Here is a 144179-nt window from a genome sequence, read left to right on the forward strand (position 1 = left end):
AAGAGAGCACAGTCAACATACGTGTTAATCGGATTCAAATATTCAAATGTGTTGGCCTTTGGTTTGCATTCATCTTGTCCACGTGAGATCAAGTGAGATCATATTGATCTCTGCTTCACTTTCTTTGTTTTACCCATAAAATTCTTGTTTGGGTTTCTACCAAAAAGACATTTTTTTATCTCCAAATTATTTCAGTCACATTCTCAGTAAACCAGAAGGCCTAGTCATTGTGTTCTTCTTACACACGGAGGACAGTTGTGTTGCCTGTGCCTCTTTTAATACTGTCTCTTGATAAATACAAAAGACTGTCATTTATCTAATATGTAGAAAGCTTTTGTTATATTATATCAAAGCACATAAATCCAATTACAGGACACATTGGAAGCAAAGCCAACCTTCCTCCCCAGTCTTCTCTGTCGAAAAGAACAGGAAACTACATATGTGCAAAATCCTTAAAAGGTGCCATTCCTATGGCAAAGTCAAGGCAGCCTTGAACCATGAAATGGGAACAACACAGATGGGACCTCTTCAAGGCTGGGAAAGTTTGGGGGAATAATATAATAGGAGCAGCACAGTGCCTTGCATGCTGTTGACACCCAACAAATCCTGAATGATTATGTAGGTTAAATGTTTCAGTGTCTCTACTATCATTTTCTAGTGAATAACCCACAGTATTTTTCTAAAGTTTCTGGCTTTGGGAGTTTGCTGAGGACTTGAACATGAATCACTGAGAAATAAAGCACATTGGAAGGAGTGTGTAGAACTTTGGTTCACATGTGGGCGGCAGGTAGTCTTCTAAGGCCAGCAGATGGATGGTGAGATGTTGATGAGTTGTGATAGGGTCTAAATTCTCTAAAGAGAGCATGTTTATGGACACCACATCCCCTTTATTACCTAGTCCTTGTGATTTTTCTCTTCCAAATCAGACATCTTTGGAACATACAAAATACCCGAGATTTCAATTATTTTTGTCTCTTAGCCCCTAGTTATTTTTGGATAAGGATCATTATTGAGCAGTATTAAGCAGATTTTGCTTTTAAAGAATGGCATTCGTCTTCATTTTCATTAGGTGGACAGTGAGCAGGGTGGCCCAGGATGTGCTGAAATGCAGCTGTGGGAAATGTATCCCTTGCAGCAGACACTGTGCGTCAGGGGGACAGTTCCCGGGTGCAGCTGTGAAACTGTTAAGGCTTGTCTATAAGTGGGACTTATGGTGAGGAGAAGGATATGGGCAAGGCACCTAGGAGCTTGCGGTTTTGCTATTTAAGGCCAGCTTAGCACACATGTACAGGCTGACATGTTTCTTGATAGAGCAGTCTCAGGATTATCTTCCCAAGACGCTGCCTAGATGTCGTCTCTGTTTGCTTTGTCTTCAGAGTTTTCCTCGTTACCAGTGAGATCATAAATGTATAAGTGCACAGTTTAACAAAGCAGGTATTTCTGGTTTGAGATTCTATGCAATAGAATAGTTCCATGAAAATACACGTAGGATCATATTTATCTAGATTCAACAAATTATATTAAAAATTAATACTTTTTCAAATTCAAGACAAGCCTGAAAATTCAGGATGTAGATAGAGCTGACATATGACTGTGTCCTTTGATTTTTTTAGGCCTCATTCATTCTTCTCATGCTGTGCCCATTGGGGTTTTCCTTGCCCAGTATATGTGCCATAAACAGAACAAATAGATTCAGAGTATACCTCTAACAACCTTTTCTAAATAGGATATGTATGATCTGCCAGTGATATACATAGATTTATAGTAATAGCTCCAACACAGATATAAATGCTTATCACCCACTAATATTTGATGATGCATAAATTTTATATTTATATGATAGGCCAGATGCATACACCACATCCTATAAGGTCTGTTTTGTATTTTGTTGTTGTTGTTGTTTTTGTTACAGACTCATTCACTCTTTTTAGGAATCAGAATTGTTTCAGGAGAAAACCAACTGAGCAGACTTTAATCCTTCCCTGTCTCATTTTTGCCCATTGGCAGACCCAAGGGGAATCATCATTAGATCAACTACTTACAATTCTGTGAATCCAATCCAATCCAGTCAGTGAGAAAAATGGCTTATCTCTCAAGGTGAGGCTTTATCTGAGGTCTTTGAGGCTGTTCGTCCCATGCAAAGGGCATCAGACAATCAGGGCAATCACCTCGGTCACACAGGTCCTCAATACAGGACTTCAGGGAGGATATCTGAACCAGGTAGCTATCAGATTCAATTCCTTACTTGCTATTGGGTGTGGGAACATAGCCTATAGTCTCGTTTCCTGTGGAAGTCACCATGTCTCCTAAAAGACAGATATTTACTTCTGTTCTCCAACTACTCGTTAGCCTGGTTGTTCATGAAAACCTAAAGCAAGGATGCCAAGATGCCCAGCTCCTGGGTTTAGGCTGGAAGCTGAGAAAGGCTTAGGGGAAATTCAGTTCTCGGGGAGATATAGTCCTGGTAGATAATGCCAGGAACCCCACCACTGAGTGATTAGGGGGTGTCAGGTCCTTTGCACTTGTGCATGGAGAAGTATGTCATTTTCATGTGTGTTGAAAGTCAAGAAGCCCTTCCGGAGTTGGGTAACTCATCTACTGGGTCCCCAAAAAGGAAACCCAACCCTGCCATGCTTTTGCAAATACCACACTTCCTTACGTTCTCAAAAGCGAAGGTTATGGTACGATATTTCACTTTTGTCAGAGTCAACGCTTCTGTGTGCACTTTCTTTTCCCATGAATGCAGCAGTCAACCCAAATAGGAACGCACACGCTCAGAGAGACTTCCCTGTAGTTCAGACTCTTGCTGGACAAGTCTCGGCAGCTCTTGCCTGGTTCCATGGCTAAACGTGCTCAGCAGTTACACCCAGTGGAGGCAGTAGCTCTTCCCACTTCACTGCTCTCAAACTCTTGGGGCCATACACTTGTCTGGGTTGCTGGTTTTGTTTTGCTTATTCTCCAACTGAACTCATTCCAAGCCAATAAAAAGGGCCAAATGGGAATTTTCAGTTATTGCAATAACTTGTTCCTTGAATAAGAAGAGTAAGACCTAGGAAGATTAAGTTTAAGCTAAGAGCCTGAAGTAATTCTGAAGTGAGAGTTTTGCAATTCTAGTTGTCAGAGGAGATTAGTGGTCTCTGTATCTGTGGTAACTTCTGGCTAAAACCTAGAAGAAAGGCTACTGAGTGCCAAGCCAGGCAGGTGACATTATCGGCAGGTTGTTCTTGAATGGAGTGAATTCAAAGCTGCCTATGATTTTCCCAAAAGAAAAGCCCAATTCCTTACTCTTTCTCCTCCTTTCTTCTTATTCCACTTATCATTGTTGCTGTGGTAAGGGACAATTGTAAACAACCAATGGTTGGTTTTAGAATAAGATGACGTAATCTTAATTGAATAGTATCTGATTGTACAGCATAACACAGCTAATTCAGGTAATAACAGAGATGGTGAGAAGTAACACAGTTGGGTAGAGGAAACATGTGACTTACACTGCCAGTTGTCAGCTGTATAATTTATGCAAGTCACTTTATGCCCAAGCCTCATTCCTTCCCATATGTAAAGAAAAGGGGTTGGATTAAATGATTAAAACCCCCTCCCAGCCCTAAGAATCCATGATATTATGATCTCTGCTCTAATGTTTCTTTCCTAAGAGGTTTCCTACTATAAAATATGACTTTAGTAATTATTGTGGGTCCCTTTGACTTAAAGTATAATCAATTTGCATTTTTCCCGTCCCCTTTGCGGGAAGCCTCTCTCTTTATTTGGTGGATTACAAGCTTGGAAGATGGTCATGTTAATCGACCATGTGGTGTTTTGAGACACAGACACACTTCTGTAAAACTGCTCTTTGCTTACACTCACTGTCCCAGTCGAAGTAGCGATTCAGCTCAGGGAAAATGCCGCCAGAGTCACCATGAGGGGACCGGACGTGTCTACAGCCTCACTCAAGCTCTTGCATCATTCCTGCTGTAGCAACAGGGCCCACTCCTAACACCCAAAACACAGTTCTCTCCAGACAGTCCTAGTCGCATGCAGGAGCCTTTGGCAAATCAACCTGAACAGTCTTATGAAATTCGGTGCAAGACTTGCACACTAACAGCCTCTGTCTGTAAACACCTCCTCTCTCCTCCTGTAGGCGGACACGCACACCCACGCACAGGTGAGCCCGGGCAAGGCCTTTCTCTGCAGAGAGACACAGGGCAATTTGAGGGAGTTCATTTTCCATTTCTCCTCTTGGTCTGCATCACATCGCAGGTAGAGAAGCTCTGTCCGACAAGGATGGAGCTGTGCTGGCTATCACTCCTCTTCAGTTTCTGGGATTGATAGACAACGTGGTCTGTCTGCAAGGCGCATGCCGACATGGCCTTTGAACAACCTTGTTGCACTTTTTGCTTCTGCTGCATTGGGCTACTGCTTGCATCCTTGCTCTTTGTCCAAACTTTAGCTAACTGTGGAATGGGTTTAGTATTTATTGTGTTGTGAGCACCTTTACCACCAGAGAAGACTTCTGCTCTTTAGATTTGGGGGAAACCAGATGTAAAACCAGGACTAAAAGGATTGAGTTTGCTTTTTAACTCTTAGTGCAGAAGGCCTGATGCAAGAGCAGCAAGAAAGACTGTTTCTTAATTGACCCAAATATGCATCTATGGAAAAGTAAGAGAAGCCCCACGTTCTTATCTCAGTCATTCTAAGTAATATTCTCAATAATGACCTATCATTTTTTTACTATGTCCAACCTTGCTCCACCTTCCTACCTCCAGACCAAGTATCCATTTAGATATTTTAAAAAGTCCTTCTGATTGTTATATGGGGCCCTTCTGTGCTGAAATAAAACCTGCCGCTGGATCAGACTCCACTGCTTGGCAGAGTCGGCACTGGACCCAGAGCTTGGGTAGCAACAAGTCCCCACCGCCTCTGGAGACACCCCAGTTCCTGGGTGAGTGTTGGAACGTAACAGCTCACTGCTGCCCTTGTCATCATCCCCCGTGGAGACGGGGATGTGCATTCAGAGCCTCGCTCCTTCTGGGGCTCCATTTCTTCTCATGGCAACCACTTAGCCTGCCTCAAACAGCCTGTTGCCTTTGGTAGGAGAGAAATGCGCACACTAGCCAAGGAAGTCGGTCTAGCGAGTCTCAGGTTTCTCCCTGGGGAGGGAGTTCCCTGAGATGTGTGATCAGAAAGCTGGCCCTCTGGTTGCTTGGTGCTCCTGGAGCGTTCTATCCCTTGCCAGGAGCTCACCCTTCAGCATCCAGATCCTTCCACACACCCTTCCTCCTTCCCCTGGTGAACCTCAGCATTGTATCTCCATGTTGCACAGCACAGACCAGATGATCTGGTCACTATAGAGATTTGTATATATTAAAAAAAAAACTACTTTTGTGAGGATTTTTGTATATTGTTTTTCTATTTGTTTTCTACAGCTTGAGGAGAGAGCTGGCAAACTGTGAATCTCATTTGACCTTGCTGCCAGCAGATATATTTTGGCTTCCTGATAAGAATCTATGTTCCCAGGGCCAACATATTGCCCTCTGATCAGTATTGCATCCCAAACTCTCAGATTCCTCCAGCCCAACCTTACATTCTTTTTTTAAACAAATCCCCGGGCTTCTTTGCTATTATTTATAAAGAGCAGGAGAACATGTATTTATAGTGCTGAATACTATATGTTTAATATTGATTTAGCCTTTAATAATGTTCTAGGTTTGTATCTATTCTTCATACATCATACAGAACTCAGTGCGGACTGAATTCCTCTATTTAGTATCTGTAATTTTGCAGATAGATATTTTCTTAAGGTATTTTCTATATAACCACATATGTAGAATTATAACCAATTATAACCAATTGCACAAGAAGTTTCTACAGCAATTTAGAGCTATCAGTTGTTTCCTGAGCATACAGCCACATTTTAAAAATATAAGGACCCAGTCCTTTGTGATGCAATGAACAAAAGAACCATAAAGAACAAGCGATCCCTTACATCCTAACTTAACTGGTTAAGCTCTGCATCTTAATAATTAGTCTTTTTAACTCAAAGGATGGTGCTGGTTTCTTATTTTTGACACCAGGCCTTGTTTTGCCAGCTAAGCATTCTAATTGTACTTTTCTCCAAGAAGATGAAAAATAAGGTGATAATAGCGGGATCATGTCTATATCAGAATCTCCCATGCCTTTCTACTAATTTGTGTAAAAACTGGCTTGGGAAAATTTGCATAGCAGAGATTGAGGGTTAGTGCGAGGAAGCAAATCAGGACAGATTTGTCGCAGTTCATTCTTGCCAAGCAAATTGGTAATAAGTGTCAAAGTGTTATGTCAATTGAGCACATCGTTTTAGAAAACAATGAAGCAATATTGGGGTTGTAAGTGGGAGCTTAAAGTTATGCTGAAATTCTTTAGAAACAGCCCAGGTAGATTCTGTCCTCAGGTGACTAACAATCTATGGAATTTCCCCCAAAGGCAAACCAATAGCAACTTCAAAGGCAAGGAGGGTCTTCCTTCTGTCAAACACACTTTCTGATATGGTTGTAGGGCTAGTATTTTTGCCACATTTTCAGACATAGTCAGTTACATAGAAAGTGTACTGGGATATATTTGAACTTGATCTTCATTAAGCAAACAGATTAGAAGTTCCCCTCAACTGGCAATGATTGTACCTGTGATTTTCAAGTACAGATAGCTGTCAAAGCATGAAGTTCTTGTGTGTACACAGCAACACTTGGTTCACGCATGAAGAACAGTGCCTATGCACTTGTGTAGCTATAATGTAGGTGTCTATATGTAATTACAGTGAGATGGTGCGTAGATGTTAACTTAATTTAAATGTTAATTTTGGCTGTTCAACTAAATGTAGTAGACTTGTTGATTGGTGTTTTGAAAACCCTTCTTTTCCTTCTTAGATACCTAGTGGTGAATGATTTCTCCTTTTCCTTAATGTGATTTGGGGGTGTATATCCGTGAAGAACTTACCTATGAATCCTTTGTACCGATGATTGTTGGAAAGTTTGTGTGCATCCAGCATCTTTGTCGATATGCAATTCAGAGCAAGGGAGGGTTAGATGTGGGCCATGATTCTTAGTGAAAGTTCATCTGCCATCTGTCTGATGCATGGCGAAAGCAACTGTAGAACTTCTGATTGTCTACGCTTAGCTAGGTTTACAATGAGGACATGGATCTGCAGCCCTCCTCTGCTTGGTGGGTTGGGCTCAGAGAGACAAGTGAGTCTGCTTCTGTGCATGTTAGCATCATGTCCTTATGTAAAGGCCTGCCTCTCTGATTGCCACATGCTGATCATGATGCTCATGACTTCAAGGCTCTGAAGAGCCTTGTCTCCCTTGGTGTCTTGAGTCAGGACATAGGAAAGATATTTACTGACCCACTGCCATGCAAGCCAAACCCCACAGAAGCACAGTCCTGGCGGTAAACATCTGTAGAAAGACCGCTAGAAGCACAGGGGTGGTCAGTGTACAGCTTTGGGGTTGCAGAAAGGCAACGGATAAAGCACAGATCCCGCATATGTGAAGGGAGTATGAACTCTACCTATAGGCTCTGTGTGCATGTTTTGAGTGATTGAAGATGAGATGAACTAATGCAATGATACACTTGCTGCCTAAAACACGCATTCTGTGTAATTACCACTCCATGTAATGCCGTGGGGGTCTCTAGTTCCTGTGAGCTCTTTCTCCTCTGCGAGTTCAGAGAAGAATGGCCACGTGCAGTTAGGAACACTGAGTGCTCCCCTCTTTCCACAAGAGGAGTGAAGCCTAAGAGATCCCCTGAGGGCACAGAACACATTAATTTTCAGTGGAGTGAAAGGTCTGTATAGGGTAGACAGCCATATTTTCCCTTGGAAATGTGGCTTCTACAACTCCTGTCCAATTCAAGGTAGAAACCGTATTGAAAGAAAGCTAGCCTTTGGGCAGGATTCTCTCTGAAGATTCTTGTGTGTCCAGAATGAAAGATAAGAGTAATTGTTTCCCTCACATTCATAATCCCCATTATTAGTCTAAAGTCGTGTAGCATAGAGCATCTATAGCACATAGTGTTTAAAGACTAATGAATGAAAAAAGGTAAAAACTTCAACTAATTTTTTGGGTTGTTTCTTATCTATGGTACTAGGAGATGCCTTGTGGCAAAGCACATTTTGGGTAGTTGAGGTCTTTTGTTTTCACCTTTAGTTTTCTAACAATGTGAACTGATTACTGTAACATTTCATGTGTAAAATAACTGGATATTCTTTATATACTGGAAATAATCTGTGAATCCAAGATTTCACTAAGTGTTTTAACTTTTGTGTATATATCTCTCATCAATAAATGTGGATTTCAATTTCCCTTGGCTGTTGTCTTGCCTTCAATTCACATATTAAACTACTGTTGGTTTCCTAGTAAGGGCCTCTGGTGTTCCTTTTGGAGAAATTTTAGGATTGAAAACTGCAGTGTCCAAATGAATATTTCCTAGGAAGCCTAGATATAGACTGAAGTCACATGATCTAAAATTAGGGAGTTGGACAAATATGGTATACTAGAGGCCCAGTGCACAAAATTTGTGCAGGGAGGGGGGTGTCCCTCAGCCCAGCCTGCAGCCTCTTCAATCTGGGACCCCTCAAGGGATGTCCGACTACCAGGATCGGGACTAAACGGGCAGTTGGACATCCCTCTCACAATCCAGGACTGCTGGCCCCAACTGCTAGCCTGCCTGCCTTCCTGATTGCCCCTAACTGCTTCTGCCTGCCAGCTTGATCACCCCCTAACCATTCCCCTGCCAGCCCGATTGCCCCCAACTGCCCTCCCCTGCAGGCCCTAACTGCCCTCTCCTGCCAGCCTGGTTGCCCCTAACTGCCCTCCCCTGCCGACCTGGTCCCCCCCAACTGCCCTCCCCTGCAGGCCTGGTCCCCCCCAACTGCCCTCCCCTGTAGGCCTGGTCACCCCTAACTGCCCTCCCCTGCTGACCATCTTGTGGCAGCCATCATGTGTCCACATGAGGGCAGCCATCTTTGACCACATGGGGGCAGCCATGTTGTGTGTTGGAGTGACAGTCAATTTGCATATTACTCTTTTATTAGATAGGATAATCAAAATGATCCCTGTGGATCAGCCAGTATGGGTTGATCCTCAAATTTCAGCAACTTAAACAACTAGTCAGGCCACATAGGTCATTTTTAAATATTATTTTATCATCTCCTACATACAACAGGATATATGTAAACATATATATCTAAGTTATAATACCAGATGCAAGAATGAGAGCATCACCAATAGTTTCCCTTGACCTTTCTCGCCTCCTTTATCCTATTCATCTGCTTTACTCCCCAGGGGAAAGTGCCACTAGGAGTTTTGTGTTTATCATTCCCCTCCTTTAAAAAAAAAAAGTTTTAACTCACACGTTCGCACGCCTAAACAAGCTTTGCTCATTTTTGAACTTTATAAAAAGAGTATCATGCTGCATGGAGTCTTTTTGAACATGTCTCTTTTCTATTTAACATGTGTCTCTCATGTGGCTCAGCTTTTCCTTAAAAAGATACGGGAATTAACTATGCCCCCTCACTGATGCTGTGGCTCAGCTTTGCTTAAAAAGACCTGGGGATTAAATATGGCCCCTCACCGCCTGGGTGGGAGGAGGAATGAACTGAACTTAAAAAACGACCAGGAAGTAAATAATTATTTCTCTCAATTCATCATGTTGTTACAAGTGGCGGTGATTGATTCGTTTCTCACTGCTGTATAATATAGTGTGTAAATACACCACACTTTGGTTAGTCATTTTCCTGCCAAAGGACATTTGCCTCATTTCCAGTTATTTTTCTATGTCAAACAGTGCTGCTCTGAACATTCTCGTGTCTGTCTCCTGGGTATATAACCTAGGGACATTTTGGCACATGTGCTGTTAGATACAATTTTTTTTTTTAATTGTGTGTGTGCACACACGTGTGACTGGAAAGTTCCTATTCACATCTTCCCCCTGTTTGTCCATGGCTCCTCAGTGGGCCCATGTGGGGACCACTGTTGAACCCCTGTTAATCCATTCGCTGTTTAAAATGAGTCTGTCTCTTTAATAGCAATGCTGAGGCAGGCAAAACCCGAGCCTTTTTAGGAAGGAAATTTAAGTCTAAAGCAGAAGCCTTCTCTCCTCAGGCTCTTGGGGTAAGGCCTTTGCGCACAGCGTGATGGCAGCCAGGGGGCCCAGTGAGTCTTGAATCTCTCTGAACAGCAGTGTGCTGGGCCTGGCCTGCTCCACCTGACTGCAGCAGGCTCTTTGCTAGGAGGTGAACAGTTGTTTGACAGGAAAAGTTACAGGAAGTACAAATCCCTCCACCTGCGCCAAGAACCTCTTGCAGGCCCTTCAGCTGCAGCCCCTTGCTCCACAACGGAGGATTGGAGAGCTATAAAGAGCAGTGTCTCTGAAAAGCTGTGTGGCTCCCACTAAGACATCGAACCTCTTGGGCATCCCTCATTTCAGGCAGTGACGTAAACAGGAAGCCAGGATTCTGTACGTCAAAGAACTACAGGTGGGAGAAGGTTCCGGTACCCAGTCAGTGCTCTCCCCACTGTCGCCTCTCAGCCCAGACAGGAAGGCTGGGGTAGAGATGCCCACAGCACCTCTGACGTGAGCCCTGCAAGAATTGAAGACTGCGGAGTCCCTGGCAAAAACGCAAGTTTTTGGCATAATTATTTACTTCCTGGTAGTTTTTTAAAGTTCAGTTCATTCCTCCTCCCACCGAGGCAGTGAGGGGCCATATTTAATCCCCAGGTCTTTTTAAGCAAAGCTGAGCCACAGCATCAGTGAGGGGGCATATTTAATTCCCTTATCTTTTTTAAGAAAAGCTGAGCCACAGAGTCAGGCTTTAAATTCAGGAGTGTTGGTTGGGTCCACACTGCTTGTCCAAAAAGAGTATAAATGGAATGAAGCCGTCCAATGTAAAGACTGTTCCTACACTCAAACGTTGAAAAGCAATGACTTTGAACTCTCACGAATTCCATAAAGCAGACAAATACGTTATTGTGTTCCACCCTCTCTCTTTACTGGGTCGGAATGAATTCGTAAAACCGAAGATCTATTTTTGTCCATGATTCGGGGTAACCAGAGTTTAGCCTTCCAAATGTTGTCTGGAAAAACCTAGTGTCCGCCAACAAAGGGGAAAGGCAAATATAGAACTGCAGGCAGGGGTGGTACGCTCCTTTTGTTGCATGAGCTGGCCCTCCTGGAATTCTCCAACGGCTTCTGTCACCTCTCAGATGTTTTCCAGGCCTGGATAACTGACTGCTCCCAGAGGGAGGGGCCGTGGAATTTCCAAATTGCCTTCATCTGAGTGAAAAGTTCAGCTGGGACTCCGTCTCCCTTCTCTAGTTGCTTACGCTCCTCTCGGTGGAGAGGAGAGAGGTCATTCTAGACTCTAAGTCCAGAAGGGACCTCATAGGGTAAATATGAGAAATGTAGCCATGCCTTTTTGCAGCTGGAGGAAATTGATACCCTAATTTAAAATGAATTAGAGGTAACACGGTGGCAAACCAAGATTGAATACTGGTTCTGTCCCTTTCCTAGCAATGGGCCATTGGATTGTGTATTTAGCCTCACTTTCCTCTTCTGTGGAATGGGGCTAGTCATGCCTGTGATACAGCGGCTTTGATGAGAGAACATACATAAGGTAATTTGCATAGTACTTGGCATATAGTAAGGGTTCAGTCAATATGAACTGTCATCATCCTAATCAGTATTATCATAGCACTAGAGGCCCAGTGCATGCAAATCGTCCACGGTGGGGTCCCTAGGCCTGGCCAGTGATCAGAGACTATCGGGGACATCTCGCCCAGTCCCGATCAGGGCCAGGCCGGCCAGGGCCTGCTAGCCGGGGCCTGCTGGTTTCGGGGAGAGAATGCGGGAGGGACTGCGGGAGGCTTGCTGGCCAGGGGGAGGAACCAGGAGAGGTTGGCTGGCCATGGGAGGTTGGCTGTGGGAGCGTACTGACCACCAGGGGGCAGCTCCTGTCTTGAGCATCTGCACCCTGGTGGTCAGTGCATATCATAGCAACTGGTCGACCAGTCGTTCTGGTCGTTCAGTTGAAACAGTTGCTTAGGCTTTTATATATATAGATTATTAATCACAACTTCTTAGTGACTCAGCTGGAAGAAGCCTTGCTTCCTCTTTCCCCATTTGGCCTCTTTTCCAACCATATCACATGAACACAAGCATGTAACCCAGAGCTCAGGTGGCCTTCCCCCCAAATCTGAGCTTTCTTGATAGACTCTTCTGACCCAGCAGGGATAATGCTGCCTTTACTCCTAGAGAGGCTCCCTACATGGAGAGCCTGTACTAGCCGATGCTCCAGGTGCCCCCCTACACTTTTGTCTGTTACTTGCCAGGGCTCTGATTCTTGGCAGTGAGGGAAGACACCAGGTTTCTTCAGGGAAAGGAAACGAATCTCAGCCTGGCCAAAGTGGGCTCCCACAGGGCTGGAAGCCTGGGCTGGCTCTTCCAGTGAGAAACAGAACATCCAGAAGTGAAGCAATTCTTTTCTTTACTGGAGAAGTCCCCCGGGGAGTCCCCCGCTCACAGCCATTGCATGCACTAGGAGAGGCGAATGTCATGAGAAAGGCTATTTCTGTGGAATGTGCTCAACCCAGCAGGACTCTCCAGAACTCCCTTGGCTGGATCTATTCCCAGCACCACCCCCTTCCCATCGTCCCTGTCTCCTCTGCCCTGGCGTCTTTCACAAATGACATTCACTTTCTCCCTCAACAGTTTTAAGAACTGAATTTGGAAGGCACTTTTTGGAATTTTGGGGGGAGCTCGTCCATTGCTCTCCTCTCAAAGTGGTGTCCCCTCGGGAATGACCACAAACCTAGGAGCCTGCTATTTATGATTAAGAGTAGCTATTGCCTTAGGTAGGATCCCTAGAAGCAGCACCTGACACAGGATTCAAGCTCACATGACTTTTCTTGAAGGAGTTCTTTTCAGGAAACCCTATAAGGGCATGAGGGAAGCAGGAGAGGGAAGGGAAAGAGCTGAGCAAGAAGATAATCTCAGGGCAAGTCTACCTTTAAGGTGTCTGCACGTGAGGAAAGGAGACTTGTCTTTGAGCACCTGTATAAGTCAGGTGTGAGATGTGGGCTACTTATGGGAGGGAGGGGGGTATGACTTCAAGGGTAAGGCAGGTGCCTGCTGCAGAGAGCCATTCTCTAAGAAGGAAGGAAGTTAGGAGTTTTTAGTTGTCAATGGATCAGTTAGGGCAGGGATGGGGAACATTTGTTCTGCCAAGGGCTGTTTGGCATGTATAACATCATTCACAGGCCATACAAAATTACCAACTTAAAAATTAGCCTGTTAGCCCTAGCTGTTTAGAGTGTCAGTCTGCAGGCTGAAGGGTCTCAGATTTGATTCTGGTCAAGGACATATACCTCAGTTGCAGGCTCAATCCCTGGCCCCAGTTGGGAAGTGTGCAAAAGACAACTAGTTGATGTGTTGATGTGTTTCTCTCTCTGTCTCTCCTTCTCTCTTCCATTCTCTCTAAAAAAAAAATCAATGAAAAAAAATATCCTCAGGGGAGGATTAACAACAACAAAAATAAAATGGTAACAAGAATAAAATTTTGCCCTAACTGGTTTGGCTCAGTGGATAGAGCATCGTCCTGCAGACTGAAAGGTCCCAGGTTCGATTCCAGTTAAGGGCATGTACCTTGGTTGTGGGCACATCCCCAGTAGGAGGTGTGCAGGAGGCAGCTGATCGATGTTTCTCTCTCATTGATGTTTCTAACTCTCTATCCTCTCCCTTCCTCTCTGTAAAAAAAATCAATAAAATATATATTTTTAAAAAGAATAAAATTTTTAAAAATTGGCCTGTTACATTTGGTCAAACATTTAATTAACTCACCCCTAATGCCTTGGCAGGGCCAGACCTAATGATTTTGCGGTCCTTATCTGGCCCGAGGGCCACACGTTGCCCACCCCTGAGTAGGCGATGGGTGCACCAACCTGAGAAAGGGGATCTGGAAAGAATACCAAACAGCATTTAGTAAAACTTTCATCCCACACATGCCTACCATGGGCGGATTCTTGCAAACATCATTAGGCCATTGAGTTCTCACAGCATTTCTGTGATTTAGGTGATTTCAACCTCCCTATTTTACAGATAATGAAATTGAGGATCAGAAACATACATACACATTTAAGGAGAAGCTGGCCCGTAGCTCTTTCTAGCAATAAACCTTTGTTATAAGGGCCACAGAGAATTTGCAGTTGTTGGTGCTGCAAACAACCTCCTAATATATTAGGCAAATTTATCTTCTGCACTGGGATTTCAGCTTGGATGTTTCCTCTCTGTTGTAGCCTCATTTGGAAACAAAATGAAATACTTCTTAAGAGCCAGTAACTCTACGATGACACTTATGGAAATGATATATGTTCACCTGTCCTGAAGAAAGGGGAACTCAATCTCCAAAGACTTCCCAAGGCAGGGCGGAGGAAAAGGCAGCATAGATAAAGGTAGTGGCAGCTGCCCTAGCCAGTTTGGCTCAGTGGATAGAGCATCTGCCTGCAGACCGAAGGGTTCCGGGTTTGGTTCTGGGTTCAATTCCGGTCAAGGGCACGTACCTTGGTTGCAGTCTCCCCGCAGCTGGTCCAGGCCCTGGTTGGGGCAAGTGCAGGAGGCAACCAATTGATGTGTTTCTCACACATTGATAGTTCTCTCTGTCTTTCCCTCTCTCTTCCACTCTCTCTAAAAGCCAATGGAAAAATATCCTCCAGTGAGGCTTGAAAGAAAGAAAGAAAGAAAGAAAGAAAGAAAGAAAGAAAGAAAGAAAGGCAGTGCCAGCTGATAGAAGGTAGGAGTTTGTTTCTTTAAAATTAAGGCCAGAGAGTTATAGAATCAATCTCTCTCTCTCTCTCTCTCTCTCTCTCTCTCTCTCTCTCTTTCTCTCTCTCTCTCTCTTTCTCTCTCTCATTTTTTTCTGCACCATTTTCAAATTAGAAGTGAAATTAAAAAAAAATAGCTGTGTTGTTGGAAGCTAAATTGATATTTTAGTTGATAAAAAGGATTAAAAAAAACTAATGCTCACCTTTATTTTTGCCCCCACGGAATGGGTCTCTAGCTAGCCTCTGAAGAGATGGAAGTCAGGAAGATGGACTTGCCTCTTTCTCCAGCTGGGTTCCTGCTGTGGGAAAATGCTCATGCTGTCCGGTGGGCACATAGAGAATGCTATTGTTCAACATTTATTGATCATTTATTCCGTGGCAGGCACTGGTCTCTGTATAACTTTGGCAGAATCCCTAGAAGCAGCTCCTAGGGAGACCAGTTGTTCACTCTGTGGCGTTAGGTACCTTTATTAACCCCATTTCACAGGTGAAAAAACTGAGGTCTGAATATGCTCAGTAAGATGCCCTAATGCAGTGGTCAGCAAACCACGGCTTGCGAGCCACATGCGGCTCTTTGACCCCTTGAGTGTGGCTCTTCCACAAAATACCACGTGCGGGCACGCACGTACAGTGCAATTGAAACTTCATGGCCCATGCGCAGAAGTCGGTTTTCAGCCTGGGCGAGTCTATTTGGAAGAAGTGGCGTTAGAACACTCAAGTGGCCAAAGAGCCACATGTGGCTCGTGAGCTGCAGTTTGCCGACCACTGCCCTAATGCATAATGTCTACTCAGTAAGTAATAATCAGGGAGGAAAGAATACTCGTCCTTTGTTTTTCTCTTGGCTATTTGGAGGCTGAAAGGCAAATTACTTTTGCAAGAATATTGTCATCACAGCATCCATACACTAGTTCTGCCCCTGGACACAGCTACCATGTTCCCATAGCTGTGACCCTCTCTTCCCTTCTCACCTATCTGTGTGCCTTTTGTTCAAGATTCAGAGTCCCAGGGAGGAGGGTCCTTTTGGCCCAGCTTTTCTAGCTCAAGTTTAAGTCATGCTTCTGTGTTCCTCACTCTCTGATCAGTTGGTGTCTCTGACATTGGCATCCCAGGGTTCTTCTGGGCCTCTTCTCAGAGATACTCACTCTCTGGTTACAATTTCCTACACCTGCTAAACCAGGAAGCTCTCTACCATCTACTTTCTGTCTTCCAAAACCGTTGAAATATCTGTTTCTGCTAATGTGACTTATTTCAGTCCTTTTGTATCGTGGGTCTATGCTCTTTCAATATGTTTACTCTCATTTGAGTAAGTCTTAGAAAAACACACGAATATTCCATCTGTTGGCTTAATGGAAAGTCTGAGATGAAATGCCCCTTCTCAAATAAAGCATTAGTGCATGCTGTACCCCTTTCCAACTGACAGTGCCAGGCTAATAGTTAGCTGCCCCCTAGAACAGCCCTTGCTCATAGACACCATCTATAATAATCTATAATAATAAAAGCATAATATGCTAATTAGACTGGATGTCCTTCCGGACAACCTTCTGGATGAAGCCGGGCTGTGAGGGAAGCCTGGGTCCCAGGTGCCAGAAGAAAGCTGGTGCTGGCAGCCTGGGGAAGGAAGGCCTACTCTTGCACAAATTTTGTGCACCGGGCCTCTAGTTGTACAATAAACTCTTATACACACCATTGCTCCGCTAGCTAGCTGGGTCCATTCTGGCATTTTGGTGACATTCTGCTGTTAGCAGCAGGTCTGGGGAATATATTCCCAGCTTCATTCCAGGTCATGACTTGGGTTGGAAGTAACCAGACATCATATCCCCATTCAAATACTCTTGAAAAACCTCTAAAATACAACCAATGAATTAGGTTCTTTTTTTTTTTCTGTGTCTCTTGCTATGATTCACCTGTAGTTATGCAACATATATGACTGAGCATGTGCCAGGCATAAGGTTACTGCAGGGAGCATGAAGCTTATTATGAAGGTTGTATAGCTAGCTAGTGATTATTGGAAAGCCTTACAGAATTCTGAATGGTGTGGGCAGAGGGAGACCAGACATAGTGGACCTGATTTAACTTCCTTATCCTCAAACCATATAACCATATAGGCTGGTGTGTGTGTGTGTGTGTGTGTGTGTGTGTGTGTGTGTGTGTGTGTGTGTGTTTCCTCCTGGAGTGAGCACCGTGAGATGCACCTTGCAAGATTTGCTTCTTCATTTCCTCTTAATTCTTGTCTCTTATCTCTGTTCCATGAACCTCATCTACCTCTGGTGTCCCCGTAATTCTTCCTTTCTCTTAGTACCCCAGGCCACCGCACAGGAATAATCAATCCCTGCCCATTTCAGCTCTCTCTGCCTCCCTCAGCTTTCCCAGCCTATCATGGTGGATGTCAATTGCGTTTCTCCTCCTTATAATCGCTCCACAGAGAACGGTGGCTCTGTCTCTGTGTCCCCTGGACTCCCAGCGATGGGCCCTCATCTCTGGGACTTGGAGGTAGGGAGGAAAAACACAGGGAGAGACTGACTGCCACCCTGGGTGGTGGCTGGGTTTTCCCTGGAAACCAAAAATCAAACATGTCTCATCACCTCCAGGATTAATTTCCTTCAGAAACCCCCTGTCCTGACCTAAATAACAAATACCATTTTCTCTCACTCATCAAGATTCACACCCATCTTGCCCCTGGGGTAACTCACAGACACCTTACTCACATTGGACAGTAAATATCTTATCCAAATCATGTTTCCCTAAACCTTGGAGGCTGGAGGAAATCTCAGTGCATCCCATCACACTGATATCATTTGAAATTTAACTCATTTGTATAACTCGCTAATTAATGTAAAGGTTGCTTTTTGGAACAGAAAACATTTCCAGCATAAAAGCTCTGGGAATAAAGAATTTCCCAGAAGACAGATGTTCGGTTGTCTAGTTCCTTCCTGTAGAAATGGAGTAGACCAGCAATTTTGTATTTTTAATGTTAAATACTTTACTAAGGATCAATGAAAGACAGCAGAGACGCCAATCTCTTCTTTGAGTAGCCCTGGATTCTCTTAGCAAATTAATTTAGCCAAAAGAATACCCTCACTACCTAAAGGTAGTGTTTCTATGAAACATTTCTTAGGCTGAAATGGCATAAAGAGAAGAATCAGTTACCATAGGACACATCTCAGTAACAGGTGCAGAAAATGAATGGAGATTAAAGCCCAGATGCTCACAGACACAGGTCAAAGCTAAGGCAGCTGACACTGAGCCGCTGAGTGTAGTCCCGGGGACGGAGTTTGGGGGCCACTCTCTCTGCTCCGTGTCTCACAGCCTCTGTGACAACTCACAGCAAAACAAGGGTTGAATGCTATTTTCACTTTTTACCTTTTCTTACAAAAGGGCAAATCTTCTTTGGATTTCTTTCAGTAAGTGAAAATGGGTACGCAGGTAGGTCTTTGTAAAAGCGAAGTGGCTTAATGCGAACTTCCAAAGAGCAGGAGGCTACCTGTAATTCCAAAGCAAAACTCGGAGCCAGAATTTGGTATAGAATCGAATTTCTCCCCCAACGCCAAGCAGACAGGAAATGTGCGCTGCCTTTAGAACTAACTAATCGGCATAAACTGACTTGGAGTCACAGATGATTTTGAAACTCATTTCATAGCTTGTCAATGCTGACACCAGCCCTCTTGGGAGTTGTTGAGAAAGCAGGTCCTGCGGGAAGGATCCGCGTTTTTGGGCAGGAAGGTACGGTGTAGGAGTTATGACAGCAGGGCCTGGCTCTAAACTGTTCAAGTTGGCACCCTGGCTCTGCCACTTACTACGCTCCCTGTGCCTTAGTTTCCCCATCTGTAAAACGAAGAAAATGAGGTACTTTATCTCACATGATGGTTCTGAATCTAATTTCGGTTTCCTTATTTTAGCACAGTCATATGTAGTGCTCTTTGTCAGGCACTGTTCCAAGGCCTTCAAGATATTCATGTGTTTAGTCTGAGAACTCTGTAAGCGAGGCCCTATGGTGCGTTTAACCACAGAGGTTAAATACCTTACCTGAGTTAATACATGCGACGTGTTGAACAGTGTCTGGTAGACAGGAAACACAGGCAACATCAGCCGTCATAGCCAGATGCCCTCCTGGACATCCCTCAGTCGTGGCTGTATCGCTCCGAGAAGGATGTGTAGCCAGCACACACACAGTGCCCAGCACATGGGATGAATTCCATGATATGATTAAATGGCACCTAACTATTTTTCCTTTCTACTCAAGATCTTTGAATCCTTCTTCAAAACACAAGATATTGATTACAAAGGTGTACCCTGACCCTTTGTCCCACCATACAGGCAACCCAGTTCCACTCCCACGCCACACTAAGCCTTGGGTGCAAAGGCACCCACCTTCACTTTCTTTCTGGTTTTACTTGGAGGATGCAAGGCCTAAAATCAAGTGGCAGGACTCAATTTCCACATGGAAGAGGGGGAAATTCTGAAGTGTCCACTAGGGGGCGCATGATTGACAGGCCAGAGAAGACCAACAAGATGGTTGAAGTAACAGGGAATATAGTGTAAGCCCTCAATTTTGCAGACCTTGATTTAATGGACTTGGGTTTAACAGACAAAATTTCAGTCCTTATATCATATGTGAAAAGTAACACCCTCTTAATTTTTAAATGCTTTTAACCAATATTTAATTAAGTTAACAGGTTATGTTTGTTATTCATTACTTTGCTTTTTAAAAATATGTTTTTATTGATTTTTTGAGAGAGAGAGGAAGGGAGAGGAATAGATAGATTAGAACATGGATGAGAGAGAAACATTGAACAGCTCAGCTGCCTCCTGCGTGCCCCAGACTGGGGATGGAGCCTGCAACTGGGCATGTGCTCTGACTGGAATCAAACTGGTGACCTCCTGGTTCCTAGGTTGATGCTTAACTGCTGAGCCACACAGGCTGGGCTTCACTGTTGTTGTTGTTGTTATTATTATTATTATTATTGATTTTAGAGAGGAAGGGAGAGGGGGAGAGAGAGAGAAACATCAATGATGAGAGGGAATCATTGATTGGCCATTTCCTGTATGCCCCTTACTGGGGATCAAGCCTGCAACCCAGACATGTGTCCTTGACTGGAATCGAACCCAGGACCCTTCAGTCCACAGGCTGACACTCGATCCACCGAACTAAACCAGCTAGTGCCTTCACTGTTATTTTTAACAAATAGGCCATAGGTTGGACAAAACACTGTAGCAATTTTGCCGACATAAATAATTACTACAAATCTACAACTGTAGTTTACATAGTTAAATCCAAGAGTCACCACTCCTAAACAATGTTTGGGGAATGATTAGCACATGATCACACTGCAGGTCTCGCAGTAATTGGTTCTGTTGTCTCGTGGCTGACTCTCTGCAGCAGTTTTAACACATGCCCGCCAATGTGCCCATGTGCCCTGAGCTACGCCCTAAGCCAGTGGTCGGCAAACTCATTAGTCAACAGAGCCAAATATCAACAGCACAACGATTGAAATTTCTTTTGAGAGCCAAATTTTTTAAACTTAAACTATATAGGTAGGTACATTGTTATTAACTTTATTAGGGTACTCCTAAGCTGGCCTTTGCTAAAAACGTCCTCAATCTGATTGAGGCATGTGGCTCTCGAGCCGTGTTTTGCCGACCACTGCCCTAAGCCATGCCTCAGCCGGCTGCCTTTGTGTACTGGTGGTGACTGGTGAATGCAGGCATTTACTAGACCTACTCAGTATAAATTTAAAATTATAGTAATACATATAGGAAACTTTTCTGTGAAATTAAACTTTTCATACATACTTAATTTTAATTACACAAACATGATTAAAAACAGTAAAACTAATTTGTCAGTTTTTAACATACGCCTTCCTCATTTGGAAAACCTACTTTATTATATTATGGATTTTCGACTTTAACAGACACCACCTTGCCTGAATTAGTCCGTTATATTGAGGTTTTCCTGTAACAGTTTCTGAAAGAACGCGAACTTGGAAAAATTCCCATTGATCTCATCCTTGGCTGGCCAGACCGACACATAGGGCTTTGCTCAGCAGGCTTTTACACACAGCTCGAGAAGGAGAAGGGGATCTCAAACAGGGTCAGGGAGTCTGTGCCTGTGGAGAGAGGACCTGCGGCGCTGTCCTAAGACAGAGCCCAGCATCACTGATGACTGTAGCCTAGGCCAGAGTTCCAGAAGGTGCTCAGTGACAGTGGCCTCGGGGGGTGGATGAGAAGAGAGGCCCAGTGTGGCCAATGCTGTCCAGGTTGAGGCTCTTTGGGGATTACGTTATACCTATTTGATTTCTATATGTGCTTTACGCAGAAAGTCCGTGATAAATAAGTAGTCATTTAATTTCTTCCAGAACAGTTGTTCAAGTCTTGCTCCTCTTTGCATTCCTCTGTCTTTGGTCTTATCCATCTGACAGCTTTTCCTGACTTTCCTTTCTTCATTTCTTAATGAGATTTAAAGAATCCTGGGAGGAGGAGAAATTAAAACGTGACGCTCTTCCTGAACTCCAGTAACCTCGCCTGGAGTTGGCGTTGCCCTGAAGCCTTTAGCGCTGAAAACCCGTCTAGCTACTTCTGCGGGGAAAAGTTCCCAAGGTGTGGGCCGAGGATCTCTGGAGCGAGGCCCTGGAATTCCCACCCCATCTCTTCTCTCTGCCCACATAGGAGCCACCCCGGAGCTTGGCTCTGGCCGGGCTTTTGTGGAGTGAGATGTTGGCCATAATGAGCCTGCATATTCCAAGTTTCCCCAGAAAACAGAGGGAACCTCTTTTCCTTTCTGATGGCCATTTGAACCTCTGGAGGTGAGAGGGGGGTAGGTTTTTAGGACCCAGATTCTTGGAAAGTTCTCAGAGGGGCTCAGAAATTCTTGGAATAACCTTGACTTACTCTACATCATGATTCATATTCTATCTGCATCCTTACTGTGTATTCGCACAAGAAAAACATTGAAGATGGCAGGAAGGAGGAGGAACATCTGTGTCCATCTACTATCTTCCACACATTTTACATATGTGATCTTGTTTAATCCCCTGGCAGTCTTTCTGGTAGTAATTACTATTCCCATTTTATAGATGAGGAAACACGCACAGAGCCATTCAATAACTTGTGTAAGTTCATACAGGGAGTAAGTGGCAGGGGCTGGATTTGAATTTGGGGTCTTATTTTAAAGGCCACCATTTCTAACTAAACTTTAGTTGCCTTTCCTGGGGTTCTTGCCTTTCCTTTTTCAGGAGTGAAGGAGGAAGTGGTTTGGACTAGGCTGCTGGAAAAGTATAGTCATCACATGGTGAGCAAGTAGTCTGCAAGCCTGAGGGGGTGGGGCTGAGGAGGCGGATTATTGGAGCCCCAACAGGCAAACTACTGGTGTTGAAGGCCAGATGTCAACACAGGCAAGGGAGGGGGCTGGAGGCTGGGGTGCTGGTTATTGGGAAAGGGGTATAGTTTAGCCAGACTTCCTCTTCCCCTGACCCCTTGACCTGAGGCCTCACAGCAGAAATCATATTTACACATGACCTATTCCCTCTCTTTCAAACAGACACAGCATGCATACGGTTGTTTACAGTTTCCTAAATTAATTCTATCACTAGTATGTCTTTGAATGGTGAGTCTAGCTTTACTTACTCATCCCCAAACCCTTCCTGTGGTTTCTGGAAGCCCCAGAAGGGCATGCTGACCTTGTTTGCAGCATTTGGAGACATCTCTTACTTTCAACAAATTTATTTACCAAGCGTCTGACAATAGGCAATAAAGCACATTAATTCAGAGACTTTAGACAGACCTGAGTTCCCATCCAGGTTCTATCACTTTCTATGCGTGTAGCTTAGGGAACATAATTAACTTCTTTGCACCCCCAGGTGCCTCGCTTGTTAAAAATGGGGTAATATTTCTGCTTCCCTACAAGGAGGGAAGACTCAAAGACATGTAAATGGAGGCATCCATAAGCACTCAGTCAATGGTAACTTTTGAGGCTATTGTTGATCTTGGCCTTCAATTGTGTGTTGGAGGTACAGAGCCAAATCCTGCCTTCAAGAGGCTCGCTTGTCTCATGGAAGAGACAGGCCCAGAGGCAAATTAATGAAAGGGCAGAGTAAGATCTGCTTCAATGACATGTGGGGACAAGATAAAGAGATGGCATGAGAGGAGGAAATGGGCTCAGCCTGGGTAGAGGTGGCATGAGACAACTGTCTTGAGGTTATGATCAAAGCATGGGTGGAGCCCCAACTTTGGTTTATCTGCAGCCACAGCTTGAATGGCCAAGATTTCATCTTGGAATGCCAGCTAAATCAGCTTCCTGGACTCCTTGCTCTTCAGTCTTGCTTTGAAAGCAAACAGCATTTCTGTTAAAATCAAAGGGCTTCCCTTATAAGGAGACTTCCATTCTGAAATATTCTGGTCCGTGGTACCCTACGTTAATAACAACACACATGTAAAAGCTGGTTAGAGTTCAGGAAACTGGAGGGGATGGTGAAGAGAGAAGTTTAGTGCCTAATGTGTGTAGGGGGGAGATAAGTTAATATTCACATGGGAATCAATCTTTTTGAGAACTTGATAAATGCCAGGCACTGCCATGAATTTATTACCTCATTTAATCCTCCTAGTGACCCTATGAAGGTTTTATTGTCCCTCTTTTACAGATGAGAAAACTAAGGCTAGTTAGATGTGTGAGCAGGGTTGCACAGTTCAGGGGTAGCATCCCTATTAAAACCCAGGTTTGGGCCTGGCCAGTGTGAATCAGTTGGTTGAGCATTATCCCATGCATCAAGAGGTCACCAGTTCGATTCCTGGTCAGGGCACATGCCTGGGTTGCAGGCTCAATCCCCGGTAGGGGGCTTGCAGGAGGCAGCCAAAGGATATTTCTCTCTGTGTGTCCTTCTCCCTTCCTCTCTCTCTAAAATCAATTTTAAAAAACCATATTCAGAAAACAAACAAGCAAAAACCCCCAAAACAACAACAATAACAAAACAGGTTTGCCTAATTCCAAAGCTCATGCTCTTTCTACTTACTACACCAGGTAATCTCCGGAAAATGTATTTACACAAGATCCGGCTCCTTCCTTTCCCAATAACATGGCATTTATGAAGTTGTTCATGGTTTTCTAAGTTAATGCTATTTGCCAATATGGCCAAATGGTGTGTATTTATTAATCATAAACATGAGAGGTGCCCTCCAGCACAAAAAGCTTCCAACGCATTTGTCATAGACTGGAGGCCCTCGTGGCCTTGGTCACTGGTCTCCTTGTAGTCACACTTTTTGCAATGTGACTTGGCAGTGCCTCCCATTAAGAGGTAGAATATATTTCCCAGCCTTGAAATCTGGGCTGCTCTTGTGACTTGTTTAGGAACAGGATATGGTGGAATGATTGAGATCTGGGCCTACACCTCAAGAGGCCTTGTGGCATCTGCTGTCACTAGGATCCCTGGACGAGGCAGCTGAAGGACGTGAGGGACACACAGAGACTCCAGTCACCCCGCATTCCCAGATGAAGCCATCCTAGACCAGTTTGTTAACCACAGACACCGGTGTGAATTGTCACGCTCAACTGAGCCCTGCCCAGATCAGTAGAAGCACCTAGTCAATGGGTGGACTCATAAAACATAATAAATGTATGCTGCATTTTGGAGTGGTTTTTAATGTATCAGTAGCTAACTAATATAACAAAAAAAGTAATTTTCTCTTTAATTAGAGGTGGATGAATCCAGGGCATTTACTGTTTCATTTGTTAGTCAGTACTTCAGTTTGGACTGATTGTTCCCTAGATCTGTTGTGCAGCTGTCATCTCGGGATCCCCCTTTATCATCATTTTAGGAATTCCCTTTACTTTGTTTTCTGAAGCTCATGCCTTCCTCTTTCTTGGCAACTCCCTTGTTTTGCTGGAGTACATCCTTTGGGAGTTGCCTGAGAATGGGTGAGTAGGTTTGACGACAGTGCCTATTTAAAATGTCTTCATTGTATCTTTTCACTTAATTTGTGATTTAGCTAAATTAGAGTTCTAGCTTGGAAACATTTCTCTCAGGATTTTGAATGCACTGTTTCAATATGGCTATTGGGAAGTCTGATTCTATTTGGATTCTTGATCTTCTTTACTATTAATTTTTCTCTCTCTGGAGCTTATAGAATAATCTCTTTTGCCTCCATTGTTATGACTTCTTAAAATGATGTACTTTGTTGTGGCTCTGTTTTCATCTATTGTGCTGAGCTAGATATGCATGTTGTTCAATTCTGGGAAATGGTTTTGATTTATTTCTTGGATGATTTCTTTCTCATTTTCTCTCTTTCTGCAACTCCTATTATTTGCATGGTAGATTTCCTAGAATGATTCTCCACTTTTCTCATCTGTTTCCATTGCTTTGTCTTCACTCTATTTTCTGAGATATTTCTACAACTGTATTTTCTAAACCTTCTTTTGAGTTTATTTTTAAATCTGTGCTTTTGTGTTTAGATTTTTAAAAGCTCCTTTTTTGGGTGTTCCCTGAATGTTCTTGCCCTAGCATTGTGTTCTTGTTTCATAGCAACACGATCTCCTCCTATTTTACTGAGGTTATTGATGATCTGTTTTATTTTTAAGTTTTTTTTTTTTTCTCTCTGAATCCTCTCGATTTCTCATATGTAAGAGTGAACTACAGAAAGCTAAGAGCCCGTGGGTCCTGCTGAAGCTTGAGCTGTGATCCTCACTGTAGATTGCTTTGCTGGGCTATGTCCTTGGGGAACTATCATGTTAGTATCTTTACGGTTTTCTCTCAGGCTTATCAGATTCCCCAGAAAGCCTGAACTTCTGCCCGGAGGATCCATACTTGGCTGTTGACGTCTGGGAACCAAGTTTCGAGAGAAGGTTAGGCAGTCTCAACATTCCTTACGCATGGCTTCACTTTTCAGTGCCGTGTTTCCAGTGTCAACTGTGTGTGCCTTGTTGCCCTTCACTCAGAGACTTTTATTTCGCCCCCTTCAGAGGATAAACTTCCGGTCACTTGCTGGCATTGGGAAAGAGCAGTCACTCAGCTATTTGGAGTGGGGAAGGAGATCTGGGGTTTTTAAGTAGACTTTAAACCCACCCTCCTAATTTTAGTCCCGCCTTCTTTACCTTATCCAGAGGTAGCGAATGCTGCCAATTCCTGGGCCTTTTAGGGAATGGGATGGGGTTCTGCTACACAAATATGGTTGCTTCTCAACTTTCCCCATTTCTGGCTTAAGATTCAGCTTTTCCAAATGTACTCAGTCAATTACCAGTGAGCTGTCACTGTACAGCTTCAGATTTGTGTTACTATGGCCTCTTCCTCCATTTTCCTTGGCCCCGCTGGGTTATGCCTTTTTGGAATACCTCCTATTGTCCTTTGAGTCTTGCATGAGGAAATGGAGGGATGTTTACTTTCCTCTCTTTTCCTGGAAGTCCAGGAGTAGTTCTTGGCTTTAAAGAACTAACACTTCATATCTCATTTAGTTTGAAATATGTGGGCCACATGCCTTCCATGGAATATTCCTCCAAAAGAAGTTTTTCAAGTGATGGTAACCTATGAAGTTTTTCCTTTTAGAAAAAAGAACATGAGTATGAAGCTTCAGCCACCTCCTAGACCTTGGACCTTGTGCTTCTAAATTACCCAGACAGGCAGATAATCCCAGCTGTGCCCCTCCCAGGGTCCCATCCCCCTTAAATCAGAGACCCCTGAGTCCATTTTCTTTAATGTTTCAACAGTAGCCTTTTAATAGTTTCCAATAAATGCTTTCAACTGGGCAATGTACATATCATGCTTTCCTTGTTGTTACTGGCCCATCAATAAATATACAAAAATCAGAGGGAGTACTGTGAAAAATCAAAATAACAATGGTCATCGTACTCATGCAAACAATAAAGTACTCTTGGAAAACTCAAAGTGATTTACAACAGGCATAACTATGACACAAAGGTGAATGAACCATTCCATTCTTGTTCATAAGCACATTTTATCTTCTACAGAAGTGGGAGGTTTCCTTTCTCCTACTCCTACTCAAATTGGTCCTTGGTGTCATAGTCTTGATGTACAACTTTTTGAGAGGTTTTGTTGGAGAAATCCATTCTGCAGGTTAAAACCTGCAAAATATAGGTGTCTTTTGTCCCATTTTATTTTTCACCCAGTGCTAATTTAAAGGAAGCCTTCAGGAGACATAAAAGATTTATGACTATAGGAAAAATTACATCTTAAGCTCTCAGCTTTGCAGACTTCTCATCGTTGCTCTTTTAACTTCGCAAAACGATGAAATGCTGGCCCCTCGCTGATATAAGCAAGGCCCATGTGAATGACTTAGCCCAGGTCATCTGGTAGGAATGATGTGTAGCCAAGTTGAGCTTCTGAAGTTACACTATTACGTCAAATGGGAGAGAATGCATTCTAGTCCATGAGCTTCAGGCAATAGTGCAGGTGTAGTGCACCTAAGAGATGGAAGCTCTAGACTTCCTTATTCCTATCTCGAGAACACAGAGGTATATCCCACTGGGGACTACAACAATAATAAAAGGAAAGGTCATATTTAATTCCAAAATAAAGTAGAAAAAAAATCTCCTCTCTCAGCCTATTTGTTGGGAATGTGTAGAAGGGGTGGAAAACCATCCCTAGCTGAGACTTGTGTGACTATCTATGGCCCTAAAGAGAATCTGGGGGACAGTAGAGGCCTGGAATAGCCCTCCTGGACTGACCCCACACTGGCCTGTTGCACTCAGGTTAAAGACAGCAAAGGTCTTGGAAAACAGAAAGCACTTAGACACCAGTGGCAGTAACAACGGAGTGACCACCTAGATGTCCATTTTCTTTTCTTTCAACTTGAAAATAAAAAGAAAACCTGATAGCTAAATATGGAAGTGGGCCATACCATTCACAGAAGAGAAAGGGGTTTTCAAAGACCATGGCAGGGGTTGTAAGGGGGACAGGGGAGAGCAGAGGTTGGAAATGAGCACAGGAAGCGGGCTTCTCTCCTTTAAGTATCTCCTGCAGAATCAACTCTGTGTAAGCCCAGCCCTGATTCATGTGGGAGTTTTCCTTTTTCTCCTTCTCTTCCCCCACCCCCTTCTCTTACTTTTCTTCCTCTTCCTCCTTCTCTACTTCCTCTCCATCTTCCTCCCTCTCCTTCTATCTCCTCCTCCTCCTCCTTTCCACATTCTCCTTCTTTCTTCCTCCTCCCTCTCCTCCCCTTCCTCCTCTTCCTCCCGTTTCTTTTTCTTTTTGTCTGAGAAACATTGCCAGTTAAGCATATTATTAGTTTAGGCAACAGATAACTTTTTATAGAGGCCTAATGAAGGAGCTCCCATTTTATAGGAGCTCTTACTTTAGAGATCTAATCTCTCCTATAAGTAGCTTTTAGAAGTTCCAGGATGAATAGGGCTTTCTGAAGTTGTGAATAAAGACCACAGAGGACTTGCCAACCAAGGGATAAAGCCATTAATCTCTTATTTGGCCATAAACCTGGTATCTGGTAATAATTCTGAGTAGGTGGGAAACCCTGTAACCTTTTGAGATTCCCCAGGCACTTAACTTTCTTAGTACCGTCATTGGGAACAGACAACTGGAATGTTCAAGTATAAACAAATACGGCCATAAAAATACTCAAACAGGATCTACACTGCTCCCTCCCCTACTTCCTCAACCTGTGCAACCAGTGGCTACTGTCTAGGCTCTTTCATGTCCACGGCTTCTCTTTGATTACAAGAGGCCAGAAGGCACTTTCACATTGTTTTTGGACATCGCTGATGGGATCAGTGAAATGGGACACCACAATGGTACGTCATGCAAATGCAATGTGACTTTTCATAGCCCTTCAAGGAGAGAATAGGTGGCCATGATAACAGGAAAGCTGCCGAAGTCCCTCCTCTCACCATTTTGGTTCTAGGACCAGACAGAAAGCCTTTGAGCCTCAGAAACCCAACTGCCTTCCTGGATCTTCTGTGAGATCTGGGTGAGGGAGTCTGAGTAGGGACTTAGCTCTGAGATGAAGTCTTCCAGGGAGACCCTCCCACGTCTTCCTAATGAGCTGTTGGGACCCAGATCTTGCTGGTTAAGACCCTGAAGGATCACAGCACAAAGGGTAAAAGTGGAAGAAGTACAGATGTTTATTATGAATCAACTTAAACCCTTTTTATGCCTCTGACAAAGTAACAAAACAAAACAAAAAAATCATACTAATCACAGGACCTCCAGGGTTTAATATTTCAAAAACAGAGATAAATAGCTTACTACAGATAAATAGCTTGACCCTTTGGGCATTCTCAATAGCATTGGGAAAATTTCCAGGGTATCTGTAGAAAGGGATGTATAACCAGTACATCCCAGTCCCCTACCCCCATGGAAAGCAATGCCTAGGGACTGGGCCCCTGGATGGACAATATGAACTCATTCAGACTTCCTTTCAGGAACCAATTCCTCTTAGCTCTGGGGGGATGTCCTTAGCATGTGGTGGTCACCTGGGAGGTGGGGTGGAGGGAAGGTTGAGGATCAGAAAGATGCATTTATGGCTTTTGTTAGATGCCATCCTAGCACACCCCAGGGAGTGGGTGGCTTCTAGGTGTGAACTGAAAACCGTCAAAATCTTGCCGATTGTTATAATTGGGCCCTCATTTCAGAAAGCAATGCTGTTTTTATAAATTGTACTGACTTCAAAAAACAAAGCACAATAAACAAAAAGGAGTAGAAAATGTTATGCTAAAAAAAACAAAACAAAACAAAACAAAAAAACCAATGAAATAATCAGTAGCACATTGCATCTGTGAGTGTCCCAGCTCCCTGTAATGGTTATGTGTGATTTCTATCCAAGGTCATGGTATAGGTGTTACATCCCAATCTTCATGTCCACGTTCTGTAGGTTCCGCGTCTCATCGGCTGTCATACACTGGTCTGGGGTCTCCGCTGACTCCTTGTTCACCAAATGCACCATCTCCTGAGACTTGCTGGCCTCCCCGTTGAGTCCACTTGGCTTTCTGTCCTCCACAGCTCCATTCCCATTGATCACCAGCTTCTTCTTCTGCCCGCACCTGATAATGTAAAGATCAGATGAGAAAAGGGTGCAATGACCCAATCATCAGCATCACGGACAACATCACCAACATCGTTATCACTCCAGTTTATAATGGTCTTTAGTATGTTTCCTCTTACTGACTTTTAACAGTCAGCACTTCTTAAAGTGAGGTCCCCTGAACCAGCAGTAAAAGCATCAGCTGTGAGCTTGTTAGAAATGCAAATTCTTGGGCCCACACCTGGGAGGGGGAGGGACCCAGGATCTGTAGTCAAGGCCTTCACAGGGTTTCTGATGCAGTGGTCACAGCTCAGGAAGCCAATGCTATTATTATCCCCTATTACAGGTGAAGAAACCTTAGGGCTCAGAAAATTCAGTAACTCACCCCAGGTTACTCAACCCCTGGAGTATCTGACTCCCAAGTTCTAGTTCTCCTTTCACCATACTACGCAATGGAAATGTTTGCCTCTTATTAGTGCTTTAGCAATTTCCGCAGACTCAGATAAACCATCAACATGATGATCGTAAGTCATTCTGATTTGTGTATTCAAGAAAGTCCCATTAGGTGGATGGGAAGAGATTAACTAAAGAACATATATGCATAGCCTATGGACACAAATAATAGTGTGGTGAAGGCTTGGGGATGGGTGGGGGTTAGGTGGAAGAGGCAGGGGAGAGGGGAAACGGGGGATATCTATAACACTGTCAACAATTAAAAAAAAAAAAGTCCCATTAATTCCTCTCACAGTCAACACTGTGTTGGCCTTGTCGGGGTTATTACTGCATGTACTGAAACAACATTTTTCTAGAACTGTAGGCCATATTGCTTTTTCCTGAACATTGGTTACCTCTCATATAACCCTGGTTATAGGAGGTTGAACTACCCAAGGCAAATAGTTCAATTACTTTAAGGTTTCTCACTAACATTTCATAAGATGCAAATGCCAAAGGTTTTCTACGAAGGGCATGACCTTGACCTTGTCCCTGCGTCATAGCATTATCATAGCACTGCATCACCCCCGCAGCCTGACACAACGCTTCCTCTTTCCTGTAACATGATGGCGGCTGCACATCTAGAAGTCAGACTGTGCTTCACGGAAGCAAAATTGCAGATCCTCACAACTACAGGTGGGGCGGGGGGAGAGGGGCAATGGGCTAGCATTCATTGGATACCTCCTGAGTGCCAGGCACTTCCCATGTAACTCTATGTAATCCTCACAATAATCCCACAGTGCTGCTCTTATTCCCATTATATGTCAGTGGAAACTGAGGCCCGGGGAGTTTAATAACTAACTTGAGATCACTAACAGCTCGTAAGACGGAGTCAATATTCAACTCCTGGCCTTTATGACCCAAAGCCTGGACTCGGCCCAGCTCTCTTCACGCTGCCAACCATCTGGAGATGGGGAAGCAGTATGAAGTTGGAATTGTTCACTTTGCCGCTGGATATTTGGAGTTGCAGAGACAAAGCCTCTATTATTCATGATCGTGGGCCATTCCTGCTAGGACTGCCAAGGCCATAAACTTTAATCTCTTGTTTGGGGAAATAGAAATTATACCTCCTCTATAGGAGTTAGATCCTGTCTCCTCCGGCCGGATGCTTGATGAGGGCAGAGGAAGGATGCTTGACCAGTGCTGCAGACCCGTGGCACTGGGAGTATGGATGCTGTCCACATAGACAAGCACGGAGCTCGGGAGGCGTGGTTTTGAGACTTTACTGCCATGTGACCTGGGGCAACTCACCCTCTCTGAACCTCAACTTGCTTATCTGAAATATCAGACTATTAAGAGTAGCACTTTCACAAGATTGTGGAAAGCCCTCAAAACAAAGCCTGGCACTGCATACATGAGTCTGTGAGTGTTTTATTTGTTGCTTTTACAAACACTGTGGGTGAGGAAACCAAAGCCTTGGATAAGCACTTGGAACAGTATCTGGAACACGGTAGATGTTCAAGAATCACTGGCTGTGCCCTGGCTGGTGTGGCTCAGTTGGCTGGGCATCATCCTGTGCACCAAAAGGTCTAGGATTCCATTCCCAGTCAGGGCACAGGCCTAGGTTGTGGGCTCGATCCCCAGTAGAGGGCGTGGAGGAGGCAGCTGATCGATATTCCTCTCTCACATCAATGTTTCTCTCCCTCTCCCTTCTCTCTCTACAATCAACACATTTTTTTTTTCTTTTTAAACAATCACTGGCTGTGATTGTTAATATAATGAGCACCACATAAGATGGGTTTCCCTTGCTTCTCTGGCTGCCTCCACTACTTCGTTACATTTACCATGAAGATGACTTAAAAGCCTGAAGGTGGAATGCTGCTCATGCTATTTTAGATTCTCAGGTGGTATTTCCGGTGTTCTTTGAAAGAGAGGTGTCTCATTAAAGTAATGGGTGCTAGAGAAGTTGAATGAGATATTGCAGGAAAGTGATTTATAAGCATAAAAAGGCTTGTGCATGGGGGTGAAGTGAGGATTCATGTTATTCACGGAGACAAAGCTGGTTTTGAAAGTGGATGACATCTGACCTGCAGGACTTGAGCTTAGCCCTGCCCATGTTTCCCTGTGGATTTGTGTCTCTGTTACCTGCCTGACTTCTTTCAGGAGGGCAGGATGATTCTCATAAATAACCCAGCCCAGTATGCTGTGCTCTAGGCATCTAAATAAGTACTTTAAAAATTCAAGTCCTAATGTTTTTTATTCTTCTTAGAGAAATTTTAACAGGAACATCAGCACTGAAGGGACTTGGGAGGTCATCCAGCCCAGCCTTTTCATTGTGGAAACTGGAGACTGATCCCAGAAGTCAAGGCTGTCATCTGAGACCGCATCGCTAGCTAGGACAGGGCGATGGTGTCTACAACTTAGATTTTCTGAGTCCAAAGGTCAGAGATCTCCACCGAATTCCACCTTGCCTTGAAATCCTTTCATTAGCTGTGCGCACAGTGACCACGCAATGTGGAAGGACCCGGCTGGAGCCTTGCCAGGAGAGGGTGGGCAGGCTGGGTGATGGGATGGGGGGGGAGGGGCACGTACATTTAGGGCACAGAGGAATTTCTTTTGAAAGACTTAGGGGGTAAATTAACAACCGATCTTATGTCTCTTCTACCTGACAATCCTTAAAGCTATTTAGAGAGGTATGTGGCTATTGAAATTTAAACTAATTAAAATAAATAAAATTTTAAAATTCGCTTAAGTGGCACTAGCCACATTTGGAGTGCTCAGTCGCCCCCAGGATTCATGGCTGTGGATCGGGCAGGACAGATGTAGAATCTTTCAGTCATTGCAGAAAGCTCTGCTGGGCGGCTGTGTTCTCCAGGATGGAACGACGTGGGGTGAGGAGGGATTAGGGAGCCAGGCTGCAGCTTAAGGGAAGGCAGGACCGGCCACAGAGGATTATCTCCTTGAGAGTGAAATCTGGCGAAGGCCTTTTTTGTAGTCAGTGTAGAAACATTCCTGAATCATTCCTGTTTCGTGAAGCCTTTTCTGGTCACTATTTCCCTCCTCTGCGTACACATCGGATAAATTCTGTAAGGGAAAGGCACCTAACTTCTTCCCTTAAGAAGCAACCCAACTGACTCCTAAAACCACAGTTTTCTCCTAAGGACAGTGAATGAAGTACAATTTTCATTGGCAAGATGCAATTCAGGGACTCTGGTTACATGAAGAACAGCAAGGAAAGGTGATGTGGGTTATGATGGGGATGGGAAGAGCTAAGGGAATAACGGGACCCCGACATGAGCATCTTTAAGATGACACGACTCACAGATGATGTTGGCATGGACACCTGGGGTCAACCCTTGAATGTCAACTTCAGTGACTAATGCTTTTCCATTTTTATCTTTTAACCATAATTCATATGACAGTGCCTGGCACAGAGTATGTGCTCTATACATGTCAGCTGAGTCCAATCCAACAGGCCAATGTTGCCACCGAACCTCAAGATTCTTTTAGGGAAAGGATGGTACTTTTTGTTTTTAATCTTCTCTTTCTCCTCACCAGGGTTGACGGTCATAGCCGCCCCTCAAAAGATGTGTAGGTCCCTACTTTCAACCAAACTTTCTTTGATGAAAATAGGATTCTGCCGAAACCGGTTTGGCTCAGTGGATAGAGCGTCAGCCTGCGGACTCAAAGGTCCCGGGTTCGATTCCGGTCAAGGGCATGTACCTTGGTTGCAGGCACATCCCCAGTAGGGGGTGTGCAAGAGGCAGCTGATCGATGTTTCCTCTCTCATCGATGTTTCTAACTCTCTATCCCTCTCTCTTCCTCTCTGTAAAAAATCAATAAAATATATTTAAAAAAAGAAAATAGGATTCTGTGTCTCTCTAAAATGTAATGCTCCAAGCAGAAAGACCCAGCCTTTAAGAGGATTAGGAGAAGGCTGGCGACTTCAGAAACACAGTGCACATGAAGGGGCCTGTGAAGCCATAACCATTCTTTAGCTGCTTGGCAAATCTGGTTTTGATTATCAGATCAGGACATGGTAATTTATGGCGCCCAAGCAGCTACTTTCCTGGTGAGATACGTGCTGTGCTGGATCCCGGGTGTCCCTGTCTGCCCGTTGCTAGGGTGACTGCTGGCCTTGGGAAGAGGGGGAGGGTGCAATGGGGCCCTTTTTGCTGCTCACATGATGGGGAGCGACGTGTGAGCTAACCAGCTGCACTGCAGGGGCTCTGGCTGCTCTCAGGGACAGCAGAGATGCTTCTTTGAGGTCTCCCCCAGCGACAGCACCAGGGGCCACGTTTCCATGGTGACATGCAGAGCTCATGGACTGTACCTGTGAGCAGTGGCAGTGCATTCTAAGGCTTGGGGCAAAGGACTGATTTCCAACAATAGGAAATTCACATTTAGCTGAGCAAAAGTAACCCTAGAGAAAACAAGGACTCTGTGGGAAAGTATAAAGACTCTTTGTATGGGGTCCCTCAAATCACATTATTTAAATTTAAATAATAATAAAAAAATCTCTTTCCATTTAGTCATAGGAGATTTCCAGGAGGACTTTCAGATTTTCTTTCCTAGTTTTTGTTCCTTATACAATCAACGACCACGACTATTTTTATCATGCCCTCAAAGGTACAGAGAGCAACACAGCTTTTCAACTTTAATATAGCACTTTTATTAACTTGTACCAGCGTCAGACAGCATTATTTAATTTCCTCGGATAATTAGAGATACTGCCTGGGCCCCCCACAGCAGTGGAATTAGGTATTTGCTGTTTTCCAAAAGCCAATGAGAAGGATTCTATCATTTTCTCCAGGTCTTCTCCCAAACCCGGGGGCATTTTTCTGGCCTGTTAGATGCTCCAGTGATACAATAAAGGGGACCCTTGTGCTTGGAAATAAGATTCTTTTACCTTAAAGAAGAAATCTCAAGAAACACTTACAGAAGGTTTAACGTTCCCAAGCATATGCTCGGAGCAAAAACGCATCTTGAAAGTATCTTAAACAGGAAATTGATACTCCACAAACTTATATTTGTGGAGTATCCTTGTCTAAGTTCATTTCTTCTGTTGCTAGAATGACAATTTTCCTTTATTTCACTTTAAGTGGCTTTATTTCTGGAGCCTTGTCACAGCTCAACCAGGAATATATATTGTTTAAATAGCTGCTGAAACAATCAGCCTTGGTTGAGAGAGGGAAGAAGGGAGGGGAACCTTTGATGAAAACAGCCCCCATGTCAGTTCTAGGGACTTGTCTGTCTTTATTCAGACTTTCCTACGGGAAGTTCTTCATTATTTCATAGACCACACTGTCAGGGAGCTCTCCGAGGCCATGATCTGAATCCTTTCAACTGCTGTGTCCAGAAAATAGAAAATAGTGTCCTTACAAAATTAAAACACAAACTCAATGCCTGTTTTAAGTAAGGGTTCTAGAAAGCTCCATGGGCCTCAGATAGGAGATGACCAATCCCTGAATCTTTATATGGTGTTTTTGTGCATTGTGAATGCACTTGATAAGTATTTGGTTTAATAAATCAATAAATGAATATATAGTTTTATGCCTTTTTGGTGAGGTATTTCATAATTTTCATCAGAGAGACTCCATAGGGCTTAACCTCAAAATAATTAAGATTGCCCGGCCAGCTGGCTCAGTGGGTGAGCGTCGACCTATGAACCAAGAGGTCACGATTCAATTCCTGGTCAAGGGCACAGGCCCGGGTTTCAGGCTCGATCCCCAGTGTGGGACATGCAGGAGGCAGCTGATCAATGATTCTTTCTCATCGTGATGTTTCTATCTCTCCCTCTCCCTTCCTCTGTGAAATCAATTTAAAAAAATAATAAAAATAATAATTAAGATCCCCAAGAGATTCCACCACTATTTAGAAGTGAAGGTCCAGGTAATTATGTGCCAGAGCAGGGCTTCTACTGTACCATGCGCATGAATGCCTGAGGCCTCGTCCAAATAGACTCTGACACAGGAGGTCTGGGTGGGGCCTGAGGTTCTGCACTTCTAACAAGCCCCCAGGGTGCTGAGGCTGCTGGTTCCAAGGGCTATGCTCTGAGCAGGAAGGACATAGAGCCCAAGTTTAAATGATGCTCCTCCAAATCAGAGGCTCTGAGGAGCATCCCCTTACCTTCTTCGGCTGTTGACCGCGATGCAAACTGCGAGAATCAAAGCCAGGGCCAGGAGGGACGCCAAGATGATCAGCCACTCTGGTGAGAGTGAAGAAAAAGACACCCATGAAGTTGGGAAATACACTTTGTGGAAATAAACATGCACTTTATAAAACTGACCTGGCCCAAACAAGAACCACAGTCAGCACTACAGATAAATTCGACCAAATGACCCAGCCAGTAGGCAGATAATACGAGAAGAGAGATTTTGCTATAGCTGTTTGTCCAACCGGCCTCTTGCTTTAATCTCTCACCATCAGTCAGGATTTCCAAGTCCCTCCTGGAGAAACATGTTTCCAAAGAAATGTAGAATGACCTGTTGAAACTCGTAGATGCCCTGGGTGCAGTTATTAACCAGAATGAAGGAAACATATTCTTCCCTTAAAAGGAACATTCCTTTCCTACCATATAAGAGCACCCACCTTACATTTGATTAGAAGCAAAAATGGAGGCCACATACTAGTGAGTGCAAGAAAGGGCAGTTCTGTGGATGGTTGAACTTGTGCACATTCATGGGCGGGGTGCAGGGGGGTCATTTGGCAAAACCTGTCAAAAGCCTTCCAAATGCACATGCTTTTGATCCAGCAGTTACACTTCCAGGAATTTAGAGGACCTAGAATTAGCTAGGAAGATGTTCATTACTGTGCTGTTTATAATGGCAGAAGTTGAAAACAACCTAATATCCAACAACAAGGAGTTGGTTGAATAAATTAGGGTTCATTCATTATATAATATACTACAATGTGGGGGGAGATATGCAATGACATTGGAAAGCTGTGGCCCCCCAGTTGAGAATTGTAGTTTGCTAAACAAAGCATGTATGGTGTAATTACACTTTTATATATAAATGACATTGAAAATGACAGGAAAGTCATCTATGAAAATGGTAACCATGGCACTTCCGGATAGTGGGGTAGATAACGGATTTATATTTTTGTCCTTTAGTTGCATTTTCCGAAATGTCTGCAATAATTAACGCGTCACTCATGGACTAATAACATGTTATACACAAGTTTTTAAATCAAGCTTTAAGATATTAAAATATGACTGGACAACTTGAATAATTTCAGCTGCCGAGTGGGCTGTGTATCTGCGCAATGAACTACAGCTTGGGAAACAAGAAAGATGGACAGTCAGTCACTGCCCCTTCGCCTTTGGGAGTCTTGGTTCTCCTCTGATTTGCTGTTCAGGGAGTGACCTCTCCCTGGTTAGGTGAGCTGGGGGAGCAGGGTCGAATCAGGAGGTGGGGAGGCCCTCAGGAGAGATCCACTTCTGTTCATTCCTGGGTCTCTAGCCCTGAGATGCCCCCATTCCCTCTCACTGGGGCTGGGGAAAATCCTGCTGCCTGATTATCACAAATTTCGCCCCACCCGCCCCGTAATCCCTGGCAGCCCACGCCTTCTCCACGTGCTCTCCTCTAGCTGTGCCCAGGCAAGCTGAGGCAAGGGGGCCCACAGCACATTCTTCCCTTTCCCATGGGAGGCTCAGTTTGGAGAGCTCTGAAGAGGGGGGATCATTTGCAACCCTGGGAAAACCCTTCCTTTTTTGTAATCCCCCTTCACAAATGCTTAACTTTGAGCCCAAGTCAAGTAAAGCATTTGCTTCCAGTGGCTTAAATCTTGACACTCAGGAGAGCCAGCTGTCTCGGTCCCCTCACTGCACACGCAACACTTTCTGAAACTTTGTCTGTCTGGATCAGTGAAGACCGTCCCTCGAGAAAAAGCACTTTGGGGACCAGAAGCATGTTTTCACTCCACCCAATGCCCTGTCTGCAATGTGAGAGGAATGTTACACGTGTCATCCCCAACCCCAGAAATAAAGGGGAAACTGAACCGCGATAGGCAGGACCTGGGCGTGACATGGAGTTCCCTGGGCGATCATGCATTTGGGGAGGAAGCTTTAGGACCTAACGTGGCTCTGCTTTGGGACCTGGGATAAAAGAACCTTCCATCTTTTCCGATCTGTTACTGTCATCCATCTTTAGCTTGCAAAGAGGAACTATCAGTTTCAAGGGTTGGACATTTAGGAAAATGTGCTTTACAACTGCTTGCGTCTTTCTTTCTGGGACATTCAGTAAGACCTGCTTTTACCATCATTCCCCGCCCCCCCCTCGCAGCTCAAAACTCACCTGGAATTTGAGGTTTCCTCTTAGGACCCGAGGTCGTGCTGACCCCACCTTCTTGACTCCCACTGGCGTGTCCTAAGGGGAAAAACAACATCTGTCATCCAAAGTCTGGAGGGTGCAGCGAGGCTTACAGAGCAGCACACGGAGCCAGCTCTGTGTCTGCAAAGCTCTCCACACACTGAAGCCGCAGGCGTTTATAAAGCGCTACGAGAATCTCCCAAGAAATGTTCCGTTTGATGCAGGCCAATATATTATTGAAACATGTTTTATATTTGAAGAATGAACATTGTCTTCTGCTACAAAACAAAATAAGAAAACAAATAAAAATCCCAGACTGAAAAGAAGCATCCCAAGACAAAGGATCCACAAGTCGGAACAGGAGGCTTACCAAAATGAGAGGCGTCATGTTCTAAAAGAAACTCTAAGACGTTTTGTCAAGAGACTAGCCCAAATGAACAAGCTCTGCTTTTTCTTTGTGTTTTTTTTTTTCCTTTTGTAAAAAATAATATATATTTTTTTATTGATTTCAGAGAGGAAGAAAAAGGGAAAGAGAGAAACATCAACGATAAGAGAGAATCATTGATCAGCTGCCTCTTGCATGCCCCACACTGGGGATGGAGCCCGAAACCTAGGCATGTGCCCTGACTAGGAGTCCAACTGTGACCTCCTGGTTCATAGGTCGACTCTCAATCAGCGAGCCAAGCTGGCTAGGCCCTTTGTATTTTATATGCTTCCTTTACTGCTCCCACTAAAATGAAAATATCCCACTAACATGAACTCCTACCGAGTGGGATTCCACTGCTGAATCCTGAAGGCCTCCCAGGGAAGAAACGAAGCAGGGAGGTCTGTGTGGGTAGTCAGTGAATGAAGGTGGCTGGGCTTATAATGAGACGCTCTCCTAAAAGAGTCCAACTTCAGACTGTGCACAGCAGGCACTGAAGTCTTGATTATGATGGTTATTTTAAACAGGGTGGCTCTTGCTTATGCAAGCTGACATTTTTGTTAAACTCTAATTTTACCATATGTCTGGCCATTTCAACATACTGCAATGCCATTTTGACAGTGGCCTCTCACTTTACAAACCTCAGAAAGAGTCCAAGACACTTTCTCTAGCTGCCTACCAGAGTCTGCGGTCACTGGCCAGTGTCCACCTGCAAGGTCAGGCGATACAGGCCATCTAAACTGGAGATCATTGGCCTTGAAAACCACCTCAGAGGTGCAGTCACCCTCACTGGTCTTTCCCTGACTCATGGCAGCCTCTGCTATTTGAAAGAGAGGCCATGAAGGGACCATAATCTCTTTATGTCTATTTTCCACAAAAGTGCTCCCAGCAAGGAAAGATCTGGGTGTGTGTACAGCCAGATGGAACCGCCTGCTTGAACAATAGACACCTGCACAGGAGTCAAACAAAAGAGGCCGCTCCCGCCCACTTCAGGCAAAAGCCAAGAAGATGGACTAGATAGAGCAGGTCTCGCCTTGCGCCCAGGAGGTCTGCAAATGCAGCTGGGGAAGGGCTGGCGGGGAAGGCAAGCTCTGCAAAGGGGAACACTGATACTGCAGTTGGAGAGGAGATCCAATCTGAGACGCGTGCACAGAGATAATTCGATTGGTCTTAACTGTGAGAAAAACTGTCTAGGGCAGTGGTCGGCAAACTGCGGCTCGCGAGCCACATGCGGCTCTTTGACCCCTTGAGTGTGGCTCTTCCACAAAATACCACGTGCGGGCGCGCATGTACAGTGCGATTGAAACTTCGTGACCCATGCGCAGAAGTCGGTTTTCGGCTCTCTAAAGACATTTCAATCGTTGTCCTGTTGATATTTGGCTCTGTTGACTAATGAGTTTGCCGACCACTGGTCCAGGGCAGTGCTTCTGAAGCTTAATATAGATGCAATCCACCTGGTGGAGCGGGAGGCTCTTGAGTCAGTAGGTCCAGGATGGCTGGGCATTCTGCGTGAACGACCAGCTCCTAGCTGGTGTCTCTGCTGCGGGTCTAAGGACTGCACTTGGGAGTTGTTGGGAGTGTCTTGATTTTAGAGAGCATGCCTTTTCGTAACAACTCCCTGTCGTTTCTAAATTACTTTCAAATTCCTGATGCCTCGTGTTCTTCACAAGAACTCCAGGAGGTAACTGAGGCCAGTGTTCTGATCTCTTTTTTCCTAATAAGGAAATTGAGGCTGGGAAAGGCTGACTGCCTTGGACTTCGGTCCTTACTTTAGAAGCATTTCTGATGAGCCCACTACATCCCTGTCCCCTTAGGTAAAAGGTTATTACTAAAACTACTCTGTAAATGTCCATCTTCATTGCGCTTTAAGTGTGTGAACCTGTAAGCCTGGTGGCAACTCTACTTCCCATGTAAGCATGAAGGGGAGGACAGTAGCTTAGAAGGATGACCTCACTTGCATGGGGCGCCTGGACCGATGATGCTCGGGGTCACCTCGGTAAGACAGCACCAGCACAGCCTTTCAGCAGCCCCAGCGTTAGTGGTCGCCAGGAAACCTGCTTGGCGTCAGGCTTTTGCTGCCTGGAGTAATGTTTCCAGGAGTGTGCTCTGAGTCACAGCAAACAGGAATCCGTTGACGAATGCGTGCCGGGTGGCAATTATGGTCACCACAGGTTGCTTTCTCCAGACTGTGCTGGTGAGAGGCGATAGGAGACCCCTGGGTTTGAAACGTGGCTCCACCACTCAACTCACTAGTCATGTCGACTCAGCTAAGTTACTTAGCGGCTCTGAGCCTCGGTGTCCTCTGTAATAGTGGAATAATAGTATTTCTTATGTGGGCCACAGGGTATGTAGGATGAGTAAGTGAGTTAATAGTAGATGAAACCTATAAAATATGTTTAATTTCATACCTGACTACTGACCTACAGAAATGGCAGTTTGATAGGGTCCATCCTAATACACAATGAATTCTGATGAAATGCTAGCTATTATGCCATGTGCTGGGGGCCATGCCAAATGCTTCAGTGTATACTATCGTTTAGTCTTTTAAACCAGACCCGGTGACAATTATTATTATTATTTTATTGGTTAGGAAGTTGAGTCTCAGATCCTTTCAGCAACATCCCCAGTTTGTATGTGGAGGAGCTGGAATCAAACCACTCTTATTCCAAAACCCAGGTTTTTAACCACTCTGATGTAGTGAAATGTTACCTTGAGACCCTGCTTGGAGTCTCCGTGATCCTTTCAGATGGAAGAATTTTCTCCAGAGCAGTCATTCTCAAAGCACAGTCCCTGCTCCAGCCTTATCAGTGTCACCGGGGGCTTAGTAAAAGTGCACATGCTCAGGATCCACCCCAGACATGCAGAATCAGAAACTTTAGGGATGGGGCCCAGCAGAGTGGTTTAATAAGCCCTTCCCGCGATGGTGATGCATGCTAAGAAAGTTTGAGAACCACTTTTTGAGAGACAGTGACTCAAACATCATTCATGAATAATCAGCAGGTTCAATGATGATGAGAGGAAATGACTAAAGCGGCTCAAACTCACCAGTTGATTCAGATCCTTTAGTGGTATGGTGCCTCCCGCTGGGGTCTCGATCTTCTGTAAGGAACAATCAGAGAAGGTTCAGTACCGTGTGTTCCAGTTACACTGCCGTCTGCCTTTTCATGCCCTTTGCTTTCATCACAAAGCTTAGTCTTTTAAAGGTAAGAAAAATGATGGCAAAGGAGCTGTGAACGGGTCCACAATATTAATTTATATTCATTTCTTAGTCCTCTGATGAGTGGGCTAGAGATTTCATCAAAATTAGGAAACTGGTTCAGCACAGACCATCAGGATGACCAGAGGAAGTGTGGCTTTGGTAGAAACCCAATAACTGTAACACGAGAACAAAATTATCATGTTGTGTTCACAGGTCTGAGGTTGGAATTTGATAGCTGTTTCTTTGAAATAGGGACTCTATGTTTTGAATGATGACAAACGTGATCACTGGGAATGCATGTACTCTGTGGCTTAGGGCATGAGACATTTAAAGATTATTCTCCGAGGCAGGAAATAGAAAAAGATTTTGGTATGCATACAAGATCTTGGGGTTAAATTCAAAGAGAGAAGCCAACTGCTTATTTAAAGAAAATGTCTGAAAATAAGTGAAAAGGAAAGGGGGAGATGATAGCTAACGTGTGAGTAATGTATTTCTGGTTATTAGAACATGTTTCAAATTGTAATATTTTTCAAAAATGAAATCTGCATTTTCAACACCAAGAGTTAATATAATTCATCTGCTCAAATATCCATCACCAAAAGGCTTTCGATTGAGACAAGTTCATGAATTGCTAAACTCTGGATCCCCAGGTCAGATCTTTAATTTAGCATATGGAAACTCTCCACCCTTCTTGCTCCTCCTCCTCCCCACACATTTTCCAAAACTATACTGGAATCTTAAAACAAAAAAGGACAATGGTTTCATAAAATGGCTATATTTACCCATTATGAAGGTACCTATAAGGAAAATGCCATAGTCGGATCACCACCATTTCCCAAAAGGTGGAGGTAGGTGACCTGTAATGGCTCGTGTACTTGTATAGAGGAGACACATTGCTTTGTTCCTTGGCTGATGGTTAGAATAATGAAAAACAGAATTTGCTGAAAAGCCAGGACCAACACCCTCAAAATCACTATCACCACCACCACCACCACCACTACACCACCACCACCACCACCATCACCACTATCACCACTACCACCACCACAACAACAACACCATCACCATCACCACAATTTCAGATGTTTTAATTCTTAAGGTTAAGCATAAAGACTGAGAAAAATTGGAAGAAATGAGAACCTTTTGAATTTTGAAAGAAAACAAAAAATGAGAGTTGGATCACTTATTAATCATTTAATCCATGGAGAACCATGGAAAATCTGTTGGTACCACCATAGAATGTGGAAGAAATGAGAGTACATAGATATCAATTTTGTAGAAAGCCTTTTATTTACTAACAATAGTCTATGTAATCTTTCTAGGCTACTGTAACTATTTAAATTGCCACTTAAAATTTAAACTCATTATGTCACATGACAGGCCTCATTTTGCTAAGAAAAATTAGGCAATGCTCTAAGGTTCACTTCTACAGAAAAATACTGAAAATGATACTTGGAAATTTTAATGACTGAGGGTAGAACCATGATGAACAAAGAACCGAAGGGTGTGAGGGGCTCTGTCTTGCCAATATTGCCAAGGTTAGTATTTTCCTTGAAGCTTGTGTTCAAGTAACCCTTATTTTATTTACTAACTAGAGGCCCGATGCACAAAACTTGTGCAAGAGTAGGCCTTCCTTCCCCCGGCTTCCCTCGCAGCCCCAGCTTTGACATCCAGAAGGATGTCTGGTCTAATTAGCGTATTATGCTTTTATTATTATAGATGCCACATTCACATAACTTTCATTATAATTTGTTGTAATTCCATTTATTATTAATTATTGTTAATTTCGTACTGTGCCTAATTTTTATAAATTAAACTTTATCAGTAGTCCCTCCTTATCTCTGGGATGGGCAGCCGAGGAAAGAGGCCACACAAGTGATATTCTGGGTTTCTGTCACCACAGCAGTCATCTGTTATATATATTGAGTTCTCATAAGATTTATTCTTCTTTGGGGAGGGGAGAGAAAAAACTTATGCCACAAAAAAATTACAGTCATCCCTCCTTATCTACTGGGAATACGTTCTCTAAGACCCCCAATGGATGCCTGAAAAGTACAGATAGTACTGAACCTATATATGCCATTTTTTCCTATACACACAAACCTATGATAAAGTTTAATTTATAAATTAGGCACAGTAAGAATTTTACAACAACAATAATAAAATAGAACAATTACAACAATCTACACTAATAAAATAGCAAGATGCAAATTGACCGTACCTTTGCGACACCCACCAGCCAATCAGGAGTGAGTATGCAAATTAACCCAACAAAGATGGTGGGTTAATTTGCATACATGAGCCATGGGGAAGACGCAGGCGTTCTGTACCGCCCCAGCAGCTCCGGGCCTCTAGGAAATGTGGAAAGGCGGAAAGGCAGCTCTGGGGTTGAGTGAAAAGGCGGCTCTGGCCGGAGTGAAGGCGGTGGTGGCAGCCAGGGGAAGGAAGGCCCATTCTTGCACGAATCTTTGTGCACCAGGCCTCTAGTATACTATAATAAAAGTTATGTGAATGTGGCGTTAGGGAGTAAAATAAGGGTGACTTGAACACAAGCACTGCAATGACATGACAGTCTACCTGATCACGGAGATGGCTATTAAGTGGCTAAGGGGAGGGTAGCATATATAGTGTGGATACATGGAACAAAGCAATGATTCACAGGTGGAGACAGAGCAGGACAGCATGAGATTTCATCGAACTACTATGAATAGCACACAATGTAAAGCATATGAATTATTTCTGGAATTGTCCACTTGATATTTTCAGACCACAGTTGACCATGGGTAACTGAAGCCATGGGGAGCAAAACCCTAGATCAAGGGGGGACTACTGCATGTTTAAAATCACTAATATTTTATAGGCATCAGTGGTAAGAAGTACTTAAATAACCAGAAGGAGAGGATTTTAGTTTCTTAGCCAGAGTAGGTATTTTCCAGTTCCTTTTTCTACAATGTCAGTTTTTTAATGCAAATGGAGAAACAAACAAAAAAGCAGAAGTAAGGAGGACTGTTTGAGAAAACAACTCTCATTCTGGATCCATGTCCAACTTAATTGAATGTCATCTTCAGCCATCTCTTTGCCACTACAACAAGAGAGAGAGTGCCTATCCATTAACGGTTGGTTCTATCATAAAGTTTTAAGTGTGCATCATAATTAGAGATTTATCCACAAGCCCTTCCCCAAAAGTAAAATTCACCAATCCATCTCATGAAAGTATGAGATAATACTTTCAGAGCCAAGGTACTAGTATATGGAAATTATTCACTTGTTGGGTAAAACCTTACAAACTAGGCAGCATGTTGTTAGTTGAATCAAATAAGATAGCTAATATTCAAATTCTTTGATCTACAAAACTATCAGTTTCATATGGATCAACTTAATATATCACAAGATCAGAAACAAGGCAAAGAAAGAAATTCTACCATAACAACCAAGTCACAAGAATAAATAGAAATGACATCAGCAAATGAAAGCATTCTTAATCTCAACGAAGTCTAAGTTTACTTGCACTAGAATGAAGACATGATAAAAATCCTTCCCAAGTCACAAATAAGCCTAATCATAGCCTACACAGAAAACGTCCCCTATAACATGAAAGCATGTGTTGTTTTTCTACATTACCTGGCAATCGACCATCAACATTAACATTGGAATCTCCAGCAGTAACTTCAGTAACTCCAGGGGACTCAGTGTTAGCAGGGGTCACTGGGATGAGGGTTGTGTACTCCTTTGTGTCTGGGGAATGAGGAGTATAACCTTCCACTGAAGTAGCTGGGTCTTCAGGAAGATTTCCACCTCCGCCATCATGCCTATCTGTGTAGAGGTGGAGTCAATGGTGAACCGACATCTGTGAGGCCACCACCCATCGTGTGCTTGTCCTTAGAACATGCAATTACTGCAAAGGCTTCCCACATGTAATTTGTGAACACAGAGCAAAAGATAGTCTGATTTATACTATTGCACAGAATCTGTATTTTGCAATTGACAACACCTGGACATCACTCAACAGAAGAGATTTTGGTGATCCTAAGGCCCAGAAAAGACATTCATTGTAACATCTACCTGGGTTATTAAAATAAGGATCATGCCACTACAACTGTGACCTTGAAGGCAACTTGGGTTCTAGATAACCTTGAGCTCTTACTCAATTGGACCCACCTATAATGAAGTGGAGGAAGCATATCTTTGAATTAAAAGGTAGATGTACTGTCTGTGATTGGAATAGCCAATGCAAGGATACCAAGACCTGAGGCTCTATTTTTTTCCTTTGCCAGAAGGCACTGCTTCTTAATCACCAACTCCATGGATTAATGGTCCAGAGTATAAATGGCAAAATATTATAATTAATGCAAGGGAAATAGAAAGTAATATAATCCAGATCTTTAGACCAATTATAATCACAAATAAGCAATCTAAATCTAGAATTTAAAAAACCTGACCTTTAAGATTAAGACATATAGTTGCATTTCATGTACAATGGCTTATAAAAAGTCTACAAAGCAGAAAAATCAGAGACCCATCACCAGCACACCTTCTGATCAGAAGTAACAGCACAACAACAGCCAAGGAATGCACCTCCACCAGAGACACTGTGCAAAGACACCCATAACTGAAGCCACCTGGGCTTTACCATCCTTACTGCTAGATGTTGGAGTGGACATCATTGACTGGTCTGTATCTTCTTCCAAGCCTCCATGTGATGTAGAGAACATCTGAGTATGACTCTGCTCTGTTTCAATGAGGGATGAATCCAGTATTAATTTGAAGCCATAAAACAAATCCTTTTATCTTGCTGACAGAGAGGATCTAGCTATAGTGTCAGGTAAGAGCGTAAGAATACCAAGGTGTGTGCATACCATTCTCATCTGATTGATAAAAATGTACAACCGAATTCTGTTTTACTAGTTGGCTCTTAAGAGCCTTTGTCTGTTTGTTTTTTCGGTGGAATCAACAAAGATAATGTGCCAAACATAAAGCCTGAGCCAAAACTTTGCCTATCCCAGATCATCCTGACCCAATGGTAACATTGCTTCCAGTCACCGAGGAAAACCAGAGTACATAGACACAGAGGAAGAGTAATGTTTGAATACCAGTGTTCCCATCAGCAATCAAGAGCACCCAGCTGTGTGCCTGCAGGGAAACCAGTGGTATGACCATAACCACAAAAGAGGAAGAAGTTCATCTAGAATAACTTGCTCAAGTAACTCAGATCAAATGTATAAAAGGAAATGTTTCAGTCCCTCCTAAAGAACATTAAATTGGAGTTACCATTTTACTCCATTATTAGGTTTTTGATCTCATCTGTGGATGGGGATTCTCATCACTGTACCGAAACACCAGGAAACGCTTGCCTGGGCAAACACAGGGCCCTCACTGTAGTCCGTGCAATTTGAGGTTGAACCACTGCCCATATGTGAAATCACTCTGACTGTTTTGAGTTAATTTCTTTTGTATTCTAAGAAAAGGACTGACCTCTGAGTTACAGGTGCAAGCACCCCATAAAGCACACCCATAAGCCATGTCCACCACCAAAGTAAACATTACAACCAGAAGAGAAACATTCACCAAATCCCAAACCAAACATCAGAACAAAAGCCAACAGGGACATAAAGTGGAAATACAAGACCCTCAATTGGCAGGGACCATTCTTTGGTGTATCTGCATCCTATTTAATGCTTAACACTGTGCTGGTTACATTATTTTATTTTATTTATCTTTATTGTTGAAAGTATTACAGATGTCCGCCTTTCCCCCTAGTGACCGCACTATTGTCTGCGCCCATGGGTTACGCATATTGTGTTAGTTACATTTTTGACAGTCAACCCATGCTTGCTGATGTTTTCCTTTGTCTAAAGGGCACACGTAAAGAACTCTGTTCATTATGTGTAGCAAGCAGTGAAATGAAGCCCTCTTAATTCTGGAACTCTTTCGTTGTCTGTCAAGAAATTATGAATGACTTTAGGCTGATATCTAGGATAGCCCTGTACATATAATGAAAATTAAGGCTGTTAGTTTAGCATTGCTTCTACCAGACGTTTAGTGATAGGAAGAAGCATTAGCAAATGTTCTCATTTTGTAGCTGGGCCCTGCCACCTTTGTCAATTGTCAATAACATGCCTTGCCCCTCTTCTACAGGCTGATGTGACTTCCCTATTTTCTATGATTATATGTCCCAAAATTGTCTTTTCACCACCATTAAAACAACCCTATCCCTCTTCTGCTTTGATTGAAGAAAAGATGGAAATCAAAAGAGGGTGGTCGGTGCCCAGCCAGTGTTGCTCAGTGGGTGAATGTCAACCTATGAACCAGGAGGTCACCCTTCAATTCCTGGTCAGGGCATATGCCCGGGTTGCAGGCTTGATACCCAGTAGGGTGTTTCTATCTCGCTCTCCCTTTCCCTTCCTCTCTGAAATCAATTTTAAATATATGTATGTATGTATATATATAAGGGGCTGGTCAGTTAAAACATAGAAAAATCACTGTCCTAGCCATGGTCTTAGATGACACTGCCATAACTACTTAGGGAAGGAAAATCAAGTTGAATGGAGTCGCACTTTTTTTTTTTCTTTTTTTTAAACATAAAGTCATTGAATCTGGAAAGTACCAAGAATAAAGGAAAAATCACATTTAAAGAACTCCACCAAGAAAATATAGAAGAAATAAAGACAGCTTTTATGCTCTGGGCTGAGCTCAGCCACAAAGCACTAAATACACCATTCCACCACCAAGCTCTGGATCTGGGCCAGTGTGAGCAAGAACTGAAGCAGGAATACAAGTCAGTAAAGGGCTGAGTGTCATTATCCTTACGAGTTGTCACTGGAAGAGGTTCTGTCCTGTCCTGGTCTTCCACCAAACCTGTGTTTGAATCTGCAGAAGGCTGAAGTGTTGTACTATGGCTGGAGTCCATATCTGAAGGAATTAAATCAGTGTTATAGTTGGATTTCCTAAACTACCACCTGAGGGTGGTTTATGATCTAGAGCCAAATTATTCTTATATTCAAACCTGGATAAAAGGAAAGAAAGCACATACTGATTCATGTCTCCAGAATTGGAGTAGATTATGGCTTCTTCAAAAAATCCCAAGAAGTAACTGGCTTTCATTGAAAGGTTGAGTTCTATGAAAGCTACAATATTTTGCTTATTTTTGCTGAGTCTGAAAGGACTCCAAATGAGCACATGATGGGCCTCTCAAACCTTGCAGAGAGACACACATAAGCCAGTATGACTTGTCCCACTCCATACACATTGCCTTTCTTATAGACATATGGGATCTGACACATGGAGAAAGGACAAGGTTCAGACACCCTTCTTTCACACACACCCTTACTTGGCAAAATAACTTTTTTTTACAGCCCTCTTCCCTCCTTTGGTCTCTTCCACTTTACAAAGGGGACATGCAAATAAAACATATTTCATCACCCACTACTACCCAAGTAGAAGCCATAGGAAGTATTCAGGAGCAAGGAGTAAGAAGCCATGGATATCAGTGAATCAGTCATCCTGTCAACACAGATATGTGGTGCCTTTGGAAATTAATATGTACAATGTTGAGTGGTACAGAAATGTCCCTAAAATATTCACAAATGCTTTTTTAATGGTGATCATAAATCAATTCTGCTGAAATAACAAGGCCTGAGTGAAGTAAAGGCCAAATAACCTATAAACACTATCACTATTGTTGGCTTTCCGATTCAAAGTCCACCCACACTGCTGCCTCTAGAGAGATTTAATCAGTTCCAGATGACTCCAGAGGGGAAAATGGAATATTGGGCACCCATATCTACACTGCAGCCCTTACATACAAATAGGAAAGAAAAATCAAGATCTTTGGAGGAAAAAACATGGCTGACTCTATCATCCCAGATTTCAAAAAAGAGGAAAGGCTAGCTAACCCAAATTAAAACCCCTCATGGCTATTTTCCCAGAAAAAGTCTTGTTTGTTAATGATCTCTAGACACTCTTGTTTACCTTCCCTGTTATCAGTAGAATCTTCCATGAGGTATCACACCGTACTATAGTTTGAGCCAATGTGCTTGTCCTTGTCATGTTTATCAATTTAATGGAATCTCTTTCTGTTCATCCGTATGGAGACTTAATACTGATTCTGAAGTTATTTCCCTGTGGCTTGGTCTTCCACTAGTATATCATCAGAGCCTCCAGCAGCCACATGCATAAACATGTGTGCGGTCTGCATGTGGCACTTCAGCCACTCATGATGGCCACAGCCTAGCCATTCAAACTCATCTTCCTTTATGACAAATGGATCTGTTCACTCTAACAAATTCATTTCTTGGCTTTCCTTCCTTTATGCCTCTTCTTACACGAGTTTTCCCACAAAAACTTTCCCTGACTTTCTTTCTCCGACTATCCAGGATTTCCCTCCTTTTTTCAAAAACCAGATCCAATCCACCTTTCTCTGATGCTCCCTGGAGGGTCCTCTGAATTTCTCTGGTGTTATTGTTGGCAACATTCATTTGACATCTACTACTTGCTCTCTCGTATTATTAGATATATTTTGGTGCTAAATGTTTTCTTTTCCTACTTAAGTGTTAAGTTCCTTAAGAGCATGAACCATGAATTGTACATTGTTGTGGCTCCACAATGCCTTGTACATTAGTCGATATTTAATGCCAATGTTGTTTTTAATCACTAGTAATTTGGCAATATCTGTTCATTAGTATTTGGGAATGACACAGTTAGGGGGTTCTAAAGATACGAAACCATAAAAACTGTTAAATTCATTTTGGAGATAACTTTGTTCAATTCACTACCAAGAGACATGGTCATTGTGCTCTTGGAACTTATTTCAATATGCATTCCCTTTGTAGCTTGGATCCAGATTATGCAATGCTATGAATAATAATTCACAACCCCATATTGGTTCTTGGGTTTATCTCCCTTTTTGGAATGTTACATTTCTGTGACCAAGGCATCTTGTTAAATAACAAAACAAAATTCGAGTAACTCTTCATGGGTATAATAAGGAACATGGATTCTTTAAGTTAGGAAAGCCTGAGAAAAGGGCATCATCTGCTACCAACTCTTGCAGATTCCCTAGGGAAAGTTGTCATCTGTTCTGATAAAGGAAGACTTCTTTTTAAATATAAAAACTGGTCAAATAACATCACAATCCTCCATTCTTACAGAACTACAACTAGTATCTTTTTCATTCTCTCTCTCATTTAATTCTGTTTCTTAATTGCTTATAGGTAAATTTGAATGATGTTTAAGAAAACAGAGATTCCATCCTGTGTCCATTTATGAAATTCACAAACATTTATCGAGGACCAAGAGTGGTCTAAATCTTAGGTCACAGGGTACCATAATTATCTCTAAACGTGGTAAGAGTAAACAATAAAGTTTTCTGAGCTTTTTCGTTATTTCTTCAGAAGGGGGCACTCACCAATTTTTTTAACCTCTAAGATTTCTCTACCAGAGACAAGTTGTATCTTTGAGTCTCCAGTGGAAATAGTCCCTGAATCCATCACTTTACTCTTTTAAAAGCCCTGCACTTAGGAGTAAATGAAAAAGGACTCTTGAGACTGCTCCCTCTTCAAAGAAAATGACTTTTACGCCTATCATTTTAGGACCAATTCTGCTTTAACTCTCCTGCCAAATTCTTCACTCTCAGCTCAGCACTTCAAATTCAGATAAATGGGCATATCACTTCTACAAAGGAAGCAAATTTTTGAAGAAACTTCAATTTCCTTCTTAGGAAAGTAGAGTGGTCTAAAGCCAAGGGCTTATTTCTAGGAAAATAGCCATTTGTAGGCTTTGCCAAAACATAATATAAAAAGGTTCAGAGGCTATTACCCATTCTTCTTTCTGTTTGATGACCTTGTCCCATTGGATGTGAGATTGGGTCCAAAAAATAAGTCCAGGAACTGTCCTCTTGACTCGGTGTTGTCGTTCTTTGATTTGGATGGGTGTCATGAGCTGAGGCTGGTGTGACCATGAAGTTCAAGCAATTGTCAAAGTGTTAGTTGACATCTGACCAGGGATACACTGATTTTTAAAATAATATATACTTTTTTTTTTAATCTGAACAAGACAATGAAAATATCTTCCTGGTATCGAGGGCCAGGAATAAACACAGAATGTTTTAGCAGATATAGTTCATTCATGCTCATTTTCTTAGCAAGCAGCATTGTGAACTGAAGGATACAAAAGCATTAACGACTGCTCCAGTGGACAGGAGATGAGTTACAGACATCAAGTGAAGATGAAAAAGTAGTTCTTGACCTATGCCATGTTGCCACCATCCCCCAAAGGAGGAAGTATAAGAGTCCAAGCACATGATAATCATTCTGAGACAACCACATCCTAGTGAAATGCGCATTAGGATGGTAATGAATTAAAGAAGGAATCAGGTAACAGCTTCTCATGAGATAAACATGAGAGTAAGTGCCATTATCTCAAAAGCATGAATGAAATCCATTAGAAGCATTACTTTTTTTTTTTTTAACTTAGAAGCATTACCTTTTAACAATGAGATTTATGGCATAAATGACATGTAAGAATGTAGCACATGCTTTTGCTTCATCCCGTGCCAATGAAGAAGTATAGGTAGAAAAGATTACAACAGTAGCCCCTTAGCAACAACCAACCACACCACATAGCCAGTCACTGAATCCGTTGCTCTGCCAGGAATGCGTTCAGGAGTTGCCACACACAGGAAGTACATTATGCATTATATTCCATGTCTCCAATGGAAGCATGGGGATATCTCTCACTGACACTAGGTGAGAATATCATTCTTAAAGGAAATTCGTGTTCTTTTACAACAGTATTTCACTGTTTCTGTGACGCAGACAAAAGAATCATGCATAGGAGCTCGCAGAGTCAAGTTATCTGGCCTCACTTAGACATGGAGACGAGACTTGAGTCCAATTTCCACAATCCCACAATTCAAGAATAGAGAAGGTATTTATTTTACAGGCCAGGGGGGTGGGGGTGGGGGGTGGGAAGGAGAGGAGGAACTTGTATAATCAAGGAGAAATCTCCAAACAGACATGGCAAAAGGGCCAAATGACATCAGACAGGTATTTTTCTCAAGATGTCTTGCTTCATTTCTTCAAATATTGGGGTTCTGACCATATGCTTTCTAACAAGCCCAGTATTTTATAGAACCATGCTGTAAAGTGTGGACCCACATCATAGAGTAGATTCATTTATAAAACCAAAGCGAGTATTTTACAAGATCAGAGTTTCTGCTACAACCTCACCAGGGAATGCCCCAAACTAGACCTGAAAATGCCAAACACAAGGGCATATTGTCTGTGTCTCCTTTATGGGCTAGTATCGATTCCTGTTCAGGGCATTTGTTACAAGCATTTAAGGGATGGCTCTGTGTTGACCGTACCATAACTTATTAAGGAACCTTAACATCTTGTGACAATTCCTTCAATATCTTATTTGTTCAATGTCCTCAATGTTCAACATGTAACCCAAGAGGAAGTTTCCACCCAAGTTTACTTGTTAAGCCATCCATTACCAGCTGTCCCTGCTGTTGAATAAGAGTTCTTTGGGCGTTTGGAGATATTCCCCATGCCCTCCATTTGCAAACCACTGCTCTTTCTGGGTAGATATTTCTGCCGTTGCACTACTAGGGTTTGCCTGGGCTGTGTGAAGAATTTCAACTGTGAGCCATTATTGTTCAATTTCCTCACCAACAAATATCTTTCTACTTTACATATACATGTGGGATAGAAGGCAGAAAAGAAAAGCAGCAAAGAGAGAGAGAGAGGTCACTGATAGTCCAAAAGGGATATTAGAAATCAAATGGCCTAATCTTTTAATTTTTCAGATGGGAAAACTAGGGCCCAAAGAAGATTTGATTTGCTCAAAGTCATACAGCCAGATTGGCACAGTCAGAACTATACCATGGGTTATGAATTCCATTATCCTTATTTTACTAGAGTCTATGGCTTCATAGATCTTGTCTCAGAGAATTGCTCAGAGAATTCACCTCTTTGCTCCAGAGATTTTATTACAAGAAATATCTATACTAATAATAGCCTAGGTGGCGTCACGCCCTCACATCGTCACAAGATGGCCACGCGCACAGCAGAGGCTGGTCCCGCCTCGCAGGAAGGAAACAGGTCCCAGTGGAGGAGGGCAAGGGAGGGCAGTTGGGGGCGATCAGGCTGGCAGGGGAGCAGTTAGGTGTCAATCAGGCTGGCAGGAGAGCGGTGATTAGGCTGGCAGGCAGAAGCTGTTAGGGGCAATCAGGCAGGCAGGCAGGCGAGCAGTTAGGAGCCAGTGGTCCTGAACTGTGTGAGGGTGCAGGCTGAGCCGAGGGACACCCCCCTCCCATGCACGAATTTCGTGCACTGGGCCGCTAGTCTATATATATAAAAGGCTAATAAGCAAAGCGTCCCTTTAGGAGCTCGACCCAAGACCAGGAGTTCAATTGCTCGCTGTGACATGTGCTGACCACCAAGGGGTGGCACGGAACGAAGGAAGGCCCTGGCCAGCCAGAAGTCCATGATCGGCTTTGACCCTACCCTTTCATGCACCAGGCCTCTAGTATTACATAATAGATGACAAAAGAGCCTAGTCGGAGGACTTCTGAAATGGTGGTCATGTGACCCATCATCATAGGCACTGGAAATGCACCGCAGTGGATTTGCCCAGCATGGAAGATGCTGGGAATGACTGGGATGCTCCTCCACTGGCATATTGTGAGGTTATACCTATGTGGCATCTAAAATTGCCACACTTTTAGCAAAACTAAAATTTTCTAACAAAAATTTACTTTCTAACAAAATTTATTCAGTGGAAGAAAATTATTCTCTCTAGTTTGGCATTATATAAACAATAGAAATGTATGACAGGCTTAAAATTTCAATCACTCAATTTTGTAATTGTCCAGTTTTAAAAGAACAAAATGATTGGAATGAAATTATATCAGGGTGCCAATGGGGAAATTAGAAAGCCACTTACATTTTCTTCTAAGGCAACTAATAGCAACTTTTTAGTTCTCAAGAAAAAGAGTTTATAAACTTGCCAAGTTGAAGTACACTTTGCAATTTGTAAAACTGATTGAATTTCATTATTTTAGAAAATATGTGTAATTTTATAGTAGCAAAAATATTTTAAAAATAAAACTTAGCAGGGGTTGGCAAACTCATTAGTCAACAGAGCGGCAAACCATGGCTCGCAAGCCGCATGTGGCTCGTGAGCCGCAGTTTTCTGACCACTGCCCTAGCCAGTTTGGCTCAGTGAGTAGAGCATTAGCCTATGGACCAAAGGGTCCCATGTTTTACTCTGGTCAAGGGCATGTGCCTTGGTTGCAGGCTCCTCTCGGCCTGGGTCCTGCTCTGGATGTATGCAAGAGGCAATCAATCAATGTGCTTCTCTCACATCACTGTTTCTCTCTGTCTTTCCCTCTCTCTTCCACTCGCTCTAAAAATCAATGGAAAAATATCCTCAGGTGAGGATTAACAAAAAAATAAAAATAAAACTTATTGCCCAGCCACATGGCTCAGTGGTTGAGAATCAACCTTCGAACCAGGAGGTCATGGTTCGATTCCTGGTCAGGGCACATGCCCAGGTTGTAGGCTCAATCTCATTAGGAGGCAGCCAATCAATGATTCTCTCTCATCATTGATGTTTCTCTCTCTCCCTCTACCTTCCTCTCTGAAATCAATAGAAATATGTTTAAAAATAAATAAATAAATAAAACTTATTGTCTTCATTCTACCCTAGCACTGGGGTTCACTTGTTATCAGATGGGAGGGAAAAAGAGCTCAAAATCTTAAGTTTTACTTCCCACTGACTGAATCATTGTCTCCTGACAAGTAATGAAGTTAGAAAAACCACTGAGTGCAATTATAAACAAGAAAAATTTCACCCCAACATAACCTATTGATTCAGTTTTCAAATGCATTAACACATGCGCATACACTCCCCCCACATACACACTACTCTATATGTCTTCTATCATTATCTTTATAAACAAAATGATCCTTTAAATACCCAGTAACCCCACTGTTGTTTTCAACATATGGGTTAACCGAGTAGGATTTCCACTGTAAAATATAAAGGTTGATGCTCTTCTAGAAGGTGTCATGTTCTCATTCAACAATTTTATTTAACGATATGCAAATTATTAGAACAAGAATAAATTAAATGTTTGGATTTTTGCATAAATTTTCCAATTAAGTTATGACATCCTTACTTCATATTTGAGCTTTGTACTATAATCAAAAAGAGGGTCATTTCTGTATAACACTCAAGGGCTTCATCAGTTTTCCCCAGGCCCTTTCCTTAGACCTGTGACATAGCCACATAATTCTTTGATATGTCTGTTGTGCTGTAACATTCCTTTGATAAGGTCCAGAGGTCACCACCAGAATCTCTTTATGTTTTGTAAGTGCTGAGAAAAGAATTGCTGAGGCTAGTGCTGCTTTCACTCTGGGAGGTTCTGTTATGTCTGGATTTTCAACTACCCTTCAGTAATGATGTCCCCTCCCACCCCCCCACCATCACCTTTTGATAATAGGCTCATGAATTCCAAGCTTTTTAAGTAGCTTTCTGCTTTTTAAGTACAAATTGTCTTAAATAATCTCTGAAATATAGTATTGGGTCCCAAAGAGGACTGGTACAGAATCCCATTCTGGTTTTTTTTGTTTGTTTGTTTATTTTTGCATATGTGTGTGTTTTTTTAATCTGTAATTATTTACTTATTTTTTGACAGAATCCCATTCTGAAGAGACAACTTCTTATTTCTTCTTCTATCAGAAGATGTTTCTCTCTCTCCCTCTACCTTCCTCTGTCAGAAAACTCTGTTCTTAACTCAGCCCATAATCCTCATGCATGTAGCAAATCTATCAGGTAAGTAGTGAGGTGTAGGCATGTTGGACATGTTCAGTGCAATATCCAGGACTTATGAATCTATGTCTTAGCTGATGTCTGAAATGTTTCTTTTGTTGTCTGAGGAACATCCCTCAAACCAAGGAATTCCCAACCCCTTTGGCTTCTCCCTTTGGATTCTAAGTGGATGTTTCTTATATTTTTGCTTTAGCAATATCCAAGGCTATGAGAATGACGATTGAGGAATAGTTTAAAAAATGATATAGGCTGTTATCCTAAATTAAAACTTCTTCTATTCCAAACATGATAGGCATCTCTCCAAGAAACAGATGAAAGAATATATACTTCCTACTTTTTTGTCTTTTCCTCATTGTCTAGTAGTGAGTGAGACTTGTGAGTGTTTTAGAAAACCTGAGATATTTGCATATAAGTACAATTAATAGCAGAAAATATGTACCCAAGTTACCCTGGGCTTAAAAACAGAGAAAGAACAGCCATAGTTTTCAAATATAGACCATCTGAGCTACTAACTCTCCTCCAAAGAGTACAAGGGATGCCTTTCTATAATGCAGTGAGGAACAGAATGTGAAGAAGAAACTGCATTCATAAAAGATCTTCATAGAAAATAGGATTCCCAAGATCATGGCACCAGTCAAGCTTTCTTTCAAGGTGCCACTAGTAAGCACCAACAGAATACACTCTTCATTATACATTTTCATAAACACATACAAGTCACGCAACTGGAACCTCTAGGAATCTTTAACTCAAAAACCTTATCTCAGATATTTTTTAAGTTTCACTTTTTAAGTATGTTGTCTTTTGGGGCAACCTGGCAAGTGAGCATTTTTTCTTCCAATTTCTAAGACTTGTGTGCAGATCTGACAGCTCTTCATGCTCTGGGGATTTAAAAAAATTTACTGTGTGGGAATAGAAGATGTGGCCGTGTCTAAAAATAGTCTTCCCTATTCTTTGGAATGACTTCACTGGCTCATCTAACCCAGAACTGCTGACCGCCATCCTTCTTACTTGTGCTTGTAGAATGCTGGGACTCCTCTTCATCATCATGCTCATGGTGAATGAGAGGAGACTGTGCTTCCTGGGTCCAGTTTTCTCCATAATCACTGGTACCACTTCTGTCCACATCCGTTGTGATGGTGTTTATATACACTGTAATTTTTTTTATCAACTAACCTTTGATGGTTTGTTCTTCCATTAAAGTACATGATATTTAACAGTTCAATGCCTGAGCATCTACTATCCACACTTCTGAGTGACTTCACTAATCTCTTGCAAGGAAAAAAAAACCACTGGGCACGGAATTTCTTAATGACAACTTGTTATTCCACCAAAAACCACTTTCTCAAGGGCAGCACCATAAACCATTTTAATGTATTCATTCTTATAATGGAGCAACATAAAATATCTTGTGCCCAGATGGTCTGATTGATAAATGACCCCTAAGTTGAACTGAGTATCGTCATGAAAGTTCTCTAAAAATTTGTGATGAGATATTAACTACATTTCCCACTGTGTCTTGTCAATTGACCTTTGCAGCATCATAGACTTTGAGGGGAAAAATATCTTTAATTAAGAATGCATATCCCATTACCAGTCATCCTTGTGGTTGTCTGAAGTGATACTTCTGGATTTAAAAATCCTGGGCTCCACTGGCTCCAATCCCGGTTCTGTGTTGAGTGGTCAAAAACCCGTGGTGTGGTTGAAACTGTGGTAATGATGATGAACTTATTAGGAAAATGGTATTTCTTGAGCCTTCACCACCTGTTTTGCACTTTTCCCCCTTCTGTGGTCTGTCCAGTGAATCATCTATACCAGTTTGTATAGATGGTTGAGTGGAAATGGAAGGAAAGCAGAGAGTGCCTTCGGCTTGGTCCAGCCATATTGTCAAGCATCTCAGTGTCCTTTGCATTCTGCCATAGAATACTTTGGGGCCAGAACATGAGATCTTCTGGAGGAAGCAGCCAAAGAAGCTGCAGCAGGGAGAAGAAAGCTTTGGAAACACCAGCCCTCCACCGAGCATAACCAAAGATGGCAGAGCATTGCCCATCCATGCAGTCGGTAATGTCCCTTTGCATTTGAAAGCCCAAGGAACTGGCATCACTGGCACGTGCACTACATGTAGATCCTCAGGATGAAGAGGTAGGTACCTGGAAGTTATTCCATGATGATCACTTTATTTCATTTGTAGTTTTGGTGGGGAAAGAAATACTCTGGGCATTCAGAACTTTCCTATAGGTGATTCTAAGAAAGATTATCTACCTATAACAGCCATATGATTTAGCTATACACTTCTGAATATTTATCAAACACCTATGATATACTCATCAAATACAAAGCACTTAACCAGCAAGCCATTCACAGCCATTGCGGGGCGGGGGAATGGGGGCAGAGAACAAGACGAATAGATTCAGTAGGAAAACACCATAGGGAACCCACCACCACCATCACAGCAGCTCACCAGGGGCAGGGGAAAAAAAGAGTCATATATTCACCAGTGCTCTGATACTGTCACCCAAAATGATAGAGCTGGAATAGGAGATGCACCCAACAGAAGGATTATGACAAAATCAGAACCAATGTCTTATGTGAAAGGGTTATTGGCAAATCCATCCTAATTCTTTCAAACTTTATATTGACACCCAAATAATACAAAACTCTTTTCAGAACTATACTACTATCATCTCTATTTCACAAGTTAAGAAAATCAGGTTTAGAATCATTGACCATATTCGCAATAAGTACGAAAGAAGTGGCAGTTTTCACACCCTTACAGAAGAGAGAGGCATCCTGCTGAATTATGTGCACAGGTGCCAAGCAGAAAAGTTAAATGAAACTGGAAAATATACCACAAAGATGAAAAATATCAAGGGAAGTTTTCCTCTGGAGTGTGATCACAAAATTTATTTTTAGGTTGATCTGTTTGGATTGCCACCCAAAAGTGTTTAGTTTCTCATGTTTCAAGACCATCTCTTTGTTGGTGGCCCCACCTGGAAGATGGGGCCACATCCTAACTCAGGAGACAGGGTAATAATAAAGTTCCAGTGTTTTTGGTTATTTGGCTTTCTTCCTGAAGTTACTAGAAAGAGTTTCCTTGTTCCATAGACTAACCTCTGAAGAGGTGTCCAGGCTAAGGAGTATACCACAATGCATCTAGTTTATTTCAAGTTTTTGTTCTATCAATGCAATATTTTTAGATGCTGTCAAGGCCTAAGCTATTTTTTTGGCTCTCTCCCTCCCTGAGTGCTGTCCATTTGGGGATGATACTCTCAGATTAGAATGGACAGAACCCAAAACAGCTCATGTGGCACCCCCTAAACGGAACCTTCCCTAAGGAAAAGCAGAGCTGTTATGGAATCAGGTCCAGGATTCTCTTGTCTGTTCAGCAATATCCTAGATCATTACAGGTATGAATAGGAAACTAAGTCATCTGGCAGAATATTAGACCAATCATTGTATTTTTAAAGGACATTTTTCAGCTCAATTTCCATCTCTTTTCTCAAAAAGTTTTATAGTTGTCACAAATTTGAATACTATTATGTAGTGGTTTCACTATTTGTTCTTAATAATTGGCACTGTTTTGTTCAAGCTCAGCTGACATTTGTCCTTTGCTTCAATGTCTTTCTGTTATATTGGTGCCCAATTTGTTTGTTAAAACTATGGATTTATCCCCTTGACCTCAATCAGGTTTTGATTAACTAAGACAATTCTTGAGTTCTAGTTCCCATTGTTTAAGCCTTTCTAGGTCTTTCTAAGTCTTCAATTTAGGATCACCTACAACTTTGAATTAATATCCTTCCAATCACATTCTCAAGTCCATTGCTTCAATAGACCATGAGTTCCTTGAAGGCAAGAGCTCTGGCTTTTTTTCTTATTTGTGTTACCAGCACCTAGCACAGTGACTATACAATGAATATTTATTGTGATATTTTACTGTGCCATTTCCTGACAAAGTTCAATGGTTCCAAAAAAAAATCTGTAGCAGCAGACCACATAAATAAAACAGGAAGAACATGAGGCACTAGGAATTTTATAAAAGATGTTTTTCCCATTTCTCCTCCAAATACAGTTTGGCTTCTATTAAAAAAAAATCTATTTCTTCCTTTAACATCTCATCAAGGTATAACTAAGGTGTGGTCATAGGCTTACGCTCATTGTTCATATTAACTGTTTCCCAAAAGAGATACTATTGGGCATCACTCAGATTAATTGGTAAGCCTTGCATAAATGGTTCTACTGTAATTGATTATTCTTACTGGTGCTGGAGATAAAATCTTCATCATCATCAATGCCTGATCCAGAATGAATGGGGTGTTTGTCTCTTTCATCTTCATTTTCTTCAGTTGGCGCCCAGCCTGCTGAGATGATATTTGAATCCGTACCTGTTGTGGTGACTTGCATTAGTAGCTGAGCTGGATGCCAAGTAACCCATCCGACAAAGGAAGAAAATCAGGCACAGAGTGTAAGATGGAATTACCAAGATTATAAGAAATAAGTGAAACATTTGGCGCGTATACCTCTAAATTATCATATCTTGGTCTCTGAAGCTAAACTATAGATCTAAAAACAATTTCTTATTATCTTTACAATTGAACATTCTCTTTAAGAAGTTAAAGAATAAATATAGACACAACCCAACCAAAGAAGTAAAAGAAATGAAAGGCCAATAAACACTGCCTCATGCTTTTAGATACACTTAACTTATTAAGCACATGTCATTAATATCCTTCCAATCACATTCTCAAGTCCATGGCTTCAATAGACCATGAGTTCCTTAAAGGCAAGAGCTCTGGCTTTTTTTCCATACGCCCAGAATAGAATGGAAATGTTTCACATGTGCCTATTTGCTTTGTCAAGCTACTTTCAAAAACCCTTGGACTTTAAATACATCAGTCATTTCTAAAATCCCATAGATGTATTCACAATTTGCTAATTCATTTTTTATCTTCTCCAGCATCATATCAGCGTACTGTAAAGGCAAATGAAAGCTACACTGCAGTTCCCAACAATACTTTAGCATATAGGGTGGCGGGGGGAGTCAGTTAATTAACAGAGAAGTCATAGCTAGCATTTGTTAGTCAACCCTTCTGATTGCCGAGAGTGGCAGACTGTAGCCAGGATTTGGAGAACTCTCCCTCTGCTCCTGGTGGAAGCAATCACAAGAAAGATGGAAACCCTCCACCTCTTATCCATGGTTACTGCAGAAGACGTCTTTTTACACAAAGGGTTTCCTACATTTTGAATCAGATTCATGCTATCTTTTGGAATGAACATTTGTCTTTTCATCTGTTAGTATGTACCCCAAGAATAGTTCCACTAATCAAAATTTGCTGTATTTTGTTAGCTCTAGCTAACAAATAACTTTTCAGGCTATTGTCTTTTTCTCCTGAAAAGTAAAAAATGTCAAATGACTTTAATCATTGTAGAACACCTTTCAGAGTCAAAATTTTGTCTGTCATGAAGAAGTACCTGGCTCCTTTTCACATTTCCCCTTATTAGCCTCTTCCTGGGCTATCTTAATTCTATAGAGTGGAAAGAAGAAATATGCTTAATAGTGCTATAAAATCAAACATATAGATCTCAGAGCTCATGGTCCTTCTAACATCATTGAAAACATTTGTGAAACCAGAATGGACTGTAGACTTTGACAGTATCCCCAAGGTCAATGAGAATTATTGAAGACTGTCAAGAAAACATATGAAATGAGATAATAATAACGCATTACCAGCCATTACTGTTGTTGTGGGAAGATGGTTCTTGGACTCTGATGGTTGAAACAACCATGAAAACCAATCCTCAGCTTCTCGCCTCTTAAAAGCACAGAAGTTCCATTTCTTTCAGAGGCCCAAACTGGAGTTCATAGGATGCCAGAGATGGGAGGACCCTAAATATCATCTGATTCATGCTGCTCATCTCAAAGATGAAAAAACTGTGCTGTACAGATCTTGACTTGTGTGAAGTCAGAAAACTAAACAACAGAGAAGTCTCAAGAGGAACATGAAAGCTGTCTTTGAATTTTGAAAGGCAATAATGTAAAAGAGGAATTAAAATTTTTGTCTGTGCTCCCAAAAGGCTAAAATGGGACCTTTGATGAGAATTTTGGGGAGATGGCTATTCCTCCAAATGTTGAATTTAAAAAGTTAATAATCTGAACTACCCAACAATGAGCTTCTTCATGAAGAATGATGTGTCCCACCATCAGAAAGATCACTTAGGAGGAAAGTTGTGTAAGAGATTAAATGATTAGAAGTTTTGATGGAACTAGACCATTTAAGATCTCCAAATCTGAGCATCTATGATTCTAAAACCCAGCTCTTCAGATTCTTAGCCCTTCATCTTCTGCACATTCTATCTTGGCCAACCAATATCATTCTCCAAGAATTTGGGATATGATATTTCTGTGAGCAATTCCAGACACATAATCCCAAATACACAGAAGGATGACACAAGAAATGAAAAAAAGGGGGGGGGGGTGTGCAGGAAATGCCTTTCAGCTTTTCTCCATTTAGAGTCCAAATCCTCTAGCAATCTTGCCCATGGTCACGTTTTATATTAACACTATATTTTGCACAACAGAGCAGGACATTGTGAATTCCAGTTTTGAAAAGAGGAAAATCAATCAGGAAAGACAGAGATGAAGTAACCCAGTGATCTCACTAACAAGACCAGAAGCAAGAGTCATGATTTGAAAACTATTAAAGACTGCCAATTCTGTAATCATAACGTGCATCAGAAGAACATTAGATAATAGAGGACAAACTGAAAAAAGTTTAAGCAGAGAGACTGAAACCATCATTAAATTCCCAAATACAAAAGTAAGCTGAATTAGATTTCATTTTTTTAGCTATCAAGAAAGTTCAGAAATGACCCAAGGTGAAACATTGACAAGACCGTTTCCTTCACAATGTTTATCCTATGAAGAAGAACATTTCAAACATTTAAAAATAGCATATTCTTTATTCTGCAGTATCTATCTTCCTCCTCCCCCCTCCCTCTCTCCAGCATTATCTTAATCACTATAATATGTAGTCATAACATTGGCACTATTTTCCTTACTTGAGCATTTGTCAAAATAACAAATATAGTTTATTCAATGTCTTAACAGCTAAGCAAATGTAAAGGACAATTTTGATTACTCTCCTTCTATAGAAAGAATACCTAATTATTTTGAAATATGACCAAATCCTCCATCAACGAAAGTTAATAAATGAAGACATGCTTGCAATCTCCCATTATTATAGTCTTTGAATCTTTTCCCACAAAAGCTCTCAGGTCAAAATACTTTGCAGGAGCTTAGGGTTAACAGTCAAAGATCCAGGGAGCTTGTTAGAGGCCTCGATTCTGATGTTTATAAAGCAGCAGGTCATTTCCTACACTTTGCAGCTGATGTTTTAGATGTCCACACAATGATCCCAGGCCTACACATTCCACCTGAAGATCAAGATTTCCCTCTGTTATTACTGACTGTGATAATTAGCAGAAAATAGGAATATGCATTTTCTGATAGACTTTTTTCTAGAGTACTTGCTCTGAAGGACTCTCCTAAGGGAAGCCCCTAAAGAAACAATAATTCTGATTATTTATTTGGCATGTTGCTTAGGAGTATCCAGTAGTATCCCAGACTCATAAATGAGATGGTACCAGACCCTGCTCTCACTCACAATCACGACGGAGCATCAGTAGAAAATGATAACGGATGTCCTTTTCCTCAACACTGAAAGACTTGGCATTCAGGACAACAGATAAGCAGAAGACATAACACTTTACCGGTCGTTGCTGTTGTTTGATCCTGAGTCTTAGGCTGTGAATTATCGAACCAAGACCATATCCAATGAATGTGTTCCTGAGCTGCTGCATGGCTGTTTGAGTGCACAGTGGAAGTAACTGAATCAATCATGAAAACATCGTTTAATGAGGCCTTTCTACAAAGCCTTTACTCTCAGTTCTGTCTATACATAATGTCTGTGTCTATTATAGAATGAAGATTAGGAAAGAAGGATTGAGGCCTGGTTTTACATTTCCACTCTCCTAGAGCCTCCTGGAATCTTAGGATAATGTCAGAAATGCAAATCCTCTATGGGTGTCAATTCAGGGCTACTCATTCTTCAAATGGAATCCCCTGAATACAGGCTCAGGGAGAAATCAAGTAGCAACTTAATCACCTATGATGGAAAGAGATTTTTATATTTACTTGACTGGATGACTCAGCTATGCACTGAAGGTCTTCAACACAGAATTTCATAAAGTTGCTTTTATTCATCTATTTTTGGAGTGTCTTAAGAGATGCACCTGTATCTTTTGCGTCTATCATTTTACCCAGGCAGCTCGTGATGACACCTGGCATTTGAAAGCTCCACTTACACTCATTAACCTCAAGTCAAGCTTCATACTTTAGGTAAGTCAAGCAGGAACTTTGCAAAGGGTATGTGTTCAACGTGTTGAAATCAGATCTCAAGCATCCGTCCATCACTTTCTGTCACTTTTAATTCTAATTCAGAATGTGTTTTCAGAAAGGAAAAACAAACTTTCTCAAGTTAAAAAAAAATTCTGGACTCTGTTCAAATTATAGAAAGGATGGTTGGTAATATTTTACAATTTGAAATCTCTCATTTGACTCTCAAGTTGGACTGAATCCAAAATGTTTCCCTGTAGACAAAGAATGTCAAATATCACCAGAATACACATCTAAACCACTTGTGAAAATCTGATAAAAGTTATAACTTTTTTTCCTTAAAAAAAAGTGATCCTACACATACACATTCTAAAATTTTTGCCTATTATTTCAGGTGGTCTTGTATACCGTATGGCTGTCATTGAATCTAATGGAAGTCAATGAATTCTGGGTTAAAAACTTTGACTCTCTACAGGCCAAATGTCAACCACCTGCACAATATAGTCTATGCTACCAAGGACACATTTGCTCAGAATAAAGAGTAGAGAGATAGGAGCCAATTTCACCAATGATGCCCTGAGATAAACCTGAGCATTCCCTAGAAAATTTGCAGACATCCCATTCTCACCTCAAAAACTTAACAAAGATGCATAACTCATGCTACCCTCACCCTATACCAAGAAGAGGCCAACAGGAAGTAAACATGCAGGAGCAATATAGAAATTGGCATTACTTTTTGTCTTCCTTAAAGGAGTTATAAGAGATTTGGGGGAAAAGGAAAAAGCTACTGCCTAGCCAGCAGAGGTTCCAATTCCCCCCCTCCCCCCACCCAAGTAAGCCATGCCAGATCAAAAAGAGAAAGAAAGAAAGAAAGAAAGAAAGAAAGAAAGAAAGAAAGAAAGAAAGAAAGAAAGAAGAGGGAGGGAGGGAGGGAGGGAAGGAAGGAAGGAAGGAAGGAAGGAAGGAAGGAAGGAAGGAAGGAAGGAAGGAATAAATAAATATATATATATCAAAAACATTCTTGGACACCCAGAAGACAAGAAATAGAGAGTTCCTAGGAAGGAGTCAGTTTCCTGAATGAGTATACGTTTCTGGATTCCAAAGAATTCCAGATCACAGATAGGAAAGGAGCTGATGACATGCCTCCAGGAGGGCTCTTCCAAAAATAACACTTACAGTAAAAGGTCTGCTGGCAATCAAAACCTACCCAGATGGCTGTTCTTATTGGCTTTCCCTACTGCCCACCCACTAAGGACCCTTAAGGAAGGGATGAGCCAGCCAAGCCAAAGAGTGATTCTAGGTACTCAGCCAACCCTCCTCTTGACCTCTGCCCTCCTGCATGCATTAGGGAGGATTCGCAATCACTCCCTCTCACTAAGTTCCAACTCTCAATCCAACAGTCATGATGTTTTGAGAATCTCCTCACTGGGCTTAGAACATGTGGTGTATTTAAGGAACTTACCGGTGCTAACTTTTCTCGCTTGTTATATGCTACTTTCAAGTTTCTCCCTGTTTTCTTTGACACTCTTCTCTGCATGCATTGAATTATTTGGAGCTTCCATTGGTCCACTTGGATCCTATAGCACTTCAGTCACTCTGGGGTTAGCCCTGGACTCACTCTGGCGGACAAATGAGTCTCTCTCTCTCTTAACTACTAAAAGCAACTTAGCTAAGTGCTCTGGAAAGAGGGAAGCACAATTCTCTTCTCAACCCAAATCCTGCATTATGTTTCAGCAAAGCCTCCTAGCACACTCCTTCCTTGCTTTCTGAACAGTGTACAGGCCCCATGAAAGTAGGTCCAACTCCGACTCCTTGGTAACGAGGGCAGCATCTGGCGCAAAGAAGACCTCAAATATTGGCTGAATGCATGACTAGCTTACTAACCCTTACTTCTCTTCTGTATCACTCTCTAAGGGTATTGTCTACTGGATCCTAAGCATTCGAATAAGCCCATTACATAGTAGGTATTCAATATTTGTTTGCTGACTAACAGGCAGAAAAAGTACAGTCCTTAAAAGATGTGCTAGGAATGTTTCTTAAATGTGCTGACTGACTTTCTTAAAACTCAGGTGAAATAATTCCTATGTTAGATAGGCTACTGGCAGCCGGAATGTCAACTTCATCTAGTTCTCACAAGATATAGTTTGTCAGGATTTTCTTCTTTGGGAAATGGAGGTTTAGGGGAAACAGGACCTGCCTCCTGCCGAGTCCAGTAAATTGCTATCTGCCAGCATCTGACCAGATGAGTGTGATGATAAGCTCCTTCCGCAGGGCTACCTTAAGCACCTTTGCGGGCAGGGAAGTCAAGGGGCAGCTAGTAGCCAGCAGCGCGGCCAGCTTGGTCTGCAGAAGTTTCTCTCAAGAAAGGCTGTCTGTGGGACTATAAACAAGGAGTGACAAACTGCTGGCTCCAGAGAGCCAATATTCTGGGCAAGCATGGGCAATCGGCAAGTGCCTGCTTTTTGAAACGCTTCAAAGAATCTGCAGAAGACGACCAGGACCCCAAACCTACGTGCACCACTCACTCAGCAAGCCGCTAACAGAAATGTAATCCACGGCTGAGCACGTAACCTTACATTGATTCACGGGGCTTTGGAGGTTTTCCTGGCTTCTGGGTGACATGGGATGGAAAGGGTCGCCGTCTGGAGCATTCACAACCCAGTAAATCTCTGCCTCGTTCTTTGGAGAGCCGAGTTCCACCCCTCACGAGCCATAGCCAGGAAAAGAACAAATCCACACCATACTAGGAAAGCGACTCAAGAGGCAGACGCCCTGCCTGAGTGTGAATAATCTTCCACCGAAGGAACACAGCCAATCCGGAAATATGTTTTAAAACAAACTCGGGGGTTGGGGAGGAGCAAAGAGGGACGTGAAGAAAGAGACAAGAGGGAGATGTAAATGCTTCCCAATGCAAGCGAAGCACAAGGGGCCCAAACCCAGAGACCTCGAAGGCATTGCTTCCATATTCCCACCCTCCCTGTCCCAAGGTAATGAAGGACCCTCACAGACCAAGCCAGTGCTAAGAGCCTTCCCCTACAGCTGGCATATAAAACTCTTAAGCAGATTTCATTTGATCAGGTAACTCCTCCAGCTATGTTTCCCTAGACCAAAAAACAAAGGACTTGTTCAGAAACGATGGGTGATGAATATGACTGAATATTACACAGTCAATAACGTGAGTATAAATCAGGTTAAAACAGAAAAAAAGATGACGTTAAGAGAAACAGAAACAGAATGGCTTGTATGCATCAGCTGTGGTCCCAGCTTAGGAAAGTCTCATCCAGAGGTGGGTAACAACCAGCGGGAAACAGGCAAAACCGAGAACCATTTCTGCATCAGGCTCGATGTCACCATATCGCTGGGACAAGAGAATAAGGAAAGTTCTAAAAAAAACTTTTGACATGGTACTTCGTATCCCAAGGTAAAGAAAAACAGAATTGCAGGTGGAAAAAAAAGAGAAAATAGCCCACCTCCCCAAATGCCATCACCAGCTTCCAGAGGCGGGAGACACACTGCATGTGAGTGCGTATCACTCAAGAAGGACCAAGATGTTTTTGCAAATGAATCGCTAGTGGGAAGCCCAGTGATTCATTGTCCTTACTGGTGGCGGGGGTGTCCTCCGGGGAGTAGGACACTGAGGGCCTGTCTTGGTCTTCGGTGGGGTATGCAGTCGGAAAGTGGGTGTAGAAGATGTAACTTTCTGAAGTGCTTCTTTCACTGGGGTACCCACTGGTGAAGTCATCCTCAGTAGTGGTGTTGTTGATGTCATCAGGGTTAGTTCTGTATTCGCCCTTCTGGGTGTAGCGAGTACCATCCCGGTTAACAATAGCTGGGAGAGAGAGAAGGCACTTTTAGAATGTGTCCGCTGACGCTTTCTGAGTATAGAAAAGACTGTGAATTGTCACATAAGATGGTGACTGTAAAGCTACTTTTCTTTTTTACTAGGAAAAGCAACACCTACACGACCTGTCTAGTGGGGGGATGCGTGGCTGAAGCATTGAGAAGAGCGTACCCTCCCCTGACCACTCACGCACCTGGGAAATGGAGAGGCGAAAAGAGATTGTGTTTGGGAATCCCCATGTTTGGATTCCAGTGTTGTGTGGCTCCAGACAAGGCAGGTACCTCTCTGAGCTTCAGTTTTGTCATTCCGTTATGAGCATGAGGTAATATTGTGTGTAAAGTGCTTGCACGGTATTCAAAGTACAGTTGGTGCCCAATAAGTGATAAATCTCCTGCCTGGTCCCTATTTCCCTTCTCAAGCACATGTTAACTTTGTGCTATTAGTTCCATCGATTTCCAGAGAGGATAAGAGGGAGGAGACACAGAGGCTAATAGCATCAGCAGGGAATATATAGTTGCAAACCCAAGAAGAATTAGGTTTTCTTTCTAAGGGTACAATTTTGTCAGTTTAAGTCAGTGGTTGGCAAACTCATTAGTCAACAGAGCCAAATATCAACATTACAACGATTGAAATTTCTTTTGAGAACCGAAAACCGACTTCTGCGCATGGGCCATGAAGTTTCAATCACACTGTATGTGCGTGCCCGCACGTGGTATTTTGTGGAAGAGCCAAACTCAAGGGGCCAAAGAGCCGCATGTGGCTCGCGAGCCGCAGTTTGCCGACCACTGGTTTAAGTAAATCCCTACTCCTGACTCAGAAATTATCATGTTTTGAGTCTTGGAAAAGCCTCTGTCATCCTCAATGAAATTCAACCTTGAAATTAGGAAGCACAGATGTATATTAAGATCAAAATCTTCGGTTTAAACAAGAAAATGACTAGAATGGACAGGAGGAGGAAAAGCAAGGATGAATTCATTCATTGTTCCTCCCTGAAAGTATTTGCCGCCTTCAAATCCGGGCTACTCACTGCCCAAGTGTGCATTTATCTGAAGTTATTTTCTGCTGCATTTCATTCACTGGAAGGACTAAAGATTCCTTTTGTCCACCTATCTAGCGTGCCCAAGTGGAACTATTCATAAAACATAAATTTAAAAACATTCCTAAGTCTCAATCACCCTGATAATCTCTGCAGATGAGGATGTGATAAGGAAATATGACCAAATTTGCACAGGTCTGGACTTCAGAAGACATCTGTGGGGTCCAAGGAAGTGGGACATTTATTGAGCCTTTCCTATGGACCAGGCATGCATTAGACATATGCTTTTTCTTAATTCTCAGGGGGGCGGGGGGGAGATCACCTATGTTGTTTCATTACCCAGATGAGAAATGGAGGCTCAGAAAGAGTAAGTCGCTCCTCTAAGTTCGCCCAGGTAGTAAGGTACTGGGATTCCACACCCGGCATGGCTGAGACAGCACATCTCACACTGCAGGCCTCCATTCCTATTGCAAGGCACAGGCCAGGGACACATCCCTCCATAAGTGGGGGCTGGATTTGTATGGTCCAGGGAGATTCTTGCTCCCCTGCCACTGTCACCACTATTCCTAGGCACACTGAGAGGTCTGGCTCTTAGCAGGCACACATTAGGCCTCCTCAACCTGTCATACTTCTCAAGAAGTGAGGTTCAGAGGCAGTAAGATCAGAGTTAATAAGTCGACCTATTTGAAAGTTTTGTTCGGGACACAGTTTTCTACAGTGCCAGATGCCTACTTCTGGGGATCATTTCAGATAATGTTGAATCAGGAAGTTTACACACTTTATAATTATCTTTCAACACTCCAGTTAAAGCAAACACAAAATCTTGGGGGCTAGAATGTCCCTATCCTACCTCTTCATAATCCTCCTCTGTGAGAGAGAATATAGCTTGAAGCCTTCAGCTGCTAGAATTTAAGAACATTATTTCATTTCCCCTACATTTAAATTTATTTTAAGGGTACCTTCTAATGATGTCCAGGGATGCTGGCTTTTCATTTGCAGTGTTTTTTGTTTGTTTGTTTGTTTTAATAAATGCATTCTAAGTAGAAAAGAATGGGTCAATTAAACGGGAAAAAAAATCAATAATAGTGATGTGTTCATAGAAGTGCCCAAAAAAGTGAGAGTGGTTTTCAAATGACTGAAGCTTGAGAAACAGTGCATTGGGTAAACCAGATAACAGTTTTAAGCCATTGAAGAAAAAGCAGAAGGAACATGGAATCATAGCCAATGGGCCTAGCCTTAGGGAAATGACTGCTATTCTAGTCAAATATAAAACATTGAAATACACTTGATCCCTTTCCCAAGAAGGTTAGAAGAGATACGTACTTATGGATATTGGTCCATCAAAGGCATTGGTCAGATTTGTGATTGGGGCACAATCTTCTTTCTCTGGTGCTATGAGGTAGAAAAGAAAAAAGGCATGAGAATGCTAAAAAATATGAGCAAAATCAATTCCCATTTCTTTTAGTTAATTAGGATGGAGTTTTATTATAACTTACCGCAAATATTTTCCTTTTCTGAAATTTGGTTAAGAATCCTGGGAACTTCTCTGGCCTTTGTGATGCATTTTTCATTTTTATTTAGCTTTACACATTTTTTGGAAGCTCACTTGTTATTCTTCCCATCCCAACAAATTCATTCATTAACAAATACATATGTTCTATATCAGGCATTGTGGAAGGCTGGGGCTACAGCGATGCATACGATAGGCATGGTCTTTCTCTAATGAAGCACACATTAGAGTTGCTTGTTGGCAAAGAGCAAGGAAGAAAGGGATGGATGGATGGATGGATGGATGGATGGATGGATGAATGGATAGATGGGTGAATGAAGGCAGGCAGGCAGATTGCTATCACTAGGAAGGCTATTATCACAAATATTTTAAGTGTCCTGCCATAAACCAATTGGTATCATAACATTAGACAAAAACACAAGTTGAACAAAACAGCGTTTGGTTGCTTCCCAGTTCCTAGGAGCTCTTTCCCCGTAGATAAAGGGATGTCCTTTACCTGCCTATTTCTTTGGCCTCATAGTGAAACTAAATGGCAGCTTTACCTATTCAACTAGAGAAAAGCAAGTTTTAGGAAAAGCTCTTCTTGCAAAGGCTGATTCAAAGATTTCTCAGAAGAGAGACTCTTCAAAGAGAAAGTTGCCTCCTTGGAAGGCCATTCCTCACCATCCAATGTAAGCTGGCCCCTCAACACTCCCCCATGCCCGTCACCATCACACATGGTCTGCCCTCATTTCTTCCTCGGGCTTACCACTACCTATAATTATCATGTTCATTTTCCTTGATGACTGCTCCTGGCACATCTCCCAACCCCTACCACCTGCTACACACCCACCTCCATAGAAATATTTAAGCTCCGCAAGATGAGTAGGAACCTTATCTGTCTTGGCCAGGATATTTATGTGTGATGGGGGCAGAGGGGGGCTCAAATATTTGTTGAGAAAGGAAAAAAAAAAGTCCATTCTTCTAGTAAACACCTAAGATGTAAACCCCCCAAATAGTCTGCAAATATAAACAGATAAAAAAACATTTAGATAAACCCTGAATGGCAATGCCATGAGAAAGAATTAAAGGCAGCTCCAGATACATCAGTCCATGTATTCATTATTTTAGGCATTTACTCAACACATAATAATAAAATTTTAAAAAAAGCAAAAAAACTTTTTTCTTGTCCCTGCTTTTGAGGAATTCACAAAATCATGAGGGACAATAATAGTTAACATTCTTTAGATTTTTATAGTTTTCAAAACATTTTTTTCCAATAAATCCCTCATTTGAGAATCAGGGCAAATAGTCCATCTAGGTCAGTGGTTGGCAAACTGTGGCTGGCGAGCCACATGCGGCTCTTTGGCCCCTTGAGTTTTTAGCAAAGGCCAGCTTAGGAGTACCCTAATTAAGTAAATAACAATATACCTACCTATATAGTTTAAGTTTAAAAAATTTGGCTCTCAAAAGAAATTTCAATCGTACTGTTGATATTTGGCTCTGTTGACTAATGAGTTTGCCGACCACTGATCTAGGTGATGCTGAGGAGCAGCTACCCAGTCTGCCAGGGGGACACCACGAGAACTGGCCTGACCTGTGACATGCTTCTGACATTATTACATTATACAGACCCAGAAGCAGACCTTGGGTTATGACTTCTTAATGGCAAGAATGGATGCACTTCCCCCCACCCCACCCCCAAATTCAAACATAACTGCAGGTTACACTGGGAATTTCTAGGAGTTAAGCTGTAATAGAAGGGGGCACGATGTCCAAAACTCTAAGAGCGTTTTGTAAATGATGAGAGCATTTGTTCAAATGGACCCCCTTCATGCTCCAATTCACCTTAACTCTTACAAAGAACATCAGATCTGGCAGGCACACTGGCAGGATGGTGACCCAAATGTGCAATCAGTACGTTCATGCTCCCGTGTCAGACAGCGGGGCCTCATTAGAAGGCCTTTCATTCTGTTTAATGAGCATTGCGTTGCTGGGAGAATCAGGCCTGGTGCGGTCTTCCTGAACCTAAAGATTTGTTAGAAAGACTCTGAGGTGAGCTTCCTGGTGGGCTGCATCTCAAAACCTTGCCTCCACTGCACCAAAAAAGCCAAGGAAATGTTAACTATTCAGTCTAGCCCAGTGGTCGGCAAACTCATTAGTCAACAGAGCCAAATATCAACAGGACAACGATTGAAATTTCTTTTGAGAGCCAAAAACCAACTTCTGTGCATGGGCCACAAAGTTTCAATCACACTGTGCGTGCGCGCCCGCACGTGGTATTTTGTGGAAGAGCCACACTCAAGGGGCCAAAGAGCCGCATGTGGCTCGCGAGCCGCGGTTTGCCGACCACTGGTCTAGCCCGTCACTCAGCCCCAGACTGAAATGCCTGATACATTCTAGGTAGCCAATAAATATTTATTCAATAAATGAGTAAACGAATAAACAAGTAAGTATAGAATCTTCCCTAAATCTCTCCTCCAAAAGCGAGGCTTTTTATTCAAAGCCAATTTTAAAAATGAACTCATTCAAGTGAGTTCTCTGGGTTGTTTACACAGAAGCCACCAGGCTCATGCTGGGCCTTATCGCTGACAGATGAGGCAATAAAAATCACCAAGCCTTTGCAGGGTCTGCCTTATTTTCATTTGTAAACCACAGGCTGTGTTTTACAAAAACATTGCTGAAATTGTAAGCATGCAGAAGCTATCTGCTAAGATTGAGCTGGCTTCCGTCCCTGCAACCAGTTTGCCGGGGGAGGGGTGTTGATCGCATCACTGGGTCCTGCTGGTAGTTCTCAGGCTGAGTTGGATGCAAGGATCTTTCCAATGAGATCCGTCACATTGTGCAGAAGGTTATCAAGATCTGTAGCTTACTTAATACCCCCATCATCTGACTCTAAGCCAAGACAGTTTAATGAAAGGAGTTTATCTTTAGATAAACATTCTTCTCAAGCGCCTTCACTTTTTGTCTTGTTGCTTCAACAAGATTAATTCTCAAGATAAGAAATATGGTCCCGGCTCTTTCTTATTCCACTCTGCCCAGCACAGTACTGAGCGCATATAGCTGATCAACCAAGACTTAAAAACTTCAAGAAAAACTTATAGAAGCAGCCTACCCATATTGAGTAAATTTGGAAAAGAGAAAAAGATAAATGTCACTCTGAATTTCACTACTTTAATACAGCCACTTTGGTATGCAATACACTCCCAGGACTTCTCAACTTTTCAACTAAAGTACCCCCACCCTCCCCCCTACACTCCCCCCCTCCAAATAGGAGGGAAGTGAACAGTACCCTTCACTCACTTCTCTGAGGACAGGCCTGATCTCTCGGGCAAAAATAAGGACAGGGAGGAAAGTCTCAGTAGTAACCTGCCTAGATGACTTCATTTCCAGGCAATAAAACAATGTGAGCTTCTATCTTTTTGAATTAGGGTTCTTTTCAGCAAGTGACAGCAACCTGTAAATCAGGTGAGACAACGTGGATATGCAACAGCATAATTTATTGCAGACATTCACTCAACACAGCTCAGCGGGAGACAGAGCAGGCAGAACCCAGAGACTCTAGGGTAGCGGTCGCCAACCTTTCGGACCTCAAGGACCACTAGCTTGACCACATGTGGCTCCGTGTCCAATTCCTAATTATTTGCATGGGGTTTTTCTCATTCTCATGTCATTAGAATGGACATTCTGGGTTTGGGTATGGGACCTGGGTATGGGCCATGTACTGTGTAGCCTCAGTTGGATTAGCCTTCTTGTGGTCAAACGCCATTTGTGTTCTTTATTCATATGACAGGGAGGAGTCGTCTACAGTTTTCTCCTTATTTTGAGTGTCCCTCCATAGGTTTAGTGCCCTGTATACATATTTTGGTCACTCCATTTCAACTAACCAGCCCTGGTAATTTCTCTTTGTCCTAAACTCTAGATTTTTCCTCTGAATTCTCACTCTGATCACTGCTGCTCATGCAACAGTGGGTGGCATGGCATAATCTAAAGCTATTGATTTGTAATCTCACAATTTCTTTGATGTCCCTACTTTAGCTTAAAAAGCCATGCATATTTTATATTCTACTACCATACATAAAATCTGTGTTTGTCTCATAAAAATAATGCCTTAGGTCATCATATAACAGTATCTGTGTTTGTCTCATATGGAACATGTCTTCAGTCACTTTCCAGGTAATTGAAAGACAGGAAGTCTGCCCTTCCTGTCTAAGGAAAACTGGCACGCCAGGGAGAAGTGTCAAGTTTACCACCTGGTGTCTTTATCATCCCCTTCACACAACCTCAAACCGTTTTGGGGAACAGGAGGCTCGGTTTGAGAAGTAAGATATCTGATTGTTGGCATTCAAAACATTTATGGGTTTGACCCTTCTCAAAAGACCCTGAAGATCCACGATGCAAAGAATTCTTTAGTTTTGCTGGGGCCTGAATTAGACTTGCCAACATGTGTTCTTAGGCCAGTAGTTGGAAGCAAGTCCCTTAGACAGGGAGGGGCCTGGCCAGCAGCCCAGCATGCAAATCTTAAGGCAGTTTCCTTATGCCCTAGTTGTCAGGCTCTCAACTGTTGGGTAGGTAGGGACACTCGACAAGGTCTAAGGCGTACCGTATGTCCTCTCAACCTTCTCTCCGGCCCCAACATATGATCAGTACCTCTGAGCTAAGCCAGTTGCTTTGTACTCCAATGCCGTCCTTGGATTCATGTAACCCCACCATCCAAAACCCCGCAGTGACTTCCCATCACACTGAGAACAAAACCCAAACTCTCAGCCGTGGCCTACAAGGCCTGAGGTGATCTGGCGCCTGCTTACCTCTCTGACTTCATTCCTTGGCATTCTCTCCTCTGAGCGCCTGGCCTCCCTGCTGTTCCCGGAACAGGCCACGTTGCTTCCGCATGCTGCCAGGCTTTGCGGCGGCTACCCACTCTGCTCGTGGCTCTCCCCCGCATTTCACGCAGGGTCTCTCCTAAATGAGCCTCCTCAGAGGCCCTTTGCCTGACCACCTTCTCGGAAGACAGCTCCCCTAGCGCTCTGAAGCCTCTTGCTCTGCCTTCTTTTTTACAGCTCTTCTCTCTCTCTCTCTCTCTCTCTCTCTGGCTTCATAGAAGGTGTTTCATATTTACCAGCTTACTGTTGGCCTCCCCAGCTTAGCAGGCAAGCACCCTATAGACAGGAAGTTTCTCTCTGCTGTAGATGTTCCCTGAACATCTGGAGGCTCTGTGAGTCCCCACGTGAGCCCAGATTGAACCGCTCTTGGCCACGCTGCCATGGGCTTGCCTGCCAAATGCGACCCCAAGCGCAAAGACAATCCACTTGGAACCCACCTGAAGCATTGAAGCAGTACGTGTCGTACTGGGAGGTGTTGGAGGGGAGGATGTACACCCCTGTGTTGTTTGCGGCACAGATGGCGTTGGGGTGGATGCGGGGGATCACCACGTGCCCTTCTATGAACCCGTACCTGCAAAAGAAACAGCAGCGGTTATCCACCTGCGAGGCCGTGACGGTATTTCATCACATCCCATCAAACGACATGTCATGCCGTGCAACGCTTCATTCCACTCACCCCGAAGGGACGTTCAAGGTTTCAGCCAGGGAGTTACGTGAAATCCAAAAATAACAGCAGAGGGAGCGTGAGAGGGATCAAGGCTGATAGAGACAAAGTGGTTTCATTTAGGGCTCTATAAAAGCTTTTTTTTTTTTTTGGGGGGGGGGGAAGAGATTCGTGAAAGAAAATAGTTTCAAATAAAAGTTGTGGTCAGGTCAGTTTGGACAAGCAGAAGGAAGTCCAAGTCCCAGGAGATAAAAGAATGACCACTTCATGATGTGAGATCCACTGTGGCTCTCCATGACTTTCATACCCTTTCAGAAAATGCATAAAATGACCAGCTCCCTTACGATAGAATTAGGTGGCTGATCATTTCAGTCCGCAAATGTCCAATCTGCCTTATTTCCCATCCCCACGCTTCTCTCCCCGCCTCGCCTTTTCCTGTGATCCCTTCATTCAAACTCCGTTACTCTCAACACGAAGGCTTGTTCATATGCCAGGTACATGAGCATTTTGCCTCATGAACATCCAGGCAGAATTTCATTGCCAGTGGAAGTAAATTGGCCGTCATTAAAATAGGAGTAACAGCGATTAAGCCAGTAGATAGCAATGCCTCATTTAGCTCAGGAATTTTCCAGAAGCATCACAGCCAGAGAAGCACTTAAATCGCTCTGCCCCCACCAAGGCATTTCTGGGAGCATGTGGGAGCTGGAGACTCCTTCAGATAAAACATACAGCACCCAGCCTCTTCCATCAGCATCATGGTGGCTACTCACTGCACCGTTTCTCCGGAATATACTAGTAAATGCCTCAAACAAAAAATGAGACGTGGGCTGAGAAAATATCATTTGCAAGGGACGAGGTGGTGGCAGGGGAAAGGCAGAGAAGGAGAAGCTAAATCCAACAGGGTGTCTTTTTAAAAAAAAAAAAAAAAAAATGCAAAGCTAAGGCACAACCTTGATCCTTTTCATCTCTCCTGCCAGTGGCAACAATAGTGCATGACCCTGCAAGAGCCGTGGAAATGGCTGTGAGTTTGAAATTTCCAAGCACGTAGAACTCATTAAGACTCTGTTGCAATGGCAGCTTGCATGACGAATTCCTCACCTAAACCAACAGACTGGTTTCTCCAAAGACTCCTTAGCTTGGTGGGGGGAGGGGTCGCAATTAAATGTTAGTAAGTTTCCATCTATCTGAGAATTGCTACTAATCAGGGTGGGGCAGACAGCTAAGGCGTTCTCATAGCCTGGGACTCTGCCATCTGTGCTATGGCACATAGCTGATTCATTGCTACCTAAGCGAAATTATGGAAATGAGTTTTGCAATGCTTAATTTCAGCGATGGGTGGAACAATAGATTTCTCTGGCATAGCGTTTCTCTTTTTCTTTTTTAAATGATAATACTCGGTGAGCCTACTCCCATCCCTCCCTTACTGCGTGCACCAAGTCTGTATAACACTGACCATCTAGAATCTACATTCCCTTGTTAAGTTATTCCTGAGTTTTTGCCACATCGTGTCGACGGCCGGTTTTGTGTGTCCCACTGTACATTTGGGGATATAAACATTTAAATGTGTGCCTATTGCATGAGTGGGTCGCTGTTCACAGGGAGAAAAGAAATACTCAGCAAATCCGTGCATCGTTCTTGCATCTCCCCTTTGCTCTAGGTCCTTCCATGGGGTTTGGTCATTAAAATCTTGTCCTGGGCTCAGGCGAAGCAGGACCTGAATCTGGACTCCTCCCCATGCCAGTGATGTGGCCCAGGCCGAGCTGGGAACTTCTCTGAGCTTTTGATGCTTCATCCATAAGGAGGGTACTATAATCTACCGTGGTGCCCTCTGAGGGTTAAGTGAGGGGTTGTGGGCAAGTGCCCAGCATCTGTGCGCTTGCTGATTGGGCAGTGCAAACGGTAACAACTTCCCTCTTTTCCCGCCTATGAGAACATTTCTGTATTTTGTAAGTAGGCCTTGTCTGCATTTCACAATCAAAATTCAGCTCACTAAACCCACGCTCTCAGTGGATTTCTCTTGCTGTCCTAGTCCCAGCCGTGGTTAAACAATTAGTCTTGGGAATGGAATCAATGGATTCTTCACTGCAGACCGCAGCACAGGGTGAGCAGCTAGCAGAGCTATCTCCCTTTCTCCGCTCCTTTCATGTTCTCTCCAACATTATCTCTGAACGCATGCCGATGTCTCCTCCAGCTGCTCTCTGCGTTAGGGCAATGCTGCGCAATACCACTGTCTGTGATCATGGGCACAGTCTGTAATCAACACAGGAGCCACTAGCCATTTGTGGCTACTGTGCCACTGAAGAATCCAGGTTTTCATTTCATTTCATTTTAATTAAGTGTAGATCGCCGCAGGTGGTTATGGTTACAGTTTAAGACGTCAAGATTTTCCTTTCCAGCAAGAGCCTCCGCTCTTGCTCAGAAAGTGGGTATCTTCCTACCAAGGACGGAGATTGATGTATTGAATGTTCCTAGTGGCATCCCATGGCAAAAGCACAGAAGGGGTAGCGGTGGACTGGGATGGAAACCGAGCAGTTGTTCAGAGGACTTAAGCGTGTTTCTAGTGAAAACCAACCAAAGCATACACTTCACTGTGGTCTTCACCACAGCTTGCTCTTAAAGGGCACCACTGGCCGGAGGGTTTGAGGAAAGCTCCACGGAGCACATGATCTCCACAGAATCCTCTCAGGAGGCCTTTCTGAGTCCCTCCCATTCTTTCCCAGTCGCTGGTAATTTGTCTTAATAATTTTCATGCCCTTTTTTTGCAACCCTCTCAAACTAAAGCAACATAGAAGAGAATAAAGAAACAGAAAGAGAGGGGGTTGTTTGAAAAACCTGCTTTAAGCCAAGTCTGCAGGGCCTAGACTCCGCCAGGCACATGTTTATCTTAATCACTGTTATTTTGTTTACGTTTTCTTGTGGTTCCGACAAATAATATTGCACGTTTCTTCAAAGCCAGGAGAGCGCCAATGTGGAAGCACTGCAGGCGTTAGGATTCCAGCTGTTGACCCTTAATGGCCTCCTCTGGGCAGCCCCGCTGTCATTTACAAAGGTGTCTTTAGAGGGCTTCAAATTCCCGCTGTCAGGCAAGTTCCAGATGGACTTGGCCAAATTAATAGGTGAGGCCTACAGGCAATCATCCAATCAGATACCAGGGAGGAGCCTTCCCGGTGCTAAGCCCCACCCCCTAGGCCAAGGCAGCCAGGGCTCTGCAGTGGGCTCTCACCTGCAGGTCTCAAACCCCACATCCAGGGCTTTCTGCATCTGGGCCATGGTGGGCAGGGTGCAATCGAAAGCCTTGCAGAGGTCAGCTGCCTCAGTCCGTGAGATGCTGTAGCGACCGTTTTTCTCCACATGGAATACGCCTGCGTACCGGCAGGTTACATTCAAATCTATGGGATGAAACAAGAAAGGTTAATATTCGTTTGCATGCATAATTAGGGAGGCGTAAGAAGTTTGTTTTTTGAGCAGCCTCATTCAAAAGCCAAATAAACTTCTCTCCTGCTCCAACATTCCAAAGCACCACCACACTAAGCTCAGATCTGAGCTAAGACACAGTAAAGTCACATCACTCTGACTTTCTCTCCATCGATTGCTGCACAACAAACTCTTTTAAAAGCATATGATTGGGAGCGCAGCTAACCACGTTGGTGTTGCTTGCTTGAAATCGAGTTTTGCTCAAACAAACTCTTAAAATGTTGAATAAGCCTCAGTTTGTCTCTTAACACTGCGACACTGGAAAATGGCACAGCCACTTTAGAAGGCCATTTGACGGTCTCTTACAAAACAAGCGTTCTCTTACTATTTGATTCAGCGATCACACTCCTTGGTAGTTACCCAAAGGAATTAAGAACTTATGTCTACACAAAAACCTACATACAGCTGTTTATTCATAATTGCCAAACTTTGCAATCAACCAAGATATCCCTCACTAGGTGAATGAATAAGTAAAAATAGAAAGCATATGACTTATGTCTGATTACTAAAGCAATACAAACTTGTTGAAAACTTACAAAATTCTGGAAAGTAATGAAGGAAAAGCCAGTCCCCCACTAAGAAAGCATTGCTAACATTTTAAACATTTTGTTGCATCTTCTTTCAGTTTGTTTTCTGAATATGTGTATGTGTGTTTCTAGTTAAAATAATACTAAATATACAATTTATATTTGGAGTCTTTTCTCCCCACTTAATCTTATATGACGAGCATTTTCTCACAATCATGTGGTCTCGCTCCCCTGCTTAGAATCTCCACTGACTTCCAGCTGCACCCAGATTAAATTTCCTTATTACAGCTGATAAAATGTACATGTTCTAGCTCCTATCTCCCTCTCTAAACTTTAAGTAGCTCATTCTGCTCCAGGTACAGAGCTTCCCTTCAGTTCCTTTGGGCATTCTGGGCTCTTTCCCACCTTCCAACATTTATATCTGCCTTTCCCTCTGTCTGGAATGTTCTGTCCTCAGATTATCCCATTCTTGTTTGTCAACTCCACATCACCTCTTAGCGTCCTTCCCTGAACACTCTAATCCAACTCGAGGCGCCTCCCTCGCCTCACCTGGCGTTTGTGTCTTCACAGCAACGTGTTTATTTATTTGTGCGTTTAGTTATTATCCATCTGCCCTTTCTGTGATGGAAGCTCCTAAAACAGGAAAGGCCTTCCACCCATTTACAGCTGTGTTCTAATGCTCACAACAGTAGCTGACAGAGAGGGGATGCTCAACGAATATTGTTGGATGAATGAACGACTCATTGAAGCATCTTCAAAAACACACTTCTGACATCTTGACAGATAGGTCCCAGGCCTGGTGTTTGCTCCCAAGAGTTAATGACATTGCATAGGAAACCTAAGTGCTATCCATTGGTGAAAGTGATTTGAGCCAAGGACTTCTGGGAGTTTTGCAGGTATTAATCTGAAATCTCAATGAGGAGCTGAACAATCCTCTGGTTCCATAGGATCCTCGGTAACAATCTCAAAAGACTGAAAAGGCCTTCACTGAAAACTCATTCTTTTTCTGGGACTGTTATCCCGGTTTGCACTTGAGTAAGCTCCAACACCGAGCGGTTAAGTTATCGACACTGTCCTGGTGAAGCCTAATTGCTCCTGAGCACTTCCTTGAGCCTCCAAGACAGGACTCTTGGGCTCTGGCCGACAGCTCCTTGGGGACCTTCCACATGGTGGACCTGGTGCCAGGCCAGACATCACTGTGTTAGTTACGAGCCAGGTCTGGATTCCGATGGATCTGGCTTTAACTCAAACTCTCTCTCTCTCTCATGTGTGCCGGTCTGCAGATCATCAGGAAGATTCTGCATATTAATCGGCAAGAACATGGAGACTCTGACTTGCCCAAGGAAGTGAGGATTTCTGTCTAAAGCCTGTAGTCACTTTCCAGAATCTCAGGTGCTTCGTTCTATACTCTGAGCCAATAACCCGGGTAGGGGAAGCCCACTACTGCATTGTCCCTGGGTACCCGGAACCTCTGGGGTTCTGTGTTGCATCATCTTCCGAGAACCCTAGGGGGGTGAGTTTAATGTATATCTGAACATATTATAGGTGGAGAAACTAAAGCTCAGAAAAAGTAAATGACTTTCCCAGCTATTAAGTGGCAGAGCAGGAATTTCATGAATTTCATCCTAGATCTGTTTAGATATCTGTTCCAAACCACCTTGCCACTTGCCCCAGGATCCTGTGCTATTAGGACAATATTTCGCTCTGAAGGAGAGAGGAACGCCTAAGCTACTGGGCATAAGAGCAGAGAGAGGGTCAGTATTACTGAGCTGCACAGGCAACCAGGGCTCTCTCCTTTCTGAGCAGGAAGCACGTTCCCACACTAGAAAACAGTGTCAGACCAGTGCAGATAAGTGAACTGGTAAACTCCTACATGCCCTCTCTTGACTCAGAAAACAGTGAAAGAAGAAACAAGCAATGAAGCTTTGAAAAGACGTACTAGTAAGCCAATCTCAACTGGTTTTCCTTGCTTTTGTTTGCATCATTAGCATGTAGGTGCTTTAAAAAAACTTCAGCAGTAGGAGAAATGGAGAACATGTGTTCTTGTGTGAGATTCATTCCTTTTTGGGTGTAATGATGTCCCTCTTGGCCAGTCACCCAGCACGTGGCTGATGAAGCAAACGGAGCACAGAGGAGGGAACCGCACAAGGCCCTTTTGAAATCCTGTTTGTCTTTACTGACATTTTCAGCTTTGGCCTCTGTTGGCCAATCTCAGCAAAGGGCAACTGTCATGCTGGGTGGCAGCCCTTCCAGGGGCTCTCCTTGTCTAGCCCACCAAAGAAAAACAAAGCGTCCCCATTCGCTTCTTGGAGGCGAGGCTGGTAGGGGAGACTTCAGTAGATGGCAGGAGAGGCCCACTGCCTGGCAGTGCTCAGCCAGGCGGCTGCTGTCACTCCCAGGTTAGAAAGAAAGGCTGAGGCGTGGCGGTGGTTTGGCGCTCCATGGCAGTTTCTATCTTATTAAAATAGATTCTAGTTTGCGACCCGGCACACAGATATGCAAATGCAACAGGAACCAATTCAGGTTGAGACTTTTGAATAAAGCCCTTCGTGCCACAGCCAGTGTAACTTGAGAGACCATACCCGCATGCATTGTGTGAGTGTGTCTATATGTGTGCAGGCAAGTAGTGGTGTATGGTTGTGTGTACTCTGCACAGCCAAAACAGGAAGAAACAGGTGAACTTAATCTTCAGCCCTGGGTTTAAACAAGGCCTGACATACAGTAAGCATCAGCCAAGGGCTGCCAAATGGAATGAAGAGATTCTATGCAAATGTGAAAATTCCACAGCATACGCTTATCTTAATTTCATGAAGTCCAACTCTTAATCCTCTTGGCATTCGGCCATCTGGAATTGCAAAGATGGCGCCAAAACGTCATTTCAGGTCAACTAGCCCATGAGTGTTCAGTTCTTTCCCTCTGAGTCCTTCATACCTTAAAAAGGGACCAAACCTTCAGGGCTGTGTGTCCTTCCAGTCCTGATAACTTATGACGACTTCCCAATGGGCTTCCTTAACACTTATGCAAACCAAAATTATTACCCCAAAGGGTATTATTAATAATACCAACGTCAATAACAGTAGCTAATACATCTTGTGCATTTATTATGTATATGCTGGGCACTATTCTAAGCACTTTACAAGGACTGACTCATTTTACCCTTAAAACAACCCTAGGAAATGGGTACCATTGCTATTCCCATTTTCCAGATATGGAGACTGAGGCACAGAGAGGGGGAAAACATGCCCAGGTTCCCAGAGCTGGCAATGATGGAGCTAGGATTCAAATCCAGCCAGTCTGGCACCAAGAGTCCACAGGCTTATCCACTACTTAACTGTACACTTGACTTAAGTAACTTTTTATGGCCTCTCAGCACCCCCAATGTATGGCTGCTAATATTCCCAAGGTCTAAGTAAAATTAGAGCAAGACTGAGGCATGAGTAGCCATGGACTACAGATCACTGGCGAGCCCCAGTGTCTGTGGCAATGGTACTGGCCACACTGCAAACCCTGAAGACACGCAGGACTCCTGAGATGTCTGTATGCCTCTCCTGAGAAATAGAGGCCCCCGTGATTAGGGATCTGCTGTGACTCAAGAGGCTAATAGCAACTGGCTGATGTGTCTTTCAAATAAGCCTTTCCAACTGGAAATAAATCAAGAACGTTTTCCGTTGAGCCCTCTGGTCTCCAATAAATCTCCTGTATCACGTAATAAATTAACAGTCCCAAGTTCCTCCCTCTGAGACACCCAAAGGGCAACATCAATGGGTTGAGGCCCCTTTTAAATTCAGGGTGGAACCAGAAGCAAGGAGGCATCGATCGGACTATCGGGCCTCAGAGGGAGGATAGGGGAGGGTAGGGGGAGGGTGGGGGGGAGGGGGAGAGTTCAACCAAAGGACCTGTATGCATGCATATAAGCCTATCCAACGGTTAAGTTCAACAGGGGATTGGGGCATGCGTGGGGAGAGGGGTGGGATGGGAATGGGGGGATGAGGACAAATATGTGACACCATAATCAATAAAGAAATTAAAAAAAAAAAAAAAAAAAAAAAAAAAAGAAAGATGTGAGAAGCAGGGTACCAAGAGAAGAGGTGAGCATTTGTGAATGGAGAGCTGTCTTGTTAGTAATAAATTCAGTTGAGAGTGAATTTAAGCATAAAAAAATAAAAAATAAAAAATAAAAATAAATTCAGGGTGGAGCCTCTCTGGAGGGCGAAATGCCACCCGGGCCATTAGGGTGGCCAAGAGGACAGAGGGGTCACGGGGCCCAGCACCCAGGGATCTCTTCACCAACATGGGAAGAGGTTTATCAGTGTGAGCTTTTAGGAAGATGTAAAAAAGGAGCTCTCTAAGAGTGTCTATTGTTTAACCTACTCTGGCACCAAACTCACATGAAGGTTGGTAGTTCAGGATTCTGACCTCTGTGCTGCCCTCTATGCTGCCGATTATGGCAGGTTCTGGGTAAAGTCATTCCTACTTGGATAAGCCATAGCTGACCCATGACACCATTAATCTTAACTTTATTTTCCACCAGCCTCAGATCAAGGGAAATAGGTTTCTCTAGTAAAATCACCCCACCAACGTTTCCAAAACTTTGCCTAAATTGCAGGGCCTGAGACGAACAGCTTCTTGGTTTTTACCCCAGTTGTTTCCTGAGTAGCAGAAAATCACAGGACCTGCTGGGAGTAGAGCATCTGTGTAATTTTCACCCAACTTGCCATTACCTACATCTTCCCAAACTCTCCTGAGAGGTGAGTGGGGGTGGGGTGGGGTGGGGTGTCACACAGCTGGCTAGCCATGGAAGTTTTCAACCTGGAATCTACACGCTGATTTTTAGGGGATCTATACAACTGTGCAATTGTATGCAAAATTTGTGTGTACGTATATAGTATGTGCGTGTGTGTGTGTGTGTGTGTGTGTGCATGTATATGTAGGTGTTCTAATGGGAACAACATCCTTGGGTCTCATTAGTTTCTCAAAGAAGTCTGTGACACGAACACAAAGAATTACAAGGAGCCCAGCTGGTGTGGCTCAGTTGGTGGCCAGTTGTATTCCTGGTCAGGACACATACCTGGGTTGTGGGTTCAATCTCTGATCAGAGCATGCAAGGAAGGCAATCAATCAATGTTTCTATCTCACATTGATCTCTCTCTCTCTCTCTTTAAAAGCATTTCCTCAAGTGAGGATTAAAAACAAAAACACAATTACAAGGCTTGTTCTCTCCAAGGCCTCTTCAGTAATCAAATTCCAGGATTCTGGAATTTTGGAACTTCCCTGTGGGCTTCATGACAGCATCAGTCTCTCCATCATCATGTCCCCAGGACCCAGCACAGTAGTGCACAAAATAGGCACAGCTTAAACAACTGAATGAACGAATGTTCTCTTTCTCCTCCGTCCCTGACAGGACAAGCACATGTGTGGGGGGCAAAAAAGAGCCCCTCTCAGGTCCATTCCCCACATCATGTCTGAAGCATCGCCAGCTGGGCCTTGTTGAAAATTCCCTATTGGACACTTAATATGTTCTTCAACCGAAAGCATTTGCTTCTGGGAAATGTTGCTGTTTTCCCTGGAAACAAAGGTTTCAGAGACCAACTTTCAGTTTTGTAACTGGCTTTGTCTGAATTCTAAAACGTCTTCTCAGCGACGGGCACAGCCTTTTTGCATCCTGTCACGGGGCCATTTCTGAGGCCCGGATCTCCGGAGGGAGGATGCCAGACACAGTGGGCCTCACGTGAGGACCACCAGCAGATGATGTGTCATCATACTGTGCCAGAGACCTCAGTTCTCCAAAACAGACTTCTCCAGATGGTTCAAAATAAACTAATTTATTTTCCAACACGCACCACCCAGATGTGTCTGGTCCCTATCTGTCATCTCAGGAGGGATGCAGCAGAATTAGAGGTTTCTTTTCTACTGATTTGGTCCCTGAGGAAGTTGGTTTTTCTTGAAGATGGGGATAAAGCCAGTTCCCATGACTCAATGACTGTGCAGTTCTCATGTCATGATGACAACAGTGAGCACGCACTCAGCACCTACGCTGGGTCATCTGAGGTTTTCAACAGTTTACTTGTAAGAATTCATTTTATTCTCACAACAACTCTATGTTTTGTATTATCCCCAATTTTTCACAGAAGGTAACTGATTCATTGAGAAGACGTGAGTACCCAGAGCTAGTAAGCCATGAACCTGGGTTTCAGACTAGGCAGTCCAGCTGATCACCTTGCAGGGTTAAATTGGGCATGGGGCAGATGCTAAAACTACAGGAAACCCACTTATCCTCTGTGTGATTTTTTTCTAATGGATTTTTAGAGAGAGGAAGAGAGAGAGAGAGAGAGAGACATCGATGTGAGAGAGAAGCATTGATTGGTTGCCTCCCAAACATGCCTCAACTGGGACCAAACCTGCAACCTGGGTATGTGCCCTGACCGGGAATGGAACCTCCTTTCGGTGCATGGGACGATGCTCCAACTGAGCCCAGCCAGGGCTCCATATGGCTTTCAAAGTGTGGAAAGGTGAGCATTAAAAGAGAGCTCTGGAGAGAGGAATTTGAGCTTTCTGAATTATTATTTTAAGATCATATTTCTCTTGATTCCAGACCATAAGGCTTAAAGGGCAGAGCCCTTTGCCTAAGAGCTTGGCAAAGGCTTCCGTGGGGAACCCCTCACTGGTGGAACTTCCACCCTCTCCTTGGGGAGAAGATTTTGAGCTCTGGCTTTCCCCGACATCGGGCTGGCTACCTCATTCTGATTCTACCTGTCCTCTTCCCACGATCCCTTGGGAATTGAGAATCCAGTCCAAGTTACAGCTTAGACCTCTTTCTTCCTTTACAGCCTGAGGGCTCTGGCCACGGTCAGGCAGGGTGAACAGAAGACCCCGGGACTCAGGGTTGGCCCAGGCCTGGGATGCCAGACCACAGGGTGCCCTGGTGACATTATGAGATGTCTGCTGCCCAATCTGAACTCTCACAGTCCCAGCTGAGACACCAGGCCAATGTCGCTGGAGCAGGGCCTTCGGGTTGATCTCAACTGACTCCATGGAGCTCCTGTGAGTCTGTCGCACGCAAGCCTCTTGGACAGTGGCAGCCCAAAGCACTGATGAGTTTTCCACTTAAAAAAACTTTTGTAGTGTTTATCATGAAATAGCCAGGATTCTGTTTCTGTCTTCTGATATGTTGAGTTCATGTCTGAAAAGGATTATGCAACTCACAAAACTAACAGTATGATTCTCATCAAAGTAGGAAAAGAAAAAGTCAATTTTTTCTTGATTCCCATCATTGCTAATTGGATCATCTGTGTTTAAAGCCAGGAGGGGCAACAGACAGCTTCTAATCCAATTCTCTTGAAACACAATAGAAAACAAAATCCAGAATGACTGAGCATGGTCCCCCAGCCAGTTCTGAGAAAAGCTGGACCTTAGGGGTCCATGGTTGCCAAACTCCTGACCCCAGACCAGTGCTCTTACTACTGAGCTGCTTTTATAAGAGGTCAGAGCAAGCCATTCCCAATCAAGTTATAATCCACTGTTGTAACAAGACAAAGAAGGCATTCTGGTTTTCATTTATTCGATGGAGGTCTTTGAAGCCCAGAAGTTTCCATCTGGGAGTCTTCTTAGCTATTACAGCCCCTACTGGCACCCAGCCCCGCCCATCCAGAAGACTGGCACGCCTTCTGCTGCCCCCACGTCACTGGCCTGCATCCCCTGACGCCCATGTGATGGGCTCCTGGAGAAAGGCTCTATTGTTCAGCATCTCCATCTGAATGAGGCCAAAATCACACTCTGGCCGAATCGCCTTTGGCTTCTCAGTGCAGACCCTGAGTCTTGAGTGACTCAGTCCCTGCCGGAGTTGCTCAGGAGGTGGGTGAGGGTTTAAGGAGCAGAGAAATAGTCATGCACCATCATACCCAGAGAATTTCCTCCAGAATGTTCTGGGTGCCTTTCCACTGAACTATTCATCGCTTAGCACTCAGAAAGGAAATGCACCCCAACTTCTTGGTGCCCGGCTATACCCCCTGACCTCTCTGCCTGCCAACATGGAACCAACAGGGATCCAGAGAAGAGCCCAGTGGGTTCTCAGCACTACTCTGCCCTTCAGTCAAGGCGTCCAACAACTGACTCAGTGAAGCTCTGGGGTTGTTTCTCAGTCTGCAGAGCCCTCCCCCTGCCTCCTGTGGGAGGATGGGGACTGGGGGAGGGGAGAAGGCGGGGAGAGCCTGTTCAGGCTCCCACTCCACAGCCTGGGTCCAACGGTCTTTCTGGCAAAGGAAGATGTGCCCCAGAACTGTCACCTCAGTGCAGGATTCTGCAAGGCCAAGTAGTCTGTGGTGAGCGGGCCTCCAGGAAGACGGTTGAGGGAGAGAAACCCCAGGGTATGCCCCTGCGTGTTGCCATGGCGACCAGGAAAATGCTCGCTCTGGCCTTGCAACCTTTGCTTTCTTCTTTTTTGGATCCTATCGGTTTAGCAGGTTGACAGCACAAACCCAGGATGTGGTTAAATGAAATTAAAAAGCACCTCAGGGGCCCGCATGGGGTTTTCCTGTTGCAAATCAAAAACAACAAAAAACAACAACGAAGGATCCCACTTTGTTTCATAACTAGATGTTGTTTTTCTGAGGCTGTTAGAATTATGGGTACATCACCTAATTCATGTGAAGCTTTTGCTCAGGTCTGTAACCAGCTTTTGGAAGAACTGGTCGACTTTTACAGATGAAGAAACTGAGAGACAAGAGATTCAGAGCCTCAACGCCTTACAGAATTTGAGTAAAATCCAGACCTGCACCAGATTTTCGAGGCAGAATTCTCTCCATTTTTCTCCATTACCCATGGAGCTGCCCCTTCCACCCTGGTTGCCAAGGGGAAAGTGGCCGCTCTCAGAGAGAAGAGGTATGGATTTCAGGCTGTTTCTCCCTCCCCCCATGAGGTCGCTGCAGAACCACAGTATTTAGAAAGTAAAAGCAGAGCTGCCCCGGTGGGAGCTGGAGTGAGGGTGGAGAGACATACCCCAGACCCTCCATCCACCCACTGCTCATTCTTGCCCAGCCCCCACCCTACCCCATCCCACCCGATTGTCCTGACACCCTCCACAACGGTCTAGGAGACTCAGTGGCACACTCTGGAAATCACCACAGTAGGTGCCAATCACAACAATGATAACTACCACCCCCCCAAGGCCTGCAAAGCGCCGGGGGCTCCCTAAGAGGGTTAGTCACCCCACGTGAGAGCCGTGGAAACAGAGAGTCAGCCGGTTGAGTACTTGGCACAGGCTCCGAGGCTCAAGGCTGCAGCCCAAATGAAAGGCACTGTGGAAAGTGCTTTACATGTGATCCAGGCTTGCTATTACTATTTTTGTGTTTTTCCCCTTCGTCTCAAGAATACAAGTACCTCTCAATTTAAAGCTCTCCCTAAAGACTGTCCCTGGTTCACCCTGTAAGGAAAATATAGTAAAGTCTGAATTTCCAATCTTATTCTACAGGGACTGAAGCTGGGTAGCAGTGGGCTTGACAGAACTTACTGAATCAGAAGCTGAGGTGATTGGCTGCCTCCTGCACACCCCACACTGGGATGGAGCCCACAACCCGGGCATGTGCCCTGGCCTAGAATCAAACCATGACTGCCTGGTTCATAGGTCGACACTCAACCACTGAGCCATGCCAGCCAGGCAAAAATCACATCTTTAGGTTACCTCTTCCCTCTTCAAATACAGTGAAGTGATGCAGTAACACAGCATTTTTTTTTTTTTTTTTGCAACAAGTATTGCAAGTGACCAAGGAAACTTCTAGATTTCCACAAATTCTGGAGTAAATGAGATTTCCACACACATTCAGAGTAAATGAGATTTGGAATTCATTTGGCTTTCCAGGGTCCATTTGTGGGGCTCAAAAATCATCAAGTCTCATTTTAATAATTCAATCTCTCTCTTTTCTCATTCCCTCTGACTCTCTCTATCAGGTGCTAAAGTAAAGAAGTGTGTGTGTGTGTGTGTGTGTGTGTGTGTGTGTGTGTTCAAAAGTCAGGCTCTCTTTCCTAGTCCAACAATCCACGACCATTCATTCTTCAGATGTTTTTAAAAGCAACACAAATGTCTCAGAGCAGAAGCCCTGCCGAGGGAGAAGCTGGATTGTGGGCACATTTTGAAAAATCTGGGCCAAAAGATTTCCAAGATCAGTCCAGTTCCAATTGCCCTGTGAGCTAATATCTTGTAATTCACACCTCTTCCTGAGCTTTCAATCTGTGAAATCTCTGTAACCACAGATGCCAGCCTCAAATGCCAGGCTCCAGAAAACTCACTTCTGACAAGTTTTTAAATCCTACTCAAGCCACAGGATTTGGATGAAAGTCTTTACCATTTTATGTTCATCTGGAGTGGGCCAAGCATAACATCCTGCTTTGAAGGAGCACGGCCCATGCAAAGATCCAGGAGGTTGATGCAGGAAGTTACAAATGACCCTTCTGTGAAGTTGTCAAAGAAAATAAGGTCTTGAGTTTCCTTCAAATAAGTGGCCCTCAAACATGGCAAGAGACCACACTCGGTGAAGGCCTAAGTGCCTTTCACCACGGGCGTTTGAGAGGTGCTCTGGACACATCAAGATGAGCAGAACAGGGCCTCTTCCCGTGAAATCGTTGCCTCCCAAATTGCCACTAGTCCGCCGAGGCCCTAGGGCATGGCGTAGACATCAGTTCAACGCATCTTCTAGAAGATACAGATGTTAGATGTCAGACATGATCCTGGGTGCTGGGGAGTCATACAAGGCCCCTGCCCTTAAATAGCTGACACTGTAGTATGGGGAGACAGACAGTGTACAGGTAAATGATTTAATGTACAAATAGGGCAATTTTTCAAGTAGTGACAGTGCCACACAGAAAACTCCAGGCAGTGCTACAATAGAGAATGACAGGGGCTGCCTTGCCAGGAAGTCTCCGTGGTCTGACACTCACTCTTCTATGAACTTCTGGGCACATTTTACTTATTTATTCTGGGGCTTTGGTCAGATCAGCTCAGATACCTGGTGAAAGGGAATATTTCCCCCACACACATTCAGAGTAAATGAGATTTGGAATTCATTTGGCTTTCCAGGATCCATAAAGCGATGTCTCTAGAATTGGGACTTAGTAGAGTATATTGGAGACTTGGAAGGCAAAACCTGTGGCAACTGGATGACCTGGTTTCTAGGAGAAGAGTTCCATTTGAGTCATAAGCTGGTACAGAGTTGGTGGAAGTGGGGTGCGTCTGCCCCTCTGGGTCTTGGCTTGAACTTCAGGGAGACAAATCAGACTGATAGAGCAGCCCATCAGATGCGTCCACTCACAAGCCCTCTGCGTCTCCTGCCACCCGGTGTCTTCAAGTATCTCTTATTTTATAGTCACTGGTAACTGGTGACAGGAGCTGTTTACCCCCATGGTATTGTAAGATGGCGTAGTGGCCATGTTCATAGTCTTTCATATCAAACAGATTTGGATCCAAGTCCCATCTTTGGCTCTTGTGGGATGAGATGGTAGGCATGCCATGTTTCTTGACCTTTAAGCCTCTGTTTCTTCATTTGTAAAGTGAAGGCAGTCCCTATCTCATGAGATACTTTGGGGGATTTAATGATGAAATGCCTTTGAAACACTTAGCAAAGTACCTGACACTTAGAAAAATGCCTGATATTGGTAAATATGAGCCAATCACCTCAAAGATTAAAGTACATTTAAAGCAGTTTAAATACCAAGTGTCTCATATTCTGACTTAATTCTTGATGAACTGGTCAGCTTCTTGCTGTATCATTGGTAACAGCCACTCAAGACCTCCAGTTAGGAGCCAGAAACCTACTTATCCAGATATAAGAGTTCTTACTCTACATAAAATGTATTCTTACCAGATAATGGATGGATGATATATACACTGTCTGTATAATATTCTAGGAAGAAGCCTGTCTAAAGTCATATTAACCCACATAATCAAAGTGGGTTCCATCTTCATATCCCCAGTGTGTGACATATATGGTATGGAGCTCAAACGATGTTTCTTTGGTTTAGTGGGAAAGCACTAGGCTGAGTCTAGTGATCTTGGGTCTAATTCTGGACTTCTTAGTGATAGGCTGTCAGTACTTGCAGACTTCAGTTTCTTTAGCAGACCAGGAAGAAGTTGGATTTTATGATCTCCAGGTCCTTGGCCAACCCAGTCCTCTCTATATATATGGAGAAATCTATGTTTTTTTATGACTTGTTCTCTCAACACTCCAAAAACCCCAGTGGCTGGCTCCCTCTCGCCTGCAGGATTGTGGCATTTCACTGGGGAATCAGGGCAGCAGTGGTGTGATTAATGCATTAAGCAGAGTGGACTGGCCAGCAGAAAAGAAACAATAGACAAAACAAGAACGAGTTACCAGCATCCTGCTCTCAGATTACACCAAATAAACGCCTCCAGCACATGCAGAGACTAGAACCTGCCCCAACTGAAGCTGGAGGGAAAGAATGGTTTCAATTAAGAGGAAACCAACAGAATTGCTGATTTCCTTAGAGAGACTTCCCCTAAATTATTACAAGCAGCCCCAGAGCTCCCTGCAGTGAATTTCAGCATCGTGGGCCAACTCAAACCATTCTTCAGGCGTGAGACAATCCTCAAGTGAGGCGCTGCTAAGCAGCCCCCACCGCCAAAATGGGGAGTCCAGATGCCCACCTCCAACTGGCTCCCTGATCATTGGTGGTCGTGGGGGTCCCACTGTCCTTATAATGAGGAGAGGGGGGCATTCCCACCTCCTCCCTTCCTGAAGATAACTCCCAGTTCTTAATTGTTTCAAGGCCCTTTATTTGCAAGAAAAATCCAGATTCTTCGGAAAAGGAAACACCTTGATTTTCAAGGCCTCCAGTCCTGGGGATGGAAGAACAGGATTAACCCCATAAAGCTGAATGGGAATTTGTGGTGTAATGTTAAAAGGAAAGGGGAGTTCAGAATTGAATTCCAAACCCACCAGGTAGGAGTTGAACTATTCATTCTTAGGCAAGTTACTTCACCTTTATGAGCCTCAGTTTCTCAGCCTGTGAAATGGCTCCAAGGAAATTCAGTCATTCATTTACTCAATGGGTATTTCCTGGGTACCTCAAAGAGAGGTTTATGAGAGTTGGGTAGTAAATATTCGTAAAGCAACAGCACTGAGCTGGGGTTATAACATGTGCTTTAAAAAATGTCAAACTTTTCACTGCTCTCAGGGGAAGAAAAAACCTTGGACGACTGGCCACACCTCTCCCAAGGGGACCCCTGGGTTCTAATTTGTATTTAGACCATGAAAAATCATTTGCGCTTGGATAATTGTCCGTTTCAACCTGAACAACGGTCTGCAGCTACGTTTTCATGAAGTTAAAAGCTAGACAAGAACCTGATAGAAATGCAAACACTCCCCGAAGGTGTACAAGTCTTAGTCACCTCTGGGCGTGGTCTGATCTTCCTTTCTGGAGAAGAGAGCAGAACTAAGCAGTTTAAGGCAATTACAGGTATTTTTGGCGATGAGAGAGTTGAGTACCCCAGTGAGTGATGGGTGGACATTTGATGCCCTTGGAGCTGATCCCCCCCCATCCACGACCAGAAAAATCCAAGATTGGGCTTCTGGGGAAGAAGTGGACTCTGGGAAACTCCAAAATTTCCAGACTGAGAAGGAAGCTACTATTATTCAACTGTCCCTAAGGGCCCCTCTCTCCTCTGAGGCCAGGGAACAGCGCTGTAAAGAAACACTTCACCCGAGAGGGAGGCAAACACCATCTCCTCCTCTGGCCCCATCACCAATTGCCAGGACCAAAGGCAGGATAGAGGCTGGTCCTGCTGAGACAAGCAGCCTGGGAGACGGACTGGCTGTGCAAGTAAAGACAGGACCTGAGCTTGGTTTCCCCATTCGCTTTCATGAGCCACTGCAATAGCCAAGGTTTCCGGAGCAACCCCGGCTGTTTTATCTGCTCAGCAGCAGTTGTTCCAGTAAGCACCCGTGGGTGTCAGCACTCTGGTGCGCCCTCCCTGCCAAATTAAATGAGATTTTATTGGCTAATGTTTTGCCCAGAAATGGAGTGAAAATACCCCCCAGGCAGCTGGGAAGTGTTTCTCAAGAGCAGCAGGAACACAGTCAGGGCTGACTGGTGAGGGGAGGGGTCCCAGGTCTAATAACGCCGGTGATCACACGGATTGCTGATGAATGCTTACTCCATGCCAGTTACTCTGTCGAGTTTCCTGCACGTGATCACAGCAGTCCTCACACAACCCTACAGAGGCAGGTATTCTTCCTCTCTTTTCAAGATGAGGAAACGGAGGCCCAGAGACGTTGACTGCTTAAACCACATAATTGATGAGTGGCAGGATTCGAACCCAGATCTCATTCCAGGACCCACACCACTTTCTGAGCGCTGGAGGCCACTAGGCTCAAGCCTCCCTGTGCATCTCTGACAGCCTGCGCTTGGCCCAGAGACGGAACTATGTGGGCTTGACGGAACACACTCACATCTAGCCTGGAGAAGAAGAAAGGGAGCCTGACTTTGGGAGACACTGTTCTGGGCTGGCCTGTTAGAGGCCTGTTCCTGAATGTGTTCCAGCGGGTGTGGAAAGCTCATTTGGAGAAGAAACCAAATGAGTTTTCCAAAGGTTTGAACAATACAAACAATGCAGAATACAAGAGTGGCTGTTGTCTTTAGCCTTCCAAGCAATATAAAGAACAGGATGCTCACACAGATAATAGGGCACTTTTCCTATACCCTGAGAAACAGTCCTTCAGGAAGGCTGCGATTATCTGATGATGTTTGTTTGAAAAGAGTGTTGCTCCAAACATGTTCTAGAAGGGAGCCACAGGGAGCTCCTCCCTCTGCTCCCAGCAAGAAGAGTCTCAAGTACCCAAGGCTTGCATTCCCAAACCTTGACCAATCCCCTCTATCCCTAAACAGAAAGGTTTCCTCCTGGTCTTTCATATCCCTCCTGAGGGCTCAGACAGTGTACACTTCAGCTTCCCTGGGTGCCCGCCCAAGAAGCCACAGGAGAGACTGTTTCCTAGGTGATGCCAGCCACGGAAAGGGGATGGGAACTGGGTGGAGCCCAGCCCGGAAGAGCAATGAGAGAAGATATGGCCTGCTGGGCTGACCCTCATTTGCTTTTTAAGCTCTTATCTCTTAGAATAGGAATAGAATAGAATAGAATAGAATAGAATGATAAAGTGTTTTTTTTTTTTTTAAGTTGTAATTTTTTTTTTTTAAGTTGAGCTGATCACAGCCTGAATCCACCATGGTATGTCACCATCTCATAAAACCAACCCAACATTGAAATGAACACAGGCCTTCAGGAAAGATAATGGAGTCCCAAATTCATTACTTCAACAAGATTTCATTCAGTGCCCCCCCCCCCCCCCATGTGCAGGGTACTGTTCTAGAAACCGGGACCAGGGCATTGAACAAGGTAGGCAAGGTCACTGTCCCATTGGAGGTTGTGGGCCAGGGGAGAAGACAGACAGTCATCAAGTCCACACCCCAGCACAGTAAGTGTTGTGACAAAGTACAAGGTGCTGGCACTTAGTTTAAAGGGAAGCCTTTTCTCCACAAAGCTTTTGCTGTCCCCAGGAGATGCCTCTCCAAGGCAATGTCATTTCCCCTGAGAACTGAAGGGATGGATTGGGAATGAGCAGGGTAGTCTAATAATCAGCAAGCCTCGTGGTCAGGAAATTCATCCTCAAAATAAAGCATAAATCATTTTGGTTTAATAGAATCTATTTCCTCTAGCTCTCTCGTCATTAGATTCTGAGAAGAAGCAGCCCTTTCCTGTATAAGAAGCAATCACATCCTGGAGGTCCACATTAAATATCCCATGGGCTCCTCTTCTCTGCATGTAGTCATCATAAATCTTTTAGTGGTATTTAGGTGGAAAAAAAAAAAAGGAATGGAAAACAAATTTTAAAGTCCTGATATCTCCCTCGCCCAGGCTGTCAGTTTCCTTAGCTAACTACAGGGAGGCAGGGGGCGGCTCAGAAAACCCCCCTGTTCATTTTTGGGCTTATTAAAATGTTACGATGTTGGACACTTGAGCTTCAGACTCAAAGAACCTATGAGGACAGAGTTTCCCTGCTTATGAAAGAGCAATTATTAACATAAATTTCAATAGTCCATTCTAGACTCTTCGAAAGCAAGACAGGTCCATTGGGAGCCAACAAGGTGTGATGGCATGGACTTCAGCTCTGGGGGTGGGAAACTAGGGTTCGAATCCAGAATCTGCATTAATTAGCTCTAGGACCTTGGGAAAGTTACTGAATTTCTCTCCTGTGCAGGAGGGTAATAATGCTAACCATGAAGTTAATGTGAGGGCTAGATTAGATAATGGAGCTGCAAACACTTCCAGCATGTTAAAACATGCTACGGGTAGTTATAGGAAAAAGAAACCAGCAACCTGCCTGGGGGTTATCGTCTCATACTTTACAGGAAGAGATGCCCATCCAAGGTCATAATGATTCATTTAAAATGGATCTTGCAGACAGTGGTCCTAATGCATGGTGTAGCTCCAGTGGTGGGGAGCAGGGTTGCAATAGTGAGGGTCTAATAATAAATGCTCAAGTGTGCAAAAGACTATTCCTTGTAAATTGTAACAGATTTAAAGTTATTCCCTGATATGCTTTTGTTGGCAGGAGGAAAAGATAAAGTTATAGCCATTACGATTGAGTATAAGCCCCAGATCATCTAAGCCTCAAACTGCAGTGTGTCCCCCAAGTAAACTCTGTCCATGAGGTGTGTCTTCTCAGAAAGTTGAGGGTGTGGCTTAGGAACACAATAACTTAGCTTTGCCTTTTTTCCCTTAGCTTGTAGAGCATATCCAACTACAATTCCACCAAGTAGGTGAACACCCATTGAGGCCCTACTCTTTGTAACAGACACTGTTACCAATGCAACTAAGTTCTTCTAATTGAACCCTGATTTTGTCTAACATCTCAAACTTGTGCTTCCGGGGAGGCGAGGCTCCAACTCCCAGCTCCATGGGATGGACCATGATGGGTCTAAGTCAAGCACTGTGGTCAGAGAACTCATTGTCAATGATTGATTTGGTGTGGGCATTCCATGGAATGTGAGCCCCCTCTTCCAATGAGAAATAAAAGGAAGTCAATTCTGAAAAAGGACTTCTGGAAAAGCTATTCCTCCTTTTTTTAGAAGAGATGTTTGTGAATAAGCTTTCCTTCTTCCGGTGATGGGTGTTGATATGATTTTCATAGGATGCCTGGAACTGTGGGAGTTAGTTTGGGAGTGTAAAGGGGGATAACCTATAGGAAGACACTGGGAGTGGCAGAAAACTGGGAGGATTCTGGGTCTTGATAATACTGAGCACCTCCACACTTCTTGTTGTGGGAAGATGTCATTTTTTGAGTGTTGATTGCTCTGTTACACTTACAGAGATATTCAGCTGACATACACTGATATGGGTATACTAAGAAACATGTGACAGATAACAATTTCATGGGGACATCATGGTTTGATGCATAGATGGGTAGTACTTATGTTCAATCATGATAGCTATTAACTCCCTATCCCTTCTACCCAAGAAAGCACATTTGAGTAAAAGTGGACAAATGTCATATTATCATTGGAAGGATACCCTTGAGTCTGTTCTCATTTATAAGACACAGTTATTTATAACTGACCATTTGAATTAGCTGGTGCCCTTACTCTACCAATTGCTAAATATTGTCATTACTAGTAGCCCATTTGCAGGAAGAATCCTGCAAGCGGCCACTGTGGCTGCTACCGCTGCTGCCCCGCTCCGCCCCACCCCGCCCCACCCGGGCTTTCCCTCTGGCAGCCACCTTGCTTTCTGCTTTTCCTCCCTCTTCCTTCTAAGTTGTCTTCAGTCTTCACTCCTCCCTCCCTCAGCATATGCAAATTAACCGCCATCTTTGTTGGGTGATTTGCATACTCGCCCTGATTGGCTGGTGGGCATGGCTTTGGCTGGTGGGCATGGCTTGGGTGTAGCAAAGGTGCGGTCAATTTGCATATTACTGTTTTATTAGGTAGGGTTATCTATGCTTTCATCTGAAAGCATCTTAAGTGAAGGCTTTTGTTTTCTCACCGTACCTGTCCCACTCTCCTGATAGAATCCTCTCTGATCATCTCTCAGTACTTACTGCCAACCAAGAAGATAAAGGAGCGAGGGCCTTGTAGCCAAGGGGTTGGACATCCACATCCCAGGGTTCTTGCCTATTCCTCCTGCCTGCACCCAGTAGATGTACCTCCATGGCTGCTGTACATTATCCTGCACACCATCCCCTACACACACACTCCAACTACCAAAGTGCTCAAAACATGACCAAGAAACTGACAATAAAATGGATGAGATATGACCCTAACCTAAGACTTAATACTAAAGATTCCCAAGTAAATTATGAATTTCCACCATGGCTTAAAGTAACTCTGATATCACATGACACAGTGTTCCCAGAGTTTGGGTTCCTTTGCTGCCCCAACATGTGCTTCTAAACATCTGAGTCAGCTTGGAGATTCCCAACACTCTTCCCACCACTGTCTATTGCAGGACAGACAAGATAAACCAGTTGCTTACAGAATTTTGAGGAGTAGAGCTTTCTTTACTTGTTCTCTTTACAGTTAGAAGAGGGGCTGCTCTGGCTAGAGTTGCTATGGGGAGCTTTGACCCCACCCACCAGACTGTCTCCATGAGAGCTGGTAGAATTGAGAGGACCAAAAAGCAGGTCCCCCAAGGAACTGCAGAGATCCTGCAAACATCATTACTGCTATTAACGCCACATGTCTGGAGAAGCCCTCCCTGATGCTCTAGGTCAGGTGAGGTCACCCTCTTATATGCTTTTTCAAGAACATGTGCTCTTCCTTCCCAGTATGTATACCTCAAGTGTAATTAAATAAAAGCAATAATTAGCTGTTTACTCCGTCTTCCCAAGATAGACTGTAAGTTCTATGAGAGCAGAAACCGAGTCTCTCTTGTTTAAAGTTGTATCCCTAGTGCCTGGCAGAACACCTGGCACATCTTAGTGTTCAATAGGTATGTGTTGAATGAACAAATGAATCCTTTGAAAGCCATCAATTGTTGACTTGACTCACAGAATTGCTGAGAGCAGTTGGGGAAAAAAGCCAGGCCAGGTTATGCTGGACCTTCTGGTTTCAAAATGCTCATTAAGTCAAAAAGGATCAAAACAAACACCAAATATGGATGCACAAGGTACTGCGTAGGAAACCAGATCCAACCACAATGGAAGTTCCAGTGGAGTGTATACAATGTAGGCTCCACCTATACTGTTTCCCATTGTGATGCAAAAAAAAAACCCCACACAATATGCTTTTATATTCCTCTCTTTGTCATTCCAAGTCTTCTTGCCCTGGTCAGCCCATTGTCCTCTTGTTTAGTGCTCTTCCTCTATCATCTCAAAGGGTGAAATGGAAAGGCCACTGGATCGCAAGTCAGAAGACCAGGGTTTTGACTCCAGTTGCGTGCCCTTGGGCTAGTTACTTGCAGTCTTTGAGATGACCTTCCCTTATCTTTTCTACATGACCAGTAGGCTATGGAATGGCTAGCACCCTTTCCCATTCTGATATGCCATCACTGTTGTCTTTTTCTCACCAGCCCATGATAACTTCTCACTTAGGGTCCTTTTTCTCTTTCTCCTCTTTTACCTCTTTGGGTCTATACTTTGGTGCTGCTGTAAGGGCCCAGTTTAGCCTGCCCCTTTCTGAGCCCCAGCAAAGCATCTGGACACCCTCCCATTCTTGCCTCTAGCACTTTTATTGAGTTACCCCAGCAAGGGCATTTCGACTCTACTTGGCGGGGGCCCCGGTCCCCTGCCAGCCTGTTAGCATTCTGCATGCTTCAGGAAATGGCAGAACCAAGAAGCCGGAGCACATACCAGGTCCTCCTAGATAAGCACAGCCCAGCAGGGGCGGCAGCTCGGAGGAGATTGGTGAGCATTCCAAAGAATACAATTTCAAGGATTGGGGTCAACCAGCAACAGGAGACAGAGATAAAGGAGAAAGTTACCTTAGGTAATAATAGGACCTTGTAGTTCTACATCACATGCTTCTGCCAGCTAGCACAAAACACTTTCACACCAGCAGGCAAAGGTGGAGAGGTCTAGGGGAGGCAGAGGGATTATTTCCCAGGTGGTTCACAGTGTATTGAAGCATTAGACAGATAAAGCCAGTAGCTTAAGGTCACACAATTAGGCTTTGACAGGGTGGGAATTAGAGCAGAGTGTCCTAATCTCACCCGGGGGCTATTTCTAATCAACGCTTGCTGGAGCCTTTTGTTTATACCTTGGTTCTACCTTATCTTCCCCGCCCAGGTAGTGGGCTTGCTTTTTCCCTCGGGGATGAGTAGTAGGAAACTTGAGCAGCCCACCGTGGGCTGGCCAGTCTGAGTTCAGAATCCAGCCTTCTTGACTTGGATGCTACCAGCGGGACCCATGGGGCCAGTCTGTGGAATGCCGCCGCCGGCTGCTTTTGGGAGGCACAGAAGAGCCCTGAGTGGCAGCTGGGAATGCAGAGGCTCCAGGGCTGATAAAAGTTGTAATTAACGTGTGCATACAACCCTTTCATCTTCAAAGGCCTCACTCACATTAGCTGGTAATTCCTCCTATCACCCCTATGGGTGAGGCGTCATTTTTGTCTTCTCGGTTTGCAGATGGGGAAGCTGATGTGGAGAAGGGGCCCTTTGCCAGGAAGTCTGGCTCTGGTTCACACAGAGGAGATTCCTGGCTCCCAGCATCTAACTTCAGTTGGGGTGACGATGGGAAAACACAGTGGGAATGAATCCTAAGAAAAGGCTCAAGCGACTCCACTCCTCTGGGTAGAAGACTGCATTTATATTGTTCTGGAAGGAGGTGGAGTCTACAGTAGGACTAGTTGAATAAATTTGAGTGGCTAAAGTCCCTGAGTTACCCAGACCTATCAGAAACATAACTTAGAAAAGTTTGCTGCTCTTCTGTGATGACCTACAGGTGATACCTAAGGTCAAATCCTCTATATTGTGCCCGTGTCAGACATCACTAATGGATCACTGAACTCAGTAGCTGAGCCAAGGTTTGGCTTCTTAGCACAGCCCTCCAGGCAGCCTCTAGTAATCAATGGGAAATGTGACATGGGCTGTTGCTACTGTAGGGCTTGCTGGGGATTCTCTTAACTTGCCACCCTCCAACTCAGGCAAAGTTGCCCAAGCTCTATCTCAACCAATGTTGGAGCTGGCCTGATTCTGAACTGTCTAGCCCTGTTTGAGGAGGGTGTCATGAGAACTTCGCTGTGACAGAAGAATTGGGTCTTGTAAGATGGAGCCTGTGTTACTTGATCACCTGGAATCTGGCCAACCTCATCCTTCACTGTTCTTCAGCACAGACTCTCTTACTCAGACAGGCTGAGCCTCTCCTGACCCCAATTAAGCCATACATTTTGCTCCTGCTTTACACTTCCATGGATTGCTCTCCTCTCTCTCTCTCTGCCCATCTTCTTACCCACATTCATCTGATCCTCAAATTCCACTCCTTCATGAAGCTGTCTCATACAATTGCCGCTCACAGACATAGCTGCTTTTCCTCATCTTCTGGCACTTGATGATATATAATCTTGTGTAGTTCTTTCTTCTGTTTAATTTTTATCCCACCAAATGGTAAGCTCTCTAAGGAGAGAAACAAAATCTTCTACTCCCTTCACTTTTTTTTTCCCCATAGAGCCAATCACAGAGTACTTTTGAATGAATTGGATTGATGAGTTCATCACCATTTTTACAACCAGGGAAACAGAGACCATCAGTAAGAGAAGAACTTTCCCACAGTCTTCCTGTGACTGAGACGGAGAAATGCTAAACCCCTGATGGCTACACGAGGGTTCTCACTTCTCCTCGAGGGCTCTGTCTAGGGGACTGGCTGGAGATACAGACGACTGAACCATAGCCAGCCACCATGGAGAGCATTGTGTGTGACATGAGAACCAAACCCATCTGCTATTTTATTTCAACTTCTGGTCGGCAGGTTTCAGATGGATATGAAATGGGCACACCCAGGATGGATGGCAATCTGACTAAGGACTTTGAGTGACTGATGGAAGGCGAGAACCCCAACATGAGGTCTAGTCTCTGACCAGTTTTGGCAAACTCCTAAGTAATGCAGTCTTTATGACTCCCTTTTATTTATTTATTTATTTATTTATTTATTTATTTATTTTTGAGCAAGAGCTGCTCTGGTTTCGTGGAAAAGAAAGAAATACCTTAGTGGCAGTCTGGAAGGTTCTCAGTAGAAGCAGCAATTCACCATCTCAAAGGCCCACCTACTCAGTGCCCTGGTGTGTGTGTGTGTGTGTGTGTGTGTGTGTGTGTGTGTGTGTTCCTTTGTTTTGTTTTCTTATTTTTAGACTAGAAGCCCGTTGCACGAAGATTCGTGCAATAGACCTTCATTCACCTGGCTGCCTTCACCAGTTTTCCGCCGGCACCGGGGACCCAGGCCTTGGCTCTGGCCACCGCCTTCCACCTTCTTTCAGGGTCGGGGCTTGGCCCCGGGCGGCAGCAGCGATGGGAGCGGCAGGAGGCCCCAGCGTTTCCCGCCGCCCCCGGTTCCCTCAGCCGCTCAGCAATGGGGGCGATGGGGGGCAGGGCAGCACATGGGGGCCGCCATCTTTACTGGGTTAATTTGCATAGCACCCTGATTGGCTGTGGGCATAGCAAAGGTACGGTCAATTAGCATATTACTGTTTTATTAGGTAGGATTCCCATGGCCACCCATGGGACACTCGTGCTCTGAGCACTATTTTGGGGGAATATGTTGGTTCCTTTCGCACCAACATGTTGCAGAGTTCCCTTGAAGGAAGCTGAGGTATCCAAGATGCTCATGGAACTTTGACAGTGAAGGACACAATCTTTTCTCTTCTTCAGCAGTTGGCTTTTCTGTCCACTTACAGTAATGCTGTGTAATGTAGAGTTTAAAATAGCAGATATTACCTTCAGATCCTGCAGGTAACCCCAGAACTGGCTTCCTGCATTTTTAGCTCTGTGACTGAGACAACTGCTAGCTGCTCTGGCCCTAGCTTCTTCACCTGCCCACGCCCAAGTGGTTGGGAGGATTCGGTGGAATCCCCTGAGCAAAGTACCTCGTCTCTAAGAGTCATTCTCGCCCACTGGAGTTTAGGGTGAAACTGGGTGAATACGCTTGTTTCTGACAGGGATTAATAATTCACGCCTGACATTTAATGCAAACAAGGCGTCACCTTTTTTTGGCACTGCATTATAGTCGCGTCATTCTTTCCATTAAGTTTTGTGAGGCTTAGGTGTTCGTGGGCTCACAGAGAATCCAACCCTCTCATTTTACACATGGAAAATTGGAGGCAAATGGGGTGAAATGATTCGCTTGGCCTCACACAGTGAATCAATAACAGAGAGGAACTAACATATAATAGCCATTTCTATTCTTGAGACACCTTCTATGTGCTAAACACTCAGCTCTATGTGCTAAACATTGTCTAGAACTTAACATGTGCAACTGTCTGACTTCATGCTGCTCTTTTTAAAAAAATATATTTTATTGATTTTTTTACAGAGAGGAAGGGAGATGAATAGAGAGTCAGAAACATCGATGAGAGAGAAACATTGATCAGCTGCCTCCTACTGGGAATGTGCCTGCAACCAAGGTACATGCCCTTGCCCAGAATCGAACCTGGGACCCTTTAGTCTGCAGGCCGACGCTCTATCCACTGAGCCAAACCAGTTAGGGCCATGCTGCTCTTAAGTGGCAGAGAGGGGACAGTGAGGTCTTATTTCACTGTCCTTCCTCCTTCTACACACTCTCTTCCAAAGCCAAACCTTCTCATTCCCATTCCACCACACTCAACATCTGCTGGTCTTGGGTATGGTCAGTATTAAACCCTTGAAAGAAACAACTCCCTCCCTCCTCCCCCAGTTTTCCCCCTTTTAACATGGTAACCAAAAAGCCAACATCTTTTCTCTGAGGGTCACTGAGAACATGATTTTGAGGTTTGGGGTTCTGTATATCTGAGGCCAGATTTGGAAGTAAGTGCTGGGACGTAGTAGAGGCAGACAGACCTAAAGGAAATCAAGATTTCTGTTCTACTGGACAAAACCTAATGAGCCCCAAACTTCCCCTGCCTTGCCTGACATGCCAGACCTCAAGAAATATATTCTCAAATTGGAAAGTATGCAGAGAAAAGCAATTTCAAGGAAGTTTGAGGATCACTACAGGAGGCACTAAAATATTAAAATAAAAAGGTTTTATAGACCAGAAAAAAAAATTTTTTAAGGATGAAAAAGAATCACAAAAGGTAAGAGGAATGATAAAGATGTCTTTGCTAGTCAAATCTAGAAATTTCATTCATTCGGCCAGCTAGCCAAATATTTATTGAGCACCTACTATATGTGGGGAACTGTGCTGACAGCTGGGAGGCTAGAGAGATACAACAATGTACATAAAGCATGGGCTCTTCCTAAGGGGCGTATATGTTCATGGGCCAACAAGAACAGAGTGGCATACCCAGCTTAGAGGCATTCCTTGAACTTCTTTTCAGGGTGTTTATGAAATGTATGGGAGAAACAACCAGGAAACAATAGGGAAAGTAAAAGTCACTCAGGGAAGTCTAGAGAAGATGTACCTGACCTCTAAGGCTGACATTGGGGAGACAGTCTTACCACGAGGAGTCACTGAAAGACAAACTTCTGGGCAGAGATGTCTATGGAAGCATCACTTCCCCCGCTGAGCTTTTGTCTGCATCTGCGTGACTAGTGCTTTTGTGGGCACCCTCGTCCGTCCTTGTAGGGAAGTGGTGGCTGTGGGGCTAACTAACTCGGTCACATCAGCTGGTCTCCTGCAGGCTGTAAGATGATGCTCAGCTCTGCTGCATTCTGCCTCTTGGACTGGACCCACTCAGAAATGACAACAGGTGTGACTGGCATATAGTAGATGTTTATTTAACACTTCTGGGGGTGGGGGGTATAAAGACTGGACTGGGGTCGGGTCCTGAGCAGAAACACCTCCTAGGCCAGAAGCAGGAGACCAGGTATTGACTACGTGGAAATGTCGTTTCTCTCTGGTGTCTCAATTTGCATAATGGTGAACACATGTGAAGGAGCTTTATAATCTTCACTCTAATATCTTGGGGGGGGGGGGTAGTGTTTCTTTGAGAGAGGAAATAGGAAAAGATGCTGCCTAGATCCATGACTGGTGTGTGGGTTCTTCTAGAAGGCACTGCAGACCTGCTCGTGCAAAGAGATGCACTGCAATTGAGACAGATGGGTAATTTATAATGAATCTCTGTCTCCAGACCAAACCCACCTTCCCAGGCAATGGTCCCCTGCTGGGCCAATAGAAGCCAGGCCTGTGGTTTGGGCTGGGGCTGGGGCTGGGAAGAGGAGCTGCAGTACACTTCCAGCTTCAGCTCAATCCCTTGCACCCAGACAAGTGCAGCCTGATTCCTGGCGGCCTCCTCTCTGAGCTTCCCTCCCTCCCTCATCAGTGCCAACTAGTAGAGAAAAGGCCCTGGAACCAAGGACTCTTAAGCTGAGTTTTGCTGCTGTTTAGCTCATTTTCCAGCTTTGTCCAATCAAAAGTCAAGGTCCTAGACTTTTGGGAGAAATATCAATCAGCAATCTTCTCCTTTCATCCAGATGATAGGTCATGATGTGCTAATGAGCAAACAGCTCAGTTCACCATCCCTTTCAGTCCCACCTCCTCCCCAACTTCCCGTCACACAGAAGAGAACAGAACTTCTATCCAGAGAGCGGAATGAATGAGCCGCTCAGAGTATGAATGGGAAGAAGTTTCCATTACGCCTTCTTTTTCATTTTTGAATTCCCAAGCCCCTCCTCTGAAATTGGGTGTAAAAAGGAGGACAAAACCAGCTCTGTGGACATTAGGACTCTAGCCACACCCGATTCCCAGAGGAGGCTCATGAAAACAACCAGAGTGCTACCAGGTACCCTCATTTGAGTCTCTGGGGGTACCCCAGCATCTTGAGATACTAAGAGGAGCACAGTAATGTAGCCACTAAGAGCACGAGCCCAGTAGCCAGACCACCCGGGTTTGAATCCCAGCTCCATCGCTTACCAGCCCTGTGGCCTTGGGCAAGTTAATTTCTCCATGCCTCAGTTTTCTCATAAGTAAAAGAGGGATAATAACAGCACGCCTTCATAAGGTTGGTGTATGGATTAAACAAGTTAGTAGACAGGAATATACTAGTATGGAGAAATATGAGTTAGTATATAGGACCATATTGAACAAGTTAGTATAAGCGGGAACAATCAGAATGGTGGCTGGCCCATGGTTAGCACTCCATTAAGAGTTTGCTATTATTACTAGTATCAGGGATGATTTCTTAAAAATATACAACTCACTGCAAAGAAGCAAGTGCAAAAGGCACAAGAGCTCTAACTCTGAGGCCAGGGTGTGGGGAAAGAAAGATGAACTTTCAGGCATCACCAAGGGAGAATGGCAAAGACACGACCGCAAATGCTCAGAATTACCAACCTGGGTGAACACGCTTCCCCCCCGCCCCCCTACTTTTGCAATGAACCTTTACTCTCAAAAGCTGAAGACTCAAGGAGGATTTGGGGGGCTTGAGTTTTGCAAATCGCCTCCTTGGTGACTCAGCTCCTCTCCACCTGCCTGGGACCTGTCTGCCCACACTTGCACTTAGGAGGGGTACTTGCCCCAGGAGGACACACCCGGACAGGCAGTGCACCCCAAACTCGGGGAGATCGTGAGGTCCTGTTCCCCCACAACATCCCATCCCCATTCTGTGCTTGAACTCCCTGTCTCCAAGTCTCACTGGGCAGATGGGCCAAGGGTAGGCAGGACCTGCCCCCGTGGTGGGCAACTTCAGACTTGACAAGCTCTATGGAGAGGAGGCACGGGTCATTGCCAATGTGGCTCCCCATCAGATGCCATGCTTCCCTGAGATTTGCCCCGTTTCGTGGCTGCAGGAGACCCACCAAGAAGGCAGGAACCCTCTGTGAAGCTCTTCTGCTTCTTCAGCTGCCTCTACCTTCCGGAAGTAGGCATGGGGGCTGGACGGGTGTGGCCTCTCACCCAGGGAGTCTAACCTCAGGTAAGCATCTCCAAAATAACCAGCCCTCTCAGCGGGCGACTCCTGGGGAGTGCTCTATTTCGAGGCTCAAATTTGGGGGTTGGTGTCATCATCCTCCTGTCCTGGCTCAGAAATAGTAACCCTGTCCTTAGACAGACATCCCAGCAAGGAGCCACCAAAGCCACAAACAGATGTGTGATCTCCCTCTTTGGGCAGAAAATATATGAGCCCCCCCATGGTGGGCAGCTGGCCAGCCAAGCGCCCTCCTTGGGCTTGCCCCGAGCAAGACAGCCATCGCCACTGTTATCATATAACATAAAGGTATTTGTGTCTGAGGTGTACTGACCCTAGAGATGGATCGAGTTAGTTCTCTATTCTAGATGTTCATCAGTTCAACAGGTACTGGGAACAACTATGGGCCAGCATGAGAACCATGAAAATGATCCCTAATGTAAGGGGACTCCCACAGTCCTGCAGAAGACGGATAAGAGAAGGTTTGGGGTTTTCCCCTTGGAGGTGTGAAAGTCACTTGTACCCGTGGCCCCCACAGGCCTTCCTGCATGATTTTACTGTGAAGCTTTAAGGTGAATTAACTGGGACCTATGGGCACCCGATCCCACATTGTCAGAGCTGAGGTTACTGGGATGGCTGCCATCCTGTGACACCAAGGGTTCTCAAAGTGAGGGTTCTTTAACACCCCCTAATCTGACATTGTTTGTTGTCACGATTGGGGTGGGGACGCACACAACCAGAATCTACCACGTGGAAGCCAGAGATGCGTAATCAGTCATTACCCAGGAAACCCTAGACTAGGCTGTGAGCTATGCAGAGGCGAGGACTGTCCCTCCTGACATTGACCCCTCCAGTCCTAACTGCCAGGTGCACTGACATTGACCCCTCCAGTCCTAACTGCCAGGTGCACTGACATTGACCCCTCCCGTCCTAACTGCCTGGTGCACTGACATTGACCCCTCCAGTCCTAACTGCCAGGTGCACTGACATTGACCCCTCCAGTCCTAACTGCCAGGTGCACTGACATTGACCCCTCCAGTCCTAACTGCCTGGTGCACTGACATTGATCCCTCCAGTCCTAACTGCCTGGTGCACTGACATTGACCCCTCCAGTCCTAACTGCCTGGTGCACTGACATTGACCCCTCCAGTCCTAACTGCCAGGTGCACTGACATTGACCCCTCCAGTCCTAACTGCCTGGTGCACTGACATTGACCCCTCCAGTCCTAACTGCCTGGTGCACTGACATTGACCCCTCCAGTCCTAACTGCCTGGTGCACTGACATTGACCCCTCCAGTCCTAACTGCCTGGTGCACTGACATTGACCCCTCCAGTCCTAACTGCCTGGTGCACTGACATTGACCCCTCCAGTCCTAACTGCCTGGTGCACTGACATTGACCCCTCCAGTCCTAACTGCCTGGTGCACTGACATTGACCCCTCCAGTCCTAACTGCCTGGTGCACTGACATTGACCCCTCCAGTCCTAACTGCCTGGTGCACTGACATTGACCCCTCCAGTCCTAACTGCCTGGTGCACTGAGTAGGCAGTGCCTGAACATTTGTTGAATACTTTGGCTAATTAGTTAACTTACTTGGGGGGAATAGATTAACAGCAGGTTAACAGAAATAGGCACACCCCTTTCTCACCCTCTCCTCTTCACATATTCAAATCCTACCTTGTCTGCATTGCCCCCCCCCCCCACCTCTGGCATCGATTCCTCCAGTCCTCCTTGCTGTGCCACTGCTTGGCAATGCTATTCCTATCCTCTGAAGTGTCCAGGCTGTCACTCGACTGCACTATGCTATACACCATAAAGTCCTTGGGGTGCAAGGCCTCCGTCTCACACAGTTAAGTCGCCAACGTACTCAACCCGTTGTGGGGCCCGTACAGGACACCTTACAAATGCTTAACGGTTGACCAGCAATACCCACATTATATGCGTTCAGATGCACAGACACTTACGTGTGTATGTCCACCTTAGCAAGCAAGAATCAAATATGTGGCATTTCCTGGTACTTCTATATATTGGGATGATCAAGAAATGGGAGAACAGAGGAATACTAATATTTCTCCCCAAAGTGCACATTTTTGAACCAAACATCAACTTCATACAGCGACTAGACTAGTTAAGGAGTTGTAGAGCTGTGAATTTACTTATGCAAAAAGTCTTGCAGAGTTTTTGAGTTCTAATCACACCAAGCCACGCATTTGTTTGTAGAAAATGCATAAACATTTAGTCAAAGTATACACTTTGTATCAGCTGGTAGAGCATTTGCAGCTTTGAAATCCCAGCTCTCCTGGCACGTCTGGAACGCACACTCACTGTGCCATGTCAGGCCGCACCCACAACCACACACTTCACAAGGCACCGCTTCCTTATTCTGGAAAACTGGGCTGGCTTCCCGCACCCTTGCTGGCCAGCTCACGGGGAGCACACACTTAAGAACAATTTCGACTTCCTGAGTGAGTGAGAAGTGGGGTTTAAATTTAGGGGCGGAAGCAGTAGCCAGCCCTGGTAATTCTAAAGAACAGTTGTGTGCTTCCCATTCACGCAGCGACACAAAGGAAATTGAGTCATCAGTTTCTTGCTGTGCAAACCCCCAGAATTTCTCCCGGGCAGAAAAGATCCCCTTTGAGCACTGTGCTTTGTCTGGCAGCATCTGCCACCTGCTCCACTCCTTCTTTTACAAGAGCCACTTCCCTTTTAGGTGCTGGGTGGAGTCAGCTAAACCGGAGGTGCTGGGGAAACACAACCCCAGCCCCAGCCCCAGCCCCAGCCCCAGCCCCAGCCCCAGCCCCAACCCCAAACCCAGTCCCAGCCCCAGCAAACTCCAGCCCAGCCAGGGCAGACTACCTCCCACCACCTCCCTCTGTCAGGGGACCCCAGCCTGGAGCCATCTGACATCACAGGCTGATCTGAAATCTCACTTGGGTGTGCACATGTCACCTGGGGCTCCACGCTGGCTTTCAGTTCAAGATCGTTGACTTTCATAGAGAACTGTGTCATCCGGGTCCTCAAGACCTTCCCCCACTGAGGCTCATAAAACCCGCTAAGCACCCAGGGTTTCCAATGAGCGTTTGCTGAGGGGGCTTTCTGGGTCTGTGCATCTAATGCTTACAAGGTCCACGTGAGAGCCTCCCTCTGTAGAGCCTCGTCCCTCATTTCCAGGTGCAGGGCATCGCCCTAACTTCTCTGTAGAGCCTCGTCCCTCATTTCCAGGTGCAGGGCATCGCCCTAACTTCTCTGTAGAGCCTCTTCCCTCATTTCCAGGTGCAGGGCATTGCCCTAACTTGCCTCTGAGACAAGAGGCGGCCTCTCCCTTTTTTCCAAGCCTGCGAATGAGAGCATGTCTAGAAGGGCAGCTGGACTCTGATAAGGCCCTGACTTATTTTAGAAATAAATAACTAGGTTAGTATCTCTTGACAGCTGTGGCCAAACGTGAGGGGAGACAGGCCAGGGCAGGGTAGAGCAGGGCAGCCAAGCGTCCACAGCCTGCAGGGGTGGGGGTGCTGGGGGGAGGGGGAGAGAAGACACTCATGCCAGGCCTCACGTTAGCTGGTCATAGGGGTGGAGAGAGTGGGAGATCCACACACAACTTAGAAAGTCAGCCAGAGGCAAAGCAATGCAGCAAAGGAGCTCAGGCATCGGAGTCTAACATGGGGGATGTGAGCCAACGGGGGACCCCTCCTCCACCATTTAGTAGCTGTGTGCCCTCGGGAAAGTCACGGCATCTCCCTGAGCCCCCATGTCTTTCTCTAGAAAATGGAGCTAAATGTATGGAGGCTGTTGTGAGGCTCCTATAAGAGGACCTACGCTAACCCCCTCGCTGAAGGCCTAGCAGAGAGTTGGTGCTCAGTCAGTGGTATTTCCTGGGGACTTACGACCCTACTTTGGGCAGAAGCATATGGTGCAATAGCTGAGAGTCAGGCGTTTAAAACTGGGGTGCTCCTGGCTCTCAGGGACCCAGCAATGATCCAGGAGGCCCTGGAAGTCCCAGGCGGTACAGAAACTCTTCACTGAGCATCAACGGTGCTTTAAGGAAAGACTTTATACATCTCATTAGTCTCAGATTCAACTCAAACTGGGTGTAATGTGGAGTAAAATAAGAAACGGATGCCTGTTTAAGATGCTACTTAAGGCATGAAACACCAGTAGACCACACGCTGCCCGCCCATGGCAGGGGGTCGAGGTGGGGCTCATGCCAGTGGTCGATAGTGGCATTTCAGAGACCCTAACACTGTCCAAGAGAGGGCAAGTCATGCCTCTCTCTCTTTCAGGGGCTGTTTCCTCCTAGGGGAAAAGAAGGGGTTTTCTGAAAGATCCTTGGAGTCCCATCTCTGGGTCTGAGTCAAAAAATATTTCTTGAATGAATGGAAGGGACCTGTCATAAACTAAGAATTTCATGCTGCCCAGCATCCCCTCCCGCGTGGAGCAATTTGGAAAAAAAAAAAAAATGGAACCTTTCCTACTGGCTGCCAGCCTCAAACACGCCCACCTGGCGCCCGCCCAGCCTGTGCAGGAGAGAGAGGTCCCATGTGTATCGGGGAGGCACTGAATTAAGTGATGCTAACCTCAGCAGCGATGGAGCTTTGCTGCCTTGCTCCTTCATCTGGGAAAACACAGACGAAGCTCTAATGCCCATGAGGGGTGTCTAATGCTCAGAGGCAGCAGAGGGCACTGCCAGCCCCAAGCCCCAGAGCTCTCAGATGCACCCCTCTTTCTCAACGCCAGGGGCGAGATTCCCTAGCAATGGCCTCTGGCCCTTAGTGAGTGGAGGAGATAGATGCGTGCTGGAGGGCTCATGCCACCTGCCCTTGACCCAAGGCTACTTTCTTTCTCCCACATATGACACCTAGTTCCAGGTATCTTCTTCAGCTCAGGATCTCTGGGTCCAATGTTGTTTACCTCCATTTAGCCATTTCTCTCCTTTTTGCTTTGCAATACTGAGGTTGGACCTATCTTCCTCCCCAAAGCCCTGCCCCTTTCAGTTTCCTCTTTGTCTTCTGGAGGCCCCCCTCCCCGCCCTCCATGGGCAACAACAGTGCCTTTCCTTCCCCCTCCTCTTTCTGCTTCTGCTCTCTGCCTCCCAGCCTGAGCCCACGGAGAAGTCACGTCTCTCTCCTTTCCAAGTCTTCTTTCTCTCCAGACAACTTTCCAAGCACATGGAAGCCAGGGTCCGGGCAGCTATTGCTACGGGCACTTTTTGTGCTTCCTCCGAATGATACTGCCCAAAGGGACTGTGAAAATGGGGGGAGGGGAGATGCAGGAGTGAGCCTGCTATTCTCTGAGAGAACCTCAAGGGTCAGGATAGCGCCAAATATTTGGGGAGGGGGTCCTTTCAGAGAATCAGGCAGACAGATGGGCAGGAGCCCGAATCCTCAGAAACAAAGCAGAAGACGCCACGGGAAGGTAACATACAAATAAACTTCCCCAGAGGCCCCCCTTCTCCCTGTACCCAAGTTTCCCTATTCTCTCCCCTCCCAAGCATGGCTCTTTGGCTCTCCAGGCTCAGCCTCTGCTAAGGACTTTGGCCCACCACAACCCCGCTTTCCCCGAATCCCTTTTTGATTTTGTCCATGCCATACATAGAGTCTAACATATTCTGCCCAAGCACAGGCTAGTGGGCCTGCGTTCACATGACACCAATCCACGGGCAAGTCATTTAACGTCTCTGAGCCTCCATTTGTAACCCCCTCCACCCTCCCACCCCCCCCCCCCCCTGAAATAGGCTAATAACAGGCCACTTCTCACTAGGCCAGCATGAGGGCAAAATGACATAACACATGTAAAGAATTTAGCACAGAAAAAAAAGAAAAAAATGCCCTAGCTGGTTTGGCTCAGCGCATAGAGCGTCAGCCTGTGGACTCAAGGGTCCTGGGTTTGATTCCCGCCAAGGGCACATGCCCGGGTTGCGGGCTCCGTCCCCAGTAGGGGGCGTGAAGGAGGCAGCCAATCAATGATTCCCTCTCATCATTGATGTTTCTATCTCTCTCTTCTCTCCCTTCCTCTCTGAAATCAATAAAAATATATTTTTAAAAAAGAATTTAGCACAGTTCTGGGCTAGCAAAGTGTGCAACAAATGCTTGCCAGTGCTGTCATTCCTATTAGCATTCCTATTATTTCTATTTCAGGAATCTAACTCGGGGATCCCCACTTCTCCATAGTCTAAAGCACCCGGCTAGGACTGTGTCTTTTACTTTCTTGGTACCCCCAGAGCTGGGTTTAATAAACACTTGCTGGGTAGAATTAACCATAGGCTGAGCCGTCTTAATGACCCAGCTGGCACGTCTTAAAAGAAAAATTAATTTTCCGAGCGATAAGCAAATCAGCCATGTAATTATCTGTATGTATATAGACAAAGGAAAGAAACACCTGGAACTCAGCTTGGCCAGAATACCTCACACACAGCCACCCCTCCACAACCACAGAAAGCCACAGGCCCCGGGCGGGATGGGACTCTGGTGGCCCCAGCTCCAGGGTCCCTGGTGCCCAGGCTCCCGGCCCTCCTCCAAGGCTGCCAGGCAGGAAATACTCGCCACATTACTGTCTGGATTTCCCCTAACTGATTGGCAGAAGCAGGAATGTGCAAGGGCTGAGCAGCTGGCCCAGTCACTGCCTTGCCTGCCTGCCGACTCACACTCCCCGGCCCTGGCTGGCACCTCGTGGAGACCCGGGAGCTCCCCCGCAGGGCTGGTTCCAGTTCCCACCAGCGCCGAGATAGTCCCTGACTGGCGCCAACTGTAAGAGCTTTGAAACCCAGGCGCAAGGGGCAGGCGCCAGAAGGCAGGGCCCCTTCCCGGGAAGTTCACGGCTACCAGTTCTCATTCATGCAACTGTGGCCACCGGGCTTACAGCCCCTGCCCTGCCCAGCCCTGCCCTGGCCCCGCCACAGCCCGGCCAGGCTCCAGCGCCTTTGGGACCGGAGCCTGGGAGTGCGGACAGCCGCTGCGCGCATCCAGGAGTACAGTTACTTTCCGCCTTGTGCTCTGGCTCGGGCGACCTCGCCCAAAACTGCGCGCAGGCAGGCAGCCTGCCCGGCAAACTTTCTTCTCTTTTCCTTTCCACAAAGCGCTGCTCCTAACCAACAAGCTCTCCAACAGCTTAGCGCACATCCTAGCCCTCCTTAACCAAACCCGAGCTGCAGCACCCACTTTGGCTCCGGGCCCCAAGGGTCAGCTCAGGCGGCGCGGCTGCCGGGTCAGTCCAGACCCCTCCGGTCACTCCCTCCCGCTGCCCCGGCGGCAGGCACTTACCGATCCTCTGCGCCAGGCTCAGCGGCAAGAGGCAGAGTCCCCACACGGCGCACCACCCGAACTTGTCCATGGTGTCGGAGCGGAGCGGAGCGGACCGAGGAGAGCGAGCGAGTGAGCGAGCGGCGCTGGAGCGTCCCGGCGCGCTGGGCTGGGGAACTGGCGAGGACGGGGCAAGGAGGGCGGCCCGAACCTGTCGGAGGCTGGGGTCTGGCTGGGCAATGAGGGCGCCTCGGAAGTTGGCCGCCGTTTTTATTTGAGGGTTGAAAGTGACCTAAGAGGGAGGGAGGGAGGGAGGGAGCGAGCGAAGGACACACCCAATCGAGGGGGCTGTGACTAAGCAGTCGGCAGAGGTTTGAAAGCGTACCAGCCCTCCTCTGCGCCAGCCCCTGCGCCCTCGCCGTGTACTCTAAGGAGATCGTAAATCGGGGTTTCCTGGGCGGGCGCCCGGAGGGCAGCAGGGGGCCGGGGAGCCCCGGACGCGCAGGCTTTCTGCTCCCGCCCGCCGGTCCCCTGGGGAAGGGCAGCCTCGGGAAGGAGGAGGACTGAGTCCTGAAACCTCGCCCCCCTGGGGTTCAGCACCTGGCCTCTCCTCTCAGCTAAGTTTCTCTTTGAATGGGGGGCGGGAGGGGGGTGAGGGGGGGCAGGTACTTGTCCCTGGGTTTCACAGGCTGCTGGGATAGGAGCTGGGACCCTGGCGCTTCCCCGCCCACCGTGGGAAGGAGGGGTGGAGAGCTGTGACTCTTCCCAGGGGAGAGGGGAAGCGCTCACTTGAGAGAGCAGCCCAGTCCACCTGGCTCAGGTGGAGCTTTGCTTCTTATCAGGACTGTTCAGAGGAAGTTGATGGTCAGCCAGGGGACTAGCATCAGCCACTAACCATGTGTATCCTCCAGCTGGATTCATCCACCATTCATGCATCCATTCACCCACACTCCGACATTCTTCTATCCACCCATTCATCCATCTACCCATCTTTCCTTACATCCCTCCAGGGCCCACACGTCCATCCATCCTGCTGTCCCTCCATTTATCCAAGCGCTCTCCCATACAACTTCTCAGTCATCTTTCCATACTTCCCCCCCACACACACACACATTTCTTCATAAACCCTCATCCATCTATACACTTTCTAACCTCTTCTCCACCTGTCCACCTACATACCTGTTCATCAGTGTATCCATGCATCGTCCATCCATTATCCACATACCACTCGTCACTTTATCCATCCTCTCTCATCCACCCACACTTTCTTGTTCCAATTTATATTCCTATCTGTGCAAACATTAATCCGCTTCCCCCCATCCATCCTACCCAGTAACTCTCAACAAGAAAGGAGATTGTCATATTCTTCAGGGAGGCATTTTGAGTTTGAAAAATCACATTTGCATTATCATTTCATATTTACCTCTAATATAGTATGATTTAATATCTGAAAATCAAAAGTGGTATTTATTGTTCATGTGGACTACTGAACGTAAATCTGAATGGACATCTTGCCTGGTGAGATACCCAGAAAATGATAGTGGTTATCAGTGACTGTGGCTAGACCCTGAAGGAGCCACGTCACAATTTCTGAGGGAACGTAATTCCCTTCTGGTTCTGTTATTTACTGAAAGAACTTGAAAAATGGAGAGAAAGTGCACTCAGCCATCTGTAGTTAATCAGATATGTAATGAGTGCTCAGAGGCATCAGGAGAAATAAGACCTGCCCTATGTTCAAGGACCTCACACATTGGTAGGGAATCAGATTCATGAGCAAGCTGTGTGTGCAGAGTGCTGTCCTAGCAAAAACAGTTGCACCCTTTCCTGGGGAATGTCAAGTGGGGCTTCACAGTGGAAGTGGTATTTGAAGGAGAAGGAAGTCTTCAGAAGAAACCACAGGGGCAGAGCATCCACAGACAGTACTCTGTTGTGAACAATAGTAAGGATTCAGGAGGCAGAATGCCTGGGTTCACACCTTGCCTTGGTTGCTTACTAGTTCTGTGACCTTGAACAAGTCAATTAGCCTTGCAGTGCCTGGATTTCCTCAAGTCTAAAATGGGGTTAATAAGAGCATATTTCATGAAATTGGTAAAGACGGAATGAATCAAAAGTTCTGCATCTATTAAGCACTAGACATATATGTATATGTGCACATGGTAAGCGCTATGATAAGTGTTTGCTATAATTACTAAAAGCAAAATTGTGAGTGAACATGGAGACATGCAAGGGCATGGCTTGTTGAGGCAACGGAGAGCAGTTTGGAGTGACTTTAACATTCGACCAGATGAAGAGTTTGAGGCACACAGTAAGACATGAGGCTAGAGATGTAAGCAAGGGCAGGTTGTAAACGGAAACGGAATATTTGGACTGGAACCCGGATTCTTTGTCTGTCGGAATCGAATAGTGAATCCACGGACAGAAAGTGGTATAGCAAAGGTGGAGATTTATTGAAGAACAAGTACAGACTCTCACGTGGGGAGAGGGAAAGAGTCCCACAGAACGGACTCCCACGTGGGGAGGGGGAAAGGGTCCCACTGAGTTCCTTTTCCCTGTGGCTTATAAAGGCTGCAGATCCTGGTGCCTTGATGTCCCCTCTGATTATTCACTATTTCCCTAGACTGGTTACTATAGTAACTCCTGGGCTCAAAGGTTGAACCTCACTTGGGACATGTGAGGTTCTCTCCCCTCCTTCCTTATTGTTTTCCTATTCCCTTTGGGCTTTCTTCTTCTCTTTCTGGATGAAGAGCTTCCTTCTCTTTATTTTGTAAATATAGACCTTTTGCTGTTCCCAGCTCCCTCATTCTATGGAAATGTACCTGTTGCTGCTTTTCAGCTCCCCTATTCTATGGAAATATACCTTCTGCCTCTCTGTAGCCCAGTACTTCCTCCATGGTCCCCTTAATTTCCAAAATTTCTAAAATTTCCTAAACATGTCCTGTTTTACCCCCAAAATTCCTGTTTCAAAACTGTACCAGGAAGTTTGAACTTGATCCCTGGAAATAGGGAGCCAATGTAAGTTGTATTATTATTAAATTGTTGTTGTTGTTATGTTTGTGCTAAAATGCACATGATATAAAATTTACCATTTTAACCATTCAGTAGCATTTAGTACATTCACAAAATTGTGCAACCATCACCATTATCTTAGTCCGTGCAGGCTAAATAACAGAACACCATAGACTGGGCAACTTAACAGAAATTTATTTCCCACAGTTCAGGAGGCTGGGAAGTTTGAGACCAGGGTGCAACGTGGTTGGATTCTAGTGAGAACACTCTTCCTGGTTTGCAGATGGTCACCTTCTCCTAACCTCACATGATGGAGGGAAGAAGGGAAGTAGGGAGGTAAGGAGCCGGGCGGGGGGGGGGGGGGGGGGGGGGGGTTAAGATCTCTTGTGTGCCTCTTCTTATAAAGGCACTAATCCCATTCATAAGGGCTCCATCCACATGACCTAATTACCTCCCAAAGGCCATACCTCCTAATACCATCACAGTTGGGGGCGGGGGGCGGGGAGAGTGTTAGGATTTCAACAGCTGAATTGTGTAGGCAAACAGACATTCAGCTAATAACAACCACAATCTAGTTCAATGTCAGTTTTTGAGTTGGGGAGAGCCTGCATCCCGATAAGGAGAATGTTTGGGAAGAGCAGGCACTTTCAAAAACGCTGTTGTCTGGGTCATTTTCTTGAAACAATTGGAGGGCAAACTGGCTCCCAGGTACATCCTCAGGCATTAACCACAGTGAGAAAACAGCCCTGGTGAATTCTAGACTGAGTCACCTTGGATGTGTTACCTCCAGGGCATTCGGCTTTTCTTTTTTGGAGGAGGGGAGTGGAGCAGGGTGGATATTCACTAGAAGCAATGCTTGTCCTACTGCCTTTCATGAAACTTGGAGGTTCCTTGGAGACCCCTCAAGAAACACACAGAGGTCAAAGCAAAGGCTTAATTAAGCATGGGCTGTGCCTCCCTGCCCCTTGTCCCCATCCACTCACATTAATCTTATACACTAGACTACTGTGTGAGATTTCATTTTGACAAATATAAAAACTATGACTACTAGGTCACCTCAATCCCCGGTCCCTTCTGCATTTGTACAGGAAGCAGTCAGCAAATGAAGAAACAAGTGGACAGTGCTTTGTAAACTACAGAGGGACATGCAAATTCTAGGGATTGTAATTAGGATCGCTCTCCCAGGGGGGGGGGACTGCTCGGCTGGCCTGCTTCCCGATAGTGTGTTGAGGGACTGAGGTTGTTAGCCCCCGCGCCACAACTGACTCATTTCAGGCTGACCTGGTGACTTACTGAGTCAGGGCCGGCCTTAGGGAACTCCTGGATCACCTCTCTGAGCTCCTCTCTCATCTTCCTTCCAGTCCAGACACGCCACCCACACCACTGGCTCACAAAGATTTTCCCATGCTCTTCTCTGAGCCTCCATACCGACTCAGTCCTTACAGTGACACATTTTAGATATTGAATACCTGTCGCGTGGTGTTGCACCAGATAAGCCAAACCAGGGCGTGTGGGGAACTGAAAAAGAGAGAGCTTGAATTGATCTGGGTTGACAGGAGATTTGGAGATGGACACAATCAACAGCTGAGAAAGCCCACCTCTGAGCACTGGCTGTCCCTGTGATCAGCCAGTGACCTTACTCGGGTCACTTAACCTCTGGGAGCTTCAGTTGTCCCGTGCCCCAAATAAGTCTTAAGAAGACCTTCCTCACCGTTTGTTATGAGTAGTAAGTGAAAGGAGGCATCAAGGCCTTTACGGGGGGTGCCTGCCTCATCGTGGGACTCAAGGACCTGCCTCAGGCAGGACGCCTAGAGAACAGGCCAGCAGAGGACATTTGGTTCAGGCGGACTAGAAAGTCCTGAACAAGAAAGTGGCCCCAGCCTCATTTCATGGAACAGCCAGTGATTACCCTCTCTGGCACAACAGGCAGCCGCACCAAAGGCGAGACTGCAGGCCAACAATAACAACAGCCGCTTACAGCCCACAGCCTCCACGGCCAGCACTAATCGGTCTGAAGGACAACCAGCTCCATCTAATCAGACTAGAACACTCACATCCCCCAGCCTCTGCCCCTTGCGGTTTTCTTTAATATATATATTGTATATATTTATTGATTTCAGACAGGAAGGGAAAGGTAGAGAGAGGTAGAAACATCAATGATGAGAGAGAATCATTGATCGGCTGCCTCCTGCACGCCCCCTACTGGGGATTGAGCCCACAACCCCGGGCATGTGCCCTTGACCAGAATTGAACCTGGGACCTTTCAGTCCACAGGCTGATGCTCTATCCACTGAGCCAAACTGGCTAGGGCCGTCCCTTGCGGTTTTTGCGCATAAAATTCAACCCCAAGGACAGTGGAAACTGAGTCCTAACCATCCCCGGTTGGGGCTCCATCCCCATTCCCTCTAATAAATTCCCCTCTTGCTCGCTGCATCCACCTATTTCCTTGAGCGACTCCAATCTTAAAGTCTGTCTTAGGCACTAGTCCATATTTAGCCCTCGGTGCCTGACAATTCTCTGTCTGGCACATGTGGTATGCTCAGTAAGCACGCGTTACATAAATGCATAAGTGACTCTTGTCCCTTCTCTTCCCAACACATTTTAGAGGGGGACTTCAGGAATCCCATGAGCCGATAGGTAGAAGCATTCAGACACCTGGACACTTTCTAGACAAATGCACGCAGCAGTGTCATAGCTGGGTGACCTCTTTTAGACGACTCAGGAGAGCCATAGCCTGGTTCACTCTGGCAGACTAGTATTTGTTTATTTATTTATTTCTAAATATTGGGGCTGGCTGGCTTCTGTCTAGTAATAAATCTTATTCTTCCCAAGCAAAGAAAAGTCAAATCTAAACCAAATGTGAGCAGGAGTGTGTGGAGCCTGAACCATGGATTTGAGAATTATAAACACAGAAGGCCACTGGACTCTTTTAAAGGGACAGCATTCAGCCCTAACCGGTTTGGCTCAGTGGATAGAGCGTTGGCCTGTGGACTGAAGGGTCCCAGGTTCGATTCCGGTCAAGGGCATGTACCTTTGTTGTGGGCACATCCCCAGTGGGGAGTGTGCAGGAGGCAGCTGATTGATGTTTCTCTCTCATCGATGTTTCTAACTCTCTATCCCTCTCCCTTCCTCTCTGTAAAAACATTAATAAAATATATTAAAAAAATAAAATAAAGTAAAATAAAAGGACAGCATTCAATTCTGTGTCCCAGAGAAGGAGCAAAATGGCAAGGTAAAGAGAAAAGTGCCATTCCAGTTAAACTTTAACCCAAAGAAAAAATCCATTCTTAGTTCACTCTCACAGTGTGATTCTATATGCAAATGAGCAGTGGTGGAAAAGCTCTCGTGAACTAATTATTAGGAAAGTTTAAATAAACCAGTAATTTGGGAAGCAATCTTCATGGTAAATGACATTGAATGACTAATTAATCTCAAGCTGACCAAGTGTGATTATGGAGTTGGGAAGCCTTAGAATTACTAAGGCTTTCAAATTATGGCAAATAAAGTAGTTGGTGTGACCGCTGCACCCTGGGAATTCCAAGGGGGCAAGGCGCCTCTAGATTCTAGATATGTCAGTTGCAAAACGGGTTTTACACAGACTTTTGGATGTTAAAATAGTATGCCAATAGGACCAGATCCCACAAGTAGATGGTAACTAATACAGAAATGAGATTTTTTTAAGACAAAATTTGAATTAGTGATGTGTGACTTTATGTAGCAAGCCAATTGGGAGGAAGACAAATGAAAGAGTATATGGTGTGTGCTTTTATTTCTTTTAAAATATATTTTTATTTATTTCAGAGAGGAAGGGAGAGGGAGAGGGAGATAGAAACATCAATGATGAGAGAGAATCACTGATTGGCTGCCTCCTGCATGCCCCCTACTGGGGATTGAGCCAGCAATCCTGGCCTGTGCCCTTGAATAAAATCCAAAGCAGGATCATTCAGTCAGCAGGCTGATGCTCTACTCAGTGAGCAAACTGTCTAGGGCTGCACTATTATTTAAAAGAATAATAATATTATTATTTATTAATATTAAGGAATTAAGTAATCTTATTCCTTTTAAGTACATGTAGTAACTAAAATTCTTATTTACTCATCTTCTCTCCTCTCCAAACAAATTGTTACTTAAGTTCCTTTTGGAAGAATTTTAAGGGATCTGCATAATGAATATTTAAGCATATTCTGTGTTGGTCACATCCATGGTTAATATATATAGGGGTGGGCAAAAGTAGGCTTCAGTTGTTTGTATAATAAATAATACAATAATTTATACATAATAATACAAGAATGAACTCTGTTTTATGTATTCACAACTGTAAACCTATTATTGTTCACTCCTGTACATGGTGACTAGTATCCTTGGGGTTGTCTGAAAATTGCTTGTTTTCTTCATTCATTCAATATGTGATTGTTATGTGCTGAGAAAAGTTTAACATTCTTGATTCTGTCATAATTAATCGTCACCACTTCTCCACTGCTGCTAACATCACCACCAACAATACCACCACCACCACCACCAGCACCAGCACCGCTACCACCATTATCGTCAACATTGCCGCTAACCACCAGTACCCAGTACAGGTCAAGTCTAATGACATTTAATAGTCACAACAAGCCCATGAAAAGTTCATTCCCATTTTACAGATATGGAAATTGAGGCCTAGGGAGGCGAGGTGACTTATCCAGGGGCACATCTTCTTTTTACTTAAAGGAAACCTTTCTTGCAATTAGGAGATGTAGAAATCGAAAAATTTGAGCCTTTTTTGATTCTTGATCTAACACAAATGCTATCTCAATGGAGTCTTAGTTTTTACTGAATTTTATTCCAGTTAGTTTCTTTTCAGAAGAAAGATCTCTTTTGGAAGCTTTTGTTAGAGTTGAGGAGCTAGAGAGAAAGTTGTTAAGGTAGAGGGTGGGGAACATTTATTGTCAATGAAAAATTAGGCTCCTAAAATAAGGCAACTTTAAATGCATAGACTCGGATCTTGAATACTTACTAGAAAAATTTAGGTTTGCATAGGACTGTGCCTTCATTCCTTATATCATTGGGAGATAGCTACATTACCTGAAACTTTCAGGGGCTATAAACAGAATAGTGTTCATTCCTCCGCAATTTCTGAATTGCTGGTCCAGCCTACATATTGTAGATCCTTCTCTGGATAGCTGATGCAAGTTGGGCCAATCAGAGTCTTTACTCTAAAAAATTGGGATTAGAGTGTGGCTGAATATGTAAGACAAATTTGGAAGCTATGGGGTAGATGTATACCTTCATGTGTATGGAGAAACTGGAGAAAGAGTAGTAAGGCAGAAGCTTGGAGAAAAGCAGAAAAACTTGAGTTCTGACACTTTTTTTTTCCACTTTTGACCCCTGACTCCATTCTTGTCCCTGATTTCTGTGATGCACCCCGATAGCCTTCAGTAAACCCTTTTTGTTTTCCCTGTGGTAGCTTTAAACTGGTTTCTGTTGCAACAAACAAGACTTGATGAATATATGAGGGCATCACTCTGTTTTACAGTAAACAGAGGCTCAAATGAATGGGGGATGTGCCTATATTTGGGTCTTGAATTCAGACTTCTGACTCTAAATCTCAGGTCTTCTGGTTCCAGGTTCCATTCTCTTAAAACCACCTGACCTCTTCTACAACCCCTCCCTCATATTATCTAATTATACCTGAAGGATGCAATTATTTCTCCTTCACTATTATAGAATCGAGACATCTCTGATGATTGCCCACAGTTGCATGGCAATCCAAATGAGTGGCAGATGTTCTGAGTCTTGGCTTCCCAAGACTTCTCCAGAAAGCCCCTTTCTGTCTGAACATGCCTTACAGTCTATTTCAAAGGCAACCCCATTCAGCTGGCAAATGGTAACAGCTGCTTCTCTCCCAAACACCCAAAGGGCACAGGTTCTGGGCTCCAGTGTACAGGCATGAAGTTGCAGCCCAGTTTTTGACGGGGCTTGCCATCAACTTCTGCAGAGAAGGGAGTAGGTGCTGACCTTGGATGTGAGGCCAGGCCAGAACCCATTCTATTGCTGGATACCGTTCCTCAACCACAGGAGACTGCTGCTTTAGAAGGCATTGGGTGGGTGAGAAAGAGACTCCAACTGAACTTAATTAGGAGAGGATGTGATGAGGGAGGGGAAAGGAGAGAGAAAGATGACATAACTAGAGAGAGTATATGAGAGGTGAAGAAGTACAAAAGGCACAGACAGGAATCCAGTATGACATGAAGGGAAGTAAAAGTCTCCTAACCATCTATCAGGAATTTACTAGGCACTTGTTGTATGCACTACAGGCATCGAGGAAAAGCCGTAGAGAAACGACCTTCCCTCTGTCTTCAAAAGATTATGGTCTAGATCAGCGTTGGCAGATCAGTTGCCTTCATTAGTTCCAGAAATATTTAGTAACACCTGTCTACACCAGGCACTACTCTAAGCACTAGGAATACAACAGCAAAAAAAAAGAAAGAAAGAAAGAAACAGCGATATTTTATGATCCTTGAGGAGGTGAGTGGAGGGTGCAGGGTAAGTTGAATAGGGTGGACAGAAAAGTCTGTCTGAAGAGGTGACTTTTGAGCCAAACTTGCAAAAATATGAGAGAAATGTTTGCAAAAAACGGTCACAGCAAATGTAAAGACTTGAGCTAGGAATGTTCTTGTTTTGTTTGAGGAACAGAAAAGGCCGGTGTGGCTGGATCAGAGTGAGAGAAAACGTCAGTGGTAGGAAATGAGATGGTGGAGGAGGGTGAGGTCCAGCTCATGTGTGGCCTTGCAGCTCATGATAAGAAGTTTGGATTTTATGCTGTTTTCAGTGCACCGATTTTGGTGGGGTTCCCTTATTTTTCAGCTCCAATTAGTTAGTTGTGACTGCTTAGGTCACTGTGATGAGACAGATTCTGAGACCTTACAGCTCAAGTGGTAGGAGCTCAGTGATGGGTTAATAGCACATATCACCTCTGTGGGATGGGGTAATGATAACATGAATAATCAATATTTGCCATCTCAGATAAGGATGAAATATTAAGTTGTATTAGCCAGAATAGTCCAGGTAGTGCTGCAGTAACAACATCATCAAAATCTCAATGGTTTGACACAATCACCCAAGTGATTTCTTGCCATGCTAAGTCTGCTGTGAGTCCAGACAGTTCCTCAAAGCAGCTGTCTTCTATGCAGTAGCTTGGTGACTCTGGGTGTTTTGATTTCCTGGCACCTCCATTCTAACACAATCACTGATATAAGGGAAAGAGAACAGTAGAAGACCTCATACCAGTGATTAAATGCTTTGGCTCAGATAAAATATATGCCATTCTGTTCGCAACACACTGGCTAGAACTAGTCACATGACGCCCCATCAAATTGCAAAGAGGCTGGGGAAGGGTATTTCTCCATTACCTGAATGTGCTTAAAGGTAGAGAAGAACCTAATATAAGTAAGCAATAGAAATGTAGCATATAAGTCAACTTTAGAGAAAGTCCAGTGACCCTCCAAGGCAGTTTGTAATGAGCTGGCTGAGTAGTAAATAATGAAGGAGTTCAAAGAGTCGTGAGGGATACTGGTGTACTTCAGAAAGGCTCTAGAAGGAAGGAATCTCTGAGTGAGAACTTGATGGATAGTTTTGTTAGAAGGCCACCCTCTAGCTCAATCCTCCTCACCTCAAGACCTTCTCTTTCCATGATCCATCCCCATCCACCATCCCGAAATGGGCTCTTTGCACTTATCTGGCTCTTTATAGTTACAATTTTGGATATAATATTATATGATGCTAAAGAGCATTATTTATTTGCTGTGTAACCTTGGGCAATTAACTCAATTCCTGGAGCTTAAAGTTCTTCATTTAATGCTTTCTATAATTATTGTGAAAATTAAAGTAATTATATATCTATTTAGCTTAACAGAATTTGGAATACAGTAGGGTCCAGAAATTATAGTTATTATTATTCTTTTAAAGAAAGACTTTATCCATCAGCCATTTGTTGAATGATTTGCTAGTGCCAGGCTCTGTGCTTAACCCTGTGGATCAGTGATGAATATGCCCTGTAGTCCCTAGTCTCCAATAGTATATAATCCAATGCTAATGTTCATTGTAAGAGAGGGAGCCATGGTATGCAGTTTTCCTCCAAATTATTTGACTGTAGACATCCCCTCCTTTCTTTTTTTAGAAATTTCTCAAAAAATTAACGCAAAACATAATTTTGAAATCCCTCAAATGGAGTGTGCACAATTTTAATGTTGCTCAAATAAACAAGGTCTTATTTTCAACATATTGTGACAAATCCCAATAGAGTACAATTTTTCTCTATGTTTATCTAAGTATAGAAGAAGGACTGGAAGAAAGAGGACATACAGATGTCCAATAGACATATAAAAAGATGCTCAACCTCACTAAACATCAAAGAAATGCAAATTAAAACCACAGAGAAATACCACACACCTGTCAGAATAGCAATCATCAATAAATCAACAAACAAGTACTGGCAAGGATGTGGAGAAAAGAGAACCGTCATGCACTGCTGGTGGGAATGCAGATTAGGAGAGGTGCAACCACTATGGAAAATGGTATGAAAGTTCCTCAAAAAAATTAAAACGGAACTGCCTTATGACTCAGCAATTCCACTTCTGGGTATATATCTGAAAAACAAACAAACAAACACCAAGACACTAATTTGAAAGAATATGTGTATCCCTACATTCATTGCAGCATTATTTACAAAAGCCAAGATGTGACAGCAGCCCAAGTGTCCATCAATAGATGAGTGGATGAAAAAGCTGTGGTACATCTACATAAAGGAATACTACTCTGTAATAGAAAAGAATGAAATCTTACCGTTAGTCACAGCATGGATGTACCTTGAGGGTATTATGCTAAGTGAAATAAATCAGACAGAGAAAGACAAATACCATATGATTTCACTGTATGTGGAATCTAAAGAACAAAATAAATAAAATTGAAACAGTCTCGTAGATACAGAGATATGACTGATGATTGCCAGAGAGGAGCGGGATAGTGGTGGCTGGGTAAAAATGGTGAAGGGATTAAGAAGTACCAATTGGTAGTTACAAAATAGTCAAGGGGATGTAAAGTACAGCACAGGGAATATAGCCAATAATATTGTAATAACTATGTATGGAGCCAAGTGGGTACTTGAAATATCAGGGGGATCACTATGTAAAGTATATGATTGTCTGACCACTATGCAGTACACCTGAAACTAAAACAAAATAATATTAAATGTAAACTAATTTAAAAATTACTATTTAAAAAAAGTATTGGAAGAATACTTGGTGATTTTTTTCCTAAATAAGTGAACGGTAGGAGACATATGGCACAAAAGGAATATAAACATCTTCAAACACTTTTTAATTATGAACATTTTATCCATAAATACAGACATACAGGTAGTGAGAAAAGTATAATAAATTCCCATGGACCCATCACCCAGCTTCAGCAGTTAGCAACTCAGCCCATGTCATCTATCTGCCCCTCCTACTTCCTTCCTCACCACTGGATTGTTTTGAAACAAATCCCAGACGTCATATCTTTTTATCTGCAAATATGTCAATATTATCTCTAAAATATAAGGGCTCTTTAAAATAACATGACCACAATAATATTATTATATTACTAGAGGCCTGGTGCATGAAATTCATGTGGGGTGGGGGGTGAAGGGGTAGGTGGTGTCCCTCAGCCCAGCCTGTACCCTCTCCAATCTGGGACCCCTCGGGGGATGTCCGACTGCCAGTTTAGGCCCAATCCCTCATCGGGCCTAAACCAGCAGTCGGATGTCCCTCTCACAATCCAGGACTGCTGGCCCCTAACCATTCGCCTGCCTGATTGCCCCTAACCACTTCTGCCTGCCAGCCTGATAGCCCCCTAACCGGGACACAGTAAACATAACTGGTGTATTCAATTGCATGCACACACACACCCACTTGCTAAGTGGCTCTGACGTCATCTCTAGGGAACCACCCTGTCCTGAGGGCCATCTCCACAGAAATGGAGAGGAAATCCTGCCCATCCTTGCCAGTTCTGTGGGACTTGGGGCCCACGGGGATCTGGCCCAGTATTACAAGTGCTGTGAGTGGCCCCTGAAAAGTGATGGGGAGGGTGGCAAACCTGCGGAACAAGAGGCAGGGCCACCACGTGGTGTCCTTCGGAGAAGGTCCTGTCAGTTCTCTTCTGCCAGCCAGCTGATGCCCCAGGCTTTACTATCTGCACATTTAAAGCCTTATCAGTCACTTTAGCCTCTGAGTCAATTAATTAGTTATTTTTTTAAATATGTTTTTATTGACTTTAGAGACAGAGGGAGAGGGAGAGGGAGAGGGAGAGGGAGAGGGAGAGATGGATGTGAGAGAGAAACATCAATCAGTTGCCTCCCATATGCACCCCAACTGGGAACTGAACCCACAACCCAGGCATGTGCCCTGATAAGGACTCTAACCAGCAACGCTTCGGTGCCGAGGACAATGCTCAGCCAATTGAGCCACACCGGCCAGGGCTGGGCCAGTGAATTTACTAGTAGAAGAGCATTTCTCACTAGCACGTTTGACAAGGGCATGAGAACTCTGAATACTCAGGAAAAACCAGAGGGAAAACCCAGAGAGTGAAGGTGTGTGTACCAAAGACATACTTGTTCCAGCTGCACCTAATCTGGCCTTCTCAGTCCAGATGGAGCTGTGCCAATGATGATCGGCACTGTGGAAGTCATGGCTTGCCCTTGCTCATGGATGGAAAACTTTTTTTTACTGTGGCTTAGCCTTGTGGGGTAGGGGAACCCCTCCCCAGGACAGTGGCCATGCATCTCCACTGACAACCAGCAATGGCATTTCCATCGCCTCATCTTGTGGACGAACAGCCCAAGTCCAGGGACCGGGGCCAGCTCCCCTCAGCGGTCCCTGTGCTGGGCGTGGGTGGGTGAGGTCTGCAGGATGCAGAAAAGGATGGGGAGTTCTATCAATGCCTCAGGTGCTTTCCCTCTTTCTCACTCCCATTCTTTCTCTCCTCTTTTAAATCTGACATGTTTCCCTTTCTTTCCCCGGCCCGCCTCACCCCCTCGTCGCTCCACCTCTCCCCACTTTCCTTCATTTCTACTCTTGACTGACTTCTCCTCCCACCAGCCACACTTGATGCCCCTTTTAAAACTTCACTGTCTTTCCTCCACCTGGGTCTGCCCTCTGCCACCTCCTTGGCCTGGGTTTGTCCCTTTCTCTTTCCCCACCCACAGAGTGTCAGCCCCTGCTGCCTGATGCGGGCCCCTCGTGTGTTTCTACTCTCATCGCACGCAATCTGGAAACTCACCTTCTGAGCAGCAGGATGGCTGTGGGGTGCAGCATCAGGACAGCCTGTGTCACAGCTGTCCCTTCACTCGGAAGCAGTGACAGGCTTCTCCTGGGGGAAAGAGAGACTGACAGGGAGCTATCCCATGGGGTGGGCGTGGAGGGTACAGGGTATGTTTTGCTGTCTGGTGGTTAAGGAGAGTCAGTCTCAAGGGAGAGAGAAAGGGAGGACAATAAAGGAGACATTTAGGTTATTGGGAGGCACTGGGAGAAAGGCTTCTGGGGATATTTGCGGAATTTTGTGTTATGCGGCCACTTCAAGATAAAGTATCTGAGGATCAGAGAGGTTACGTGGCTTACCCACAGTCACACAGCAAGAAACCAGTACAGCCAGAGATGGAACCGGGCCTCATGCCAAAGCCTTTATTCATTCCACTGCAATGAGGGCCTCGAGGATGGCGAAAACTGGCCAATAAGACTGCCTTTTTCTACCTTAACCGTCCAGACAACGGCTCTTGTCACCAACACCTCAGCATTTGTTTCTCTCTGTCCTTCCCTTTACTCATTTGCATGCCATTTCCTCCTGGAAGCTTTCTGGTGCAGACATCTTCCCCTGCCCCAAGGACTTCTCCACCCACATCTTAGTGATGTCACCAGGGCCTGGGGCGAGTTCTGGAAAAAACTTCCCGCTGCACCGGGTGGACCTTTGGGATTCAAGCTGTCTGAAGTCAGAGCCAGTTTCCTTCCCCTGGGGGATGTTTACAGGAACCTGCACTGGGGATTTCAATGTCTGCCTCAAGTTACAGGAGGCCTGGGATCAGGAAAGGAGAATTGCAGTCTTCTCAAGGTCAGGCTAAAAGGTGCTGGCCAGGAGGAAGCTGAGCTGCATGGAGCTCCCCTGTGATGCCCAGGGGCCCCTCTCCCCACCAATGAACTAGCTGGTGTACAAGCACGCGATCCTGCCCAGGGCGCCCCATGCAGACCGGGTCTGCTTTGATTGACAAGGTAGCGCCTCTGCAATGTTGAAAACACTCTTGGCTAAAAACTAAAAAAATTACCTGGATCCCCCCTTGTTATTAAAAGTTATTTTTGTTTTTGCATATTTGCTTTCACTTTTTTTTTTTATCACATGTGGACCTATTTTTCCTTTGTACACAGTTGCCGTTAAGGTGCACACACCATTTTCTCTTCTGTTTTGTTCCCCTGGTAATGTAATCTATAATGCTCATTTTTCAATGTAAGCTCCAAAATAATTACTATTTTAATTTATGTCCAGTATTCCATTGATTAGGTGTAGCAAAATGTATTAAAATAATTCCCTGCTGCCGAGGTGCATGTACATCGCCTCCTCTCGTCCCAATGGTATAAGACATTCTAATGGGAATTTTATGCATGTAGCTTTTGTCATCTATTGAATTGTTTCCTCAGAAAACTTACCAGGAATGGGGATGGTTAGGAGCAGTTCCATTGCAATATGCAGTTAGTATTAAGTGTGGGGTCCCAGTGACCAGGTTAAAAACCCAGGTTTGGCACTGGCCAGCTGTGTGACCTGGGACAAACTTCTCAATCTAAGTCTCAATTTCCTCACCCTAACTGGTTTGGCTCAGTGGATAGAGTGTCGGCCTGCAGACTAAAAGGTCCCAGGTTTGATTCCGGTCAAGGGCATGTACCTTGGTTGCAGGCACATCCTCAATAGGAGGTGTGCAGGAGGCAGCTGATCAATGTTTCTCTCTCATTGATGTTTCTAATTTTCTATCCCTCTCTCTTCCTCTCTGCAAAAAATCAATAAAATAAATTTTTTTTAAAAAGTCTCAATTTCCTCAAATGTGAAACAAGGCTGAGATGTAATATTTAATCCATAGGGTTGTAGTGAGAAGTGAATAAAATCATTGAACGAAATTAAAAAATTGCTATCCCATGGACCTTAGCTATTACTAATACTAGCTCTATTGACTATGACTGCCACTAACAGGATTTTTCTGTTCCTTTAGACTATGCTGATTCAACACCATGTGGCTGAAACCCAAATATTTTTCTAGAAGCCAACGCAGGCTGGTTTGCAGTCATCCACAGGTCAATGACTTTAGAACTCTCACCCAAGTCACCCACTGCCTTCACAAATCTATCATCCCTCTTGAGTCTGATGTTAGTCATATCTTGGTTCTTGGTCTCTTGTAACGTTCTTTAAAGGCCTTTGTGGGACCCTGGCTTCTTAACTTTGGACACCACACTCCAGATCACATCAGACATGTTTAAACTACCCCTTCCCCATCCTGCAGGAAATATAATTATACTAGAGGCCCGGTGCACAAAATTTGTGCACAGGTAGAGTCCCTAGGCCTGGCTGGCAATCAGGGCCGATTGGGGCCTTCCTTCGATCTCCCAGCTGCCGGCCGGGGCCTTCCTTCATTCTGCGCCACCCCCTGGTGGTCAGCGCACGTCATAGCAAGCAATCGAACTCCCAGGGGGACACTTTGCATATTAGGCTTTTATATATATAGATAGAAGCAGCGGGCCATATGGGAGCCATGGAGGAGTAGATGTAACCTGATGTTTTATGTTAAATTAAATACTTCCTGATTTTGTTTTTGTGGTTTGGGTTAAGGTTTAGGGGCTCAATGAATAATGCTTTCCATCTTCCTTCCTGAGTTCAAAACAAATTAAGAAACATATTCAGAAGCCAGAGAGATGGAGATTAAGACACTAGCTTCATTATCGGGAAAAGCTGAAGAAAGGAATATGGCTCAAATATGTAGCCATAGGAAACTTTCTAATATTGCTCCCTGAAGTGAACTTGAAGTATCACCCACCCACCCCCCCCAAAAAAAAACAACACAAAAAAAAAACACCATCAGGCTTCCCCTACTTGCCACAGAGTGGGTGGTAGCCCAGAGTGGACTTTCTATCGCTGCAGGTGGGTATATCTGAAACACAGGAGAGGAAAGAGCTGAGGGGAGAAAGCTCAATTTTTCTCCCAACTCACTGTCCCCCCCAAAAAAGGGAAGGGGGTAAAAGGATGATCAGAGAGGTGAGAAGTACTTTGTGTGGTTTTTAATATATTTTATTGATTTTTTTACAGAGAGGAAGGGAGAGGGATAGAGAGTTAGAAACATCAATGAGAGAAACATCGATCAGCTGCCTCCTGCACACCCCCTACTGGGGATGTGCCCGCAACCAAGGTACATGCTCTTGACCGGAATCGAACCTGGGACCCTTGAGTCCGCAGGCTGACGCTCTATCCACTGAGCCAAACGGTTAGTGCTGTGTTTTTGTGTCCTTTTTAATATATTTTTATTGATTTCCGAAAGGAAGGGAGAGGGAAATAGAAACATCAATAATGAGAGAGAATCATTCATCAGCTGCCTCCTGCACATCCCCACACCGGGGATAGAGCCTACAACCTGAGCATGTGTGCTGACCAGGTATCAAACTTTGATCTCTGGTTCATAGGTCGATGCTCAACCACCGAGCCATGCCAGCAGGGCTAAGGAGTACTGTAAGGGCAGGGAATGAGAGGTTTTTTCCTGGACCCAGTATTTGATCTCACGTTGACCTTCTTTATGGACATGATGGCAGTAGGTTCAGTCACAGCCTTTTGACCTTGTGCTGTCTCACAGCCACGGTGAGACCCTCTCTCTCCTTCCTTCTCTCCTGGCCTCCTCTATGACCCCCAGCCAGTCCCTCTTTCTGGGCTTTGACATTACAGCTATTCAATCATGTTTTCACATTGCATTCGTGTCAATTCATAATTCCATCCATCATAACACTCAACAAACAGAAGAAAACAAAAATCCCAATTGGAATTGGGCCACGCAATCAGAAAATGTATTATTTCACATCACAAGAAGGGAAAATCCTACTATGGTATAACCCAGTGATGGGCAACCTTTTGAGCTTGGTGTGTCAAACTTCGCCAAAAAACTGAGCATAACTTGGGTAGTGTGTCACTTTGAGGAAAAAACATTATTTCGCAAATGTTTCATCCTCAGGAGCAGCAAATGTTTCATCCTCGGCATGCGGCCGCCTCAGCAGCTGCGTGTCATCAGAAATGGCTACGCGTGTCAGTGCTGACACACGTGTCATAGGTTCGCCATCACTGGTATAACCAGTGACTCAGTGATATTGAACCCAGGTCCTTTCTGTCCTTCTGCTAGGTCAACTGCCTCTTGGCTTCATCCTAAAACTGGTCCCACTTGTGGTCTTGAAACAGATGCAATTCCAGGCATCCCGCCCAGGAACCACCTCACTCAGAAAAAAATAAAGGGGGCCATCATGTCTCTGTTTTATCTTTTATAAAATGAAGAAATCTTTCCTAAAATCCCCCTCACACTGTGTTGGCCTAAATCTCTGAGCTGGAGGATATAATCACCATTCCCCACTCAGACCTAGTCCTGGAATTCTGAGTAGAGAGGGTGGAAACCCTCACAAAACCGGGGCCCTGTCAAAAGGCACAGGGAGGGTGCAGGTTGGGTGGGCAGCCAGCCGCCTGCTGTGCCTCACTAGGCATTTCTTTCCGTGGTTATGATTTTAAAGACCCTCTCCTCCTGTTTCTGTGTTTTCATCTCTGAACGTCAATTTCCTCATCTGTCTTCTGTACCTTGCGAGGCTGCTGTGACAAACAAGTGAGATAACATGTAAACCTGGAAGTGCTGTGTAAACCTTGCATCTGATGAGCGTGATAACAGACCGTGAGCTTCCCCCAACACCGCCGAGGTGCAACTCATTCCAGGCGTGAGCAGTTGTTTGCAAAGGTGAGGTAGTCCTCGTGAGACGCCAAGGTGCAAACATCTCATTGTTGGGAAAGGAGTTCCTCTTTGATATTAAAATATAATGAAGGAGAAAAGGGGAACAAAAATTCAAGCACATTAAAACAAAGCAAACATAGGAAAAGATGATCAAGGTCACTAATCACTTGGGAAATGCAAATCAAAACCACAGGGAGATGTCACCTCATGTCCATTAGGACCCCTATGATAACACGTATTGTCAAGGAGTGGAGATATTGCAACCTCTGTGCACTGTTGGTGGGGAGGTAAAACGATATATTCATAAATGAAAGCAGTATGGTGGTTCCTCAAAAATGTCTACATAGAATTACCACGTGATCTACTAATTCCACTGCTGAGTATGTAGACAAAAGAATGGAAAGCAGGATCTTGAAGAGATATTTGCACAGCCATATCCAAAGCAGGATTATTCACAGTAGTTAAAAGGTAGAAGCAGCCCAGTGTCCATTGGAGGGTGAGTGGATAAGCGAAATGTGGTGTATATGTACAATGGAACAGTAGTCAGCCTTAAAAAGAAAGGCTGACCAGTGAATGAACCATGAGGACACGCTGAGTGAAACAAGGTAGTCACGAAGAGACAAGTACTGTATGATTCCCCTCATTCGAGGTATCTAGAGTAGTCAAATTCATAGAGACCAAAAATAGAACGGTGGTTTCCAGGGCCTGGAGGGAGGGGGGGAAATGGGGAGCTGTTGTTTAGCAGGTGAAGAGTTTAAGTTTCACAAGACGGAAAAGTTCTGGAGCTGGCTGCTGGTGATGGTTGACCAATGTGAATGCATTTAATGCCATTGGATGGTACACTTAGAATAGGTTAAGATGGTAAAATTTTTTGTTATGCATCTTTTACCGCAATAAAATTTAAAAAAAATTAAAGTTTGATCATAAGCAATGCTGGATAGTATGGAGTGAAATAGGCACCCACCTCCATCCTATAAACAACAAATGGGACTTTCAGTTGGGCTTATTTTTTTGTGGTTGGTGATTGGGTAATATCTATCCACATTAAAGGCAGAGAAGGGAGGACATTCAGTTGTGCATTAGCCGGTAGCAGGGCTATTGGACCTACAAGTAAAAAGAAGAACCATTATGCAATAGGACCAGAGGGGACTCCAAGAACAGGGGTTGAGTCAATGCCCAGCAGGCACCATTTGCAGTCAACATCAGGGGAGTGAGCAAACCATCCCTTGCCAGTTGAGTGAACACTGAGCCTTTTCAGTGCTGAGGGCCTCGATTAGCTGTTTCTCTCCTGGCTGTCAGGTAAAGGCCTCTTCCCTTCACTTGCTGATCACCTGTGCCTGGAGATTCTGCTAAGCCATCTCTTTACCACCCACATTAGGCAGGGTTGGCTAACTGGCAAATAACCTTAACATTTTAGTGGCTTAACGCAGTAGAACTTTCTTTCTTTCTTTCTTTCTTTCTTTCTTTCTTTCTTTCTTTCTTTCTTTCTTTCTTTCTTTCTCTCTCTTTCTTTTCCTTCCTTCCTTCCTTCCTTCCTTCCTTCCTTCCTTCCTTCCTTCCTTCTTTTCTTTCTTTCTTTCTTTCTTTCTTTCTTTCTTTCTTTCTTTCTTTCTTTCTTTCTTTCTTCCTTTCTTTCTTAGTTAGTTTCAACGCAGATGTTCCTGGTCAAGCAGCATTCCTGGGCAGTCCTCCTTCCAAGCAGTGACTCAAGGATCCAGGTTTCTTCCATCTGGTGGCTTTGCCCCCAAGCCCCCCTCATATTCTTCCCTGGTACCTCTGCATCTAGCCAGACAGCAAGTCAGGAGAGAGATCAGGGGAAATTGCACAGGCCATTCAAAGGGCCAGGCATGGAGGTGACACACCTCATTGCCACTCACATTCTGCAGACAAGAGCTGGTCACATGGCAGCACTTGGATGCAAGGGGTGCAAAAAATGCAGCCAGTCTTGTTGTATGTCCGTAGAGAAAATGAGATGGTTGGTGAAGACCTACCAATGTGTCTGTGACAGTACCTACACGGACAACCCCCTATATAACAACCTAGAATACGTAAGCCCACTGAAACAGGGGGAGTGACTCAATCCCTGAAGAAGAGTGGTGATAAGTAAGACACTCCTCCCTCCCCACCTCCCCTCCCCAGGCCTCACGTGGTTGGGCTTGTAGAAAAACAGTCTCTAGATACTCCTACTCCATCCCAAACTGCCACTTCTGTTTTATTAATTTATAACCACAGGAAAAAAAAAATGAAGACATCAAAACCTACCTTCCTCCTCTTCCACCTACCAGAACTTAATTACTGAGACCACATTTCCCAACAGTTACAGCACTGCAGTGGCCGGAGGAGCTGAGAAACGATGCCTGGTACCTGCTTGGCCTTCTCCATGGGAGAATCCCCCACCCCCCACCTGTCCAAATTCTACCCATCCACTGGGGCACATCACAAGACCTATGAGCCTTTTCCTTGCCTCTCAACCCATAGAGATCTTAACCCTTTCTTACAGAACAATGATTATTACTGTACCATCGTTTGAGATTTAGTGATCATTTGTATTAAATTCCACATTTGAATGCAACAAATGTCGGCCAAGATACCTGGTTTCAGACGAAGGGATTCAGAGATGATAAGAGGAAAACAGCCTCCGTGGAATATGCAACCCAGCAGGAGAGGCAAAGGAGCACTCTGGGAAGCTGACTGTCCTGAGGCTGTCAGGTGGAGAGATACAGAGCATCTTGGAGATCCTGGAAGGAAGAGTGCCCTTCGGAATGAGAGGATGAGCTGGTGCTTTCGGATCTGGACTTTGGAGTGTGCAAAGGACTTAAACAAGTAGGGCCTGGGGGCGAGCATTCCATCTGAAGACAAGGAGGAGCAATGGCACCGAGGCAGGAGTCAGTGGGGAAGCTTCAGAAGAGGCACGTGTTTCTGTATGGCTGGAGATAAAGCTGGAAAGGTGGGTGCATCAGGGTTCTTGAGCTGCAAGTAATGAAAGTATGTTTCAAACTGGCTTAGGCAATAAAAATAAATGTATCATGCGCTGGAGGTCCCGAGGCAGGGGAACTCCAGGAGCAACTTGGTCAAGTTCCTCTCTTGGTTTTCCTCTGCTCCATGTTCACACCGCCCTCATGCTGGCCATCCATGTGGTTATAGAATGGCTAACTGCATCCAGGGCATAAGAAAAACATAGCTTTGCTCTCTCACCCATCCTGAGCAAACCTCTACCCAGATCCCATGGATGCTAAATGGCTCAGAACTACCCATTCCTGGCCCAATCGATGACAGTGGAACTGCTGTGAATGGTATAAAGTAATTGCCTGAGCAAAATGCAAGGTAGGGAGCCAACCACAGTGACTCCTGTAGCAAGTAGGCTTGGGCCGGACTTTGGACATTCTTGAATCTCAGCCTCTAGAATCTGTATCCTATACAATCCTATATAATAAAGATGTAATATGCAAATTGACTGTCACACCATCACACAAGATGGCTGCCCCCATGTGGTCAAAGATGGCCACCAAAAGATGGCTGGCAGGGGAGGGTAGTTGTGGGTGATCAGGCCAGCAGGGGAGGGCAGTTGGGGGTGACCAGGCTGGCAGGGGAGGGCAGTTGGGGGCAACCAGGCTGGTAGGGGAGCAGTTAGGCATTGATCAGGCTGGCAGGGGAGTGGTTAGGGGGTGATCAGGCTGGCAGGCAGAATCGGTTAGGGGCAATCAGGCAGGCAGGCAAGCAGTTGGGAGACAGCACTCCCAGATTGTGAGAGGGTGCAGTTGGACATCCCCCGAGGGGTCCCAGATTGGAGAGGGTGCAGGCTGGGCTGAGTGCAAGCCCCCCCTCAGTGCACAAATTTCATGCACTGGGCCTCTCGTATAAAATAAAAGGCATGGGGAGCCATTGATTGTTTTTCAGCAAGAGAGTCAACAAAACTGAGTGGAGAGCATGATTATTGGGATGTTTTGGTCAGAAATAACCAAGCAGGGGGAATGGATGTGGAATTAGCAGGTGCCCACTGTCACGACGTCTTCTTCCCACATCAGAAATGGCTCCCATGAGAGGAGCTGCTATTCTCATTCACATCCAGCAGGAGTGACTGCTGAGACGTAACACCGGGGGGCCTGGGAAGGAGAGTTTTCATGGGAGAAACATTCCAGACAGGACTTACAGGATGATTGGAGATGGGGGAATTAAACATGATTCTGAAGTTGTAAATTTGGGTGACCTACACATGTGTGTAGTGTCATGAATAGAAATATAGTCATCTAGGAGCGTCAGTGAGGTGATTTTGAATTCATAAATCAGATGCATGATGAGTAGTTCTGACAATAATACTGAAATGATACTTACAATGAATAATAATTAGTAATGTAAATGAGCATGTATTGAGCAGTTAATATGTGTCAATATTTACTAAGACACTTATTATTGCTCTGATACATATATATGCATTCATTTATTCCTTGCAACAGTCCTATTATTATGCCCATTTTGCAGAGGAAGAAACTGGGGCACAGAATGGTAAAAGAAAACAATCCAAGCTCATGTAGCTGATAAGTAGACAAGGTAGAACCAAGCCCAGGCTGTCTGGCTCAGGACCCTATTCTTTCAGTCATTATAACAAGAGCTAATATTTATTATGTATTAGAGTCAACCTGTAAAATGGATAGTATTATCCCTGTGTTATAGATGCAGAACCTGGAGCACAGAAAGGATGAGCAACTTGCGCAAAGACACACACTTTCAAGTGGCAGAGGTGCGATCCACACGGCAGGAGGCACAGCTGTAAAACATGCCCTCTTTCCGTGATGCCATGGGAAGACAAGGGCATCCTAGTGCCAGAGGCTCTAGATCCCTTGCCTCATCAAAGACATTTTAAACTCTTGGTTTATGGGCCAAGCCTTACACCTTTGAGGTACACGCTTGGTGAGGATAGGACCTGGCACTGGCATGTAAACTCCTGAAACTGATAGGATTGTGAAATCTCTGGGAATCTCTGCATATAGGAAAGTGCTGAAACAGTAGGGGGATCCCGCCTACCCACGGCATGAAATTCGGGGGGAGGGATGGGCGCTTAGGAGAACAAGCTCAGGTCAGACAGTCCACCGCAGCCCTGCAGCTCATTAGCTCTGTGTGTGTGTGTGTGGGGGGGGGGGGTGGGGGGGGTGGGGGGGGGGAGGGGCGTTCCTGCTTATCCTCTGAGCTTCAACACCCTCATCAGTAAAATGGGGGTAATAATAGCCGGACTCACTCTGGGGAGTTGTCTGACTAGGACTGAATACGATGAAGCAAGGGAAACAGCCCATTGCCTAACACACAGCAAACACTTATTACATGGTAGCACCCGTTGCTACCATGGTTGTTACTATTATTATTTCCACAAGAGAATGGGGAAGGCAGACAGTCCAAGCCTCCGGGAGAGGGATTCTGCTGCTGCTATTTCATAATCTTCCTTCCCCTTCGAAGCCTCCAAACAGCAGTTGCTCTGGCCTCCACGTTTCATGGCTGCATCTCCCCAACCCAGACGGAGGAAGGCCAGCTGCGGCTCCAGGAGCAGCGGAGGAAGGGGAGCAGGGGCCGGGGGTGGGGATAGGAGAGGGAGGTGGAGGAGGTCTGCCACCCCAGGACGCTCCCCTGGGCCCCTCCCAGATCCCGCCGCGTGGCCCCAGCACTGGCCCAGCCTGCTTTCTGCCCAGTCACATGGTTTCCATTTCAGAGTGTAACCGGCAGCTGTTGGCCGCTGGTTCCAGCTATTAATACTCTGAGAAGTGGCGGGGCTGTGAGGTCAGTGCTGGCACTGGGCTGCTGCTTCCCTCTCCACACTGAGGCGGGGAGCAGGGAGGCTGAGAGAACCTAGGGGCCCGGAGCCCTGGGAACCCTAGCACAGGGCACTAGCTACACAGAGGGGTTGTCAGGCCTTCCAGACAGAGATCCCCCCCAGCCCAGCCAGAGGAGAAGCAACTTCCCCCTCGGCAGCAAACCTTTCCCGGAGGCTTCTGGGATCCCATGAGTCTACAAGTGCTTAGTCATGGGACATTGGAAGTGACAAAGCCCTTAATCCAACCATCCCATTTTAGCGGTGAAGAAACTGAGGTCCAGAGGGGTGTGTGACTAATTTGAGACGGGCCCCATGAGTCAGGGCGGGGCTGGGGCAGGAAGCCTGGCTGCAAACGGCGAGCCTGGGGGCTGTGTCCTGACCCCGAATCACAGAGCCCACCCACACGCTTACCCAGAGAGGCCTGGATCCTGTGACCCAGGTGCAACCTGCGACCACAGTCCAAGGACCACACACCTTTGAAAGAAGACTAGTCCCAAACAGATGATGGGCAAAAGGATGGCCAAGAAGACTGTATTTGGACATGGGAGCGTGCTCACCCTACTGTGTGGAATGAAGAAGAAACCATCCCCCAAGCAGAATGTATCCCATGGCCCCATTTGGATAAGGAGCATACACACGTGCACACACACGTGCACACACAGAAAAAAGACTGGAAGGAAAAGTCAAACAAAGTAACTTGTAGGAGACGAGTTTCCATTTGTCTCTTCTTTTGTCTTACTCATATTTTCTAAGTTTTGTGCTTTGAGACTGTTTATTTTTGTAACAACCACGTTAAAAAGATACAGAATAAATAGACATGTGCCACGGTGCCACTCACCCTCCCTCAGTCAGGCTGGGCTTGCCGAAGCTCCCAGACCAGACTGCACCCATGGCACAAGGCGGGGGCGTTTTCCTTTCCGGTGAAGCCGAAACAAGCTCAGACCTGAGGCCGGGCAGCCAGGGCTGAGTCTCCCGTGTGCACCGGGAGGAAGGGCCGGGCCCGGCCTCACCGCTGCCTCCGCTGTGTCTGGAGGTCTGAGGCAGAGGCCCGCCTGAGGTCTGTGTGGAGAGGGGGGAAGAGCGACTTCAAGGCCAGATGGCCCTGCTGGGAACCGTCCCTGTCCCAGGCCCCACCCTCCAGGAAACCTCACGGCCCAGTTTTGTCTTTCAGACACGCACGCTATGTTGCCACTTGCCCACTTGGATGCCACCGTCCTTGAGACGGAGCCACCTTTCTGGGTTACCCCAGGAGGGCTGCCTGCCATGGGGACCTCCCAACCTTCTTGCCGAGTACAGCCCTGGGAGTGAGGGTCTTGTCACCCTCACCACGGAGCTCAGCAAGGGTTGTCTGGACAGAACCACTGCCCCAGGACGCATGCCAGGTCAGGGCTGAGGTCCCTGCCCAGTGCCCTGGCTGAAATGCCCCCACACATGCAAGGGGCCCCTGCAGTAGGACAGCTTCCCCTGTCCCATTAGGGGAATCTTACATCTTCACACGTGGTGACAAATGCAGCGGGCTCCGAGCACCAGGTCCGAGGGCGTGCGGAGCAGAGGGACAGAGCAAGGAACTGAATCCCGGCTCCGCTCCCCCCGCGCCTGTCTCCCGGGCCGGTTACGGTTACGGGCACCCTGGAGCGGCCGCTTCCTCAGGAGGGTCAGAGGTGCTGGCAGGATTCGTAGACGCTAACCCCTCCATCTGAGGTCAGCAAGCTGCCGCCCTGAGGTACCTGGCGTGCTGCTCGGTTTTGTATGGCCCTCAAGCCAAGAACGGTTTTATATTTCGAAGTGGCTGGAAAGAGTAAAAAGAAAAGGAACGTCTCACAAAACATGAAAATGATGTGAAGTGCCAACTTCTGTGTCCATACGTACAGCTTTGTGGAGCACAGCCACGCCCTCTGAGTCCTGTATTCCCTGTGCCTGTCTGTGTGCAGCAGAAGGAGTGGCTGTGACAGGGCCCAGATGGCCCACAGAGACTGACATAGTTACTACCCGGCCCTTGACAGAGCAAACTCTGCTGAGCCCTGATCCGAAAGGCCTGGTGCGTGGCAGGAGATGAACAAGCATTGCTCTCCCTTCTCATCATCCTCTCTTTAATCCTCTCCACCAGGAGTCTTTTTGTCCCGTCCACATGACAAGGAGTAGTGCCGTTTTGGGAGGCTGGTGAATGAGGGGGTGGGGGTCCCTCCTCCCTGTGGATCATCCGGCTTGAAGATGAAAGGTCAATGGCGAGGTTGGATCTTCATTCTGCCAGCAGCCGCTTCTGTGACCTGGGGAAGGTCACTCACCTCTCTGAGCCTCAGTTTCCCTCCCCTATAAAATGGGAGAATGGTAACAGCTAATGTTTACTTATCATTTGTTGGGTGCCATACATTGTCCCAATCCCACCAGTCACTTATCTATATATATAAAAGCCCAGTGACTGTTATGGCTGAATGACTGAATGACCAGAATGACCAGTAGCTATGACTTGCACTGACCACCAGGGGACAGATGCTCAACGCAGGAGCTGCCCCCTGGTGGTCAGTGTGCTTCCACAGCAGGAGTGCTGCTCAGCCAGAAGCCAGGCTCACAGCTGGCGAGCACAGTGGCGGTGGCAGAAGCCTCTCCCACCTCTGCAGCAGCACTATGGAGCGGCGAGCCAAGCGGTAAGGAATGAGAAGGCGGGCGGTAAGGAGTGAGCAGGTGGGCAGTTAGGAGCAAGGGGTCACGGATTGCGAGAAGGATGTCTGAGGGGTTCCGGATTGGGAGAGGGTGCAGGCTGGGCTGAGGGCTGAGGGCCCCCCGCCCCCCCAGCCCCCATGCATGAATTTCATGCATCAGGCCTCTAGTTTAATCCTAACAGTCCTGTGAGGCAGGTACTGTCATCACCCCACCTACAGGCAAAGACAGCTGAGGCGGCAGGAGGGTGAATGAGTCGCCCAGGGTTCCAGGGTTTCTCAGTTGGTCAGAAGTGTCTCCAAACAGCCTGGTCCCTTGGGAGCTTAGACACTGCCTGCTTCCTAGGTGTGCTGGGAGATTCCACTCAGATAAGGAACCTGGATGCTTTTAGCCAGCGGTCAAGTTCTATGGCTGCGTAAATAAACTCTACCTTGAAAGAAGAGCAAGGGATCCTGTTCCCAAATCTCTCACTAGTGGTGGCTTTCCAGAGGGCGCAGAAGCATCAGAAAGGAGAGGAGACATTTGTGGGTGACAGCCAGCCCTACCTCGCTCCAGAGTAGGAGACAGACAACCCACCCTGGTCCAAACGCCAGCACGGTGTCATTAGGACCTCTGCTCAGCCAACCCTCAACTGATAAAGAGAAGTCTCTTAGTCCTCAGGTGGGGGGGAAGCTGGTGGCCGCTCCCCCCCACCCCGTGGCTCTGGGTCTTGGCCCACTCTCTGCTCTTTGCCTGTCTTGGCTGAATCGCTGAGGAACAGCCCAGGTTCCTTGGCCAGAAGTGCAGACCCTGCTCCTGTGTGTCCTCCTGGGCTGCTGAGGACACACCTTTCCTCCCTGCGTCCCTCCCGTCCCTCCTCAGCACTTCCCCCCTCTCACCTGCGTTAGCACGAGGACAAGGGTTGGATGCTAAGGGTTGGGGCAGGCAGCGTCTTGCCCTTTTGTCTACTTGATCCCCACGAGGATGCCTTGCCCATGCTACGCACAGGCTCCTGTGTGGCTGGGAGGGAGGGAAGCTGGCACCAAACACGCAGCCTGCCCGGTAGAGGGTTAATGGCTTGTGCCCGGCCGTTGAAATTCCTCCACCACTTCCTGGCTTTGGGACCTTGAGTAAGTT

At 45.0% G+C, this 144179-nt stretch overlaps 1 protein-coding gene across 1 annotated transcript; it reads right to left on the reverse strand.

Annotated features, from left to right (window-relative positions):
• Positions 1 to 28890: 28890 nt before the first annotated feature.
• CD44 (CD44 molecule (Indian blood group)) lies at positions 28891 to 115859 on the reverse strand. Its single transcript, XM_054724572.1, has 15 exons — positions 115600 to 115859; positions 80541 to 80706; positions 77091 to 77224; positions 71605 to 71673; positions 69006 to 69233; positions 61269 to 61424; positions 58607 to 58720; positions 51994 to 52122; positions 48988 to 49089; positions 46820 to 46909; positions 45802 to 45993; positions 42027 to 42080; positions 38543 to 38614; positions 36375 to 36453; positions 28891 to 29832 (listed from the first exon to the last, which is right to left on the reverse strand). The coding sequence occupies exons 1-15, from the start codon at positions 115667 to 115669 to the stop codon at positions 29631 to 29633; spliced, it is 1857 nt and encodes a 618-aa protein (XP_054580547.1). The 5' UTR covers positions 115670 to 115859; the 3' UTR covers positions 28891 to 29630.
• Between the last annotated feature and the right edge of the window lie 28320 nt (positions 115860 to 144179).

Source organism: Eptesicus fuscus, chromosome 13 (assembly GCF_027574615.1).
Source record: "Eptesicus fuscus isolate TK198812 chromosome 13, DD_ASM_mEF_20220401, whole genome shotgun sequence".
In the NCBI taxonomy this organism is placed as follows: domain Eukaryota; kingdom Metazoa; phylum Chordata; class Mammalia; order Chiroptera; family Vespertilionidae; genus Eptesicus; species Eptesicus fuscus.

Excerpts from the sequence above, each read along its gene's own strand:
- CD44 (XM_054724572.1), bottom strand. The coding sequence starts at position 115,669 with ATGGACAAGTTCGGGTGGTGCGCCGTGTGGGGACTCTGCCTCTTGCCG. Across the intron at positions 52,123-58,606 it reads GACAACCACAAGGATGACTG|CCTCAGCTCATGACACCCAT; the intron begins GTAATGGGATAT and ends TGGTCACACCAG. Across the intron at positions 45,994-46,819 it reads GTCCACTCCAACATCTAGCA|ATAGGCATGATGGCGGAGGT; the intron begins GTAAGGATGGTA and ends ACCTCTACACAG.